At 53.9% G+C, this 136,418-nt stretch overlaps 9 protein-coding genes across 25 annotated transcripts in view; 4 read left to right on the forward strand and 5 right to left on the reverse strand.

The window, feature by feature from the left end:
- Window positions 1-798: 798 nt before the first annotated feature.
- Window positions 799-8,059, forward strand: LOC137451641 (gap junction beta-5 protein-like). 2 transcript variants are annotated; one of them, XM_068159297.1, is made up of 3 exons: window positions 799-903; window positions 1,987-2,344; window positions 3,420-8,059. In XM_068159297.1, exon 3 carries the CDS (start codon window positions 3,444-3,446, stop codon window positions 4,308-4,310), a length of 867 nt encoding a protein of 288 aa, XP_068015398.1. In that variant the 5' UTR covers window positions 799-903; window positions 1,987-2,344; window positions 3,420-3,443; the 3' UTR covers window positions 4,311-8,059. The 2 variants fall into 2 exon arrangements, with proteins under 2 accessions (XP_068015398.1, XP_068015399.1); XM_068159298.1 differs by lacking the exons at window positions 799-903; window positions 1,987-2,344 and adding an exon at window positions 3,113-3,265.
- Window positions 8,060-9,001: 942 nt separating this feature from the next.
- GJB3 (gap junction protein beta 3) lies at window positions 9,002-14,402 on the forward strand. The gene is made up of 4 exons (XM_068159299.1): window positions 9,002-10,269; window positions 11,469-11,619; window positions 12,692-13,476; window positions 13,765-14,402. The coding sequence occupies exons 3-4, from the start codon at window positions 12,722-12,724 to the stop codon at window positions 13,778-13,780; spliced, it is 771 nt and encodes a 256-aa protein (XP_068015400.1). The 5' UTR covers window positions 9,002-10,269; window positions 11,469-11,619; window positions 12,692-12,721; the 3' UTR covers window positions 13,781-14,402.
- A 2,009-nt stretch (window positions 14,403-16,411) lies between these two features.
- Window positions 16,412-19,362, forward strand: GJA4 (gap junction protein alpha 4). Of its 2 annotated transcripts, none has more exons than XM_068159301.1 (2): window positions 16,412-16,485; window positions 17,411-19,362. In XM_068159301.1, exon 2 carries the CDS (start codon window positions 17,432-17,434, stop codon window positions 18,461-18,463), a length of 1,032 nt encoding a protein of 343 aa, XP_068015402.1. In that variant the 5' UTR covers window positions 16,412-16,485; window positions 17,411-17,431; the 3' UTR covers window positions 18,464-19,362. The 2 variants fall into 2 exon arrangements, with proteins under 2 accessions (XP_068015402.1, XP_068015403.1); XM_068159302.1 differs by lacking the exon at window positions 16,412-16,485 and adding an exon at window positions 16,695-16,822.
- A 5,924-nt stretch (window positions 19,363-25,286) lies between these two features.
- SMIM12 (small integral membrane protein 12) lies at window positions 25,287-27,205 on the reverse strand. Of its 3 annotated transcripts, none has more exons than XM_068159303.1 (2): window positions 27,169-27,205; window positions 25,287-26,292 (listed from the first exon to the last, which is right to left on the reverse strand). In XM_068159303.1, the coding sequence occupies exon 2, from the start codon at window positions 26,278-26,280 to the stop codon at window positions 26,005-26,007; it is 276 nt and encodes a 91-aa protein (XP_068015404.1). In that variant the 5' UTR covers window positions 26,281-26,292; window positions 27,169-27,205; the 3' UTR covers window positions 25,287-26,004. The 3 variants fall into 3 exon arrangements, with proteins under 3 accessions (XP_068015404.1, XP_068015405.1, XP_068015406.1); XM_068159304.1 differs by lacking the exon at window positions 27,169-27,205 and adding an exon at window positions 27,077-27,162; XM_068159305.1 differs by lacking the exon at window positions 27,169-27,205 and having other exon boundaries at window positions 25,287-25,658; window positions 26,080-26,447.
- A 691-nt stretch (window positions 27,206-27,896) lies between these two features.
- Window positions 27,897-60,776, reverse strand: DLGAP3 (DLG associated protein 3). Of its 5 annotated transcripts, none has more exons than XM_068159307.1 (12): window positions 60,542-60,776; window positions 41,387-41,470; window positions 36,725-37,820; window positions 35,559-35,764; window positions 34,502-34,616; window positions 34,136-34,412; window positions 33,038-33,378; window positions 32,825-32,910; window positions 31,744-32,168; window positions 30,970-31,061; window positions 30,644-30,787; window positions 27,897-29,950 (listed from the first exon to the last, which is right to left on the reverse strand). In XM_068159307.1, exons 3-12 carry the CDS (start codon window positions 37,760-37,762, stop codon window positions 29,732-29,734), a joined length of 2,943 nt encoding a protein of 980 aa, XP_068015408.1. In that variant the 5' UTR covers window positions 37,763-37,820; window positions 41,387-41,470; window positions 60,542-60,776; the 3' UTR covers window positions 27,897-29,731. The 5 variants fall into 5 exon arrangements, with proteins under 5 accessions (XP_068015408.1, XP_068015412.1, XP_068015411.1 ...); XM_068159311.1 differs by lacking the exon at window positions 60,542-60,776 and adding an exon at window positions 54,841-55,092 and having other exon boundaries at window positions 34,136-34,370; window positions 34,502-34,568; XM_068159310.1 differs by lacking the exon at window positions 60,542-60,776 and adding an exon at window positions 54,841-55,092 and having other exon boundaries at window positions 34,502-34,568.
- A 2,472-nt stretch (window positions 60,777-63,248) lies between these two features.
- Window positions 63,249-64,284, reverse strand: LOC137451467 (platelet-activating factor receptor-like). The gene has a single exon (XM_068158926.1). The coding sequence runs from the start codon at window positions 64,282-64,284 to the stop codon at window positions 63,286-63,288; it is 999 nt and encodes a 332-aa protein (XP_068015027.1). The 3' UTR covers window positions 63,249-63,285.
- A 2,003-nt stretch (window positions 64,285-66,287) lies between these two features.
- TMEM35B (transmembrane protein 35B) lies at window positions 66,288-68,048 on the reverse strand. The gene is made up of 3 exons (XM_068158927.1): window positions 67,439-68,048; window positions 66,904-67,084; window positions 66,288-66,812 (listed from the first exon to the last, which is right to left on the reverse strand). The coding sequence occupies exons 1-3, from the start codon at window positions 67,544-67,546 to the stop codon at window positions 66,682-66,684; spliced, it is 420 nt and encodes a 139-aa protein (XP_068015028.1). The 5' UTR covers window positions 67,547-68,048; the 3' UTR covers window positions 66,288-66,681.
- A 1,882-nt stretch (window positions 68,049-69,930) lies between these two features.
- Window positions 69,931-85,379, reverse strand: SFPQ (splicing factor proline and glutamine rich). Of its 2 annotated transcripts, XM_068159313.1 has the most exons (12): window positions 84,612-85,379; window positions 84,072-84,260; window positions 83,672-83,973; window positions 83,454-83,549; window positions 81,972-82,168; window positions 81,626-81,710; window positions 81,227-81,344; window positions 80,493-80,541; window positions 80,291-80,412; window positions 71,207-71,251; window positions 70,862-70,936; window positions 69,931-70,015 (listed from the first exon to the last, which is right to left on the reverse strand). In XM_068159313.1, the coding sequence occupies exons 1-10, from the start codon at window positions 85,269-85,271 to the stop codon at window positions 71,231-71,233; spliced, it is 1,839 nt and encodes a 612-aa protein (XP_068015414.1). In that variant the 5' UTR covers window positions 85,272-85,379; the 3' UTR covers window positions 69,931-70,015; window positions 70,862-70,936; window positions 71,207-71,230. The 2 variants fall into 2 exon arrangements, with proteins under 2 accessions (XP_068015414.1, XP_068015413.1); XM_068159312.1 differs by lacking the exons at window positions 69,931-70,015; window positions 70,862-70,936; window positions 71,207-71,251 and adding an exon at window positions 76,347-77,656 and having other exon boundaries at window positions 84,612-85,378.
- Window positions 85,380-100,375: 14,996 nt separating this feature from the next.
- Window positions 100,376-136,418, forward strand: part of LOC137451647 (zinc finger MYM-type protein 4-like) — a 53,120-nt gene continuing 17,077 nt past the window's right edge. For 3 of the 8 annotated variants that reach the window (XM_068159314.1, XM_068159315.1, XM_068159321.1), the window contains exons 1-17: window positions 100,376-100,669; window positions 112,834-112,876; window positions 113,277-113,804; window positions 115,324-115,391; window positions 116,050-116,220; window positions 119,834-119,912; window positions 121,839-122,091; window positions 125,391-125,565; window positions 126,342-126,554; window positions 128,666-128,867; window positions 130,096-130,211; window positions 130,343-130,618; window positions 131,587-131,737; window positions 132,000-132,172; window positions 132,529-132,679; window positions 134,886-135,026; window positions 135,946-135,983. In XM_068159314.1, coding sequence (XP_068015415.1) covers window positions 100,628-100,669; window positions 112,834-112,876; window positions 113,277-113,804; window positions 115,324-115,391; window positions 116,050-116,220; window positions 119,834-119,912; window positions 121,839-122,091; window positions 125,391-125,565; window positions 126,342-126,554; window positions 128,666-128,867; window positions 130,096-130,211; window positions 130,343-130,618; window positions 131,587-131,737; window positions 132,000-132,172; window positions 132,529-132,679; window positions 134,886-135,026; window positions 135,946-135,983 — 2,820 coding nt within the window. In that variant the 5' untranslated portion in view covers window positions 100,376-100,627. Of the gene's footprint in view, window positions 100,670-110,760; window positions 111,023-112,833; window positions 112,877-113,276; window positions 113,805-115,323; window positions 115,392-116,049; window positions 116,221-119,833; window positions 119,913-121,838; window positions 122,092-125,390; window positions 125,566-126,341; window positions 126,555-128,665; window positions 128,868-130,095; window positions 130,212-130,342; window positions 130,619-131,586; window positions 131,738-131,999; window positions 132,173-132,528; window positions 132,680-134,885; window positions 135,027-135,945; window positions 135,984-136,418 lie in introns of those variants that run through there. The other 5 variants (XM_068159317.1, XM_068159318.1, XM_068159316.1 and 2 more) reach the window with 4 other exon arrangements.

Here is a 136,418-nt window from a genome sequence, read left to right on the forward strand (position 1 = left end):
CTACACCACCATGTCCCCAGTACCACCAGGGCTGCCTGGTGTTGGCTGGTTCAGCCTCCAGCACCCAGCTTCTGTCTCTGGGAAACTGAAATTGCCAGCAGGTTGAAGTGGTGGAACATCAGCTCAGCTCTGGCTGCAGGAGCTTGGTGCCCTCCAGCCCAAGGGCAGAGGATGGGATGGAATGGAGTGGAGTGGGATGGAATGGAGTGGAATGGAATGGAGTGGAGTGGAATGGAATGGAATAGGATAGGATAGGATAGGATAGGATAGGATAGGATAGGATAGGATGGAATGGAATGGAATGGAATGGAATGGAATGGAATGGGATGGAATGGAATGGGATAGGATAGAATGGAGTGGAGTGGAATAGAATAGAATAGAATAGAATAGAATAGAATAGAATAGAATAGAATAGAATAGAATAGAATAGAATAGAATAGAATAGAATAGAATAGAATACACCAGACCAGACCAGACCAGGTTGGAAAAGACCTTCAAGATCATCGAGTCCAACCTGCCACCCAACACCATCTAATCAACTAAACCATGGCACCAAGTGCCTCATCCAGCCTCCTCTTAAACACCTCCAGCTGTGGCTCTTGCTGGCTGGACTCAGCTCTGGCTGCAGGAGCTTGGTGCCCCCCAGCCCAAGGGCAGAGGATGTCCCATGAGCTGCTGTGGCTTTTGCTGCCTGGGGTCAGCCCTATCTGCTGCTCAGGAGCCTCTTGCCTCTTGCTTCTTCTCACTCTGGTTTTCTCTCTCCCTGTTGATTTTTCTGTTGTGCCCCCATCAGGTATTTGCCAGGCAGATGGGGCTGATCACTTCATCTCAGTGGCACAGTCCCAGCCTGCAGGATGGAGAGAGGGAAGCTGCATGGCCAGTCACAGAAGGGACCTTCAAAAGGTGATCCTGCCCAGCCCCTCTGCAGTCAGCAGGGACATCTCCAGCTAGATCAGGCTGCTCAGGGCCACATCAAGTTTGACCTTGCATGTCCCCAGGGGTGGGACCTCAACCACACCTTTGGGAAACCTTCCCCTCCTGCCATCTAACCAAGGTTTTGGGGACAAAACAGGGTTGCAGTGGCTGCACCCATGCTCCTGGGATGGCCACCAGGGGCTGTGTGATGTACCTGGAGCCTAGCACCACCAGAAACTGCCCATCACACCTGGCAGCTCCCCAAAAGAGGGGATTCTAACCCAGAGAGCAGCAAACCACCAGAGGCCTTTTACACATTCACAAGCCTGGGGGCTGACTGGAGCAGGACCCACCCACAGGTGGGTGCTGGTGGGGTGGGTGCTGCTCTGCTTGCTCATGGGGGGACAGAGCCCCTGGGAAGCCCTTTCCTGACACAGTCACTGCACAGACATGTGGGGGAAGGAAGAAAACAAGAGCTTGTTTGGTTTCAAACTGCAGAACTCTTCCCTGGAGCCATCCACAAACACTGGTAATTTACTTTACAGCTGTTTAGATTTGTTTCTCTAGCTTTATTTATTTATTTATGTTTGGAGGGTTTTTTTAACCCCAGCAGGATTGGAAAGGAAACCTCTGCTTGCTCCTCCAGCTCTACCTGAAATCCCCTTGTTGGATCCCCACCCATCTGACCCCCCCTGCACCCCTGCTCTCTGCTCAGAGCCTCAAGGTGGGGGGGTCAGACCTCAAAGAGGGGGTTCTGTGAGCTGGGGGCTCCTGGTGGGAGGGCTCCCGTGATGGGGAAGGGACTTGTTGCAGCTTGCAGGTGATGGGAAGCTCAGGAAAAGTGGTTAATTAACTCTCGGTGAAACATTCAGCTGCCACCCACTCGTCAGGAGGTGGGGTGGGATGGGATGAAGGCTCCCCTGGAGCTGTTGTCGTGGTGCAAAGTTTAGGTGAAAAGAGATTAGAAAGGGAGGAGCTCGGCTGAGTGGCTCCCAGAGCCTCGGGCAGGGGGCTCCTGAGGCTCCCGGGGCTCCTGAGGCTCCCGGGGCTCCAGCCGCGGCCCCGTTGCAGGTCCAACCACGGGACGATGGGCTGGAGAGACCCCAAGCCACGACGGGCACCTTGGCACGCCTGCACCGCCTGAGGGCAGCTGGCCTCAAGCACCCACCCTTGCCCGCGGCAGAGCAGCTGTTGCAGCCCTTTCCTGCACCGCAGCAGGATTGGGCACCTTTCACTCCAGGAAACCTGGCAGCTCACGGGACACGTGGGGACCGACCTGGAACCCCATCCCTTCTTCCTGGGAATCTCCTCCTTGCTCCCAAGGGTGACTCACGTGGTGCCGGCGCTCGGCAGGCAGGCGATGCCTTCCTGCCCTGGGCAAGCACGGACCGGCACCAGCGCCGGGCTCGGCAGTGGGGACATCCCGACGGTAAGTGGCAGCCAAACGCTCCTCTGCGGCAGCCCCCAGCCCTGCTGAGGTGGGGTTGGGGCCGGGATAGGTGCATCTGCTGCAGGGTGTAGCCTGCAGAGCGCGGCCCGGTGCCAGGGTGCTGGGCACAGCCGTGGCCGGTGGTGGAATTGTGGATGGGGAAGGAGGAATCAGGGGGTTGCAGGCCTGGAGGCTGTGTGTATCACGGGCCAGGGTGTGTGCAGCAGGGCACCTCCCCCCTCCCCCCCCCCGCCCAGAGGTCTGCCAGCGAGGGGCAATCTTCTTATTTCACTGAAATACATCAGGAGAGTCAGTGCCAAGCACAGCCCTGGCAGCCCTGCTCGGCTGCAGCCCCACTCCAGTTGGGTTTCTGGGCACAGTGCAATCCAGAGCCTGGGTGGGAGCAAGCTGAGGTGAACCTGAGCTGAGGAGAATTGGTTCTTGTAGTTGTCCAGCCCTGGGGCAGCACCTCGGGCTGTACAGCCCCCTCCCTAGCTCACCTGCTGCCTGTGCTCCGGGCTGTGCCGTGCCTGGTGTGGGCATGGTGTGTGGGCATGGTGTGTGGGCATGGCATGTAGGCAAATCACGGGTTGGATCCAGGCTCCTCCCACGCTGCCCAAGTGGGGGAATGGAGGTGCTGGCAGATTCCAGCGATGGGAGAGGACAGTGCAGTGGAGCCAGATGAGTCATGCCCCAACTCCTCCTATTTGTCCTCTGCCTGGGCCAGGCCTGGCAACGTGAAGGAAATCAATAACAAATACCTGGGCAGCGAGGCGGGAGCTGGAGTGGGTGGCACAGGTTGGTGAGGGCTGAGCTGTGGAGCGCAGCTGCTTGTGGCTGGAGGATGCTTTGGGCTTCACCGGGTGCCTATGACCCTGCAGAAGGGGACAGTGCTCCACAGAGACTCCTCAACAGGACCAGGTCTGTGCTGGGGACGTGTCAAGTGTCCTTCTGTGTGCAGGTGAAGGCCAGAGATGGTCTCCAAGGCCACCCAGGCAGGCTTGGTGCTTTGGATGCTCTGTAGAGGACCTCTGGCTGCTGCTTTGGTCTGACTCTATCTTCTCTCTCCTCCCAGGCTAGCTAGAGGCATCAGGGGACCATGAACTGGGGGGTGTTTGAAGGGCTCCTCAGTGGGGTCAACAAGTACTCCACAGCCTTCGGCCGCATCTGGCTCTCCCTCGTCTTCATCTTCCGCCTGCTGGTCTATGTGGTGGCCACCGAGAAGGTCTGGAGCGACGACCACAAGGACTTTGACTGCAACACGCTGCAGCCAGGCTGCACCAACGTCTGCTTCGACCACTTCTTCCCCGTCTCCCACATCCGCCTCTGGGCCCTGCAGCTCATCCTGGTGACCTGTCCGTCTCTCCTGGTCATCATGCACGTGGCCTACCGGGAGGCCAAGGCGCAGAGGTGCCGCGAAGCCGGCGGGGACAGCTACCACTGCACCTACCCCCCCGGCAAGAAGCGGGGGGGGCTCTGGTGGACCTACCTGCTCAGCCTCATCTTCAAGGCCAGCGTGGACGTGGTCTTCCTCTACATCTTCTACCGCTTCTACGAGAACTACAGCCTGCCCCGGCTGGTGAAGTGCGAGCTGCAGCCCTGCCCCAACGTGGTGGACTGCTTCATCTCCCGGCCCACCGAGAAGACCATCTTCACTCTCTTCATGGTGGTCACCACCTGCATCTGCGTGGTGCTCAACCTCGTCGAGGCTGCCTACCTGGTCGGCAAGCGGTGCCGGGAGCGCCTCCTGCTCAGCAGCCACGAGAGCCACCGGCGCCGCAGCGACCGCGCCGAGCCCGCGGGCACGGACGGGCAGGTTTGCCACGGGGTGGGCTGCAAACCCCTCATGACCTCCATCCCCCTCACGACCTCCATCCCCCTCACAACCTCCATCCCCCTCACGACCTCCATCCCCCTCACAACTTCCACCCCTGACACGCTGCCTGAGGAGGAGACTCTTTCCTAGAGCCGCCTGGGGGAAAGCAGGAGCTGGTTACCCTCATTCGGGCTAAAACTGGGTGCTGTAGGACGTGTGTGGTCCTCAAGAGCTGGCAGGGATGGGCAGCTCTGTTGTGGTGGTGAACTGGCAGCTGTGCCTGGAGATCAAGCCTATCCCAGCTGGGCTGGTTTAGCTGGTCCTGAGGGTATCATTGCAATGAATAAAAATGTTTGTCCCTCAGAGGCGATGGCCAAAGCAGTTGTTCTCCTGCTCCTTGGGCACAAAAGGTCCCTTCCAACCCAAAGCATTCTATGACTCTGTGAAGAGAGGAGCAAGGGCTGCATCACCCCTGGAGAAGCAACATTTCCACAGGCAGCTCCACCCTGGGTTTGGACCAGCCATGGTGACAAACCACCAGCCAGAGGCTCAGGCCTGCTGGAGAGAAGTCACTGAAAAAGAGAGCAGCCCCTGGAGCTGGCATGAGTGATGGCTTTGGCTGGAGCCAGGCAGGTAGCCTTTGGGGTGCATGGGGTGCTAGTATATTGCACTGCTCAGGGAAGGGGTTGTGCCTGCACCCAGCAGGTCACCAGCAAAACTCTGGGTGCATTCAGCAGGCACTGGGTGCAGGCAAGCAAGGAGGACAGCTTCACTGTCACCCTGCAATGCCAGGCTTTCAACCAAATAAATACACTGTTGATTTAAGGTGAGCTGCTGGGCACAGGTGGGCACACCCACAGGTGTCACCATCCCCAGGGTCCCATGGCTGGCACAAACTTGAGCATAGGAAGTTCCATCCAAACACAAGGAGGAACTTCTCCAATTTAAGGGTCACAGAGCATTGGAACAGGCTGCCCAGAAAGGTGGTGGAGTCTCCATCTCAGGAGACATTCCAAAACCACTTGGATGTGTTCCTGTGTGACCTTCTTTAGGGGGGTTGGATCTCCAGAGGTCCCTTCCAACCCCTACACTTCTGTGATGTGGCAGGGAAAAGGGGTCAGCCAGGATGGGCACCCTCAAGCCCCCTGGGGGAACCCCTCTTCCTATCCCTCACCCTACCTAAGCTACCCCACAGGTGTCAGGGCCACTTCAGCCCAACGTGATCATCATTAATCTCACTCATGAGCTGAGTGGGGTCAAGAACACTTGCTGGGTGCCACAGCCACTGCAGCAGGGGCGAGGATGCAGCAGGGGCAAGGATGCAGCCGGGCAGGCAGAGCCCACTGTGGGCTGCTGGATCTTCCTGGCCTGGCAGAGGAAAAGCACCCAGACAGAGGAGAGGAAAACCATCCCAACCAGTGATTAACCAACCCCATTAAAAGGCAGAATGGGGTCTGGTTTATTGTCATAATTCATCGCCGTGACTCAGGCAGCTCCCGAGGCCATCAGCGGTGGCTGAGCATTAGCTGGGATGAATAATTAACAATCATTTCATGGCAAGTGCACTCCTAAGTGACATTAACGTGGAACATCCAGCTCGAGCTGTTGCTGGTTTCACTGTATTTAGAGGGTGTGATTGTTGTTATGATGATGATTTCCATGAGCACCAACAGTCCCCTGGCTCGCTGGCTCTGCCCAAAGGAAGCGGCACAGGGAGGAGGATGCTGTCACCATGTCCCCTCAGGTCACTGCAGCTACTGTTACTTTGCAGCCATCCTGGCACCATGAACCAGATCCCACCTGAGAACTGCTCTGGGCAAAGCTGAGCTCCTTCCCACAGCACACCCTGAAGAAAGAGACCAGCCTGGGTGCACTGAGGAAGGGAGACAGAGGGGTTGATATGGCTAGAGGGTGCTGAGGGCAGGCAGGGAAGAGGTTGGCTGCCCCATGAGGATGAGAATGGTGGAAGAGTCCTGGAGGGATCCCTGCTGCCAGCCCAGTGCCCTCTGGTACATGGTGAGTTCCTTATGCTGACTCTGGTGAGTTTGGAGACCTTTAGGGTAAGATAGAGGCAGATCATAGAATCATAGAATGCACTGGGTTGGAAGGGACCTTTGAAAGTCATCTTGTCCAACCCCCCTGCAGTCAGCAGGGGCATCTGCAAGTAGAGCAGGTTGCTTAGAGCCCTATCAAGCCTGACCTCGAATGTCTCCAGGGATGGGGTCTCCACCAGCACCATCCTGGGCAACCTGATCCAGTGTTTCACCACCTTTATAGAATCATAGAATTGTCAGGGTTGGAAGGGACCTCAAGGATCAGCCAGTTCCAATCCCCCTGGCATGGCCAGAGACACCTCATACTACATCAGTTTGCTCAGAGCCACATCCAACCTGGCCTTAAAAACCTCCAGGGATGAGGCTTCCACCACCTCCCTGGGCAACTTCTGCCAGTGTCTCACCACCCTCATGGGGAAGAACTTCTTCCTAACATCCAATCTGAATCTACCCATTTCTAGTTTTGTTCCATCCCCCCCAGTCCTATCGCTCCCTGACACCCTCAAAAGTCCCTCCCCAGCTTTCTTGTAGCCCCTTCAGATCCTGGAAGGCCACAGCTAGGTCTCCTCAGAGCCTTCTCTTCTCCAGGCTGCACAGCCCCAACTCCCTCAGTCTGTCCTCATAGCAGAGCAGCTCCAGCCCTCTGCTCATCCCTTTGGCTGATTATAGCAAAGAAGTTCTTCCTAATGTCCAAATGGTGAAACACAGATGGATTCCACCCTCTCCTTTCAAGTGAAGCTGTGCTGAGCTCTGCCTCCTGTCTGCTGTCATGGCTGTTTGCTGGATTAGCCACCTGAAGGCTTTCCTTACCGGACCTTTCTTGTCCAGAGCATACAAAGTTGTTCTTTGTGTGCAAGCCACAGCCTGGAGATTTAAAGAGCTAGGGCTGGGCTGTTTGTTTTCAAGTGAGGTTGGCCGCTCTTGATCAACGCTGTCCTCGATTGGCAAAGTCCTGAGGTGTTCCTCAGCCACGAGTGCTAATCAGGATGAGACCCAGGGCAGCCACCCTGCCTGCCTGCCCCACTTCCGCACATCAAAGCGGCAGCTGTGGCTGCGGCCGTCGCGAGAGCCCTGCTGAGCCAGCTGCCCTCTCTTGTTGTGCTGCTTTATCTCGCTGGGAATGAGCACTGCAGAGCCCCAGGTGTCTTGCACCATCCAGGCTTGGGATCAGTGGGACTGGCTGGGCAAATGGGGACATTTAAGCTTGAGGAGGGCAGATTGAGACTGGAGATTGGGAGGAAATTCTTGACAGCGAGGATGGTGAGACACTGGAACAGGCTGCCCAGGGAGGCTGTGGATGCCCCCTCCCTGGAGGTGCTCAAGGGCAGGTTGGATGAGGCCTTGAGCATTCTGGTGTAGCAGAAGGTGAACCTGCCCATGGAAGGGGGGCTTGGAACTAGATGACCTTTAAGGTCCTTTCCAAACCATTCTATGGCTCTATGAATCCATGAATTTGGCAGCTTCTTTCTAACCTGCTTCTGAGGTTACCCCAGTTGTTGCTGCAGAAATGGGGGGCTGGAGGCTGGGCCACCTCCTGGGACGCAAGGCACTGGGGGAAGAGGCAGGAGCAGTGTGGATAGGAAAGCAAATAAACATTGCCAGACCTTCCATCGTCATCCAGGGCATTGTATTTGCTCGTGGGGTGACCAGAAAGCCCTCTGAATTTTGGGGAGAGGAGATCTAAAACAAACCCATCACTGCTTCCAGCCTGGTAGGGATGTGTGGGGCTGGCATGCATGGTGGCACAGGGCAGGGGCAGCCTGTCCTTCCCTGCAGTGCCTTGCTCCTCCCCTGCCCCAAAACCCTCTCCTTGCTGGGAGTTAAAGAGAAGCTCTGATTTACACCCATCGTAATGGATCAAGTAGCTGCTCCAGCTGCTGACTCCCAGGCTCCTGTGACTCTTCTTGGAAGGGAGGTCTCCTCCCCAGGGACATGGCCTTGGGGTGGGAATGACAGGATGCCAGGATGCTGGAGATGAAAGGCAGGGCTGGGGCCCAGCAGGCAGCCAAGTGCTGCCCCCTGCCATGCCCCAGCTAAGCCCCTTTTAAAGAGACTTTGAGGTTTCCCTGCAGCGTTTGGCTCTGCTGCTTGGGCTTTCCCTTGATGAAGGACCCGAGGTCGGGCCCCTGGAAGTCACAGAGTGTTTCTAGTGCTCACGTCTGGCACTGGAGCCTTTTACCCATCACCCACTGAGATGGAGCAGGGTGGCACGCCCTGGGACATGTACCAAATGCTCCTCCAAGGGCTCCCTGGTGCTGAGAGCAGCAAAAATTGCCTTGGCACCTTGTCCCTGTGCCCACGCCGGATCAGTCAGCAGGGGGGTGGCAGGTGGGGTGCAGGGCCTTGCTCTCTGCTGGGACACCCAAAACGCCAGCTCAGCACTGCAAAGCACAGCAAAACACGGGGTGTTTCCCTTCCCCACCCAACTGCCTCAGGGGGAATCTTCTGCCTCTGGCAAAAGCACCTGAACTTTCTTGCCGTGGCCACGTGGCCCCTCCTGAAGTGCCCAAATTGGAAGCAAGAGGCTGCTGGAGGGGGTCTGGCCCTGCTTTTCACCTGGGCTTCACAGGGGTTTACTGTGGGGCAGGGAGCTGATGCCTCCACAAGAATTCAGACCTGCTGCTGGTTCTCACTGGCTCCCTTCTCTTCTGGCCTTTTCATCTCAAAAGCCACAGCCCCCAGATTTCTGAGGCAGCTCCCGACACACCGGCTCCCTGCAGCATAGCTCAGATTCCTGATCCTGCAGATAGAGCCCTGCAGAGGCAGCTCCTGGGTGAGGGGAAGCTCCAGAGCCCCCTTTGCTCTCCTCTGTGATGAGGGTGCCTGGGTCTGTCCCTTCCTCTGGGGTCACCCCACTCTGCACCCCCAGGCTTCCGTGAGGGTTTGCTTTGGATTTTCATTCCTGTGACCTCTCCCTGCTGTGCTTCCAAGCCTGGAAAATCCCCACACACTTCAGCTGACTTCCTGGAGCCCAAAAGCTGCTGGAGGAGCAGCTCCTTATCCACCACGAGTGCGGGGAGCAAAGCTCTCGGGGCATCAAGCACTCAGCTCTTCAAACATGTCCCCGTGGGAGGAGTGGCCCCGGTGAAGAGCCCTGTGGGGCGCCAAGGGCCAAGGAAAGCACCGTGGCGTGCTTGGCCCCAGGGTGTGCCAGAGCAATGCCAGGAACGCTTCGGGGCAGCCAAGAGGCCTCGGGCAAGCGGAAACGAATCCCTGCCTGGCCACCTCTGCAGAGGCTCCGCACAGGGCAGCTCCACGGGGGGTGGCTGAGCAGGCACCCGGATCCTTGGGCACAGAGGAGCTGGCTCAGCCTTCTGCAAGCCATCGGCACTCTGGGGAGAGGGACATCCCTTAGGGACACATCCAGGTCCCACGAGGACGGGCCTGGAGGCCGCTGGCAGGGCAGCATCCCGCTGAACGGGGATCCTAGTGCCACGCTCTGCCACCTGGGCTGTGCCACTCTTTGGGAAAGGTCTTGTCCAGGACGCCCCAGCGCTGGCAGGGCGGTGGCTCAGGTTGCCGTGGGTTGGAGGCACTGATGAGCTGTTGCAAAACTATTTCCGAGGCAAAATCCTTGCAGCAGTGGGTTGGAATTGTGCAATTTGTGATCCTGAGCAACAGCTGCTGACTGACCCAGAGCTGGGGGGCTGGAGTGAGCCTGGTGCTGATCCCCAGCCGTCCTGGGCTCGCCCCGCAGTCGGTGCTGGCTTTGCCCAGAGCCAGCTGGGCAGGGGACAGGGCATCACCTGGCAGGAGCCACTCGCAGAGGAATCCAGCCCCGCTGATCTCACTGCAGGACCTGACCCGCCTTGATTGTTCAACCCGAGCGTGTGGCTGCTTGTGCACGGAGGAGAAGCTCTGCAGGAGCTGTTTGCCAGACTCACCCAGTGACTGGGAGCAGAGCAAACCACCCTTCCCCTCCCCTCACCGCTCAGCGCCGCGGACACAGCCTGGGCACGCAGGAGGGCTCCAGACTCACACCAGGACAGAGAATCCCTGCTGCCAAAGCTGCCTGGGCACGGCCACCTCCATCTGGCCCTTTCCTGGCTGGGCAGGTACCTCTAGTGGGTGGGCAGTGCTGTGGGGTGCTCATGGGGCTGCTGGGGACCTGCTGGTTGCGGGGCACAGACCCCAAGGTGCTAAGGAGGTGTGGGTGGGAACTGGGTTGGGGCTGGGGTTGCTGTGCCTGAAGTGGCTGAATGTGGGGTGTCCAGCATCACACAGTGGCACCTTGGGACCCTGCAGGCAGCATTGGGGTCCCTGGCCCATGATGCTGGTGATGCAGGGGGCTGGCACAGCGTGGCATGCCAAGGAGCAGGAGTAGCACTTCAGAACCTGCTTCTCTGTCCCATCACCCTCCCCAGGGACTGAAAGAGACTGAATTCTCACCTTCTCCCCCCACCCGCCCCTTCCCCCCCCCCCCCCCCCCCCCCCCGAGAACGGGCTCAGCTGCGCTCTGATGTGTTTGTACCCCAGGCAGGAACCGGGCAATTTCGAGCCCAACACCCTGCTGTACCCACATGGGGCAGGACCTGCTGGTGACACAGCAGACTGGCACGCCGGGGGCTGCCAAGTTTGCTGGGCTTCATGGGAGGCAAATGAGTGCTGCAGGCATAGCTGAGCACACCTGGAGCGTTGCCTCTGCTCTGGCTGGCTGCCTGCCAGTGCTGCCCATGCTGCAGGGCTCCCACAGCACTGTACCCAGCACATGGCCTGGCACGGAGCTCATACCCCCTTCCCATCCCACCATGGGTCCATGGCTGGAGCCAGTAGTGAGCTGTGCTGGGCACAAAGGTGCTGGACAACTGGGTACTAGTGCTGGAAAGGCACTGGGATGGGGGCATGGGTGAACTGGCAGGCTGGCAAGGGGGCACTGACCCTGGGGGCATGCAGGTGCTCCAGCCATTGGTACCAGCTGAGGTGGGAAAGCAGCTGCTTCTCTCCACATTGCTGCTCACCCTGGCTTGCTACCATGGGTCCGCCAAGGAGGAGGATTTCCTGGTTCCAGGTGGGAGGAGAGCAAAGATGTGGGGGCACAGACAGAGACCCTGCCCTGGCACTCGGTACAGGCTGGCACACAGTCCCCAGCCTGGCCCCACTTGGCTCAGCCACACTTGGTACATCCCTGGGCCAGCAGCCTGGGGTCTGCAGTGACAGGTCTGGGACTTGGTCTGCAGTAGCCCCAGCCAGGGATAGGCTCCTGGTGGCTTCATGTGCTCCAGGCAGCACTTCAGGCTCTGTTCCTTCCTTGCAGCCCTGGGACATCTCATCGTGCCATACAACCTTCCCTGGACAAGGGGACCTTGATTGTCTGCATACCATCACAGCCCTGGCTATGCCCCAAGCTGGGCACTTCCTACCCCACAGCCCCCGCTGAGCGGGGAAGGAGTTTGAGGCTCCCCCAGGTACGTCTGGGAGGGTGCTGGAGGGGTGATGGGCAGCAGGTCCTTGGAGGTGAGATGCTGACTGACCTGAAGAGCTGGAAAGGAAGGAATTAGCTCTTGGGGGTTGAACAAAGCTTTTGGTGGCCATGGTGGTATCAGGTTGATGGTTGAACTCAGTGATCTTAGAGGTCTCTTCCAACCAAAACAATTCCATGATTGGTTTGGCCTGAAATTGGAGCTGCCCACTGGGTCCTGGGCTGGTCCTGTTCTCCCAGGGTGTGCTCTTCAGCAGCCAGAAACAAAGCACTTGTCTGAACAGCCTCATCTTTTTCTGACACAAAACATCTCTCTCAGAAAACACAGAAATTAAAGGTTGGGGCTGCTGATATTTGGGATGTGTTCCCCTTGGAAGTGTTTGCCAGCCACTGTGCCACCTCCTTGGCCCCAACCTGCTGGGCCAGTCGTGGTTCCCACAGGGCTTTGGCATATTCTTTCTGCCAGAACCTTGCAAGTCCCTGGATCTCCAGCCCTGCAGAAGCCCTCCTAAAAAGCCCCTCCTCAGCTTTCCTGTAGCCTCCTCCAGGTACTGCCTCTGTGGGCAGCAGGGCAGGAGGAAGAGGTGGTTGGGAACAGAAATGTGCTCCAGGGTCTCCTTCTACCCTTGTCCCAGGGGTCCTGCCAGCTGGCAGGGCTGGTGTCCACAAAAGCCTTTGCTTTGCTGAGGTGCCAAGCGCCCTGCACAGCATTCAAGTGTTGATCCTGGCCCACTCCAGCAGATTGTGCTGCCAAGTTACACAACCTGTGCCATCAGGCCAGGGACTTGGTGGCAGGAACTTGGCCAAGTGGCTCTTTCTCTACAGCAAAGGCTCCATCAGAAAGGAAGGGTAGAGGTGTTGACTCACCTCTCCCTAAGAGGGTGTGAGGGCAGGCTTCACTGTCTGCAGGTGGGATCTTGTCCCCCCCCTAAATGAGTCAAATGTGGTGGAAAGAGAGACTCCAGGAGGTCAGGGAGTAAGAAGTGCAGCCAGAGATGAGCTGCCCCACTGCTGCCTCGCATTGCTCCTCAGCCACCGTTCTGCTGCTCCTCCTCCAGGTTGGGTAACTCTGCTCTCCACCAGCCACCATGGACTGGAAAACCCTGCAGGCACTGCTCAGTGGGGTCAACAAGTACTCCACAGCCTTCGGCCGCATCTGGCTCTCCGTGGTCTTCGTCTTCCGCGTGCTGGTCTACGTGGTGGCGGCCGAGCGCGTCTGGGGCGACGAGCAGAAGGACTTTGACTGCAACACGAGGCAGCCAGGCTGCGCCAACGTCTGCTACGACCACTTCTTCCCCATCTCCCACATCCGCCTCTGGGCCCTGCAGCTCATCTTTGTCACTTGCCCTTCCCTCCTGGTCATCATGCACGTGGCTTACCGGGAAGACCGCGAGAGGAAGCACCGGGAGAAGAATGGAGAGAATTGTCCCAGGCTCTACAGTAACACGGGCAAGAAGCACGGGGGGCTGTGGTGGACTTACCTGCTCAGCCTCTTCTTCAAGCTCATCATCGAGATCCTGTTCCTCTACCTCCTCCACAAGATGTGGGACAGCTTCGACTTGCCGCGGCTGGTCAAGTGCTCCGACAAGCCCTGCCCCAACACCGTGGACTGCTACATCGCTCGGCCAACCGAGAAGAGAGTCTTCACCTATTTCATGGTGGGAGCCTCCTCCATCTGCATCATCCTCACTGTCTGTGAGATCTTCTACCTCATCTTCAAGCGGGTTGTGCGGAGCGCGCGGAAGTGTAAGAAGTCTGTCAAGCGCTCTGTCAGCTACAGCAAGGCCTCCACCTGCCAGTGCCACCCAAAGGTGGAGGAGAAGGACAACAGGCCCCAGACTAGGTGCGTGGCAGCTCTGTGGGACTCAGCTCCCAACTGGGCTGCTGTCTGGCCGGGTGCTGGGAGGGAAAGAGGGAGGGAGGCACGTCCAGGGATGGCTAGCCCCTGAGGTGGCCACTTGGTGAGGTCACCACCAAACTCTTCAGCCAGGATGTCAATGGCTGTAAGGGAAGGGGTCATGCCCATGGGAACCCTCTTGCCTGGGGTTGTGGGCATGTCCCTAGGGGTCCCTGTGGCAGGTGGTTGCCTGCTGCCTGTGGGCATGCCTGAGGGTGTCTGTTCTTTCCACAGAGGAGAGGAGCTGTGAGTCCACCTGTTCCAGCCCCTTCACCTTCCACTTGGCCCAGCAGCATCTCAAGCCTGCCAAGTCCCTGAACCCTTGAGAGTCAATCCATGTGAAAAATTACTACAGCCAGCAAACTGAAGCCCCTCAGGAGAGACCCAGGGGTGCCTGAGCAGATGCAGGTAAGGCTAGGGCAGCCCTGGAGCTCTTCTGTCTGCATGTGGTGGCCCCGTGGGGCTTGGCCATCACATCAACACAGCACCTTACCCAGCAGCAAACCCAGTCACGAGCTGCAAGGATGAAGCCATCAAGCTGGGACAGCACAGGGACTGGGGATGGTGAGGGGGGAGCAAGGGGACTCCTGCATCCCAGCAGCTTCTCTTGGGTCCTCCAGCTCTGCGTATGAACATATTGGTCAGTGCCCTCTCAGGGCTGGTGTCACCCAGCACAGTGACGGCCCCCAGTTTGCCAGTACTGGTGCCTGTGCTCATGCAGGCACCGTGCCATTGTCCTGCCCAAACGCCCCTGCTGGCTCTGCTGCTTCCTTTGGTACCTTCACATCCTCCCTCACCCCTGACGGTTGCGGCACAGGCGACAGGAGCTGCGGTTCCAAAAGGCCAATAAACGTTGTGGTGTTTGTACACAGGGACTTGCTCTGCGTGCTGTAAATCGGGGAGGGGAAGGGGGAAGCAGGGGAGGGGCGGGGGGGGGAACGGGGGACGGGACTGGTGATGGCTGAAGAAAAGGATTTGTAGAGGTTTTTCTTCAGGAGCCCATGGCCAGGTCTTGCCCGGCAGCTCGGGTGGAGCTCCCAGCTCCTCCCAGCTCGTCACGCGTCGTTAAACTTTCATTCTGCAGAACCACACGCTGGCCCCCGAGGAAATGCAGGAGGGATCAGCATCAATTATTGACTAAAGCCTGATAAATATTACAATAAATAGAAATTATTTCCATTTAATCTCTCCTTAAGCAGTGCCCCACATGGGGTCTGCTGGTGCCCCAGCCAGGCGTGTTCCCTGCTCGCTCCGCCGGGGTGTGCACAAACGCTGCCAGAGGCTGTGATGGTGATGTCCAAGCTGCCTGGAGGGTGACATCTCTCTGTGCTGGGGCGCAGAGCAAGTGCTTCCATCATGGGATGCTCCTGTGGGCACACCAGCGCCATGTCACCTGTGGTGCCAGCCCTGGGCATAGGGCAGGGCGCCCTGTGCCAAAGGAAAGATGCTCCAGGAGGCTGAACTGGCTCTGACATCAGTGTGGGTCTGCTCTGGAACACCCCCATGGAACACCCAGTGGTGTGGGTGAAACCTGTGCTGGGCATCTTCCTGGTGGGTAAAGCAATGTGGGAGCTGGCTCATTCATAGGTGAGGGCAGCTCTGGTTCCTTTGTGGTTTTGGAGCAGCTTCCCAGAGGTGATTGTTTTCACCCATAAAGGGCTGGCATCACTGGGGACTGGCACCAAAAGGGGATGATGCCACCTGGGCAGCCACTACCATAGGGTAGTGGGAGGGGGAAGCAGGATTCATGGTGGGCTGACTGGGAGATGGGCACTGGGCTCTGCAGCACTTGGTGCCAGGCCATGGAGTGGCACATGAGCATTACCTGAAGCACAACAATTATTTGACATTAAACATAACAATGTGACCACAGCTCTGCCCCATCTCTGCCCTGTGTGGGAGCAGGAAATGCCACATCTCACTGCGGGAGAGGCAGCAGCTGCCAGTTCTGTGTGTGTGAACTGGCCCAGTTTCTGCTTTCAAGAGCCCAATCTCTCCATGCCACCTGTGCCAGCCCTTGGTGGCCTCTGCAAGACAGTCCCAGGGAGCACACACCGGGGTTTTGTCCCCCGCTCAAAGCCAGCAGGACTTTAGCATAAAACATCAGCATCTGCCCACCCACTGTCCCTGCTCCTTGTCCCTTGCACCCTCCTCTGAGCCCCCTGACAGTAAAGCCAGTAAAACTCCCCTTAAAAAGAGGGAGGAAGGTCCCGGTACCCCGGTGCCCGGCACGACTCAGCCCGGACACACGGGGCCGGGGTAGCTCCGGTGTGGCTCCAGCACCACCCAGCGCCCATCGTATCCTTAGCAGCAGCTCGGCCGGGACGGACAGGGCACGAAGCATCCCTGGGGATACTCTGGGGCATCCCCCCGGCCCTGCCCCCCAACATGCACTCCCCATCTTTACGGACACGCAGTGGAGTACCAGGCTCGGGGTACCAGGCTCAGAGTACCAGGCTCAGGGTCCCACCTGTGGGCAGGCTCCGCGTACGCCAGGCACGTCCCTCTACCCCCCCTCAGTGGGTTTTTCCCCAGTGGCGGAGCTACAGCCGCGGGCGAGGGGGCAACGACACCCGAGCAGCGAGACCCGGGCTTCCTATTGGCCCCGACAGCTTCGGCCCCGGGCGTCCCGGCCGTCCCCCGCGGTCCCTTTTATCCCCCACAGCCCCGCAGATCTGCGGGGGTCCCGGCTGTCCCGGAGGGTCCCGGCTGTCCCCGGGGAATGCTCCACGTCTCCATCACCCCCGATCCCCAAGCTGGAGCCACCCCCTCGGCCGGGGGCAGCGAAGCGGAGCGGGGGCGGCCCCGCACACCTGCGGCACGGCCCCCGGTTTCCTGCCCGCGCTCCTCCCCCGGCTCCCCCCGGGCCCCGCACGGCCAAAGCCGTCCGGCCCGGCCCGGCCCCTCACACCCAGCACGGCCCGAACCAGGCGGGACCTGTCCGGAGCGGCGGAGGTGAGTGAGGGGTGCTCGGCACCCCCGGGACATTGGGCACCGCTCGGAGACACCGGGACAGGGAACACTGGGACAGGGGACACCCCCATCATCTCTGCCACCCGCTGTCTGCATCGACGCATCCTGCACTGCCCTCACCGGCTGTTTGGGGCACTATCCCCGGGCTGGGTGTCCCTTTAACGGGCGCAGCTGACACCTCTGCCGGTTTAATTAACGGAGGTTAATTAGGGCTCAGGGCTGGGGCTGTTTTCTCCCTCCTAGTCGTGGGGATGTGGACTGGGCTCGGCGAGTCAAGGCTGAGGCACCCCCAGGGGTCCCTGCAGCAGTTCTCTGTGTGGTGAGTGCTCTCGGGGGGTCCCCAAAGGGGGTGAGGTTTGGGTGTCATTGCTGCACGGCAAGGGAACTGGCTGGGAACTGCCCTGCCGGTATGGGGTGAACCCTGGCAGAGTGTTTGGATGAGTGCTGTACCCTGGGAGGGTTGCACTTCCCTCACCACGACCCTGCTGCTCTCTGTGCCTCAGGAGAGCCGGGGAAGAGACAACTTTGAGCTGTTCCTGTGAGCCCCTGCCATGTCACCTCTCTGGCTGCTGTGGCTGTGACCTCCTTGGGCAGCCCATGGGCTGTGTTTTGGGAAGTCAGGACAGCCCCGAACCATAGGTGCAGAAGGCTGGGTGCTGCTGGGGGAGGTGAATCCCTCCTCTGCTTCTTTTCCCTCAGCCCCATCTTCCTACTCCTGGGCTCCCAAATGCTGCTAGCCTCCATTCCCAGGGTTTGGGCTGTTCCTTGGTGCCTTTGCTGGGACCCTCTGCAGAGCAGCCACCTCCTAACAAAGCCTGGGGCTGAGGTGAGTCCATCTGCCCTGTGCTCTCCAGCATGGAAGTGGAGGATTCATTTGTTTCCCTTCCCCTCCTCTCTCTGCTGGCAGAGGCAGAAGTGTCCCTAGAAGATGGGTGACTGGGGGTTCCTGGAGAAGCTGCTGGACCAAGTCCAGGAGCACTCAACGGTGATTGGGAAGATCTGGCTCACCGTGCTCTTCATCTTCCGCATCCTCATCCTGGGCCTGGCCGGGGAGTCCGTCTGGGGGGACGAGCAGTCGGATTTCGTCTGCAACACCAAGCAGCCAGGCTGCACCAACGTCTGCTACGACAAAGCCTTCCCCATCTCCCACATCCGCTACTGGGTGCTCCAGTTCCTCTTCGTCAGCACCCCGACCCTGATCTACCTCGGCCACGTCGTGTACCTCTCCCGGAAGGAGGAGAAGCTGAAGCAGCAGGAGAGCGAGCTCCGGGCTGTGCTTAGCAAGGACCCCAAGATCGAGCAGGCCCTGGCAGCGGTGGAGAAGAAGATGTCCAAGATCTACGTGACCGAGGACGGGCGGCTCAAGATCCGAGGGGCGCTGATGTGGACGTACATCATCAGCGTGATCTGCAAGAGCATCTTTGAGGCTGGCTTCCTGGTGGGGCAGTGGTACCTGTATGGCTTCTCCATGCTGCCCCGCTACGTGTGCGAGAGGGACCCCTGCCCCCACCAGGTGGACTGCTTCATCTCCCGCCCCACTGAGAAGAGCGTCTTCATCATCTTCATGCTGGTGATGGGCCTGGTCTCCTTAGTCCTGAATCTCCTAGAGCTTTTCCACCTCTGCTGCAAGAACCTCTTTAGCAACCTCAAGAAGGTGTCGAGGCCGGCTGGCCCGAGCCAGGACACCTTTGCTGACAACGTGGCCTCGGGTCCCTATGCACCCAAGCACTACCCCTTCCTGCCCATGGCCGACAGCCACACACCACCCTACCAGGCCTACAACAAGCTCTCCAGTGAGCAGAACTGGGCCAACTTCCACAATGAGGAGAATCTGGCACTGGCCAGCAGTAGCAGACCCTTGTCGGACCCCTATGCCCCCAGGACTGCTGAAGCCCCTGCCCTGGAGGAGAAGCTGTGCAGCCGGCCCGGGAGCTCAGCCTCCAAGAAGCAGTATGTCTAGTGCCAGGCTGGCCACAGCTGGCTGAGGGGGGACCTTTCTTGATCCCTTGTGCCTGCAAAGGCAGCTGCCTCCTGCCCAGTGCCACATGGGTGGGCCCTGCTCTGGAGATTGTTCCCACCTCGACCTGCCCAATTCTGGGATGCAATGCTCAGGAGTGGGGCTGAGTGCTGCCCTGGAGCCTCTGCTCCCTCCTGTTTTCCCCACAGGCCCAGCAAGGAAGGAAGCTGCAGATAGTTCCCCGGGACGCTGTGTCCCATGTGCCTTGCCGTGGGAAAGGGAAAAATCTCTGGAGCCATAGGCTGGGAACAGACTGTCCCCAGAGCCGTGGCTGGAGGCTGCTGCCCTTTGGGGTCCACGGCTCAGCTATCTCCCGGCTCTTGCCGGAGCCCTTGCTGGTGTGAGAGCCAGGATGTGGCCGTGGGAAGCCACTCGCCTCCAGCCCCTGCACGGAGCAGACTCAGCCTGGGATAACTCCTGGCTGGCAGCCCTGTGCTGTTCCTGTGACCTCGGCATGGAGCCAGTGGGACCAGCAGCTCCTGCCCGGGGCTTGCTGCAGGCGCTGCCTCCTCCCCATGGGACACGGAGGGGTTAAGCCGGCAGCAGCTCCCAGCTGGGGCTCTGCAGTGCCCAGCTGATCCCGATGGCTGCAGGGTCACCCCTCGGCTGCCCTAGGAGTGTGAGCCCCACCTCAACCTCCTGGCCCTGGACCCTTTCCCATCTGGTTTGTGCCTCTTAAGTTATTTTTAACCCACTGGCCTGAGCATGAAGTTTCTGCCTTAAAGGTGCAGTTGTGTGGGGATGTGGGGAGCTGTGTCCCGCCTGGGCCATGCACCCACCAGCCCTGTGGGTTGGGTGGGAGGAATTAGCCTGGCAGCTGCTGTTCTGGGGGGAGTTACTGGTTTTATGACTTTGCACTGGTCATGTCCTGCTGGGGGCTCAGGTGCTGGGAGGGGAAGGGACAGGATGGAAGGACCAGTCGCAGCCATGAGTTATTCCATCTTCTCCAGGCCATGATGCTGTGAAAGGGCAGTGCCCTGCCCTGACCAAGGAGCTGTGGGTCCTGTGTGACCCAGGCAGGAGCGTGGGATGTGGGCACTGCCCTCAGTGCTGTTTCCTTCCCCTCCTTGGCAGACTCAGTGTTACATCTTGTTGAATAAAGTTGGATGAATGAAAAAGATGAAGTGTGGCATGACTGAGCTTCCTGCAGCTGCCTTGGGGAGGGTGGGTGAGTGAATGGTTGGGGCTGAGGGAGCAGGAGCTGCTGTCCTGTAGGCAGTGGGAAGCATGGGTGCCCTTTGAGCCCCAGCTGTGCTGATGGTGTCTCACAACACTGAAAGCAAAACCCTCCCTGTTAGTGTCCCATCCCCAGCCTCAGTCCAGTGGCTGTCACAGGGTGTCATTGTGGTGCTAGCTCTGGGTGGCCCCAAGCAGAACTCAGCCCTGTGCCCCAGCTCTGCTGCAGATAAACTCGGTGGATGCTGTGGAGCTGCTGGTGGCTGCATAATAGGTGGAAATGAGGTGTAGATAAAGACACACAATGTGGCTGGGGCTGTTGTTTAGTTTCTCTGGCCAAGCCAGCCTGGGGCACAGCCTGCTCTCAGCTGAAGGCCTCCCCAGCAAGGGTGGGACAGACTAAAAATACCCTGGAGAAAATGAAATATGGGTGATATGAGGCCATATCGCTGCCATCAGCCACTGGAGGAAGAGAGGAGGGAGGCACCCGCCCCTGATGCCCTTGGTGCACAGCCTGTGCTCGTGGCTCTTGGCTCTTTTCCCTTCTGGGCATGGGGTGGAGGATAAAATCCCTTGGGATGGAGGTCTGGGGTATATGCTACCGGCTGTCACGCCTCCCCTGCCCCTCTCCATGATGATGCTGGGGTAGATACCCTCTGGAGGAATCCTGTCCCGTTCCCACCATCGCCAAAGGGGCCCTGCCCAGCGGGGACTGCCTGGGGGACCCCAGTGCAATGCGAGTGAGCGCTGCCCAGCGCTGCCCAGTGCATCAGCAGAGCTGCAAAGCCCCGGAGCAAGAGCAGTGCAGGTTTCTGTGGGGAGCAGCCCAGCAGCGAGCTCGGCCGGGAGGAAATGCCAGCGCGAAAGGGAACGGCGCAGCCGCGCCGCCTGTTTACCAGCCGCCGGCGGCCCCTCGCCCGGGCTGATGTTTTCGTTGGCACCAGGGGAAGATCAGGCTCGGCCAAACAGCTCTGCGAGGGGGGAAAACAAGACAGCCAAGAGCCCCCTTGCCTGGCCACGGCGGCCGGCCGCGGGTGCTGCGCAAACACGGCTCCGTGTCCCGCTATTGTTCCCCTGTTGTCACAAGGCAGCTCGAGGTGGCCGCAGTGACCCGGGGTCAGCAGAGCCTGCCCGCGGCAGGTGCCAACAACAACAGCTAGGGGTTCACCTGCGTGGTGGGACTGGGTCAGCGGTGGGGGGCAGTGCTGCCAGCAGGCCCCCCCCCCGAAGGCGGGTGGGTGTCCCTTAGGCAAATAAAAGTTTGCAGCTGATAAGGGCTGGCCCCACGGAGCCCTTTGGCAAAGCAGAGGGACAGATAGCGGCTGGCCAGACACACAGGACCTTTCTCACACCTCCACACTCCCTCCTGAGTAAACAGGGCCCTCCGGTGCCTTTCTGGGAATGCTCAGCCCCAGCCCACGATACTGAGCCCGGGGGGGCACAGGCAAGCAGGGCATGCAGTCAGAGGCTCCCATCGACACCCGTGGGTTCAGCTCTGCAATAATGGGCAGCAAGCACAGCCCCAGTGATGCACAGGCACCAGAAGCCACCACAGCCATCCAGCCAGGATGGTGGAGAGCCCTGGGCATGGCCCCACAGGACTGTTCCCGTGGCCACTCACAGGCTGCGCCCTCTGCACTGGCATTGGCCTCAGCATGGGGTTTGGAGGAGGGCAGCTTTTGTACCCCTGCTGAGAGCTTTGTGGGGTTTACGAGGTGGATGGACAGACAGACAGATGGATACACACCTGATCTGACCACCAACAGCCTCAGACTGTGGGGTGTCCCTTGGGTAGAGGGGTGCACTCCTCTGCTGTTCATCAGTGGGTTGGGAGAATCCTGGGAGCAGGGAGGTGGCCACTTGGAGCACCCTTTGAGTCAGGAAAGGTCTTGCCAGTCCTGGGACCCCAATTCCTATCAGGAATGTTGGTCTAACACCAGCCACAGCCCCTGGGAGCTCTGTGACTCTGCTCTATGGCCACAGGTTTGTGAGGAGGTTCCTGACCTTGTCCCAGTTAGGACCAGTCCACGCTGAGCCCTCCCTGCACTACCCTGCTCCATGCTTGGGGAGAGGAGCTCTGAGGGCTGCCACAGTGTGTGTCCCCTGCAAGGCTCTGCCCAAGCACAGGGAGAAAACACCCAGTGTCTAAATCCAACCTGTTTGCAGGAAGAACCACGGTGGGAGCAGAACTCACCCTGAGAGGGGAAGAAAAGCAAAGGGCTGGGCACAGGGATGCCAGCTGGGGCCACAGCACAGCCCCCAGATCCCACTGGGACCTAATCCATACCCAGGGCTCTGCCCACAGCTTCCCAGCCCCCCATACCCCACAGTCTCTCAGAGGAGAGCAGGCTCAGGCAGGAGCATGCCCCGAGACCAGGCAGGGATGCCCTAAACCTCTGCATGACCTGCCCGCATCACCCTCCACTGAGGCAATCCTAGACCAGGTCAGTCCTGCCCTGAGCAGCACCAGTGCCACAAAGGCAGCAGGCAGAGCCGCAGAGCTGCCTTCCTGCCCAGCACAGGGCTATCTTTAGCCCTCCACGCGCGGGCAGGGCAGACAATGCGGCCCCGCGTGAGAACCGCGGCCGGGAGGAAGCAGCCTCCGTGGCCCCACCGCTTCCCGCATCCTGACATTGTCCCTCCCCTCCAGCCACTTCCTTGCCCACAGGCAATGGGATCCTTCTGCCTGGCATCCCCCTGCCCACCTCAGGAGGGGGTCCTGCCCCTGGCAGCCACTCGAGGCATCATCCCAGCGCAGCACTGCCTGCAGAGCTGGGGCTCTTGCTGCTGTGGGGAGGTCGATGGTCCATAAGGCTTGGAGAACAGGGCTGGTGAGGAGCAGCTGAGGGAAGTGGGGTTGGTTAGTCTGGAGAAAAGGAGGCTGAGGGGAGACCTTCTGGCTCCCTACAACTCCCTGAAATGAGGTTAGAGCCAGGTGGGGGTTGGTCTCTTCTGCCTAGCAACAAGTGATAGGACAAGAGGAAATGGCCTCAAGTTGCACCAGGGCAGGTTTAGGTTTGGACATTGGAAGAAACTTCTTCACTGAAAGGGTTCTCAAAGGCTGGAACAGGCTGCCCAGGGAGGTGGTGGAATCCTCATCCCTAGAGGTGTTTCAAAGCCACAGAGTTGTGGTGCTGAGAGACATAGTTTAGTACCAGCCTTGGCAGAGTTAGAGCATGCTTGGACTCAGTGATCTTAAAGGGCTTTTCCAACCAAAATGATTCGATGACTCTATGGTGTGGTCTACAGGCAAGGAGCTGTGGTGGCTCTGAGGTGCTGGGGGAGTCAGCTCTGAGCTGTGGGTGGAAGAAGAGGAGCTGCTGAAGGGACTGTAATCTGCTGTAGCTGTTCCCATCCAGGGCTCAGGGGCTGTGTCTCGGTGCAGAGCAGAGCTGCTCCTCTCCCACAGCACCTCAGAGCTTTTGCTGACTGCAGGAAGGAGCTTTTGGGCATAGCATGGTGGGCCTGTGCCACAGAGCCATGGCAGGAAGGGGAAGGTGAGACAGGGAGGCTGGGAAAGGATTCGGCTGCACTCAGGGAAAGGGCAGAATCAGAGCCTGGGAAACAGCCTCGGCTGGCCAGGCCAGGGGAGGGAGCAGACATCCTGGGGACTGCGGGGGACGAGCGGGGAGGACATGTCACTTGCTCTCCAGTGAGCCAGGGAGAGTGCCTCTGGTGCCAGGGTGACTGCACTGCTCCGGGATGGGACACAGGAGCACAAACCCTCTGTGAGCCACCGCTGCTGCTCACCCCAGCACTCTCCGGCTCCTATTCTTGTCCCGCCGGCGCTTCCCAGGCAGCAGCACATTGTTGGGATTCAATGGGAGGAAGGGTGGGATTACAGCACCGAGGCCTTAGGAGAAAGGCAACCAGGCTCTGGGAAGCAGCTTCACCCCTGCCCCAGCGCCTGCAGGGAACCACAGCCCCGCAGCACTGCTGGGGATGGGGACGGACAGGAGGCACAGACACAGGGAAAGCAGCTGGGAATGCAGCTGGACCAGCAGGGCAGGGGCTGCCTAGCCAGGTGCAGGGCAGGGGCTGCCTAGCCAGGTGTCTCTCTTAGGGCTCAGCCCTTCCATTGCTCCAGCATCCCGCTGGAGCAGCTTCCCCCAGCCGACACGGTGCGGGCCCAGGGGAGGAAACAGGGCAGCGAGGTGCTGACAAAGCCCAATTGTGCCCAGGCAGGCCTGGGAACGGGGATCAATGAGCTATAAACAGCCCCGGGAGCCGCTGCGGCGCGGGGCGAACAATGGCAGCTCCAAAGAGGCTTCCGAGCTGGGTCCTGGCCGGGGGAAGGGATGGAACCATTCCCACCCTGCCCTACAATAGGGAGCAGCCATGGCTCAGCACTGCCCCACAGCCAGGCTGATGGGCAAGCTGGACATAAGCCAGCAATGGGCACTTGCAGCCCATGAGGCAAATGGCACCCCAGGTGGTTGCACGGGGGGGAAATGGTTTGAAACTGGAGCAGGGGAGACTGAGGTTGGACACCAGGAGGAAACTGCACGAGTGTGGTGAAACACTGGAACAGGTTGCCAAGAGATGTGGTTGAAGCCCCATCCCAAGGCCAGACTTGATGTAGCCCTGGGCAGCGTGATCTGGTTGAAGGTGTCCCTGCTGACTACAGGGGTTTGGACAAGCTGCCCTTTGAGGGTCCCTTCCAATCTGTGATTCTGCTGTGAACCCCAGTGCAGGAGGTGGCAGTGGGGCAGGGCTGGGACAGCCTTTCCATTACCCTGAGACTCCTCTTGCACCTTCTAACCCATCCCCACCTGCCCTCACCTCGCAACGGCCAAGGCCAGAGAGCTCCTGGTGGTGCCAGGCTGCAAGCCTGGGCACAGGGCAGAGATCCAGCCCGGGGAGGGAGGGTCAGAAAGGAACAGAGCTGGGCAGTAAAGCTGTCAGGAGGGCAGGGGCTGGCTCTGAGGACACAGCCATGTGAAATGCTGCTCTGGCTGCTGAACTCAGGGCTTCACAGCAGCCACGACAGATTTATCGTCCCCGGCAGGGGAAGGCCAGGCCGGGGCAGCACCGAGGCCTGGCTCAGGCACCACGGGAAAAAACAACCCAGCAGGCAGCAACGACCCTGGCTGGGGGCCCAGCACCCTTACCTGCCCTGCTCCGCTCAGGGACTGCCCTTGCTGGGCTGGTGGTGACACTCAAAGCTGGAGGGGACACCAGCCACGGGTGCCCAGAGCTCGCTGCCAGTCTCTCCCATCACAGCCAGCCCAGCACTACCATCCTGTCCCCTGGGACCCCACCCTGTCCCCTGGGACCCCACCCTGTCCCCTGGGACCCCACCCGGTCCCCTGGGACCCCACCCAGTGCTGCCACTGCCCTCCTTGTCCAGATAAGGGGGTGGAAGGGGCTGACGTGGCTGGGGGAGCTGGAAGGGAGGCACCACCACAGCACAGGCTGGGATCTGGGTGCCTCCCTCTCCTTCCTGCCCACTGTTGCCAGGCCCCAAGGTCAGTGTCTGACCAGGAACAGGGACAGCATTTCTCCCGTGGCTGCTTCTTGAAAACACAGGCAGCAGAAGCAGAGCCAGGGCTGGGGCCAGGTGCTGATGCAGAAGACACAGAGGCCCAAGGACCGACAGAAGTTTATTCTGGCTGTTTCCACACAGGGCAGAGATGTCTCCACTCTCTACACACCAGGCTGAAGCCACCACCATGCTCAGAGCTCTGTGACAGAAGCAGGACCAGGACTTCACCTCCCTCCATCCCCCTTCCTCACTGTGAAGCCTGGGGATGATGCAGAGAAGGGTTCCCCAGAGATCTCCACCACTGTCCAGGGTCCCACAGGTGTAACACAGCAGAGTGGTCCTGGAGGTCACAAGGAGCCACAGGACAGCTGCATGCAGGACATCAGGTCCTCCTGCTGCAGGTGGTCAGCCTGATCCTGACCTCGTATCACTCAGGTCCGAGTTTCTTCTGTCTTCACACCATGGAAGAAACCAAACCTAAAGAGACGTGGGTGGAACCAGGAGGAGAATGGTTTCATGGTTCAGGGGCTAGGACAGGCTGAGCTGATGAGTGTCAAACAGGCTCCATCTCCAGAGCACAGCTCCCTGCCTGCTCTGCCACAAAACAGAGGTCTGGGTGCTGTCTTGAGTGCGTCTGCAGGGTGAGGAAACCTTGGCCTCTCAGAGGGCACTGGGAGGGTGAAGAGCAGCAATGGGCACAGCATGTTGCCCAGGTACAGGAGGGAGGCTGGTGGATGATGTGCAAGTGACACAGGAGTCCACAGCCAGCCCCCAGCCCCAGGACAGTCTCTCCAGGGCACTTCTTTTTGCCCAAACACTTTTACTAACTCTTTTCCGGGCGGTTCCTGTTCAGCACGGCCCGAGGGGCAAACTCGAGCTTGTCCTTCAGGCTCACCACCTTGGTCAGGTCCTTGCCCGCGATCTCCTGCAGCTTGCGGTCCTCCCGCTGCTCCGAGATGCTCTTCTCCTCGGCCGCGGGCTGGGGGTCGCCGCGGAGGAACCACTCCAGGTGGTAGCCCACCAGCCCCACCACGAAGGCCACGGGGAAGGTGACGTACGGGGCCTTGGAACGCACGGCCGCCCAGACTACGGACCACATGGCGGCGGGGGGCTGCGCCCGGCAGGGGGCGAAACGCGGCGGTCACCAGCCGTGCCCAGGCCCCCGCCGTGCCCAGACCCCCGCCGTGCCCAGACCCCCGCCGTGCCCAGGTCCCCGCCGTGCCCAGGTCCCAGCCGTGCCCAGGCCCCCGCCGTGCCCAGGCCTCCGCCGTGCCCAGGTTCCCGCCGTGCCCAGGTCCCCGCCGTGCCCAGGCCCCCGCCGTGCCCAGGTCCCAGCCGTGCCCAGGCTCCCGCCGTGCCCAGGCCCCCGCCGTGCCCAGACCCCCGCCGTGCCCAGGTCCCAGCCGTGCCCAGACCCCCGCCGTGCCCAGGTCCCAGCCGTGCCCAGGCCTCCGCCGTGCCCAGGCCCCCGCCGTGCCCAGGCCCCCGCCGTGCCCAGGTCCCAGCCGTGCCCAGGCCCCAGCCGTGCCCAGATCCCCGCCGTGCCCAGGTCCCAGCCGTGCTCAGGTCCCCGCCGTGCCCAGACCCCCGCCGTGCCCAGGCCCCCGCCGTGCCCAGGTCCCAGCCGTGCCCAGGTCCCAGCCGTGCCCAGACCCCCGCCGTGCCCAGGCCCCCGCCGTGCCCAGACCCCCGCCGTGCCCAGGTCCCAGCCGTGCCCAGACCCCCGCCGTGCCCAGACCCCCGCCGTGCCCAGACCCCCGCCGTGCCCAGGCCCCCGCCGTGCCCAGGCTCCCGCCGTGCCCGAGGCCTGCGGGATGGCAGCGCCGGGACGCGGCGCCGCCGGGCAAGGCCGCAGCGGACGGCAGCGCCCTGACCCACAAGGAGCCGGGACTCGCCTAGGCAGCGCCAGGACCCCCACCCGGCCCCCGCGGGGCTACCCCGCAGCCGGAGGCAGCCCCGGAGCCAGCCCCGGCCGCACTCCGCTCACCTGCGCCCGGCGCCGCTTCCGCCGCCGTCGCCCCGCCCCTTCCGCTCAGCGCGGCCCAAGTGGAGCGCGGCCGGGAGCGGCGACGGCTCCGTGCGGCGGAGCGCTCCTGCCCCCTGGCGGACAGTGCGGAATCGGCGGCACTGGAGGAGTGACGCCGGGATGGCGCTGTCCCGTGGGGAGAAACCCACGGGAGAGAGAGACGGCGAGAGAACCATGGGGAGAGCTGTGCAGGTACCCACGGGGAGACCCATGGGAGACACCCACAGGGAGATCCATGGGGAGAGACACACGAGGAGACCTGGAGGCGAGACCCACAGGGAGACCTGTTGGGATAACCATGTGGAGAGATACACAGGAGGAGGGACCCCTGAGGAAAGATGCATGGGTAGATCCACCCAGGAGAACGCCCGCATGGAGATCCACAGGGAAAGTGTTGTGGGGAGAGACCCACGGTGATACTGACGAGAAAGAGCCACAGGGATCCCCACGGGAAGAGATCCACGGAGAGATCCGTGAGGACATCCTTGGCCAAGACCCACACAGAGACTTGCAGCCAGACCCCAGGCACTCCACAGAGAGCTCTGCTCCTTGCCCTAGTGAAAGCTCCTCTCCCACCCCACCTCCCACCCCTCAGACAACCTCCTCCCGCCCCACGGACAGGAAGCGACAGCAGACGTGGGAAAGGCGAGCCCGGCACCAGCCGCGTCCCTGCGGGGAGGGGCCACTGGCCCGGAGTAACCAAAGTCATCTTTATTAACTGCGCTGATTTGTTACAATAAAAAGGGAGCCACGTGTCACGGTCACTGCACGGTGCTGGCCGGGGTGGGGGCCAGGGGGCCCCTTCCCAGGCACATCCCTAAATCCGAGGTGCGAGGGGGAGCAGGGTGGGAAAGGAGTTTGGGTGGCTGAGCAGACACTGCTATCCCAGAGGTGTTTAGCACCAACAGACCCCCTGCAGCAAGGGACCCCCCCAGAGAGGCATCCTGCTGCTTGGCCCTGGCCCCCCTGCTACATGGGGGGCACAAGCTGGGCCCCCCTCCAGCTGCCTCTGCTCCTGCTTCCCTGCCTAAGTGCCCTGGGCAAGGTTCGGCCCTGGATTTTGGGAGCTCCCTGGCACCCACTGGCCCTGCCTGGGGGGTGGCTGGTGATGCTGCATGGGGCTGCTGGTGCGGAGAGGTGGAGGACAGGGATGGGATCCCCCCCACCTCTGCCACTAAAAGGGATACAGGGGTGATGACAGGATGCTTGGAGAGGCACTGGGAATGGGGATGGTGACAGGGATGGGGCAGATGCAGCCTCCTGCCTCACCACACTGCTCTGCCCTGGAGGGGACCCATGGGGAACCCCCACCCTACTCCTGGATCTGTGCACAGCAATGGGGGAACTGAGAGCAGCAGCACTCCACGGTGGTCCTTGTCCCCACAGGGCAATGAGCACACTAAAAGCCCTGTCTGGGGTGTCCCATTGCCACAGGGCACTGGGACCTCAGGTAAAAGAGGTGAGTGACCCCCTTCAGGGTGATCTCTAGCAGCCCTCCACACTCAGAGCAGCTGCTGGCCGTGTCTGTGCTCCCATCCCACCTGCCAGCACCAAGCCTGGCCCAGGATAGAGCCACCACAGTGTCTGGCATCACAGGTGCCAAGAGGCTGTGGCAGGTGTCCCCACCGCTACCACCTTGCTCACACACTGGGAAAGCAGCAAAGCATGGAGGGATCAATCCCCCCCATCCTGAGCTGCTGCCACGCTGCAGGGGTGCTCCCAGACTCCAGGCTGGCAGGAGGGAAGGACAGATGGATGGAGGGACAGACGGATGGGCTGAGCAGAAAGGGGAGAAGCGTGTCACGATGCTCTGTGAGGGAAGAGGGGTGGCTGGCTGTGACCAAGGCTTTCTGCTGCTCTGGTCTGTCCCAGCCAGAGCACTGTCCTGGTCACCTCGAGACTCTGGGTTATTCCTCGGGTTGTATTTATATCTTTATAGATGAAAAGGGACCCTGGGGCACCCTGGCACCCGAGTCAGAAGCAGGTGTCGGCAGCACCAGGGACCCCCTGTCCCCGCTGCACCCCAAAGCCTCGTGCAGGCAGGTCTGGGGGGCGGGAGCAGAGGGCTTTGGCTGGGCTGAGGGTCCCATCCCCACTGCACAGTGGGGGATTGCACTGAGTACAGAGAGGTGGGGGGAGGGGGGCCTGCCTGCAGCCCCTTCCCCTCCAGCAGGGCTGGGGGGCTGAGGGTCACCTCTCTTTTAGTTGGGATGCAGGCTAAAAGGGGGGTGCAGAAGGTCTGGGGGGTGGGGGTGGGAAGGGGACACGGCCCCAAAGAGGACAGCGGGAGGGTGAGCCCCGGACCCTGGGAGAGGCTTGGCAGGGGCATGCGGGCAGGGGGGCAACGGGACGGGGCGGACCCGGGCTTGCGTTGACCTGCCGCCGGATCCGCGAAAGGTCGAAGATAGAAAAGAGAGAAGCTGTGAGTGGGGCCAAGAGCTGCCCCAGGGTGTCCCCGCGGCCCCCCCATCACAGTGAGCTACGGCCGTGCCGTCCAGTCCGGGTAGAAAAGCGGAGGCTGCGGTCACAGCCGGGTCTGCGCCTCGGGGATGTAGATCTCGATGCTGTCGGCGCTCTCGGTGGCCGAGCTCTGGCGGAAGGAGGCAGCTCGCTTGGCTGCCAGGAGCCGCTTGCGAGCCTCCTGCCGCTGCCGGTCCACCGAGTCCAGGGAGCGCTCCTTCACGGGGTGCACCTTGGAGCGCGGCGGCTTCTTTGGTATCGGGGGAGGCACCTTCTTCTCCTCCTGCACAGATAATCGTGGGATGGCTCGGGTTGGAAGGGACCTTAAAGAGCACCCAGTTCCAACAGGGACAGCTCTCACTGGACCATGTTGCTCTAAGCCTCACTCAGTCTGGTCTTAAACACTTCTCTGGGCAATTTACTCCAGTGTCTGACCACTCTCATAGTAAAGAACTTCTTCCTAATCTAAATCTACCTAGCTCTAGCTTCAGACCATTGCCCCTCATCCTATCACCACAGACCCTTATCAAAAGTCCTTCCCCAGCTTTCCTGTAGCCTCCAGGTACTGGAAGGCTGCTCTAAGGTCTCCCTGCAGCTTCTCTTCTCCAGGCTGAACAGCCCCAGCTGTCTCAGCCTGTCCCTGCAGGAGAGGTGCTTCAGCCCTGGGATCATCTTTGTGGCCCTCCTCTGGACCCTTTCCAACAGACCCATGTCCTCCTTATGTTGGGGGGTTCGGGGACCTTGCCCAGCCCTTTGCAAGCTGCACTGCCCAGAGCTGCCCAGCAAGGCAGCTGTGAGACCATTGCAGAGGAACAGCCATTTCTTTAACCTCATTTTTTCCAGCTGTTTCTCAAGTGTTTGCTCAAAGCAGTTGCCAGCAACAGCCCAGCAGCTATGGTTTGGATACAGGTGTGCTGGAGGAGGAGGAGTGAAGGAGAGGTGGTGGGGTATGAGTGCAGCAGAGCACTGCCCTTACCTTGGGCTCCACAATCTTCCACCCATTGGCCTTGAGCTCCTGGAGCTCTGCAAACTTCATGCTGACATCCTCAATGGAGAGCTGCAGGAGGTCCCAGAAGCCGGCCAGGTCTTGGAAGGTGGGCACGGGGAATGCATTGGGATCCTGTGGGGACAGTGTCATTCATGTCCCTTCTGCTGGCCACACTGCCATCCCACCCCAGTGCTGCTGAGGGTCTCTGTCCAGCTGTCTCCTGGGCCATTACAAAGTCTGTTTTCCCTCCACTAAGGGTACAAGACCCCCCCCTCACCACGGCTGACCCTGAGGCGCTGCTGCCCAGCACTCACCATGTTCTGCTGGCAGAGGCGGTAAAACTGCTGCACCTTCTGGGACATGAGGAGCTGGGCACTGCCCACAGCGCTCCGGATCTTCTCCAGGACTGGTGAGAGAAGAGCAGACAGTCAGAACTCCACAGGGCATAGATCCTCTCCTCCTCAGGAGCAGTGGAACAACCTCTGCAGCTTGGAATCTCCCCAGCCCATGAGACATCTCCCTCCTCCAGACCCCGTGAGCACCAGAGGCTTTCTCAGTGTTTTCTGCCTCCACACCACCTCTTCAGCCTTGGCAGGGGAGATGCTCCACAGTGGTTGCAAGGTGGGAGCACTGCAGGACTGTGCTTGTGTGTCCCCCAGTCCCTCCTGACTAAGACAATGGGCATCAACTTGAACATGGGAAGTTCCATCTAAAGGTGAGAAGGAGCTTCTTTACTGTGAGGGTGGAACTGTGAGCACTGGAACAGGCTATCCAGAGAAGAGGTAGAGTCTTTCTCTCTGGAGAATTTCAAGGCCCACCTGGACGTGCTCCTATGTGCCCCTGGATACATTCAAGGTAAGACCTGATGTGGCCCTGAGCAGCCTGTTCTAGTTGGAGGTGTCCCTGCTGACTGCAGGTAGGTTGGGCAAGATCCCTTCCAACCTGAGGCAGTCTGTGAATCTGTGATCTGCTTTAGGTGATCCTGCTCTGGCTGGGGCACCGGACTTGATAATCTTCAGAGGTGCCTTCCACCCCCTACCACTCTGTGGTTCTGTGATTCTATGACCCTGCAACCCCCCCTGACTCACTCTCCTCCGGCAGGTCATAGTCCTCAGCCTCCCGCTCCATCTGCTGGCACCAGCCCTCCATCTTCTCCACCTCCGCCTGCAGCAGTTTGATGAACCATTCGCCATCGCGGTGGCAAGGGGAGGCCCGGCCGGAGTCGGGGAGGCTGCGGGAGCCCCTCTCGATCCAGGCGTCCCTGCGGGGCACCTCCACCGTGTCGTACTGCAGCTGGTAGTCCTCCCGGTACGCCCACTGCCCCTGCGTGTGCACCGTCTTGTAGACGGCGTACTGCCGGCCGGACTCGGGCTCCGAGGAGTGCCGCTGGAAGGGCCTCCCGAACTGCAGAGCTTTGTCCTCGGTGGCCACGGCCAGCCCGGTGAAGCCCTCCAGCTCCAGGTCCGCCTGCACGCCTGCCGTCACGCTGTTGGAGCGCTTGAAGCGCGCTCTCCTGCGGAGGGCGAGAGAGTGCGGGGACCTGAGCGGTCAGCAGGGACACCCCTCTGGGCAGCATGGTGGGCACGGGCAGGGTGAGGGATGCCCAGGAGTAGGATGGGGAATGGATCCCAGAGCATTCGGGGACAGCCCTGAGCAGCCTCCTGTCTCTCATCTCCTCTGCTCTTAGCCCGTTTCCATGGCTACCAGCGCCGGACCAAGGATGGAGAGGAGCACGAACCAGGGCTGCGTGGGCACAGTTGCTGGAGCTCCCTTCCCTCAGGCCATGCAGGTCCCAGCACATGGCACTCCCACCCCAGCCAAAACATCATGCTCAGCTGCAGAGAAGCCTGAACATCTCATCTGATCCTTGTCTAGGCTCAAAGCCCAGCAGAGGAGACCCAAGCACAGGATGGGAGCAGGGAAGCCGCTTCCCTGGGCAGCCCATTTGCAGCAGCAAGGTGCAAGGGCAAAGGGAAGGGAATCCTGCTTTGGGTTGTGCCACCAGCCTGGGACAGGGATGGTGCTGAGCTCTGGGCATCTCAGCAAAAGGAGAGAGTGAAAAGATGCTGTGAAACAGCTGTGGCATGAGGAGCTCAGGGAGCCCTGAGGAAACCAATTCCCCCATGCAGTGAGCGTGGCAGGTCTCAGCCCAGCCCAGTTGTGTGGTACCTTTTGTCCTCCTCCACCTGCACTCCAATGGAGTGGAACTCCCTCTGGCTCCTGCTCTCTGTATCCGAGTCAGAGATGGCCTCAACCTATCGAGGGACAAAGGGAGAGCACTGAAGGGCGGTCCCCAGGCACTGCATGGTGTCTCAGCACCACCCACACCTCTTGGGCAGGCTCAGAGCCAGCTTGGAGCACACAGGGAGGAGCGATGCCCACCTGGACACCGATGGAGGGTCTCCACTTGCGCTGCCGAGCCAAGCTCCTCAGCTCCTCCCGCCCGGGGATGGCCTTGATGATGAGCGTGGAGGGCTTGGGAGCAGCACGGGGCTGGACTGGAGGCAGGTCGAGGGTCACGGTGGTCACCTTGGAGCTCTCCAGGCTCTCAGCCGAGTTGCAGCGGGCAGCGGCGTCCTTGGACCAGGCGGGGCCGCGGGTGACCTCGCTGGGCAGGTAGCTCTCGTGGGCAGACTCGGTGCTGCTCTGCGCCGTGACGGAGATGAGGGGCTTGGCTTTGGTTCCTGGAGGGATGGGAGGTGGAGCTTTTCTGTAACTGAAGGCTGTGGTGGGAGAGGCGCAGGATGGAAAGGCAGGTGAAAACACAGACACTTGTGCATTACCCCCCACCGACGGGAGCCCCGGGGGAATGGTGCCCACCTCCTCCCGCAGCACAGGGCCCAGGGTGTGTGCCTCAGCTGGCTGAGATCTGAGATGGAGCTCAGAGGGGCTGTCTGGCCAGTTTGTCCCCAGAAAGGGATGGACACCCCCCCCCCCAGATCTGCACTGGCCACACCACTGCAGCACACAGCAGGGGGCAGAGATGGGGACAGAAGTGGAGGGAAGGAGGGAAAGGCAAATGGGTACTGGGGGCACAGAGTAGCCTCCTGACTAGGATGAACAGGATGCTCATGGCCTGTGCCAGGGGTGACCTCTGAGTGGGATCCATAGATCATATATTCACAGAAGGGATATCATCTAGCTCCAACCCCCCTGCCATGGACAGGGACACCTTCCACTAGCCCACATTGCTCAAGGCCTCATCCAACCTGGCCTTGAACATTTTCAGGGAGGGGGTATCCACAACCTCCCTGGGCAATCTGTTCCAGTGTCTCACCACCCTCACTGTAAATAATGTAAAGGGATGCTCATGACCTGAGCACAATGATATCACCCTGTACCAGGGACTGCCCAGGTGCAGGAGATGGTACATCAGCCCTTGGCAGTGCCCAGATGAACGGGAAGGGAGATGTGGGGAAGGAGATGTGGGCAGGAGGGTCCCTCCCGCAGCCGAGCCCCGGACCACCCCTTGGGACTCACAAGTGCTGGGCTTCAGGATGCTGCTGGTGATGGGCTGCCCGGCAGGGGCCGACATGGAGAAGAGCGAGAGGCAGTCATCGTCCTGGGAGCAGCCTGCCTGGATGGCTCGCAAGTAGCTGTGGCTCCGCATGCGGAAGCAGCCGGGCAGGTCCAGAGCCTCCACAGCCTGTGACTCCACCTCGCCGAAAACCGACTCGCAGACGGCCTCGAACTGGTGGTTGAGCTCATCGTTGATCTGCGGAGAGCGGCGGGTGAGGCTGGGGGCGGTGAGCCGGGGCTGAGTGTGGGGCAGGAGACGCTCAGAGGAACATTCAACACCTGCCCTGCCCCAACCTGCCTCACGGTGCCCGTGAGACGGGAGCTCACCTGGCCAGTGGTGAAGGACCTCCCGTAGCTCTGTCCCCGCGGGAGCATTCGCGGTGGCGTGCAGCAGCTGGGACAGTTACAGATATATGAATCAGAATAGTGCCTACCTGCAAACCTAATGAGAGACAGGGGGAACAGAAGGGATCGCACCAAAAGCAACACATCCAAGCAGAGCATTGGGAAACGCAGCTGCAGCGATGCCCCTGCCAGCCACCGCTGCTGTCCCCTGCTGTCCCCTGCCAGCCACCGCTGCTGTCCCCTGCTGTCCCCTGCCAGCCACCGCTGCTGTTCCCTGCCAGCCACCCCTGCTGTCCCCTGCTGTCCCCTGCCAGCCACCGCTGCTGTCCCCTGCCAGCCACCGCTGCTGTCCCCTGATGTCCCAGAATGCCAGGGTGGAAGGAACCCCAAGGATCATCTGCTCCAAGCTTTCTAGGTGATAGTGGAGTTGAAATCATCTGGCCCAGCCCCCTGTGAAGCTGAGCCTTAAAAATGCCCAGCATAGGGAAATTCACTGCTTCCCCTGGGAGAGGATTCCAATCCCTAACTGTTCTCATAGGAAAACATTTTATTCTGCATTCCAATGGGAATCTCCCAGCAGTAACTTGTCCCCATCACTCATTGACTTCTCCATGGGGCTCCTCAAAAGTAGGGAGCCTCCATCATCCTGATAGCCATTATCCCCACCTCCAGCTGCCCCCAAAATGCTGTCCTGGGGGGCATGGAGCCATCAACCAGCAGTCCAGGCCTGCCAGAAGGGTACACGCTCACTTTGGGCACTGAGGATGGGGATGAGGAGCCAGCCTGCCCCCCACAGGCCTGGGACACGTCCCAGCTGCCTCCCTTTGAACATGCCTCTCCTTCCCAGCCAATGCATGCAGCTGCAGCAGCAGTTTCCACCCCAAGCCCGGCACAGCCATGTCTGCACCCAACACCCCCAGCAAGCCACATCTTGGAGCAGGACTCGGTGCTGCCGCTTGGGAGAGCACGGCCGTGAGTGAGGATTATGCCACTCATCCTCCTGGGGAGCCCCATGAGGCTGAGAGGTGCCAGCCCTTACTTGGTCCTGGCCTGGTCGGCGCTGGAGGAGCGGCGGTAGCTGTCTCGCCGCGTGGCCGCCCTGGGCAGTATCTTGGCGCTGATGTCCGAGTCGGCGCTGTCCTCATCGCCCATGGCCTTGATGTAGCTGCCGCTGCGCATCCGTCGGCAGGGGATCTCCCCGTCCTTGCCTGCTGCTGGGTACCCGCTCCACTCATCCTGCGGCACCTGCGGCGGGGGGCAAAGGAGGGCACAACGGTTAGGGTCCTGTGCTCAGGACACAGAGCTGAGCCCTGTGGCACTGTCCAGCCTGAGCCCGCTGTGCATCCATGGCGCATGTGTGCGCAGCCCAAAGCTAGTGCCTGTGCTGGCACAGTTCCCCTGCCCTCCCCATGGCGCCCCACAGCTGCAAGGGCAGACCCTGGGAAAGGCCCTAAGTGCAGGAGAGCAGATCCCTTCTAGCAGCTACATCTCCCCATGCAAGGCCACTCCCAAGCCACAGGCAGTGCAGCTGCTCCCACCTTGCAGCCGCCCTGGCAGGCACGGCTGGGCCAAATCCCACCCATGCCAGCACAGCCGCTCGGCTGACGTAGCAGCTGCCGCTCTCGCCACGTGCTGCTGACGCCAGCACCACGGGGTCCTTACCAGGCTGTCGCAGGGGGACGGTGCCCCTCAGGCCCCATGGAGAGAGGAGGGGGCTGCCACCCTACTCTGAAGCCCCCCAGTACAGCAGAGAGGGTCCCTCACCACTCTCGTCCCGGGCTAGTGTGGCATTGCCACTCCCTGTCTCCTTCCCCCAGGAAAGGGAGAGCAGAGTTAATTAGTTTTTAATTGGAAGGGGGGTGACCTAGAAGGGAGCCTGGTGACGAGGGAGGCTGTGGCACCCAGCCAGGCACAAGAGAGATAAAAGCTGCAGGAGGGAGTGGGCGCAGAGCCACAGGCAGTCCCGAGCAGACAGAACCACTCTGACCCCAAACCCAGGGAGCATGGGATGGGACATGGCAGGTAGGGCTGAGCACTGCTGGCAAGAAGACAACAGAGATCAGCGTGGGACCCAAGGGAAGAGCATAGAAGCACTGGAGGCATGGAGCTGGAGCTTCACCACAGCACCTAGGATGGTCCCAGTCCCATGGCATCACCAGCTAGGGGCCCTGGCACAGCAGCCCCCTGCCCTTCCTGGCCCCTCACCTGCAGGTACTGGTACGCTCGGTCTTTGGCCTTTGCTTCCTGAAGCATCAAGGTCTTCTCAGTGCCGCCGGCACTGGGGTAGGCTTCACGTGCCTGGCTGACAGTCATGGTGTGCCAGGCGCTTCTCTTGAGCGTCTGGCCGTCCAGAGACATGGACATGCCAGCGCAGGCCAGGCATTTTCCTTCCCCGCCGCCCTTTAGGCTCTTCAAGGTCAAGTCTCTGAAGGCACTTTCGGGAGCGTCCACACAGTACTGGGTGCCCTGGTCGGCGGCGTGCCGGCCGGACACCATGTAGCTGCTGTCGCTGTCCAGGTTGTCATCGGAGCTCCACCAGCCCATCCCCTTGGAACGGTGCCTGGAGTCCACCTTGCGCTCCTTGCTCTTGCTGCGCTTCCCGTGGCGGGACTGGTGGTGGTGATGGTGGTGGTGGTGGTGGTGGTGATGGTGGTAGCCATCCCCACGGCCGTCCATCTTGGTGCCGTTGTAGTCCCTCTTGGCCGGCGCCTCCAGGGAGTGGGACTTGGCGAAGAGCTTCTGGACGGAGTGGACGAGGTGGCGGATGCGGCTGGGGCTCTCGCTGCGGGGCTCGGCGCCGCCGGCCCGGGGGTACTGCAGCGTGTGGAAGCCGTCGTGGTGCAGCGGCAGCTGCTTCTCGAACTGGTCCAGCAGCGTGGGGGGCAGGCGGTTGATCTTGCTGGCAGGGTGGGCAGTGGCCGCCATGCATTCGTCGCAGGAGTCGTAGGGATGCTGCTGCTGCGGCTGCTGCTGCTGGGCGTGGTGCATCCTCGGGAAGGTGCTGCTGGCGCTGGCGGAGGGCGGCTCGCTCAAGGGCCCAGCCGGGCACTCGCTGGCCGCGCCGGGGCTCCGGGCCGGGCAGTAGGGATGCTCCAGGGAACGCGGCTCGCTGGGGCTGAGGAGGAACGTGGGCTGAGCCTCGGGGCCGTAGCTGGCAGGATGCTGGCAGTCCTCTGGGATGCAGCGGCAGCGGTGGCCGGAGGAGGGCTGTGTCTGGCTACGCTCCCCATGGTAGCCCTTCATGGTGTCAGCACCCACCCCATAGCCTCGGCATCTTGCAGGGTTGTCCCTGCGGGCTCATCTGGGGGGACAAGGACAGGCATGGTGTCACCTTCCCCTGCACTGGCAAAATGCTGGGGGGGTCACAGAATCACAGATTGCAGAGGGTTGGAAGGGATCCTCAAAGGTCAGCTTGTTCAATGGCCCTGCAGTCATCAGGGACACCTCCAGCTAGACCAGGCTGCCCAGGGCCACATTGAGTTTGACCTTGAAAGCCTCCAGGGATGGGGCCTCAACCATGTCTCTGGGCAACCTGTTCCAGCTTTTCACCGCTCTCATTAGGAACTTCCTCCTAATGTCCAACCTAAATCTACCCAGCTCTAGTTTCCAACCATTGCCTCCCATCCCACCACTACAAGCCCTTCTAAACAGTCTGCTCCCAGCCTTTCTGTAGATCCCCTTCAGGCATTGAAATGCTGCTCTAAGGTCTCTGTGGAGCCTTCTTTTCTCCAGGCTGAACAGCTCTAACTCTCTCAGCCTGTCCTCAAAGGAGAGGTGCTCCTGCCTTCTAATCATCTTTGTGGCCCTCCTCTAGACCAGCTCCAGCAGGTCCATGTCTCTCATGTGTTGTGGGTCCCCTAGTTAGCACATTACAATACTCAGTATGGGTTGGTTCCCATAGGACACATGCATTGTCCATTGGGAACCAACCAAGGGGGCTGGGAAGCTTCCAGGGCATAATCCAGTCCTGGCCAAGCCCCTGTGAAGCCAGGCTGGGTACCAGGAACCTGGCTCCCCATGGGGTGGGAGGACACAATGTAAGGGCTGATGACCACCAGCTCAGCTGCTTGGAGTGAGCAGCGCTGAGGGGACAGCAGCGAGGAGAAGGCACTGCCAGCAGCGATGCAGGCAGCACAGCGAGGGAGGACACACTGCCGTCATCAGAAACTTGTTTTCTTCTCCAACACCAAATATTATGAAGTGTTTCTCCATTAAACTGGTGCTGGCTGAGTTTTTTCAGCCGTCGCGATTCACAGAGCCGTTAATGAGCTGCTGCGGGGTGGCTGCGCTCTGATGTCTCCATCCAACCCCATCCTCACCACCAGACTGCAGAGACACCCACAACCAGCCACCCCACCAGCCCCCCACGGCCCTGCCAGCCCCACGGATAGGCAGCCAGGCAGTGGAGATGGCCACACTGCCTGTGGGGAACCCCCATGCAGAAGCAAGGTGATGGATGGCATCAGGAAGCTGGGACACCGGAGCTGCCTGTACCCATGGAGCTTTGTCGTCCTTGAGGTCCCTCAAAGGCTCTGCCTTTGGTGTGACTCTGAATGAGGAAATTACTGATTCTCCAGAGTAGCTTGGCTAATTAGCAGGCATCGTTAATGTTCTTGTTATCATACTCAGGCAGGTCTCTGAGACCAGCTGCAGGGAAAGGTGACCATGGGACAGTCCCTGCAGAAGATGGGGTCTGTTGGAAATGACACCAGGACGGCTGAGGATGCATGGGAAGGCAGGGTCCACGTGCCCTGAGGAGCTCTGAGAGCAGAGAAGGGGTGGACGACCCCAAAGGCCGTGGGGATGGGCAGCAGATGTGGTCATGGCAGTGCCCAGGGAATGCGCCTGCCCTAATCGGCCTCCATTGTCACCTTCCTTCCCAGATTCCAGGGCTGGACAGCTCCATCGTGCGCCTCTGCCCCCGCCCTCACAATCACACTCCTGCTCTAACGAGGCTGCTCTAATTGCTGCATCTTCTGCAAAGGACGCTGCAGCCAACCAAAGACATGCCTGGCCCCTCCCGGGAGAGCTGCTGCGAGGAGCGGGCAGAGCAGCGGGGGAGGGGGCTGCCTCCTCTGCCCTGCCATCCAGCTGCCAGTAGGCAGCAGGACAGAGGGACGGACAGACGGATGAGCTCCCAGCCCCGGCTCTGCCTCCGTGGGCTGAGCTATCATCTCCTGCTCGGAGAGGGAAGCTCTCAGCCGATCCAAATATTGCTGCTGCGGCGGGAAGAAGGAGTCAAAACAGTTAAGCAGCCGTCAGCACCAGCCGGTCGCTGGCGCTCAGCAGGTGCAGGAATGAACAAAGCCCAGTGCCAGCGCCGTGCCAGCCAGGCAGCACTGCAGCTGTGGTGGAGCAGGGGCAAGGCAGAGGATGGGACCATGCCACGAGGAAGAATTCATAGATTCCATCCCCTTGGAAGAGATCCTAAAAGGTTATCTTGTCCAACCCCCTGCTGCAGCCAGCAGAGACTTGAATGTCTCCAGGGATGATGCCTCAAACACATTCCTGGGCAGCCTGTTCCAGTGTCTCACCACCCTCACTGTGAAGAACCTCCTCCTAATGCCCATCCTAAATCTGCCCTGCTCCAGTTTCAAACCACTGCCCCTCATCCTATCCCCCACAGGCCCTTCTAAACAGTCCCTCCCTACCCTTCCTGTAGGTCCCCTTCAGATATTGTTGTGTTGGGGTTCCCACACAGTACTGGACACAGTACTGGACACAGTACTCCAGGTGAGGTCTCACTAGAGCAGAGTGGTACACCCCAGCCAGCATCAGCTCACCAAAGCCACACAGGTAGCTGCACCATGTCCAGGAACCAGCCAGTCCCCCTGCAAGCATCCTGGGGATGGGGAAGGAGTGAGGACTGATCCTGTGGGACACAGTACCTTGAGCAGCCTGGTGTAGTAGGAGGTGTCCCTGGCCATGGGAAGGATGGGTTGGAACTACATCATTTTAAGGTCCCTTCCAACCCAAACCATTCTATAGTTACCACATCCCAGCAGGGCAGAGGGCAGGAGAAACCACTGAGGCCGCCCCCGTCACCCATCCAGGGTGGGCAGGAGGAGGTGACTCAAGGGCTGATGGCCACAGCCAAGAGCTGGAGCTGTGTCCCACCGACAGCCACTCACACGGCACAGCCCTGGGGAAGGAGCAGGGGGGGCTGTGCCACCAAGCTGCAGACGCAAAACAGGGGGGAAAAAAACCCAGCTGGGCTGGATCTTGTGCCATTTAACACCAGGGTAATTACCACCAGTGGGAACCTACCGCCCACACAATTATGTGCTAGGATAAACTGGAAGAGCGTAATTACCATTACAAACAACTCACTTCTTGCCTTTATTGCACCCAAAGCCTGGAGAAACTCCCACCAGCAATTCCCCCACCGCTACCTTACCTCTGACGTCTGCTCCCACCATGTCCCTCCCCACCATGAGGGTCAGCACAGGGAGGAGAGGTCCCAGCACTGCCAGAATTCAGCCTTCTCCTTAATTTCCCAGAGGGGCACTTGACAGAAGCAGCTCTGCTTCCCAGCATCCACCCAGTGAGGTCTCTGCCTGAGCTCCAGCGACATGGGGTAGCCATGGCAAGAGACTGAACTCCCCTGGGACCTCCCAGTGATCCTCCAGCTCTGGAACCAGCAGCGAGGAGGTGAGAGGACAGCAAAATGCCACCACAACGTCCTTGTGCATCAAACCACCTTGGCACAGGGCCAGGCTGGGGTTCCCACATTTCCACATCAAGCCCTGAGAGCTGGGGTTGATGGCCCCACACCTGGGGGGTCCCAGCACCCTGCCCTTCCCAAGCAGCCCCCCACCACAGGCAGCAGGTGCCAGGGTCCCCCTGAAGCCCGTGGGTGGCACTTACCGCCCAGCACTCAGGGGGATGCTGTCCTCATGACCCCAGCCAGCAGCAGCTCCTCCACGCTGGGTTTCCCAGGGGCAGCAGGGTCTGGGGGAGAGAGACATGAAAGGGGTGAAGCCCAGGGAGGTAGAGCAAGGGTGTTCCTCCCCCAGACCAGCCTGACCCAACGCCCTGTGGAGTCTCCCAGCAGCCCATCCTTCTCTCCTCCCCCAAGGCCACCCCATAGGCAGCACGTCAGTGACAGGGAGGGCTCTGCACAGCCACGGCCACGTGCTCCACCAAGCTGAGCCCCAAAACCAGCTCCAGCCCTCAGCCTCTTATGCAATTCCCTGCCAGCGGGCACCGGGGCCGGCCCAGCGGCCACCTCGCCATCCACTTTGATGTGCTCCAGATCCAGAGATCTCCTGCACAAAGCCTCCTCCTGCCACCAAGGCTCTCCAGCGCCAGCAGAGCAGAGACACGAGCCTGGCCCGTTCTGCTCTGCAAATGAGCTCCAGGTGCTGCAGGCACAGGCCCTGCTGGGGACCTTTATGGCCAAGGATGAAAGCAGGAGAGAACAAATACTCAGCGTGAGAGCGGCCAGCACCGTGCAGAAGCTGGAGCTTGGGGTGGGGGGGTAAAGAATAAACCCAAGTGGTCTTCCCACTTTTAGGAGCTAAGCAAATCTGAGCTATGGTCATCAGGAGAAAATAAAGATAAGGATCCCACACGGTCCTTCCCAGCCTGCTTTTAATCCACAGATTCACTGATGGAATCAGGTTGGAAGGGACCCTCAAAGGTCATCTTGCCCAACCCCCCCCCTCCACACCCAGCAGTCAGCAGTGATACCTTCAGCTAGATCAGGTTGCTCAGGGCTACATCAGGTCTGATCTTGAATGTCTCCAGGGACAGGCCCCTGAGCCACATCCCAGGGCACAACCTGTCATCTATTTACTTTTCCCCAGCTTGTTGGAAGTGAGGAGGATCGTAGAAAGCAAACAGTCTATTTTATTACTAATTGCTCTGTTATTTTATTAGCCTGTATTAGTAAAATTTACTCAGCCTGGGAAGGAAAAAAAAAAAAAAAGAGAGAGAGAGAGAGAAATAATAATAATAAAAAAAGACAGAGAGGTTTAGTAAGAGCTTGCTTAATTTAGTACAGAATCCTGCACCGAGTCATTATTTTCTTGAAGCTGAATTAGCTGAAAGCAGCTCACCAAGGGTTCATTAGCTGTGTCAGGTAGGGAAGAGAGTGGTGTTAGACAAAGGTTCCACAGCAGGCAGGTAAGGGCTGGCCAGGGGAAGGGAAAAAGGAAGGGAAGGAAAAGGGAAGGGGGAAGAAAGAGAAAAGGGAAAAGGGAGGAGAAAGGGAGGAGAAAGGGAAGAGAAAAGGAAGGGGATGAAGAAGGTGATGAAGAGAGAAGGATAAGAAGGGGAACAAGAAGGGGAAAGGGAAGAGCATGGAGAGGAGATGGGGAAGAGGAAGGGGAAAGGAGGGGAAGGGAGAAAGGAGAGAAAGGAGAGAAAGGAGAGAAAGGAGAGAAAGGAGAGAAAGGAGAGAAAGGAGAGAAAGGAGAGAAAGGAGAGAAAGGAGAGAAAGGGGGGAAAGGGGGGGAAAGGGGAAAGGGGGGAAAGGGGAAAGGGGAAAGGGGGGAAAGGGGAAGGGGAAGAAGAGTGAGCAGGATGCAAATACTGCAGCAAATAGGCTTGATGCAATCAGGAAATCAAAGCCAGCTGCTGATAGAAGCAAAGCAAGCAGGCTGCAGGCAGGCACTGCCCAGAGAAGGCTGCGAGGGGCAGGGACCAACTGGGCACTGCTGGAAACGAGGGATGAGGCAAGATTTTTAAAGAAATCATGAAGGACAACCAGCAGCTGAAGAATTGCAAACGTGAGCAGAGCAAGAAGTGTTTACCGAGGCTGCCGAGGGGGGCTGGCAGCATCGAGCTGCCCAGCACAGCCAGCAGCCCGATGGAGCCAGGCTGAGGGATCCTGGTACCCTGATGTTGGCTCAGCCCTGCCCTGGCACATCCCTCTTTGCTGAGCATGGGCACTTCCTGGGCACCAAACCCAGGGCGCCCCAGGGCTCGAGCCGTCCCGCTCCATGTGCCAGGGCCTGGGGCTGGGCCGTTGGTCGGGAGGGGCAGGTAATTAGGGATGATTAATTTTGGCACCAGCCCCGCTGCCTGACAGCTCCTTCTCCGGGGCTGGGGAGAGCGAGCGTGAGAGGTGCTGCCTCTGCTGATGCAGCGGTTGGTGGGATGAAAAATCCTGCAATGCAGCACTGCTTCTTAATGAGCCATTTGTCTTTGAGTCTTCTTGACTCATTACCATGCCGGGAGAGGGATGGGAGTTGCCCCAAGTCCCCTTCTGAGCAATTACTCCCGGAGCAGAACGAGGAAATACGGCCGCCAGGCGCCCCAGCTGCCAGGGATCCCGGCACGGCCGCCGGCACTGGGACTCCCCCATGCAAGGCAGCCAGGGGCCTCCAGCCGCTCTGCTGGGGGCGAACTGGGACCCTCTGTCCCGCACAGCACCTGCAGCCCCGCATCACCTTGTCCCCGGAGCTCATTCCCAGGGCCAGCTGCCCTGTTCCTGCGCTGCGATGTGCAAGGGAGCCTGAGCATCCCAGAGCTGCTAGGGCTGGGTGGTGGAGAAGGGAAGCTGGTGGAGAAGCAAACCTGATGGCCCATCCCCACGAAGCCCAAATGTGGATCTCAGGGGAACAGCCACTTCTTCACCAGCTCTGGCCAAGTGGAGAGTGTCTGGGGCCAGCAGCCAGAACCCACCATGAAATGGCCTGAGAAGGAAGGTGGTGGCACAGGGAAGGGGCTGTGCCAGCATCCCTGGGCAGGGCTGGCAGTGGGGAGCTGCCCCAAGGCACAGGCGCCTCCAGCCTCCTCAGCCCCACAGCCATGCTCATCCTGCCCACAGGAGCCAGGATAGGGCACACAGGGAGCCAGCTGCCAGAGGTGGACCCCAGGGGCCAGAGCAGCAGGACCACAGCTGACTGGCTCAGGAGGGACCCCTGGGCCAGGTTCAGCCGCACTGACCCCAGCCCACGGCAGCTGGTGCAGGGTTGATGGGTACTGTGCCCATCACTTGCTATGCCCATGAGCAGCTTCGCTCCCACAGATGCACTCAACATCTGCCCACGCTGCCCGGGGCTGGCAACAGCTGGCACAGTCCCCCGTGCCCCTCCAGTGCTCGGGGAAAGGGAAGACCCCCAAGGAGCCTGGCAGGACAGAGAGCTGATGCAGGAGCAATGCACCCCATGTTCATCTGCAGCAAAGGGGAGGCTCAAGCAGGGCCATCCCTCCGTGCCACACTCGCTCTGGGAGTGCTGCCCACATCCCCACTGGGCACCTCACTACAGCACCCAGTGGAGCTCCAGGTAGCCAGTGGGCTCCAGGCATCTGCCAGGATTTAGACCTGCCAGAGGACCCTTTCCAGGGACATCTGAGGTCCATGGCAGCCCCTTCAGGTGCTGCCAGCTGTGCCAGGACCCCAGTTCCCCTCCCTGGGCTGTGCCATTTCACCCTCTCCGCCCACATGCATCCCACTCCCTTGGCAGGATGGGCCATGCTGCCTGGGCTTAAAAAGCCACTTATTGCCACAGGGCCACAGGGTGTAATGACTTAAGCTGAGGATCACTCCAAAGCTGCTTTGGAGAGCTCAGGGCAGCTGCCTTTAGTGCTGAGCATGGCAGTTGTGACAGTTTCTGGCTGTCCCATCCCCACTGAGCCTCTGAGTGGCTTGGCCTCTCCATCCTGGCTCTGCTCCCACCAGGCACTCAGCCATGTCAGGGCTCTCATCTGCCACCAGTGTTTCTCTGTGCCCCACTTGCATAGAATCATAGAATTGTTTGGGCTGGAAAAGACCTCTAAGATCAAGTCCAGCACACAGCACTCCAACCTCAAGCACCACCCATCCCAAACAGTTCCTGTCACAACCCCAGCCTGCCCCATGGCTCTCCCTGCAGTGGAGCTGCAGGGAACGAGGTTTCCAAGCAGCAGGATGTGGGAATGGGAAGGAAGCAGAGACCTCAGTCTCTGTGCCAGCAGGGATGCTCCAGGCCACCGTGCCCTGTTCCCAGGATGCATCCCATCCTTGGAACCCCTCGGGGCCAGGGCTGGGCCAGGCCCAGCCAGCCTGGGGCATGGCAGCTCCCCAGCAGAGCAGCCAGCCTGCCACTTTAATGGATGAGCTTCATTTGCAAAGCTGATGAAAACCTAAATATTTAAATACATAATTCTGCACAATGCTCTTAGCCTGGCACAGGGGCAGAGCGAGGTGGGGTGCATGGCTGGTGAGCTGAGGACACAGAGGGGATGGGGAGGCACTCTGGAGGGACCACACCAGTCACCTGGGCACTGGCATGCCCATCACACGGGGATGGTGCACACCCCTGGCCTGGCGAGTTGGGTGCCCTGCCAGGGGGTGCTCTGCAGTGGGCACCAGGGTTTGGCTCTGCCACCAGCTGCCAAAGCATCCCATGGGGAGATGTGGGGAAAGGGGAGCATGGCCCAAGCCTGGGAGCTGCCAAGGGTGGTGGGATGGGGCCCTGTAGAGATTACAGCACCGACACTCCTGCTACAGGAGCTTAGAGATAAAAGAGCTTTGCAGGGTTTAGCAGCAATACAAATTGAATATTTAATTAGAGCTGCAGGGGAGGAGTGGGGGCTTGGCTCAGGGGCACGTGGAGGTGTGAGGGTGGTGGGCACAGGGGGTGTCCCTGCCTCCCAGGGGGGCGTTTCCAGCTCTCCAGGGAAATCCAATGCCAGGGCTGCTGCCAGGGGCCAGAGGGTCTCAGCAGTGCCATGCCAGTGGGACTGGGCACCCTCTGCCCAACCTGCCCCTAATCCCACCAGCCACTTGCTGGCACACCATGTGTGGCACAGCCTCTGCTGCCATGTGGGAGCTCCCATGGGATCGTCCCTGGATGAACCACATGTGCAGCCCCAGCCCTGGATGATCCAGGGGGATCAGGAGAGGCCCTGGCTCCCCTCATGCTGCCTGTGGGGCAGCTTGGAGCTGATACTAGGCTGCTGCCTGCTTTGCCATGCTGCCTCTCTGCCCTGATGAGGTTGTTCTCATCAAGCCTGTCTCTGGACAAGGATGCTCCTGGGTGAGACCATTTGCTGGCTAAGCAGGGACTGTGCCAGGGAATGGTGCTGGAGGCAGAAGGATGAGCCAGGAGAGACAGCCCACACTGGACCTGGCCACCATCTGCAAGGCCAGATCAGGGGCAGGGGCCAGGCAGCAAGCTCCTCCTGCCAACCATGGGGACAGGGCTGCCAGATGGACTGAGTTCCATCACAGGGGTCCCCATGGTGCCACTGGGTCAGGTGCCTGTCCTGCCTCAGCACAGCCCAGCCAGGACCCCCATGGTACCACCAGGCAGGTGCCTGTCCAGCCTCAGCACAGCCCAGCCAGGATCCCCATGGTGCCACCATGCCAGGTGCCTGTCCTGCCTCAGCACAGCACAGCCCAGCCAGGATCCCCATGGTGCCACCATGCCAGGTGCCTGTCCTGCCTCAGCACAGCCCAGCCAGGACCCCCATGGTGCCACCAGGCAGGTGCCTGTCCAGCCTCAGCACAGCCCAGCCAGGACCCCCATGGTGCCACCAGGCAGGTGCCTGTCCTGCCTCAGCACAGCCCATCCAGGACCCCCATGGTGCCACCAGGCAGGTGCCTGTCCAGCCTCAGCACAGCCCAGCCAGGACCCCCATGGTGCCACCAGGCAGGTGCCTGTCCTGCCTCAGCACAGCCCAGCCAGGATCCCCATGGTGCCACTGGGTCAGGTGCCTGTCCTGCCTCAGCACAGCCCAGCCAGGACCCCCATGGTGCCACCAGGCAGGTGCCTGTCCTGCCTCAGAACAGCCCAGCCAGGATCCCCATGGTGCCACCAGGCAGGTGCCTGTCCTGCCTCAGCACAGCACAGCCAGGACCCCCATGGTGCCACCAGGCAGGTGCCTGTGCAGCCTCAGCACAGCCCAGCCAGGATCCCCATGGTGCCACCAGGCAGGTGCCTGTCCTGCCTCAGCACAGCCCAGCCAGGACCCCCATGGTGCCACCATGCCAGGTGCCTGTCCTGCCTCAGCACAGCACAGCCAGGACCCCCATGGTGCCACCAGGCCAGGTGCCTGTCCAGCCTCAGCACAGCCCAGCCAGGACCCCCATGGTGCCACCAGGCCAGGTGCCTGTCCTGCCTCAGCACAGCCCAGCCAGGACCCCCATGGTGCCACTGGGTCAGGTGCCTGTCCATCCTCAGCCCAGCCAGGACCCCCGTGGTGCCGCCGGGCCGGGTGCCCACCCTGCCTCAGCACAGCCCAGCCAGGACCCCCGTGGTGCCGCCGAGCCGGGTGCCCACCCTGCCTCAGCACAGCCCACCCAGGACCCCCGTGGTGCCGCCGAGCCGGGTGCCCACCCTGCCTCAGCACAGCCCAGCCAGGACCCCCGTGGTGCCGCCGGGCCGGGTGCCCACCCTGCCTCAGCACAGCCCATCCAGGACCCCCGTGGTGCCGCCGGGCCGGGGGCCTGCCCAGCCTCAGCCCATCCAGGACCCCCGTGGTGCCGCCGGGCCGGGGGCCTGCCCAGCCTCAGCACATCCAGGACCCCCGTGGTGCCGCCGGGCCGGGTGCCCACCCTGCCTCAGCACAGACCATCCAGGACCCCGTGGTGCCGCCGGGCCGGGTGCCCACCCTGCCTCAGCACAGACCATCCAGGACCCCCGTGGTGCCGCCGGGCCGGGGGCCTGCCCAGCCTCAGCCCATCCAGGACCCCCGTGGTGCCGCCGGGCCGGGTGCCCACCCTGCCTCAGCACAGCCCAGCCAGGACCCCCGTGGTGCCGCCGGGCCGGGTGCCCACCCTGCCTCAGCATCCCGTGGCTGGGCACGCGGCGCCGGCGCGGGTGCCAGCGCGGGGCGGGCTGGGGGAGGACAGCGGAAGATGAATGAGGGAGTCGGGAGGCTAATGGCATTGTCTGGAAAGTAGGTCGTGTGCTGAGCAAAAAGATATTTATATCAGAGCTCGTTCCTCCGCAGGAGCTCCTGAGCCGGGCACAGCCAGCACCACGAGCCCGTGACCGTGGCCCCAGCACCCTGGGGTGACCCCCCCAGCACCCCACAGGACCCCCTGCCCAGCTCCACACCTGGTTCTGCCATCCCGGGTGCCCGCAGCCCCCCAGTCCCAGGGTGGCAGCGCCAGCGGGGGGCCAGGATGCACTGCCCAGGGGGTGGCACTGCCAGAGGTGAGGCTATACTGATGGAGCCAGAAGTGAGGCTGTGCCACTGAGCTCTGGGTCACAGGGTCACAGAGCCACAGAGTCACAGCGTGGCAGGGGTTGGAAGGGACCTCAGGAGATCACTGAGTCCAAGACCTAGAGAAGGTCACACAGGAGTACATCCGGGTGGCTTTGGAGTGTCTCCAGAGATGGAGTCTCCACCACCTCTCTGGGCAGCCTGTTCCAGTGCTCCATCACCCTCAGGTTAAAAAAGCTCCTCCTCGTGTTTCGATGGAGCTTCTGATGTTCAGGTTTGTGCCTGTTAGCCTTTGTCCTGTCACTGAGCACCACTGAACAAAGCCTGGCCCCTTCCTCCTGACACCCACCCTTGAAGTATTTATAAGCATTGATGAGATCCCTCCTCAGGCTGCTCTCCTCCAGACTACAAAGACCCAATTCTTTCAGTCTTTTCCTCAGCAGAGAGAGGTTTCACTCCCCTCAGCATCTTTGTAGCCCTTTGTGAGTCCATCCCTGTTCTTCCTAAGGGTGGAGAGACAGTGGAACAGGCTGCCCAGGGAGGCCATGGATGTCCCCTCCCTGGAGGTGTTCAAGGCCAGGCTGGATGAGGCCTTGGGCTGGTGGAAGGTGTCCCTGTCTATGACAGGAGAGTTGGAAGCAGATGACCTTTAAGGTCCCTTCCAACCCAAACCGTTGTGTGATTCTTGAACCAGGTCCCCTCCCTCACACTTCCAACTGTCCCAGAGAAGCTCAGAAGTTGTCCCAACAAGCCCAGCCAGAGATGGCCTCTGCCAAGAGGCTTTGTCCTCGACTCACAGAACTGCTTTGCTTGGAACAGACCACCAGATCACCAAGTCCAACCACCGACCTAACCCCATCGTGGCCATTCAACCACGTCCCAGATTGTCCCCTGTGCCCCTCCACCCCAGTGCTGTGTTCCTCTGCCCCCATCCCTGTGCTACACCCGGGCAGCCCCCCCAGCAGGGAGCAGGCTCCTTTCCCACAGTAGCTGTGCTGGCTGAATTTACAGCCTCGCTCAGGGTTATTAATAATAATGGCCTCCCTCTTAAGCAGGGCTTTCATCTGCCTCAGAGCCCTTTCCAGAGGACGTCTGCAGCATCATCACCATTTCAGTCTTGTTTCAGCAGGCAGGAGACTGGGATGGAGAAAGGCACAGCCATGCCCAGCGCCGTGCCCAGCGCCAGGCGGAGGAGCTGAGCTACGCGGCCACAACGAAACAAAACAACCCAGGAAGCCTGGAAGGTGCTGCCCCGATGGGCTGCAGCCACCACGCCTGGGCTGGTGCCCGTTGTGCTGATTTACACCAAGGGTGAGCCCAGGCTCCACTGTGCCAATAAATCCACTCCAGGCAGCCATAAACCAGCGCCACCGCCCCGGTGCCTCGCGGCGCTCCCACCGCAGTGAGGGACGGAAGGGGCAATGTGCTGCCAGCCCTGCTCACACCCTGGGCCAATAAATCCCAGTCCTGTGCCGGCAGGGACACCCCCCAGGGTGGAAATCCCTGGTGGAAACACAGCTGGAGGGGTGGGGGGTAGCGCCAGGCATCCATGGGAGATGCCAGCGAAAGAGATCTAGGAACAGGGCAGGGCAACAGCCCGTGGGTGGCCCTGGTCCTGTGCCAGCAGGGAGGCCTCCAGGGTGGAAATCCCTGGTGGGGGGGAGCCATGGCTGGAGGGGTGGGTGGGTGGCACCGGGCATCCATGGGAGATGCCAGCGAAGGAGATCTAGGAACAGGGCAGCAGCCTGGGGATGTCCTCAGCACGCAGGACCCGCAGCAGCCACGTGGGACTTAGGGACATCCCCGAGCCATCCCCACGCGTGTGTGTCCCTGGCAGTGCCCACCCACCACCACCACCACCACCACACCCCCCCCCCGGGCAGCACCACGGTCTCACCGCCGCGGGCCACAGCAGGGCTCTGCCGGCGGATTTATTTCCCTGTAAAAGAGCTTTGATCTGAAGTTATTTTTTGTTTACTAGCAACAAGGTATTGTAAATACATCTCTGCTGATAATTATAGAGCCTGGGCGCTCACCTTCATCTCCATAAACCATCAGATGCTACAATTTGCCTGATTTAATGAGATTGGAGGCTGATAAGCCGCTGAGGTAAGCTGGAAGCGTAGAGCAGGGAGGGGGGTGGGGGTGGGGAGGAGGGAAATGATTGCAAATGTGCTAAAAAACCGCCTTCCTCCTCCTCCTCCTCCTCCTCCCCCTCCTGCTGCCACGTGCCCAAGCGAGGAGTGTTGCGCCCAAGCCCAGGGCCCCCTGCCCCGCTCGCCGGGTGGGCACCGGCTGCGCCGCAGCGGCTTCACGCCGGGATGGGCATTTAGGGCAAGGGCAGCTTTTTATACAATTTACCTCATTAAAACTCCAAGAGCTGAGAGCAGCACCGAGGCCTCACCAAGCTGCCACGGGGCTGTGGCCAGGGGCGCTGCCTTGGCACACGCCGTACCCCGTGGGCCCCGTGCCGGGGAGGGCAGACAGCGTGGCACCGTGGCCCCAGTGCCAGGCTGGGGCACAGGCAGGTCCATGTGCGTGGGTACAAGCCCCTGTGCCGGCAGCGTGCGTGGCTGTGTGCCCGCAGAGGTGCGAGGATGGGGTCCCAAGGGGGCTGCGAGGGCACTGCCCAGGGAGGTGTGCACACTGGCACCCTGCATGCATCTGCAGCCCTGCCTGACACCACTGGGCATGCCAAGGATGAGCTGGGGGATGGGGGTCAGTGACCAAAGTGGAGTTGCACACCCAATGCCACCCACCTGCGTGGGCATGGCCCTGCCCTCACCCTGTCCCTCCCCACAGGCGGGGGTTTGTGCAGTCCCACGGTGCAGGTCCCTCTCCTGCAGCGCTGGGGGGAGCTTGCCTGGAAAGCAGAAGGCTCCTCCCGGTACCGAGCACCGCCGTTTCCACAGCAACCTCAGAGGCCCTCAGCTAGCACCTCGCTGACGAACCTGTGCTGGCAGCGTTCCTGGGGGACACCCAGCCCTTCACCCCTGCCCATCACCCCTGCCCATCACCCCGGCCTTGGACCGTGGCACCCTTTCCCCCAACTCACCAGCCCTGGGCGGGTCCTGGGGCTCACCCACAGCCCCCCACCCTGCACCATGTCCCCCAAAGGGCACAGCACCCCCGTGCCAACTGGGACGTGCACCCCCAAAGCACCCCCAGACAGGTACAAGGAGCTGGCAGTGCCCTACAAACGTCAGGCTGACAGGTTAATTAACTTCCCTCTTCCTCAGGACATTATCAGATGGAAGGAGATGTCACCTGAGACTGTTAATTGGGCTAATTATTCCACTTTCAGATTTTAAATAATTAGTTACCGTTGTCTCCAGACTTACTTCCTTCATTTGCTGAAAAGGTCAAAGTGATTCCCAGCTCCTGAAACCCTCGAGACAGGGGTGGAGGGGCTGCAGTGGGGGCCCAAGCACACTAAGCCCCCCCTGCACCAGCTGGGGACACTGTGGGCAGCATGGTCCCCACCACTGCTCTGGTGAGGACTCACCTCCTGCTCACAATGGAGCTGGCAGGAGAGAGATGTCCCCTGCCTTGACAGTGACAGGAGGAAACCAGGAGAGAGAAGGGGAGATGACAGCAAGGGGTGAATGATGGGAGAGCAGGAGAAGCCTGCCTCAGTCCCTTCTTGCTTCCCTACACCAAAAGGGTGACACCTGCTTCAGGCTGAGCCACAGCAAAGTCCCCCAGCAGTGCCCAGGCCCCCTGGAAACCTAAATCCTCCTATTCTGAGGTTGGACTCCCCAGGTGGAAATCTCAGACAGGCATTTCCAGCCACCCCCCTGCAGGACCTCCCAGCTGCTGGGCACCGAGAGACCCACCATTGCCACAGGGCACAGGGCAGGAGCGTGGGCAGCACCCACCCCCCAAAGGGTCATGGGGGCTACAGCCATGCCTGGTGTCCATGGGTACCCCACGGGATCCACCCACCACCTCATCTGAGCATGGGCAGAGAGGTGGGTGCCTGCCCAGGTGGCACATCTCTGGGCAGAAGGACAAGCAGAAGCAGCTCAGCCCCCAGCCTCCTCCTCCTCTCCAGGAACACCATGCTTCCTCCCAGCCTTGTCCCCGCTATTAATAGCCCTCACTGGCCTCCTCGGGATCCATTTGCATATTTGATTGCAATCCGGGGCGGGGCAGGGCCCTTCAATCAGCTGCTCCCGCAGCCTCATTTGCATGCGTTGACATTTTGTACCGGGAGCGCTTGACACCGGCTCCGCGCTCGGGGAGGTGGCTCCAGGGGGGTGGGGATGGCTGCAATGTCCCTAGTTATGGGCACACCACATCGCCCACCCCCTGCCCAGCAGAGTTAGCAGCACACCTCCAGCCTGCCCCAAACCCAGCAGGGGTGTGATGGAGCCTTGGTGCCCTGCCCTGCTCCCCAACACTCGCAGCACCCTGTCCCCGTCAGACCTGCCCGGCAGGACAATCAGCTGTGCCCGGCGGCAGAGAGGCTGTGCCCAGCCCGGCAGGCAAGGCCGTGACTTGTGTGCCTATCCCGCCAGCCTCGTCTGGAGCTGCTGCACATCAAAGGCCAAAGGCAGGCCGAGATGTCCCCAGGGGAGCAGGGAGGACCTCGAGCCCCACGGTGCCCGTGGGCACCCCCAGGAGGACTGAGGGTTTGGGCCATGCATGGGGCTGGGTGGGCAGTGCTGGGGGCGTCAGCACCATGGACAGCGCCCACTGCTCAGCACCATGGACACCACCAATGCCACCACTGCCACAGCCACCATGGCCCTCCCCATGACCACTGCCACGGCCACTATGAGCACCACAGCCACTATGGCCACAAGTGCCATGGCCACTATGGCCACCACAGCCACCAGAGTCAGGGCCAGCTGGCAGCACACGCCACAGCCAGCCTCCTCGCAGCCCTGCCACCAGCTCCACTCACAGCCCCGGGCCAGGGATGCGCCAAGGCGGCGTCAGGAGGAGCAGATGCGTCCAGGAGCTGTGTCCCAGGACGCCCTTGCTTGGCCCCCGGCTCTTGGCACCACTTGGCAGGGAAAAACAACCCAGGGTGAGGCGTGGGACTGAGCTAGAGGATGGCAGGGATCGGGAAGGGCTCTGCTACTTCCCCTGCTCCTGCCTCAGTTTCCCCTTCAAGAAACCTCAGTGGATAACACAGGTTCATCTCCTGGAGAGGCAAGGTGGTGAGGAAAAACCAGGGAGAGGCACAGAGGGACCTGAGTGCCACCGTGACAGTGCCAAGAGTGAACCAAAGGCAGGCAGGGAGGGCTTGAGGCACAGATGTCGGCACTGGCTGTGCTGCTCCGTGGCAGGGAGACTGGCTGGCTGGCAGGTAGATGGGGCTCCCGTGCTCCAGCCATGGGCCAGCACACTGTGACACCACAGAGAGTCTCTGTCCCCACACTCAGAGGTGCAGCCCTCTCCTGCTCCCCGTGCTGCCGTGGGATGCTTGGCTTGGCCACCCTGTTACTCAACCCCCTGCTCTGTCCTCAGGATGACAGAGGGCAGGCAAATGAACACCCACCCATGGGGGGCTCCAGTCAATGCCATCACGCCCCCCCAGCTCTAAGCACATAGAAAATCCTCTCCCACATGCAGCCACTCCCTTCTTGTCCCCACAGCCAGCTGTGGACCCCAGCGCTTGGGGACAGCCAATGAAGAGCTGGGCTGGGAGCAGCAAGGTCTCACCTGCCTCATTCAGAGCAAACAGCCACCATGGGACCGCTGTGTCCGCAGGGCTGAGCTCACCTTGTCCCTAAGGGTGAGCTCAGCACAGGCACAGACCAGCCTGTCACCTGTAGCGTGCACAGCCCCTGGCCCCCAGCCCCAGCAGACACAGCCCCCGGCCCCGCACGGGGCTGCAGGGAAAGAGAGCAGAGACCTCTGTGCTGGGAGCTCCCAGTCCCGGCCGGGCGAGCTCCAAGGCTGTGCCCAGGCTTGTCTGGTCGAGGGCTGGCCGGGAGCCATCTGCTGCACACTGAAACGAGGAGGTAGCTGCCAGGGAGGAGGACTCAACCAGGAAAGGGCTAGGAGAGGCTCTGGCTGCCTGGGAGACCCTTGCTGTGCCCGGGCTGGGGGGACTCAGCTCCCCCTCCCAGTGCACCAGCACCGGTACCGCTGGGCACAAAGTGGGGGTCTCCTGGGAGAGAGGCTCTGCGAGGCATGAGGCCCCCTGCGCCCGGCCAAGCCCACTCCCCTCCCACCCAGCAGCCCCTTCTCCTGCCGCCACTCACCCTGCCGCTGCCGCTAAGCCATGAAGTTGCCCATCTGGGCTCGGCAGGAGCCGGAGGACGGAAAGCAGCGCGGCGCTGACCGGATTCGCTCTTTTCCTGCTAAATCCCCACGGGCTGCTCACGCCGCGGCCAGGCCACGCAGCGAGCGGCTACCGGCCCGGCTGGAGGCATCCCTGAGGTCACGGCCACCCAACGGCAGCCCGGCGATAGCCAGGCTCCCAGCGCCTGGGCCACCGCCACCACCGCCACCGGCACCTTTCCAGTCGACAAGAGGCGGTGGCGGAGCCGTCGCCCCCGCACGCTTCAGACACACCCACGCGCGCTCCCCGGCGCGCTCCAGCCACCCCCGCGCACCGCCACGCACCCCCGCCGAGGGGCTGCCCACGCCAGCTGCACCCGCGGGTGCCCACGCACCGCCCCGCACGCACCGCCCCGCTGCATTGCCCTGTGCCCACGGACGGGCAGGCAGACAAGCAGTCCTTGGCTGGACGGACACACGGCTAGGCAGGTCTGGACGGACAAACGGCCAGGCACATCGGGACAGACACACAGCTTAACACACCTGGACAGACAGACAGCTCCACACGCACAGACAGACAGCCCCACATGCCCCGAAGGACACATGCCTGCTCCCTACCACTGCATCCCCCTGCACCTGCACAGCCCCACAGCCACCTGCACACAGTTGCTCCTGCACTGCTGCAGCTCTGTGCACCCTGCACCCCCCTGCTCCCACCCTACACCCCCCTGCTCCCACCCTGCACCCCACTGCTCCTACCCTACACCCCCCTGCTCCCACCCTGCACCCCCTGCTCCCACCCTGCACCGCCCTGCTCCCACCCTCCACCCTCCTGCTCCCACCCTGCACCCCACTGTTCCTACCCTACACCCCCCTGCTCCCACCCTGCACCCCACTGCTCCCACTCTGCACTCCCATTGCTCCCACCCTGCACCCCCCTGCTCCCACCCTACACCCCCACTTCTCCCACCCTGCACCCCCCTGCTCCCACCCTGCAGCACTCCCACACTCCCTACCCCTCACCACCATCCTTCACCCACCCACTCCTCTGCACCTCCCAGACACCTGCACACAGCCCCTCACCCCTGTCAGCCCCCCATGCACCCTGACATCCCCACCCAAAGAGGACCCAGAGCAGAACGGAGTCATGACACGGAGCACCAAGACCATCCCTTGGCTCGGCTGCACCATTGGCACCAAGAGCACCAACCTGGAGTCCAGGGACCAGCACAGGGCCTCACCCCAACTCACCAGCTGGGGATACTCCACCTGGCCAGGTTCCACCACCATAGCAGGGGACAGCCACATGGCAGACACGCAGCATTTTCCCAGTTAACCAGTTCACCATCCCCAAACCAAGTGGCACACTGTCTCCAGTCCCACCACAGCCCCTACAGCCCCTTGGGGAGACAGAGGGCACCCCAGGCTGAGGCCACAGTGCCAGGGATGGGACACCAGCAGGTCCCCCAGCAGGCACCACACTGGGACTCGGTACCTTCAGCTTCCACAGCCCTCTGGCTCAGCAGCGGCACCCCCACACGCCCACGGCCAGGCTGTTCTCCCATCCACTCTGCCCACCAAAAACTTCAGCTAATTCCCAGCCAAGCAGCTCCCAGCCATGCCAGAGGATTGGGCCAGGCAGGCAGGGAGGCTTCTGCCACTGCCTGCCACCCAAAGCTGCCAGTTTTAGGCCAAACAGCCCCGTGGTGAAATGAGGAGCACTGGCAGCCACGCCACAAACATCTGCTCCTCCAATGGCATCGTGATTCACAGGCTATTAATTGGGGGTTGGCAGCACTGGGATGTGTTTGCATCCCCTGGCTTTGCTCAGAGCCACAACTCGCTGCCCACAAGGGCTGAGTGCCAAGCAAAGAGCCAAACCCAGCAACACACCAGCCGTGCACTGGCTGCAGCAGAGCTGTGCCAGGATGGGCACACAGGACACAGTGCCCAGCTCCTGCACCCGCAGCCCAGCTCCACAAGACCAGCACAGAATGAGCCCCAGGAGAACAGCAGCAACAGTGCTCTGGGCTTGCCAGAAGCAGCTGGCACTGTGGGCACAGCACCACTGGGCTCAGTACCAGCAGCACATCACCACGGGCACAGCACCGTTGGGCTCAGCACTGCTGGCACGTCACCATGGGCACAGGACTGCTGGGTTCAGCACTGCCAACACATCACCACCACACCACCCAGGCTGTGGTGGGGATGCCACCTGCTTTGGCTCCCACCCAGCTGCACGTGGCATGGTCTGTGGGTGCTGCTGATGCCACTGCAAGCGCCCAGCTCCAACCAGCTCTGGGTCTCTGTAGGGCCTCCCGGATGCCTCTGTGAGCGGTGCTGAGCCGCTTGCTCCCTGGGGTGCTGGGGAAGCACGGAGTAGCGCCCTGCTCGGGCAGCACCAGACAAAGGCTGCCAAAGAAGCCTCCTCCAACGCCAGCCAAGAGAAATGTGAATCCAGAAAGCTGATTAGAAACCATGTCATGGCTCCTTCCCGCTCCAGCATTTGGGGAGGAGTGAGCCGGGCTGGGGCCGGGGGGGCACGTGGCAAATTTAATTAGGATTGAGGACAGGTTGGAGGAGCACTGACATGGGAGCTGCAGGAGCACAGCTGCTGATGGGAGGGGGACACCAGGTGCCCGCAGCACACCCGGGGAAAGTACAAATTAATTCTCCTTAATCTGATGGGCACAGGCTCTGCGGCCACGTGCCACCACCAGGGTGGCAGAGGGCAGCCCGGCCTGCCCATGGCGGCTGTGCCATCTCCATGCTGCCCCTGGGCACTGGGCAGGGCAGGTGGAGCAGGAGGGCTCGATTCTGCCCAGCTTTGGGGAGGTGAGTGTGGGGTGCTGAACTCAGAGCCTGGGCTGCTCCTTGTCTCCTGGGGCTGTCCCCCAGTGCTGCTGCTTGTCCAGGGAGCAGGCACCGCAGGGCCATCAAGAGAGCCCTGATCCTGAGGCCACTCTGGCAGTAAAAGCCTCACACGTGGCTCTTGGGGCCAGCAGAGCCCTGGGGCCACCCCGAGGAGTCCTATGCAGGGTTGGCAGTGCTGGGCACCATTCTTCATAGAATCACAGAATTGTTTCAGTTGGAAAAGCCCTGTGAGATCATCCAGTCCAACCATCAACCCAACACCACCATGGCCACTACACCATGTCCCCAAGTGCCACGTTTGCACTGTTCTCGAACACCTCCAGGGTGACTCCACCACCTCCCTGGGCAACCTACTCCCTGTCCCCTTGCCTTCTGCTGGCACCTGCCATGCCCTTTGCACCTGCACCATGGGGGTGTCCTCCCCTCTGTGAAGGGGACAGACTGCCGTCTCCATCCACCCCATCAGCTGGATGTCCCCTGGACACATCAGAGGCGCACCCCCGGCCCTGCCGGCGCTGCCCCGGCCGCCGGCACGTCTCGGCTGCTATTCTTAGCTCTCCAGCGCTGCGCTCTCCCGCCAGTGGCACCGTATTTTACTATTATTGCTGCCTGCCAACATCTTGAAGCAGACAGCCAGCATCCTGGTGGGGCTTCCACACCCCTGGTGACCTGTCATTCGGTCCCTGCCGGGCCCTGGTCCTCAACCGGCTATTTCAGGAAACCCAATTTCATGGGCAGAAGGAGCCCGTCCACAGGTCCACCTCCCAGAGCCAGCTCCGGGCTCCTCGTCCTGCTGCTCAGATCCAGGTTTTAGCTTCTCCCGGCTTGGCAGTCAGGGCCAAGAGTCACCTTTGGCTCCAGATCCAAATTTCTGGCTGGGTGGGATCCAGGGTTTCAGAACAGCTTGTCAGAGAGACACAAGCATCTGCAAAACCTGGAGCCGGAGCCTCAGCACCAGAGCCAGCAGCACCAGGTGGGCACAGGACCACAGTACAGGATCTGATCCTGCCCTAATGGGTGGGCAGGCCCATGGAGACCCCCACACAAGTACAGCCACCAACTCCACGGCTTCTGCACAGGCTCTGTGTCACACAGATCCTGGCACAGCTCTGCCTCTGAGCTAGTGATGGGGGGGGGCTGAAGGAAAGGCCCCCCCCAGGGACCCCCACCCTGGGCTCCCCACTGCCCACTTCTCTCCCCATTCCTTGCCCAGACTGCTAGAACCAAGCCCAGCAGGAGCACTGGGAGGGCCAGGTGGTGCTCCTCCAGCCCACACCACACAAGCCCTGGCACTTAGGAGGGAGATTTGAGAATCAAGGGCTCAGCACCAACTCACCCAAGCTGGATGGGGCCCACCACGATTGTATTATCCCATTCCTTGCAGCAGGGATGCCTGGAGCTGGTCCTGGGGTCCAAGCTCAGTGGGGTATCAAAGTCCAAGGCAGCCCCAAATGTGGCTTGTGCCTGCACTGCCCTGTGTCAGTGCTGTCGCCACCCCACAGCCAAAAGGTCCCTCTGGCTCAGGTGCTCCACACTCATATTTGTGGCTATTTCTCCCTTCCTTGCCCTGCCGGTGCTTGAGCAATGCTCTGCAAGGCTGACGTGTCCCCTTCCAGCCCCCTGAGCATGGCCCTGCCCATTCCTGGTGGCCATCCCCTGCTCCATGCCCCAGCAGATGGGGTCCTCGAGGGCCAGGAGATGCAAACATGTGTGGGAGGACAGTGGGAGTGCAGGGGCAAGGAAAGGAGATGGATGGGAACCGACATCCATCTCCTAAAGGAGAATCTGCGCTGCCGGCCAGATCCTGCCCTCATTTACACCAAGGAGGCTGCCTCCTCCCAGCCCAGGCTGCCAGAGGGGCAGCTTGCACACAGCAGCCTGGCTCTGTCCCCTGCTGACTGTTTGGGGCACAGGGAGCAGGCAAGGACCCTGCCGGCAGTGTAGCCCTGTGCCCCATGAGGGAGGTGACGTGCAGGGCTGGATGTCATGGGATGGAGGGGGACCAGTGGTCCCAGTGCCAACTTGCTCTGCAGGTTCAGCATAGGGTGGAGAGATCAGGCTGGTTCCCCCAACACCCAACCATCCAGGAGGCAGAGGCTTACAAAAGGGGACAGACCCAGAGCCAGGCCCCCCAGAATCTGCCCTCCTTGCCGGCAAGCCTGGGCTGTGCCATGGAGCCTGGGTGCACGGCAACAGCCACAGCTCGGCTCAGGCGCTGCAGCAGCTCCCAGCACCTGCTGGCAGCCCCGGACCTGCACAAGCCTAGCCAGGACGTGGCCCCCGCACCTAGCAGCAGCACCCTTTCTGCCCCCCAGCCTCGCAGGATGGTGAGAGGGGAGACTACCAGGCTGGGGAGGGGTCCTGGGCCTGCCAGACTCTAGCCTGAGCCCCCCGCAGCGGGATAGCAGCAGGCTGGCTGGTGTCACCTTCTTGGGTGGGGGGGCTGAGAGCTTCGACCCCCTCCCCAAAACCTCACACAGCTGGAAGTGGGGAGTGCCCGCGGCCCTCTCCCGCACCCGCCGACGCGATGCCCCCAGCCATCTTGCCAGCTCCCCCGGCTTCCCCCAGCAGCCGCCCGCCGGCAATAGATGGTCCCCGGGACACGCGTCCCATCCCCCGGCATGGGGAAGGGGATTGTCCCGCAGGGCCCCAGCGCATCGTCGGGGACAACCCCACCGCTCTGGGCACCGCGGATCCCCCGAGACCAGAGCCCCCGCGCCCGCCCCGTGATGCCATCCCCGGGGGACGGCAGCATTGAGGCACCGACCACCCCCACTCCTCCCCACGACACCCTCCGCCGGCTCTTACCCCGCTCCCGCCGCCTACATCCTCCAACCGCCGCCGGGCGGTTCCCCGACGGCCCGGTCCGGTTGGTACCGGAGGGGCTCAGTTGGGCTCGGTCGGTCCCGGCTCGGCACCCCGCGGGTGGGAGCATGCGAGTGGCGGCGGCCCCGCAGTGCAGCGCGGATGGTCGCGGAGCGGCGTGGATCGGTGCGGAGGCGCCGCGGACCGGTGCGGATGGGCGCGGATCGGATCGGCGCGGATCGGATCGGTGCGGATCGGATCGGTACGGATCGGTGCGGAGCCGCCGCGGCGCAGCCAAGACACGGCGGTGGATTTTCCCCGGGAGTCAGAGCGGGCGGCGGCAGCGCAAGATGGCTCCGGTGCGGCTCTGCCGCCGCCTCCCGGTACCCGGGACCCCCGGCGGGGAGCAGCCGGGACTGGGCTGGGAGGAGCAGGGACCAGGGAGCTGCCGCCGGCGGGCTCTACCCGGCCAGGATGGGCTAGCGCTGGGATGGGTGGTACCCGCCCGTGGGCAGCCAGCTGGGGCACACTGGAACCCATCATCCACGCCTGCCCGTGGCAACCAGGGTACCAGGATAGCCCTGGGGTACTGGGACAGCCAGGGGCAGGGTGCAGCCCCCAGGGACCTAGCTTGCTGCCCATCCACTGAGCCCTTCATACCACGCCCTGTAATTTGCTAATAATAATAATTATTATTATTATTATTATGGTATGCCCGGGTCAGAAGCTCAGCAGAACAATAACCTGGTTAACACCTCACTGTGTGCAGCTGCAGGAGCCATACCATGGCATGTGCCCAGCCCTGGCACCATGCTGGCCTCAAAGGTACCTGCCATGCCACTTGCCAGGCCAAAGCAAAGGGGGACACAGCCCAGACAAGCACCTGGAGCAAGATTTTAAGCAGCCAGGTCCTGATGGTTTATGTCCATGTCCCAGTCATGTTGGCTGTGTTACCCAGCAGGATGTGGGCAGGGGAGCAGGGTGCAGCTGGAGAGCAGCACACTGTGGAGAGTGAGGCTGGACCCAGGCCCTGATCCCAGCACTGTGGCTCTGCGGAGCCACCTCCATCTTGGGGCACTTTGTTCAGCCACCACCACTGTTGCCCCTCTACTCTTCCCCAGGACACTCCACCAGAACCACAGCTGGGGCAGCTCACAGTCCTGGCATGCAGAGATCCCCCCCAAAATCCCTGCTGCCCCCCCGGGGGCGGGTGAGCCCCAGCTCTCACTGAGCCCCACACTGCCGCCAGCAAAGCTGCTCCTGCTGCATGCAGGGCACAGAGCTCTGCCCACCTCCCTGAGCAGTTACATAAAAGGATTAACATTTCATATGAACTTCAGAAGGGGAACAAGCAGGTGGTCGAGGAGGACTGGGCCAGGGCTGGGTGTAGAGCAGAGGCACCGTCAGCTGTGTCCCAGTTCTGCTGAGATGTGGCACCATGGCACATGGAGACCAGCTCCATCCAGCCCAGCCCATGGGCACAGCTGCATCGAGCCAGAGCAAAGCACCTGGATGCCATGGGCACCCTGGCATCCTGCAAGCCCTTGCCAGGTTAACTGAGCTGTGGTGTCCCTGAGCCACAATGGCACACCCCAAGGACTCTGTCCCCCTGAGGTCTGCCCTTACCCTGCAGTTTCCTCTTCCCACTGGCAGCTGGGCAGTGGTTAATAACCACCACCGACAGGCACAGCCATCCCATTACCACCCTGCTTGTGCTGTGCCAGCTGTCCCTGGGGCAGCCTATCTCCTCCTTCCCCATGCCACATGTCCTTCCCAGACACCTGTGGGTTGGAGGGTGCCAGAGATCAGCCCTGTGCTGGGGTGGTGAAACCCTCAGGTAGGGACAGCTGATGCACCCACCAGCGTCCCTGTGCCCCAGAGCCCATGTGGCTGCCACCATCCATCCACGGCTCCTGTCTGTGCAGTGCCAGGGAAGGAGGTTGTGGTGGCAGCAGGAAGGAGCCAGGGCTGGGAAAACACCATCCTCCCACGCTGCCACCCACGGCCCTGCGCCAGCTCTGCCGCCCACACATCATGCCAGGGCTCGTTGGGAAAGTGGGTGGCAGGAACAGGGCTGGCAGCTGCACTGTGCCCACCATGGCCACACATCTGCGGGCAGGGGATGGGGCAGGGGGAGCAGAGCCCAGCAGTCCCTGGTGCAGGATCTTCCCTGGAGAAGGATCCTGCTGCAGGGGGGTGGAGATGGGGTGCCAGGTGATGTCCCATGCCTAGGTTTGTCTCGGGGTGCAGGGGCAGCTGGCACTGGTGCCTGCCAGGAAAGAGATGGGGGAACCCTTTGGTTCATTAATTTTTAATCCTGACTGAGGCAGGAGGGATGAGGCTGTGAGACCGGGGCACACTGCAGGGTGGGACTGGCCACAGGCCCCCCTTTCCACCCCTTCCCCCACCAGGCAGTTTGGCTCATGCCATGGGTGCCTTTCATCAGGCTTGTCCCCATGGGAAGGAGACCCCCAGGAAGGGACAGCAACCCCCGGGCATCCATCCCTGTCCTGTCTCACCGTGGCTCATCCTCTGCCCTCCTGGTGCCTGTTTTCACAGGAGGGCAGGATCCATGCATGACCATAACCACAGGCAGAGCAGAACAGAGGTGGGAGGAAGAGGGGAGGGCTGCACGAAACCAGATCTCCCTGCAGGCTGCTCCCCACCCCAGCCAGGTGCCAGGGACCCCATCCTGCTGGGACAGAGACATCAGGGCAGCTAGCAATAGGGCTTCGGTGCCCACCCCACTATGAGGAGGCGAAGGAGGAGGTGCGGGCACCGGGCACGGCGGGGGCCGGCGGGGGCAGCGGGAGGCAGCGGCCGAGCTTGCGCAGGGTCCGTGCCAGGTCGGCGCGGAAGCACCGGATGGAGAAGCAGTAGACAAGAGGGTCGAGGCAGCTGTTGAGGCTCAGCAGGGCCACGCTCAGTGCGTGCAGCACATCCAGGGTGGCAGGGGGTCCGCAGGGTGGCACAGGAGGCTGGCTGCCCACCCAGGGGGCCAGCGTGAGGTGGTAGGGTGCCACACAGACCACGAAGACCAGCAACATGCCCAGCACCATGGCGCGCGCCTGCTGCCGGTGGGAGCCTGGCGAGGCAGCGGTGGGCACAGAGAGAGCCCTGGCAATGGAGGCGTAGGTGCCCAGCACCACCAGGAAGGCAGCGCCAAAGAAGGCCACCATGGCGTAGGCGTAGAGCCGCTGGCGCCCGTGCTGCTCGAAGCAGGCGGTGGCACCGGAGCGGGCAGGAAAGGTCTGTTGGGCAGCCAGGGTGGGCACGGCACAGCCCAGCCCCAGCAGCCAGGCCACGGCACAGGCCAGCGCGGCTCCCCGGCGCCCCGTCAGCGGCAGCCGGCGCCGCGCCGCCCGCACCGCGCAGAACCGGTTGAAGCTGATGAGTGCCATGAAGGTGACGGCGCTGTAGGTCGCCAGGTAGTAGGCAGCCCCTGCCAGGCGGCAAGCGGCCTCGGAGAGCAGCCAGTCCCCCCCAGCCAGGTAGTAGGAGATCCAGAGGGGCAGGGTGAGGTTGAAGAGGATGTCGGCCAGCGTGAGGTTGATGAGGTAGATGCGGATGGCCTTCCTCACCTTGCCGTTCTGCAGGAAGACCAGCAGGGCCACCAGGTTGCCCGGCAGCCCCACACACAGCACCAGGCAGTAGACGGCGGGCACCAGCACGAACTGCACCGGGTCGTCGGGCACACAGTCGTCAGGGTGCCCTGCTGGCAACAGCCCCGGCGCCGAGAGGTTCATCCCAGGCTCCTGCAAAGGTGAGGGGACAGTCAGTGGCACAGCCCCAAACAGCCTCCGGAGGACAGCAGAGGAACAGTGACCCGGGCAGGATGGCCTCTCCAGCTGGGCACCGGGGGCATCACCAGTGGGGATGCCATCATCTGCTAGAGGGGCTCAGCTTCCAACAGCTCCTCCCAGGAGACAAGAAGCTCCAGGATCTCCTCCCAGCCCAGCCCCAGCCCTGTCCCCCCACACCACCCAGCCAGGGCTCCCTGGGGAGTGGCAGGCACAGCTGCACCACAGCCAAGGGGCAGAGCCGTGACCGGCAGCACCCGGAGGTGCTGCACTGGCTCCAGCTGGCAGCTGTGGGGCTTAACACCACCCACACAGCCGCCTGCCTGCTGGGGCCACGCATCCCTGTCCTGCTCCCAGCACCCCAAATCCCCGCCCTCCCCCCCCCCCCCAGTACAGCCATGGAGAAGCCCTGGAATGGAGAGGCATGGACAGGGAGGTACGAGCACCCTGTGTCCCCCAGCCCTGTTCCAGGCAGGTTGCCACCCTGCTATTTGCTGGTCCTGACCATGAAAACAACAGATTGTGCTGCAATGGCTGCATCCCTGGGCTGCAGCTCCTTCACCTCCCATCACTACCTGCCCACACCTCTCCAACAGCTCTGAGTCACCCAGAGGGTGTTTTCCAGCATGGCAGGGTTGGATGTGGCACACCCAGCACCAGGCTGAGAAACAGGGCATGAGCTCCCCTGGGAAGGGATTCAAGGCTCATCTTGGTAGGCTTCAGTTCTTCAGAGTCAGTGCAGACACCCCCCAGGAGCCCCCAGCTCCCTCCATGATCCCACTTTCCTTTGCCCTCCCCCATCCCTGTTTCCACAGGGGTTTGTTTCTTCATCTCACCCACATCAAGTGGGTCACTTACCCCACTGAGTCGGGCTGAACCAGCTGTGTCCTCTCTGGCTGCTCCTCACTGTCTGATCCAGCCAGGCTGGGGAAGGATTTATGTGTAGGGGGAGGCAGGGGCCACCCGACCCACCCACCCTTCCCATCCCAAGCCCCCTGTGTGGGGTAGTGCCTGCAGGCAGCACCTGTGTGTGTATGTAATGGGGGATTCCCAGTTTGGAGCCACGCTAAGACCCCCTGCGCCGGCTGCCTGGGCTGGGGGCATGTGAGGGGGGCTGGGCAAGCTGCTGTCGGCACGGCTGGCCCCCCTCACATGCCCCCAGCCCCTTTTAGGACCATTTCCCAGGGCCCTTTACCCACCCACGCTGGGATGAAAGTGGTGGAGGGGTCAAGTTTCTGCACCCAGCAGCTGGAGAAAAAAGGGGGATGCCCTGAAAGGGATCAAAGCTGGAATCTGCCTCCTCTCAGCTCTTAGAGCTTTTGTTGGCTTCAAAGTTGGATTTAGGGGGAGCAGCTTCACAGGGTCACCCCCAAACTCTGTGAAAATCTGACTCACTGCTTTTGTATGGCCCTGCAATTTGTGCATGCTCCTTTGGTGGAAGGGGCTTCAGGTCCTGCTGGGGGTATGAGGGTGTAATATCTGCTCTGCTCACCCCAAGCTGGCCAGTCTCCACCCACAGCCATCCCAGCCAACCTGCTGGGAGATGCGGCTTCAAATGTGACCTTTGGGTTCATCCTGAGTGGACCACGTTGGCTGTGCCCATCTAGGGTGGCAGAGGGGTGCCTGTGGATTCAGGATCCCACTAGGGCAGGATCCCCAAAAAGCATATGGCTGCTTGGGAATGAATTTGGGGAGGGGTCATGCTGCCACTGCCACCCCCTGGGTGTGCAGCAAATGACCTGGCAACATTGCTGAGCAGTTCTGGGTAGCGCCCACCCCCACGTGGGCTTCCCCCACCATCTCTTTGCCTCCACATCAGCTGCTGCCAGCTTCTGCCTGTTCTCAGTCCTTGTCCTCAGTAGGCAACCAGGATGTCCAAGCCCAAGAGACCCCCTCAGCCCCCTGGGCTCAGCATTAGGGAGGCAGAAACAAACAGGGCAAACAAAACATGAAAAACAAGAGGTTTTATTCCAAAATACAAAAGCCAGCAGGAGAGCAGAGCCAGCCCCAGCCCGGCTGAGCCCCAGGAAGAGCTGGTCACCTTGTGCAGGTTTAACAACGGAGCTGCCAGAGTGGTGGCAGTGCCACGGTGGTGCAGCAGCCCCAGCAGTCCCACAGCACCAGCCTGGGTCACACAGCGTGGGGACAACCAGCTCCAGGATCCCTGGCAGCAGCAGGAGAGGCTACACCATGCAGCAGTCCCAGGTTACCTCAGAGGGTACGATGATGTCCTACAAAATGCTGTAAGGGCATCTCCTCCTGACAGCTGAGCCAACCATCCTGCTGTGTGTCCTGCCACCCTTCCTGCCACCCTTCCACCCCAGCCATCCGTCCTGCCTCCTGTCACTCGAACTTGGGCTTTGAGGGGGGCCCATACCCACGGATGTTGAGGAGCAGCAGGAGGCCGAGGCAGAGGGTGGCAGGGGCACACATGGCCAGGGGCTCCCGCAGCACCAGCAGCGTGTAGATGGCACCTGGGTGAGGAGAAGAGCGTGGGAATGGCGGTCCCTGCCCAAGAGTCCCCCCAGGCTCCACACGGGGTGGCAGCTGCCCGCTCACTCTCACCGATCATGATGACACTGAGGATGAAGTTGCTGATCTCCTGCAGGAGCTGGGGCCCGAACGCCAGCAGCAGCCCAGCCACCACCTCCACCCAGCCCACCACTGCCAGGTACTGGCCTGGCTCCGGCGTGAACCCCAAATCCTTCAGGGGAAAGACCTCGGCGAAGCGCACGAACTGCGACTGCTGGAAAGGCAGGAGGGGAGTGGAGCAGCTCTGAGCCTGGGGCTGGGGGGCACAGCCCCTCTGGTGGGGTCTGCCCTGCTCAGCCCTGCATGCCAAGAGACTTAGACTCATGCCTCAATGGGCTCAGCCACTGCTCACCCCAAAAGGCCTCAGGCTTGCTCACCCCGAAACAGTCAGCCCAGCACCCCAAGGGGCTCACCCCACCACCCCAGCCTGCTCACCCCCCGAACCCAAGGGCTCAGCCTTGCACCTCAGCACCCCAAAACCCCAGTAACCCAACCTGCTCCTCCCCACCCACGGGCTCAGCCCCGCAGCCCCGGGGCTCGGTGCCGCCCGCCCCACAGCCGAGCTCACCATGTGCCGGTGCAGGTCGGCCGAGAGCTGCTCCGTGAGCTTGACGGCGCCGGTCAGCAGGAAGAAGAGCCCGAGCAGGACACGCAGGACCCTGAATGCCGCCGCCATGGCGGGGGACGCGCGGCCGGGCGGGGCCGGGGGCGGGTCGGTTCAGCACGGCTCCGCTCGACTCTGATCCGGGCCCTGGCCTTGGCGCCGGTCCCGGCCCCGGCTGCCGCAGCAGAAGTAGGGACAGGGGTATCGCACAGCCATAGGGTGCTGCGAGGGCAGGGAGTGCTTAGATCAGCAGCGTCACCTCCCCAAACCCCTGAGGCTGCGATCTCCGCGCCCCGGCCAGCACCGTCCCCCCACCAAACGAGAGCTGGGGGCAGGGGGGAAACGTGGAAAAAAAAAACCAGACAAAAATCCCAAACCCCACAGCTGGGGCTTCATGAGGGGGTCGAGCCCCGTGCCAGCACCCACGAAGGGTCACCAGCTCCGGGCGGCCACAGTGCGAGGGGCTGCCCAGACCCTGGCACAGGCAGGGGTGCAGGCAGGGCTGCCATCAGCTCCTCGGGCTCGGGCAGCTGCGGCGCAGCTTCTCTCCCGGCACTGGGGAGACTGCTTTGGGGTGACGGAGGCGGCTGCCGCCCTCCCCGCGCTCCCCGGGCCTGCGTCACCATCTGCGCCAGCGCCTGCCTCGGCCCCCGGCACACGGCCAGGCTCCGGAACGCGGCTGGCGAGCGGCAGGGCCCAGGGGAGTGCGGCGGCACTGACGGCAGCAGCGTTAAGCTGAGCGGAAAGATTTTTGTTGATGCCAATAAAACATGAAGGAGCAGGAGCTGTGTCCCAGGCACGGGGGGCACCACCAGCTCGGATCAGCACCGACCCCAGCACAGCCGTGCAGCGTCATGGGTGTGCAGCACTGGAGCTATTTTTACCCCTGGCAACACATCGGTCCCCGGCTGTTCTGCGAGAGCTGCAGCTGAGGAGCTGCTTGCTGTAATTTGGATGATAAACAGCAACAGGCCAGGGGAGGTTACAGCCGTTCTTGTCTCAGATAACCCCCTGGGGGGGGTTAAGAGGATTCAAACACAACCAAATCCTGCACAACGAATGGCAGCAACTCGGCTCCCTCACACCCACAGCACAGGGTCACGGCTTCAGTGCGCTGGTGGTACCGCATCTCAGCACCGCTCCCGGCTTTCTTGTTCCAGGGAGAACACACCCACCACAAGCATCATCTTTCAGCTAAAAAAAATTGCCTGGTTTTCAGCTCTCAAAGCGTGCTCTTTCTCCCACAGCACATTTCACCCCCACTGCAGAGCTGAGTCGGGTCAGGAACAGGACAGAGGTTGAGGTTTTGGGCAAACAGATTGAAGTTCTGTTTGCCTTCAGGAGGCCAAGGCCAGGGCTGCTCCCGACTCTTCCCCCACCCCTACCCCAGGATTTCTGCCTTTCTCCCAAACATTCCATCAGCTTCGTTCCCTGCACAATCAGACCAGGGTTTGAGTTGCAGGGAGCTGGAGCAGGTGAAGCGTATTAGCCTGTTGAACACTGGAAACACCTTCAGGTTGGAAACCTCACATAGGAAGCAGCCCATGCTGCCAGAGTGGAAATGGGGACATTCATGGAAAAGAAAATTTGGGGGGGAGGAGCTGCATAAGCCTGCAGGCGGTGTGAAGACATCCTCCAAAACTCAGCCCCTAGAGTATGGAGTTTTTCTGGCTGGAGCCATTTTAGTATGGCCAATACCAGGGTGATGAAATCTGATTGAAATAGCTCAGCTACCCTGCACGCAGTCACATGATTGCATGAACAAGTGAAGAGCACACTCAGGAACTTTTCAGGCAGCACCAGCCTCAGCTGAAGGCCCTTTGCAAGCCCTATGGCATGCAGAGATGTTACGAGTTCTGTGATCCAAACCACAGAACACAGGCTTGCATGCCTCAGGTGCAAGTGTAGCTTAAGAGAATCACAGAACACACTGGGCTGGAAGGGATCTCCAGAAGCCATCTAGTCTAACACCCCCCTCTACCCCCCCCCGCAGTCAGCAGGCACAGCTCAGGAGGCTGCTCAGAGCCCAGTAAAGCCTGATCTTGACTCCCTCCAGGGATAGAGCCTGCAACCTATCCCCAGTCCAGTGTTCCACCACCCTCATGGTAAAGATGATCTAACATCCAATCTAAATGTGCTCTGCTCTAGCTCCAAACCACTGCCCCTTAAAAGAAACCCCAACCTTAGGGTCCTCAGCAGCTGCACTCAGAACTAATCACCTGAACCATAAGAGGAAGCCCACAGCACAATCTCATCAGGGAAACAAAAGGACGGTTCTGTGAACATCAGGTTTGTACTGGTCATGAGTGGTCCTCTCCAGAGCAGGATCCAATGACCCTTCTCACCCCTGTGCTCCATCTTTTGCGCCTCCTTGTGTCAGTGTTCCTCAAAGTCTGCACCACACCAGCTGGTCACACACACCCACCCCAAGGCCAGGCTGGAATAACACAGAGGCCTTTGTAAGAAAAAATAAATATTTTATTTAGTTTTAGAAGCTGGATGCTCCTGGCTCCTCTTCACTGCATCAGACTCCATCTTCCTCTGCAAGTACAAAGCACACTGATAGCAGGGGAGAGTAAAACCACCATCAGCCACCACACACAACACAGAGGGAGTCAGCCCAGCACAACAGGTCAGGTACCTCAAGGCTTTCTCGGACCTTAAGTTCTCAGGTCAGACTTGAGGTTAAACAAACAGCATTCACATTTCATCCACTTTGATGTCAGAGCCAAAATGACTTCATTTTACTACTCTAGCAATGGTGCCACAGCCCAGCTGCTTCAGGAGTTCACCAGCTCAATCTCACTGCCCTCACAGGTTCGGTCAGGGCAGATCTACACCGTTACTCACCCCTCAGCTCCTCAGTTTAGGTACTTTGGGTGGTGGTCCTCACAAGATTTTAAATATCTGCAGTTCCCCCTTGTAGTTTCAGTGGTAAATTAGAGGGAAAATGACATTAATTCCAGCTCCACAAGTCGGTTTCCCTAAATTTCCATTTGCCTGTGCTTTTCTAAGTGCTGGTTTATAGTCCAGGTTGTTTTGAGTGCAATGTTCAGAAAAAAACATTTCAGAAAAGCAGGTTTTTCAACAGCTTTCAGTTGAATTAACATCTAAGAGGCAGCTGCTCCATTGTTCCCCTTTCTCCTCGCTGACCATCACCCACCCCATTCATGGCTATTTCTCCTTTGACCACCTACAGCATTTAGAGGACAGTTTATTTGATGCTGCAGGGCTGAAAAGCTTCAAACAATGGTTCTATCTTGGCTCTACAAAAGAAAGATTCAGCTGTTTTATATAACATTGAGATGAATCAAGGGCAAATTTCAGGCAGGAGCTGCACAATACATCACAGGATGATAGGCAACAGTCAGGACACCAACTACTCACTTGTCCACATGTTGTCCTGGTCCCTCCATATACCACTGGGCATCATGCTGGATGTGCTCACGCTCTGCTCCTGAACTGAAAAACATTCAGAAGTTAAACCCATGGAGATTTTGAGATCTTTTGTACAAACCTGTAACTACAAAGGTGCTTTTAACCACCACTGTCAAGATATCACCAAAACCCAAGACAGAGCCTGGGTGCTGAACCCCACAGCAGGTTCAAGTTCTACCCTTTCACTCACACCAATTTCTCAAGCCACCAACCCAAAGGTGATTGAACATCAAGTGTCCAAGAAGCCTTTGTTATTTCCCCCATGCTCCAAACAAGATCAGAAGTTTTGCTTACTTCCCATGGATGAGCACTCCAGTTTCACTCAGCTTTCATCTTCACCTAAAGGATAACAAGTGAAGTTATTAAGGTAATACACAAAAAAATCTGACCATTTCAAAACTAACTTAAAAATCAAGGTTTTAAGATACATGGACCGATTAGTTACAAGGTGTATGTGTGGGGGGAAATTTACAGATTGTTCCAAAATACTAAGTGGAAGAAATAAGGGGCAGAAATAGGCTAGCCTGAGCACTAGTGAAGAGATGAAGAAATAGGCAGGTAGTTGACTGCAGAACTGCACCTTGTCTGAGCACAAACCGTAACCACCAGTCTGATACAGTGAGGTTTGATGGCAGCCAGAGGTATACTATCCCTTATGTGAAGGCATTCACAATTTTGTCAAGCTACTTCAACTCTTTTCACCCTAATCTTGTCTCCTTCCCTCCCCTTCACAAAGGAGTGCAGTGTCCCTGACTCCTCTAGTCCTACAAGTGCTTCAAAAGCCAAAGGAAGACACTGGAGGTCAGCACTGTCAGTCACAGCTTTTGTTCTTAGCAAGGTTCTTTCCTTCTGAAGACCCACCCCAGCCTTTTGCTGCAGCTAAGTCAAGGGTGAACTGCAATGGGCAGCAGCCAGGGGTGCAGTGTGAGGTTCTGTGCACACCTCTGGTAGGGAGACAAATCACACCGTGGCCACAGTGTGATCTGACCAGGCGGGGCCAAGTTCAAAGTTTAGTCTCAGACCCACCACCTGGGTTTTATCATGGCCCTCAGGAGCAGCAGAGTATGCACGTTTTGTTTTCTATGCCATAGCAACAAACACCATGCATAAGGGATACTATATCTTTGTGCATCCTTTTTAACACTCCAGATTCACTTATAGCCACACTCCTCCCAGCCCTCCCCAGTTAGCTCTTCAGTACTGGTGTTCAGAAGCAACATTTATAGAGATGGGGTATTCACAGACCACTGCGGGATTGCACAGCCAAGTCCTAACATGTCAATCATTATCTAGCAGCAATGACAGAGGTGGGAAAAGGCCAATCCTCCCTTTTTTTCCTTTTCCAGTAAGCAGCTATTTCACAGCCCCACTAGCTGGTATGAGGAGAAGAGAAAAAAAATGTATCTGAAGCTAATTAGCTGATTCCAAACTTGCTAGGAAGTGGAAGAAGGCAAGTCATTAACCCAGAGCAGCATACTTTGAATGTATCCTTTCCAACATACTTAGCCTCATTTAACATAATGGAACAAGCCACTGGCCCTCCTGATCCTGTCACTGCAGCTGGCAATGATTAACAGAGACATGCAACCCCAGTACTGCTCGAGTCCTAAACTACTCACAGGCCTCAGTGTTTAGCTATGGGGAAAACTGCAAGCAAATCAACACTGTGTATGCTTAAATGTTACAGTAAAGCCCCCATCCACGCTGTGCTGGGCTCTCCTGACAGCACCAGTACCTGATCTGAGGGCCTAGCAGGTACGCAAATGTATTCTGACACCACACTTCTGAGCTTCAGGTAAGCTTTTGAGAAAAAGTATTTTTTCATAATACAGGGATTAAACCAAGATGAAACACAATGCAAGCACTTTAATGTCATTACTTGTACCCACTTGTTACAGACTGATTCAGAGCAGACATAGCTATTTGCTTTTCAAGTTAGCTACCACACCAAGTTTCATTACTGCAGACAGTCAGAGCTGGTATGAGACCCACGGTTCAGTCACAGATTGCTTGCTCCAAGAGTGTCAAAAAACTGCTAGGTTCAAGTATGTAGAACAAGGCAGATGTGCCAATAACCCCTCCACGACATTCCTGCAGGTCAAGTATCCGGAGCACACTGGAGTAACTAGTCAGGTCTGAGCACTGGGTTCGAGTTTACCACTGCAGTTTTGCTAGGTGACACCATGCAGGCTGCCATTGGTTTTGCTGCTGAAGCCCTAGTCACAGGTAAGAGTAAAGCCACCCCGAGAAGCCAAACTGACTTGTGACAGTGGTGTCACTGCTTGACTAGCTGGAGTTTGGCTACACTCACTGCGGTGTAACCCAAGACCTGCTGTTCTGATCTTAAGGTGCAGCTGTTGCTTCAGGCTTTCAAAGGAACATAAGAAGACAATTAGAGCAGGGCAAGGCTCTCCAGCAGATCCCGTGTTCACCAGCAAGAATCCTGCCTGGAAGATGACACAGAAGGGTCCAAACATGACAGTAATACCAGAAATAAGAATGCAAAGCAGAACTTTGCAGAACAAGGAGGGAAACACATTACACCACCTCTGAAACAAACTGAGCATCAGACAAGAGCTAGATCATGTGCTGAAAACAAGGGACCTTGAAATTCAGGTTGAAGAGCTAATGCAAAAGATCTGCAGATCAGCATGTCTGGATGTCTGGAAATGTAAAGCATGTTAATAATCCTGAAACACTACATTCAGTGCTCCTAGTAATGAAGAGTTTAGAATTACATCCCCAAGACTGATGAAAAATGAAATTGAGCATTACACTACCAAGATGAGTCTATGATGCAGAAATACAGAACCTCATCACTGTCAATTAAAGGCAGAAGAATGCATTATGCTTGTCAGTCAAGGATTAAAATAGACAACTGGAATGTCCAATAAGCTCTGAGAAACTGCTCACAGGGATATTCAAGCACTCATGTGTTTGTCCTCAAAAAAAGCAATACTCCCCACCAGTCTCCAAGCTGTCTGTATTAGCAGGCTGGGAGTGCACCCGAGGCCAGAGCAGTGATTCTAAAGCATTTCCTACCGAGCCAGGACCTTACAGAGGGATGTGCTGAGGATGGGCCACTGGGTCACTACAGAGAGCTTAAACAGTCCTTTTCTAGGTACTGACAGCACCTAGGTGACTAGTTGAGCAAGTCTAAGACCACATTCCCTCTTCCCCACAGAGCTCATCTAAGAATACCTTGGTTACATCAGAACTAAGAAAGCCACACAAGCCGAGTTGATATGCACAAAGGAATCGGGTCTGAAAACGCTCATCTGAGAACCACAGCCAGTTGCTTGTTGCCTCTGAACAAGACAAAGCTTCAAACCGAAAACCACGCGGCTTTGCTGCAAGCTCAACATATACAGGTATGGAGAGTGCTGCACTGTAATTCCACAGTCAGAAGTGTGATGTCAGAATACCCACAGGTATAAGATTACATAGAAAGTCACCAAGTTAGATGATATTGCTTGTTACCTACCTGTACGCAGTCGGCAATGAGAATCTTGGAGCAAGCAGGAATACTACATCCGGGTCCTAATGTCCATTGCCATTTGTGGGACTACGTTCCTCACAGTTATGAACTGCAGAAATGCTGGCTAAGTGCAGTTATGTAGCAGGCCACTAGTTTGGGGCTTTTTTAAAGTGTAAATTGCAGTCTCAAACTCCAGCAAAAACTTGCTGCCACAGTAAATGGTTGCCAAGGAAAAGCCAAGATTTATTTTTTTCCTACCACAAAAATACCACAAAATCTCAAAAGCAGTTGCAGTTTCTCATCAGCTGTTATGAATGATTAGTGTAATGTGTCTACACCAGAAGAGATTACTGTATTCATTCCTGAGAAAGCATGAAGATAGGTGTGTAATGATACCACTTTCTACATGCTGCAGTTTTTAGAGATCCCAGTGTCAAAATGGGCTCAATTTTGATAAAGCAAGCTAAATTGCAACAGCCAATGTCCTCCAAGTCCAGTACAAAAATGTGGCTATGTGATTCAGACCATCCAAAAACAGGTCTGACCAACAAAGCACCTCTCTAAACATTTTTATGTTTTGGTATTTTTTTTAAAGCTTCAATTCTACCAATCTGATTTTAGATCAAAAAAAAAAGAGAGTCCAAAACCTCCTAGGAACAGAGCAAAGGAACTTATCTTTCTCACCTCCCACATTTAGCAGCTTTAGCAGATTTTCAAGTTGACATGTTTGCCAGCTTTTAAAGACACCACCTTTAAAAGGTCTTGTGAAGAAGTTGGCTAGTTCATTGTATGCCTGTTTTAATACATCCAACTCAAAGCAGAACTTGTTTTAGCAGCTCTGCTTCTGCAGCTCCAACAAAGCTAGATTTACCCCAACTTTCTGATGTTTTGAAAACTGCCAAATCTTGCAGGGTAGTTACTCAGCATGGTTTTGCAACTCAGCTATTTTTGATACCTAGCAACGGTAGCTTACGTACAAAACAGGGGTACCAAAAGACAACCTCTGTAAGGTACAAGGACATCAGCATCCTTCACTCTTCCAAGTTACAGAACTACAAAAGAACATACTTTAGGATATGCACCAGCATCTCTTTAATAAAGAATGACATGTAATCTGAAAAATAAACTGAAAAAAATTAATTTAATGTTTAAAGTTCAGAATTCCCCATCTCAAGACACCTCCGACCTTTTGCGGGTGTCCCACGAACACCCTTCCAGAAAACAAATGCATTCATTAACACTACTTCCATCAAGCAAATTGCATTGGTACTGCTCATTTTTAAACTAAGTGTCCAATACAACAAGTACTCCCAAATGCTTGGTCCACAGTTTGGGAACTGCCAATTGGGAATTTCCTCCATAGTAATTGATTGTTGTAGCATGTTAGCAACCCCCAAACTTTTCTGGGAGAGTTAAGAAGCCTTCAAGCGAGCAGAGCTGCTCTTTAATGCACTTCACACTCCCACCTCGGTGTTACCTGATAGCAGCTTCTCACAACACGCTACTTTTTCATGTAAGGAGTAACAGCACTTCCAGTGAGCACTTCAAGAGGGATCGTATCATCTGCACTCTCAAATACTGCAAAAATCTGATACTGAAGTTTTAACTCACAGAGGAAAAAAAAATAGCATAGAATTTAGAATTAGCCAATGCTTAGCACAAGGAATGGGTAAAAAAAGATCTTTGGAAGATTAAAAAGCTACTCACAGAATGCTGGGTAGGTTGGGGAATGGTGTGAAGGTACAGCCAAAATAACTTTACCTACTTTTGTGCCAAGCAGGTTGATGTATCCTGCATTAACACCAAGGTATTTGACACTGGGAAGTCACGTTCCCAGCTTCTCTGGTACAATGTAATAAATAAGCAAAGAAACTACCTTAGCAATGAGTCCAGAATGCTTTGAGAGTCTTCTGGGGCTTAATGAAATGAACAGCAAGCTAACGAATTCAGCAAATCTTCTACAAAAGAACCTTAAAGGGAGTTTATTTGCACTGTGTAGTATTAACTATTAAACTCCAGATTCAGATACTACTTTTGAAGCATTATCTCCAAACATCAATAATAAAAGAGCGATAACCATCATGCAAGCAAGCTAATTTCTGTAGTTTACATAATTTGCCCACCAGCTACACGATTTAAAGGATAGTTCCTGCAGTCCTCATAATACAAATGATTGTATTCTGAACTAGGCAAATTAGTCCACCCAATTAGCATGAGGACATAAGCAAGTTAACTTTAAATCACTCCAGTAACACGTCTGGTCTTTTTGCCAAGCAATTTCAGGTGCAATACGGAGCAAGGCCAGATCCTGTAATCGCAGAGAGCTTAAGAGCATATAAATATCACATTAACAATCCTTTAGTTCTGAAGTCAGCCAATACAAGTCATTCTATCATTTTGTCTTTTTAAAGTAACCATTGCTAGACTTCTGCTTCAAGTCTTTAAAAGATTCCAAAGCAGTAACTGCCAAGGTGGTTACGTGCTACCATCCCACCACCCGTTATCCAGAGCTAAAAGAGGACATGTTACATACTGCACTGCTTGCAGCGTAGCTTCGGTTATTGTCTTACAGCACTTGCAAGATTTGAATTTACTTCCTTATTGCAGCACAATTAATGCTCAAAAAACCTGCACCTTACTGGAAAGTTTGGCTACTGTTTGGCCCAATCTTAGGCTAGAGGCATTCTGGGAAGAGATCTCTCTTCACTCCAGTTCCACACCCTGGTCTGGTTTGACCTCTGTTCAGGACTCTGGGTTTACTGCACAAGGTGTGGTATTAAAGCCTCGTACGTTTAACCACGAATGGCAAGAAGAGTTACTACATTTAGTTTTCTATTTATTTGAAGCACAGTAAAAAAAAGTTGGTACACTTTGGGAATTCAGTGGCACAAGGTACACTGCCATCAAGTTAGGGACGTTATACATCAAAAAAACAGCTAAATTTGTTTTGAAACACTGCATTACATAATTAAATTGTACTCGCCCAAACAGACCACTTACAAATATTAGGTCAGTAAGTTTCTAACATCCATAAAAACGTAGCTTTCTTACTAAAATGCAAGAATTAAAAAGTTGGTGTCTAAACAAGACAGACAAAAAACAAACTGGAATGAAACTACAGGTCACATCTAAAATCGGGGCTTTTTGTTTGGGCCTTCATATTCTTCTCTCCCTCTACCATATCCTGTCGGTGTTCCAGGCCCCATTCCTCTAGGACCCTGGCCACCCACGGGCCCCGCACCTCCCTGCCCAAAGCGTTCAGGACGCTATTGGAACAGAATTAACAGTTCATTATAGGTAGTTGATGTCCATGTGTGTTAAGTATATATTTTTAGAAGGTTCCGTAGTCAAGGTTCGTCGATACAATCACCATTGAGCCGATCCACAGGTACCGGGAACATAGAAAGGAAAAAAGGGTAATTTAAAAATTAGTTTATTGTCATACATGCCTTGAGGTATGTTCCCACTTGATGCATTCTCATACATCTGTTACAAAGAACAGATCCTCCCTGCAGTGCTAGAAATGTAAGCATTAGTGCAGATGTGAATTCAAAACAACTTTTCCAAATGAGCTCTAGCAATTTTCAACCAAGTTAATGCAAACAGCTTGCAAACTTCTCACCTTTAGTGCAGGAAAAGCTTACAGATTACATCACTGTCATTTCCACGAGCCTAGCCAGAGAATGACTCTTCAGTTCGCTCAAGTATGAGCTGACATTCATCAAATGTCGTGGTAAACAGAATGCCTACTCACCAGTTAATGGCATGTGCTGCAATAGAGACCATGTGCTTTTCAAGATGGGTTAACAGACTAGGTCTGCTGACTAAACTGCAGAGGCCTTAGGCAGTAACCAAAACTGAGAGTGAGCACTACTGGATTGCAAGAAGAAAAAAAATAAGTGAAAAAAGCTAATGAGCAGTGATTTACCTAACCAACGCAATTGCTCGCTCCAAAGACTTGCATTTGTTAGCATCCCACGGACCCCAGAGCTGCTGCTGCAGAATATGCAAAACGTCTTCCAAAAATTACAATTTATTCCCTTTCCAGTTGGAACTATGCACAGAGGGCTGTGTGCATCAAGTCAGTATCTCCCTTCCCACCCCACCTTCACCACAAGGCTCTTGGCAAACTCGCAACTTCACAGCGTTGAAAGGTTTCACACCAAGATGTAAAAGCTAAATCAGCCTGCAGTAAAGCAGAGGCTTCAGGTCTTTTTACTAGTACCTCTATAGTTGCATGTACTTTGTTCAGTTACTGTACCAGTAGGTGTGATCAGCATTCCATCTACAGAACTGCCATTATACAGTCAAAGATAGTTTTAAACTTTCATTTCAAGCAAGTTTTCCACTACCGAGTAACGGAACAGTGGTAAGTTGGTTGTTACAGAAGGTTATCTGCAACTGAAAATGCACACTTCAAGTTCTGGACTTCTGAAAAGTGTCAATCCTTCCAAGGAAGGAATTTTGGGAAGATTACCTAGGTTCTTTCTGCCTACTTCATGGCAGCTTGAGTTTAATCTCCAGTTCTGCTTAAGTTATCAGCCCAGTAACTGTGGCAGCACTGTGTGGCAGAGAGCCCTGTCCTACGAAACTCAAGGCAGTTAAACCATCTTCCTGTCACACCTTCTGCACATTAGCACCTTTTCAAGTCTTACACAAGTTCAGCATGCACCTGTACCATGAGTTTCAGGAGAAAAACGTACACAGCACTCATCACAGACTGCCTGACTGCTCACAGGAAGCTTAGGAACTGCTTCAGTATCAGTGAATCACCTGGATACATAAAGGCCAGCGGCACTGTCTACTGAATCAATGATGCCTTGCAAAGTTATCATTCCAAACATACGGTTCCCAAAAAAACAGAAGGTACTTAAGCTACTATGGTAGCTCACCACATTAAGCCAGAGGTCTAAACCCACCCAAAAATCATTTAGTTCAGCTTGTGCTACAGAGCATACACCCTTTCAGGAGGGTGAAAGCACACTGGTATCACCACCTAAGCCAACAGATCTCCGTCCTACCCACTCAGCATTTCTTTAATCTACATCCGTGCTTGCTTCAGTGTGCTAACACCACGTGGGCTGGCAGCCCATTCACACATATAGTGTGCCAAAAATTGTGCAGTTTGGAAACATACCTCAGGACATGAGATATGCCATGGCTTTAACAAACTCCACCTCTATAGTCATGCCCACCACAGGAAAACAACAGGCTGTCATTCCTTTGTGAAATAGGAGCCCCAAAAGGGCTACAGTCAAGGATGGCTGGAAGATGCCTAAAGCTAAAAACCAGCATTTCTGCTCTTCTATGGCAAACACCAGCACACATCAGTGATATGCTGTTCACCATTCATTAAGTTAATCTGCTGCTAAAAGGACATGAGCAGATTGTTGAATTAACAGCATACCCATCCCAACATGCATCCAATCCTAACTAGGCTTGGAAGGGCCAAAACAAATGCAACATTACACACAGGAAAGGAGGACAAAAAATCGCTCTTGTCCTCAAGTACAGAATATCGAATACTGAAGAACTACTAAAGGAGGTGTTTTCATGATGGAATTTGGCAGATTCTCTATGGAATTTATCGTTTTAAAAAATCCTTCCAAGCCTAACAGTGACGCAGAATTTCCCAAGTCCAATGAAGTCAGTTAATTGCAAATATGCTGAGGAGCACATTTGAACTCACAAACAACTTCCGACTGTGTAAGCTACCATAATGGTTAACAACTACTCTAGCACTACGTACTGCCACACTACTCTGTGTGTTAAACACCTGACAAGAGAGTCAGCAGTTAACAGTGACATTTACACAACCATCCGAACACTGGCAGAGAAACTCAATTCCCAACCACAACATTTCCCTTGTGCTAAACTAAAGCCACCACGGGATACGTTACCATGTCACTTCCCATCATAGAACCACTCATGGCTGCTTGGCCAACTCCTGGATTAGCTTCATAACCTATTCCGCCACCACCTCCCAGAGGTGGAAATTTCTGTGCTGCAGAAGCATAAGGATCTAAGGAAGAGAAATATATAATCATCTTCTGGCAATTTCTGAGTTAACCACATAAAGAAATTATGGAAAAAATTCTTTACCTCCCATGTTCATTGTGGTGGCACCACCCATCCTCATGTCTCTCTCCCTCTGCATGGAAGAAATGGCTTTTAGCACAGATAATTAACTACTCCAACCCATCCTTGCAGGAGACAAAGCACATGTACAGCCAACTACTACCATGGCAACTATGCAAAGACATTGTGTAAGCTAAATTCAAGGAAGCAAAATGCATCAATTAAACAACGGTCTGGGTTGGAAGGGACCCCAAAAATCATCTAGTTCCAACCCCCTGCCATGGGCAGAGACACCTACTACAATAGGTCACTCAAGGTCCCATCCAGCTTGGCTTTGAACACGTGCAAGTTTGGAGCCTCCACAATTTTTGTGGGCGACCTGCTCCAGAGCCTCACCACCCTCATGGGGAAGAACTGCTTCGCAATGTCCCATCACAATCCAGCTTCTTCCAGTTTGAAGCCATTACCCATTGTCCTATCACCACATGGCTTTGTAACAAGCCCCTCTCCATCTCTTCTGCAGCTCCCTTGAAGTACTGGAAGGCTGCCCTAAGGTCTCCCCAGAGCCTGCTCTTCTCCAGGCTGAACAATCCCAACTGTCTCAGCCTGTCCTCACAAGAGAGATGGCTCCAGCCCTCTGATCATCTTCATGGCAATCCTCTCATTGAAAACACACCAAAATCTCAATAATGAAAAGACATCAAAGAAATCCTGAACACAGTAACACATCCATGGAAAACAATGATGATTTCACTTACTGGATCCATGTAACCCATTCTACTATAATTCTCTTCCCTCTGTCTTCTCATCTGCTCTTCCATCTCCCGCTGACGTATCATCATCTCCTCCTCCCTCCTGCGGCGCTCCTCCTCCTGCCTGATCATCCCAAAGCAGACAAAGCTCAGCAGTGCAGCACAACCAACACTTCCCACCAACATCAGTCCCATAAGCACTGAATAATTACACTTGAGCAAAAAAAAAGAGATACTCTATGATGCTCAAAATACTCAAGGAAAAAAAACTTACACTGCAGTTCAATTTCTCAAATACGAGCTGAAGCAGCAGTGGTGTTTCTTGAAAAATAAAAACTTTCATATGTAAGTCATGTTAAAAATAAGCAAAGAACACTGAAACCCCCCAGTGAAAGCCAGACCAACCTCAGCTGGATTTCCTTGCGCTTCTGCATCTCTTGATTGTGGAGCTCTTCCATGCGTCTCAGCTCTTCCTGACGCCTCATGAGGTCTGCAGAAGGGAAACTTGTCAGCAGCTATGTCACAAACCAGGGATTTAAACTCCGGTCAACCTCACCTGCACTGTGGCAGGGAACTGCCTTCAGAGTGCCAGTATTCCTTAATAATACTGCAGTCAATTAAGAGCTGGAAATCAATCAGTTGCTCTTTTTGAGCCTGCCATTCTCTAGTTAGCCATAAGCAGCATGAATTTATTCATTAAACAGCCATACACCTAAAGCAAAAAGACGATACAGAACTCAAAGCCAATTACCTTGACGCAGGAGGTTTGCCTGATGCTCATGATAAGCATCTTCCATCTCACTTTCAAGTTTGTCCTTGGCATCTTTCATGTTTTTTGCTACTTGCTCTCTCTGCTGCTTTTCCATTTCATCTAAAGATTTCCACCTCTGGGAATATTCAAATTCAAAACTGCCAGGCTGAGCAAAACGGGGAGGAGTCTCTCTCTCCCTGCAAGAAGGAAGATGGTTTCAGACAGGGGAAACTAGAGGTCAATAAAGGATCACAAGCAGAAAAGCAGAATTATCAGGGAACATCAAAGACTCCTGAAGATACCACCTCATAATGATGAGGAAACTTGCTGTGACAGATGCTGGTAACAGCACAGCTTTTGACAGGCTTGAACAGCAGCATTTAATACAAAAATTCTGCAAGTACTGTAGCAAAAATGGAGCCTCCTGTACTGTAATACCCAAGCAAATCTTCTCACTTACAGTTCTACTGCATGTTTTTCTTGTTCTTAACTTCTTCCTTAGACACTCCACTGCTGGCAACTGTCAGGCCTTTGCCCGAGCTGCTCAAAACAACAGCAAATGGAGAGATGGATTTTTTTTTCAGAGCTGACTGTGTCTAATAGGCAAGGAAAAAAAAAATCTTCACTTTGTTTTTAAATACTTTTCAAAATGCCTGAGGGCCAACAGTTTATTTTGGCACCTAAGGAAACTGAGATTTAAATTCAGTAACTAATGGAGCAAAACTAAGGAAGTTCAAAAGCTTTTCATGCATTAGCAATGTGAAGTATTGCAACATTTTAGGAACACGAGACTAAGCTATGCTGGGTTTGAGACACTTCCTCAAACCTCAAAGTTTCTGGATCAAAGCGAGTAATTTTGAACACTTTCTCATACAAACAAGACTGCCTGGATCCCCCTTGCAGTCCTTTTCTTTACGTGGGAAAAGACAACATTTCTGCCAACAGGTTTAACACACAGATCCTAACCTAAACCTGCAACTTAGAAAAAGACTTCTACATTCTCTCATCTACTCATATACAGTGACCAGCTTTGTAAAGCAAACCCATAAGCTACTGGGTTTTATCACAGAGTTAAAATGTTATTTATCACTTCATATAAAAACTTCAGCTTGCTACTTCCCTATGAGATCAGCATAAGATATGCCTGAAGTGAGACAATAGCTCCCAACAAGAGGATGAGCAAACATTTGAAGCCTGACTTTCAAGGGTTTCTACACATACCAAACCCCATATGTTGCTGGGCTGCTATTTTGGGCTTTGCTGTTCGGGATACAATGCAGAAAACTGCTTATGTAAAGCTTCACGAATACATTAAACTAACCCATGTTACATTACCTAAAAGCAAAACTACTCCCAGAACTCCCAAGAACAGAAAACACTCAGATTTCAGAGTCTGTTTCTGAACAACCATTCCACCTCCTTCAGAGCCTGGGACAATCTACAGCATCGACACACTCTTTATACCGAAGGATAAATGCCTACTTTTGATACATCGGATTCTTCTGAGCAAGTTTTTCTGGAAGACCATCTTCATCATCCAATTGTTCCAACGGTTCCACAATAACTGGCCTAGGAGTGCTGAACAAAAAAAACAATAATACTCATTTCACTGCTGTATCACAACCTCTATTCTGACAAACTAGAAGCCAACAATTCAGTTCAGCTTCTAAACTGAAACTCCTCAGCAGCAAGGTACTTACGTTGTCAACAAAAACACTCCCTCAGTACACCGTTCAAAGGCTTTTCGTGCAGCTGGCTTTGATGCAAACTCAACAATGCCTTTTCCCGTAGATCTACCTCGATCATCTACAATCACAACAGCTCTTTCCACCGGACCGAACTGGGAAAAAGCCTCCTCCAATAACTCGTTGGACACATAGGGTGAAAGATTACGCACGGAAAGAGCAGCAGCATGTGTGGCAAACCGAACACGAAGCTGTCTGCCCCTCATGGGGGTATCGTCCAGTTCTGCCTTCGCAATTTCTGCAAGGGCTCTAGATTCCTGGGGAGAGTTTAAGATCCAGTTTTAGAAAACCGAGCTTAAATAGCTACTTCGTGAAAATTAAACGGATGGACGCACAGTACGAAAAAAAAGCCTACCAATTTAATGAATCCAAAGCCTTTTCCCTTGTTGATAAAAACCTCTCCTGGCTCCCCATATTTGGCGAACAGTCTTTTAAAGTCTTCGTCTGTTATATCAGCAGGCAAATTCCCAACAAACAAGCGGCAACGCTGAGTGTAGGTCTTCTCCCCGGGTCGCCTCAGAAGGGAGAGGTTAGCTTTAAATCCCTACAAAGAAGCAGACCGGTTGGAGCCATCACTACGCGCAAGCCCCGCCGCCTGCCCCGCCAAGAAGCCCGGAGCACCACCTCCAGCGAATACAAACCCACACTGCCACAGACCCCTCAGGCTGCAGTCAGGAGCTGCCTGGGCACCTAGGGAACACGCACATCATGTTTAGGTGCCCACGAGGCCGGTTCCGCCGCCCGCCACCGCCGGTCTCCGCTCGGGCCTCTCCCCAGCCCCCCGCCCCCGCGCTCCTCCCCTCAAGATGGCGGCGAAGGCGCGCGGAGCCGCCGGGCCCGGCCGCAGCCGCCGCCATCTTGTGGCTCTGGGAGGGGGGAGGGCGTCATGACTCACCTCGTCCGAGAGTTTCTCGCCGCCGCCGCCGCCACCGGCCGAGCCTTGCTGAGAGGAGAGGCTCTGCTGTCCCTGGTGCTGCTGCTGCCCGCGGCCCCGTGGCTCTCCGCCCGGCCCGCCGCGGTGCCCCGGCCCGCCCTTGTGCGGCCCTCCGGGTCCCTGTTGAGGGCCGCCCGGTCCCTTGGGCCCGCCACCGGGAGATTGTCCTTGTCCTTTCTTAGGGCCGCCGGCGGGGGTGGGGCTGGGGCTCGGTTTGGGCTGCGGCTGCCCTCCAGGGCCAGAAGGAGTAGAAGAGGGCGTCGAGACCGGGGTCTGCTGTTGCTGCTGCTGCTGTCCTGCGGGCAGTGTGGACGGCGGAGGCGCTCCTGGTCCGGCCTGGCTGGCGGCAGCTCCCGCCGTGGTGGAGGCAGACGAAGAGGACGAAGAAGGCGGAGCAGAAGTTGACACAGGTGGCTTCGGCGGCTCAGGCTTCGGGCCTCCACCCGGTGGGCCGCCCGGGCCCTGCGGGCCGCCCCCCATAGGGCCGCGATTCTGGCCCATGCCCATGCCGGGCGGTGGAGATCGGAAATCGTGGTTGGGGCCGCCACGGCCACCGCCGCCGCCACGCCGGTGGAAGCCGCCTCCACCGCCGCCACGGCTACGGAACCGATCCCGCGACATGGTGGTGGCGGAGGGAAAAGGAAGAAAAGAGCTGCTCCGGCCGCAACTGCTGCTCCTCAGAGCCCGCTGCTTAAAATGGCGGCGAGCTGATCGGCCTCGCCGCCGCCTTTGTCCGTCCCTAATATAGTTTCCCCGCCCCCGGAAACCACCTTCTCCACCCCGCTAACCAACCACCGGCCTCACCGGCGATGACCGATAGGCGGAGCCACCAATAACATGTCCGCATTCCACTAGCTCTTTGATCTCATTGGAAAGAAGTCTGCCCTCTGCCGATTGGCTCACTTGACCACCGACGTTGGCACGAGCTGATCCGTTAACCTCCCGTGTGCTGATAGGACAATTTGATCGGCGGGAGGCGAAGTCACGAAAGGCGCTCGGCTTGCGATTGGCTCCCCGGGACGTCAGTGGGACGAGAGCCCGCCAGCCGGCCGGGGTCGGCTCCGCGTTGCGCAGGCTGGCGCCCCGGTCGCGTCCCAACACCCCGACTAGGGCAGGCGACTCCGACTGGCTGCTAGCTACGGGAGACCGCTCGGACGCAAAGGGAATCGAGTTGCAGGACCTCGTGGCAACCCCGCCGGGCAGACAGAGCCTTCGGCTGGAAAAGATGTCAAACAAATCTTTTTCCCAAAAAATATATTTGGCTACTTTAGCATGGCCGGCAGCATTCGCTTCTATTTAGAAAGCAAATTTGACGTAATGTTCATCCAAGGCTGGCAGTGGAAAGCCGGTTCCAACATGAGGGGTCACTTTTCCTCATCTCCCTTTGGTGCACAGGGAAGAGCCCAAATGAACCCTTGGAGCAGCGAGCCACGATCGGCTCTGTGCTCGTCTCCTGATAAGAAAGTAGATGTCAGACCCCTCCAATGTAAACCAATTATTCCTAGCTCAAAAATAAAACAGCTGCGAAAACTCACACTGCATTCCATAATCTAATACAGAAAACAAGCCAAAAGTACTCTTTAACATCACTGTTTCCAGGGGTGCTGTGCTGGTGCCATGCTGCTGTGACAATACGGCATGTTTATACTTGCCCTCCATGAGTCGCCATCCTTCACCCTCCCAAGCTCCCACTGAGGTTTCACATTCGGTTTCGGGGCTGAAGAACCAAACCCCAAAGGAAATCCGAGCGAAAGCCACATATTTGCTCTATTTTGCACAGAAACTGTTACTGTGGCATTGTGAGAAAGTATTACCCAGTAAATCTCATCAACACATCCTGAAGCCCTGGGCAGCCAAAGGCTGACTTTGTTAGTAACAAAATTAATCTCTCTGTGGTGTTACATTTTTAACTAAAAATCTACCCTAAATGGATCTTTCTCCCAACTCAGCGTTGCCCTGGCCGCATGACTTCGACCACTTCTAAGTGCAGCAGAATGGAAGCCCCAAGTTGCTTTAAAATGGATTCTCTCCGAGATTCCAGCCCCTCTCTGCCAGCAGTAAATGTTTCTACCACGAGGTGTCTCAGAGGTTAAAGCTCTGGAAGAAGGAATTTGGGACTGCTTTTCAGTGCATGCAAACTGGAGCTGCCTCCCTCACACCTGGTTGTCTCTGTTCGGGAAACAACAAAAACTTCTGAGTGTGAAAGGGTTGGGTTTGCCTTTGAAGCGTCCTAACTAGAACTGAGCTGCGGTTTAGGCAGCTGTTAATTTTTAGCCTCCTCTATGATAAATCAAGAGTGTACTTCTGCTCCCAGTTCTGCAAAAGTCTCTACCACTAGCTGAAGTCCACAAAGTAGCTTTGAATTTCCATGGTTTCTAGCAGAGACTGGGATGTGATGATAGATTTTGTGACTGCACTATGGGCTTGAAATCAAAGAAACATCCATGTGGTTATGAGGACTTGAAACCAAAATGACCTCTGGTAAAGTTTATTTTGCAAATACTCACACTAGGCAGCTGTTGCTCTCCTACCAAAACAAACCCTGAGGAAGAAAGCTTGAGATGTTCTCCCCAGTATGTCCCACTGTCAATAAACACTGTGCCGGAGGGTGGAAACTCCTCCTGGCAATTGTGTAGCATTTGAAGCCTCTCTGAAATAATTTCTCCACACATCATCCTGATCCAGATTAGTACATACATAGAATCATAGAATCCTCTAGGCTGGAAAAACAAACTAAAACAAAGCAAAGCAAAATAAAACTTTTAAGATCACCAGACCCATACTAAACCATGTCCCTCAACACCACAGCTTTGAAACTCCTCCAGGGATGGGGACTCCAGTACTGCCATGGGCAGCCTGGTCCAGGACTCTTCCCTTTTGTGGAAGAAATCACTCCTAATGTCCAACCTAAATCTCCCATGGCACAACCTGAAGCATACATCAGTTTAGTTTAATGGGGGCTGTTGAGAGAAGCAAAAAAGGAGAACTAAAGCCCCGTCCCTCCTCTAAACTACCTATAGCCACTTAAAAGAGAACACCAGGGTGACAACTACTGAAAATTTTTCATCCTGAATAACTGATGACCAATCTAAATTGAGGCATAGTAAGAAGCACTTCTCTTTTCTGAAGAGAAAAAGGCCAATGATATCCTGGAGTGCATTAAAAGGAGTGTGTCCAGCAGATCGAGGGAGGTTCTCCTCCCCCTCTACTCTGCCCTAGAGAGACCTCACCTGGAATATTGCATCCAGTTTCTGGGCTCCCCAGTTCAAGAGGAACAGGGATCTACTTGAGAGAGTCCAACAGGATGACAAAGGAACTGAAGCACTGCCTTATGAGGAAAGGCTAAGAGACCTGGGGCTGTCAGTCTGGAGAAGAGAAGACTGAGAGGGGATCTAATAAATGTCTATAAATATCTGAGGGCTGGGTGTCAGGAAGGAAGGGACAGGGACAGCCTATCTTCACTTGTGCCCTGGGATAGGACAAGAGGCAATGGATGGAAACTACAGCACACCAAGTTCCACCTCAACATGAGGAAGAACTTCTTTACTGTAAGGGGGACAGAGCACTGGAACAGGCTGCCCAGAGAGGTTGTGTCCTTCTCTGGAGACTTTCCAGCCCTGTCTGGATGCATTCCTGTGCAACCTGCGCTAGATTCTGCTCTGGCTAGGGGGTTGGACTCGAAGATCTCCAGGGGTTCCTTCCAACCCCTAACTTCCAGTGCTCCTGTGTAGCAAGCCTTGGAGGAGTATTTGTAAAACGGAATGAGGCCGACACTGAGGCGTTTGAAGCTGTGGCTGTCTCTGCTGCAGGGCATGGTCTTCAGGTGCGAGAGGCACAGATCTCAGCAGGGGGTTGATTTCCATCGTTTTTCCCTAAACCCTTTCCTCCTCCTCTAAACATAAATAAAAGGCTGGCAAGAAGAAATCTGCATTATCTCTATATTATTAATTGCAGAGTGCAGGAGGGAAGAACGGCATGTGTCCAACTTGCTAATTAAGAGTAATTACCCCATGAGGTTCTCTAAGTGTCCCATGTACAAACAGTAAAATTGGATGAATCACAGTAATGTGCTCCACCGCTAAAGGAGCAATTAAATGTTGTGAGGAGGTGCTGTGTCTGCATTCCCTGGCCATCCCCTGGGCTGTTTTGACCTAGAGGGAAACAGTTCAATGGCGGTTTGTACAAATTCAAGCATGTCACAGAACTAGAGATGCTCAGGAATCTGAAAAATCAGGAAGCAAAAGGAGTGGACAGGGGGATGAGAGCAGTCAGGCAGCCAGGAGGTACAGCCCAACTGCAGGCTCTGCTGGCTGGAGCTGCAGGGAGTTCTGTCAAATGGTTTCACAGTTCCAGAGTTCAAGATGGTTTCATGAATAACAGTGTCACCTTTTATGGAATAAGAAGCAAAATGCCTACAGCAACATCTGGTACATAAAACTGAGAGGCAGGGTGGAAGGAGTGGCTGATAGCTGCTGTAATGCACAGCAGAGCTCTCAGCAACTTTCTTGTGGCACTTGATGAGAGTTCTCCTCTCCTCCCTGCACCGTTTTTACTCCCTCCTCAAGCATGGATTAAATCTGCTCTCCAAGAGGTTTCTCCTGTATACCATGACAAATATGCCTGTAGGCCACTTTTTAACCCAGCTGAGTGGAAGTGATGCAGGATCAGATAAGAGATTGCAGACATAGCCAAGCAAATGCAGAGCCTAGAAAGAGGGACAGAGAGGTTGATTTCTTTGCACAGAAACATCATGGATTTCAGCAGATAGAACCTTGATTCTTAGTGGAATAAAAGAGATGCAAATCAGGCTCCAGGGTCTACAATAAAGGTAATGTTGGACATGCAGGGGAGCCTGCAATCTGAACACTGCTGACACCACAACTCCACAGTTCTGCTGGAGACTGTTAAAGGCCAGGATTTCCCATTCCTAATGTCTCTGAACTAAGTGAAGTTACTGAAATGTCTTAAGCTGCAGTAGCACCTGCTAGCATCCAAGCTAGCAGCAAAGTCATAAAAGAGATTTCTTTCTGTGAGAGAAACATTCAGCAGACCAGAGAGGAAGTGTAACAGGAAACTTCCCAACACTTATCTCCTCTTTTCCTTCTCCCTCTTCTCCCTACCCTTGCTGTGATGGGCAAGGAAGATCACAGGGGGAATCTCTACCCTGTTTACAATTACTTTGCACTTCTTAGCAGATCCCAGAGCCCTGCTTTACTGTTCAGTGGATTTTCTCACACTGCTTTATGTTGCAGTGTGAAGAAGATTGGATAGGTGGGACAAGCACTGGGCCCAAAAAAAAGAATTGGTGGAATGGCTGAAACCAAGAAGGAAATGTTAGAGACAGCTACTACAACCTGAGAAGTGCAATTCCTTATCATTCACACTCATGCAGTTCCCACTGCATTGTACCTGACCATCTCATTTCCTTTAACATGCTTAACTTCATAGCCTGGCTTAAAAATAAACTCTGAGACTGGGAAGTCCAGTGACTTGTCCAGGATCATGCAACACTGGAATGTGCTGCCCAGGGAGGTGGTGGAGTCACCATCACTGGAGGTGTTTAAGAGACTGGATGGGCGCTTGGTGCCATGGTTTAGTTGCTTAGTTAGTGTTGGGTGATAGGTTGGACTTGATGATCTTGAAGGTCTTTTCCAACCTGGTTAGTTCTGATCTGTTCTGTTCTGTTCTGTTCTGTATTCTATTCTATTCTAATTCTAATTCTATTCTAACACAGAGAAAGCAAAGAAGAGGAATCTGGTGTCTTGAGCACTGAAACAATTAGTCTTTCCCTCCCATGGCAGGCAGTCTTCTCCTCTCTCAGCAGTAGCTGTGTTCTGCCAGTGGGCAGAGATGCTTGTACACACCATGCGTGTCTGCTGCAGGCACACTTGAGCACATTTGAGTCTGGCTGCCAAGAGGCTCCAAGAGCCCTCTGCTTCCAGGGAAGTCAATTGGAGTTAAGGATGCTTACAGCACAGCTCTCACAACAAAGCCATCAATCTATACATTCCTTTGAGCTGTGGAGAGAAGCAAGATATGCATAACTACACTTTATCCTGCTGCCCCGAAGTTAACAGCTTCCACTTCTGCCGTTAAGAGAATTTCAAACCTTGTTACTGACAATAAACATGTGACAAGAACGGGAGGTGGGAGCTGCTAAAGAGAATCCTGTTCTTTGTTCTTACAACAGGTAAGTGCTCAACAGAAAACAGCAGCTTGGTGAAAACACCAACAGCTCCGAACTGCAGCTCTGGTTAATGTTTGGCTATGTGAAGAATGTAAGTGGGGCAGAAAGAGTGAGCAGCCTCACAATGCTGTATTTCATCAGGCTGCTATGAATGGCTTAGACATTTGAAGAATGGAAATGTCTTCTTGATGTATTCTGTTGGTGGCTTTTTTTTTTTCCAAATCCACTGTTATGTCCAAAACATAAACTCACACAGAAAAGGGAATGTTGGAAACCTCCAGGAGAGGGAATGTTGGAAACCTCCAGGAGAGGGAATGTTGGAAACCTCCAGGAGAAGGAACATTGGAAACCTCCAGGAGAGGGAATGTTAGAAACCTCCAGGAGAGGGAATGTTGGAAACCTCCAGGAGAGGGAATGTTGGAAATCTCCAGGAGAGGGAATGTTGGAAACCTCCAGGAGAAGGAACGTTGGAAACCTCCAGGAGAGGGAATGTTGGAAACCTCCAGGAGAGGGAATGTTGCAAACCTCCAGGAGAGGGAATGTTGGAAACCTCCAGGAGAGGGAACACTGAAAACCTCCAGGAGAGGGAACATTGGAAACCTCCAGGAGAGGGAATGTTAGAAACCTCCAGGAGAGGGAATGTTGGAAACCTCCAGGAGAGGGAACGTTGGAAACCTCCAGGAGAGGGAACACTGGAAACCTCCAGGAGAGGGAACAGTGGAAACCTCCAGGAGAAGGAATGTTGGAAACCTCCAGGAGAGGGAATGTTGGAAACCTCCAGGAGAAGGAACATTGCAAACCTCCAGGAGAGGGAATGTTGGAAACCTCCAGGAGAGGGAACACTGAAAACCTCCAGGAGAGGGAACATTGGAAACCTCCAGGAGAGGGAACACTGGAAACCTCCAGGAGAGGGAACAGTGGAAACCTCCAGGAGAAGGAATGTTGGAAACCTCCAGGAGAGGGAACACTGAAAACCTCCAGGAGAGGGAACATTGGAAACCTCCAGGAGAGGGAACATTGGAAACCTCCAGGAGAGGGAACGTTGGAAACCTCCAGGAGAGGGAACATGAGAATCACACAAAAGATAACCCTAAGATGGTCTAGAGTGAATTACAAAACCAAGTTCTCTTCTCCCTCTGAGTTTTGTGCTCCTACCAGAGGCTTTTGCACAATAGATTGCTATGCAGAAAAAGTAAGCTGCAAAAGTGCTGCAAGAAACAGTGGCTTATGGATGCCATTTTAAGAGTTAAAAAGGATGGTGAGTCACTGAGGGTGGGTGGCACCAGCCATTTGCAGGACAGGACTAGGTGAATAAGCCTGGATACCACATTGGGCCATGCTGGTCACTCTCTTTAAATATTTCATGATGCCTGCAATTAAGCCCTTTCATTGCTGTTGACCCTCTGATTTTAGACACCCAGTGGACCCTACCATTATCTGTGTCCTGAGCTTATTTCCCCATTTCCAAAGGGTTGCACAGTGACAAGTGAGAACATTTTTTTTCCCTTTGTATTTATAACCAGATTTAGTTTGGGGATCTGAGAACTGCCATATCTGGTGTGCAAAAAAAAAAAAACCCTGATGCCTGGCATGTTTGGAAACAAATGGCCTGTGTTGTTCAGATGTGAAAAGAAGATGTAGAATTGATTTCTAATTATTGTAATTTAGAATAAAAGCATGATTGCACTGAACTTAACTCCTAGCCCAAAATTCATCTACACCCACAAATCCATCCAACTAGAAATTAACTTCAGAATTAATATTGGCTCGTTCCCACTACAAAAAGCCACTGTTAATTATTGATGATGCCCGTCTTCCTCCCTAGCTGTTTACAAGCTTCTCACCCTCCCAGTTCATGTGGATAGCGCTGCACACACAGCTAAATCCCTGAGAGGAGAGTGCCTGCTCCACTCTCCTGCTGCCTGCACGCAGGAAGACCTGCTCCTGGATGTTCTTATCAAGCGAAATACAGAGGGGCATTTGTCTGCACGAGCAGAGCTAGAATATTCTCTTTAGAGTTCAGCTTCCTCCTTTCATCCCACCCACCACCAGACACTTCCTGACATTTCTCCTGCAGGCAGAGCAAGGCAACTGCTGCCTTTTTTTTTTTTCCTCTCCTTCCTTTTGCAACGGCTGCTCCTTCAGTAATCTGTGGGTGGTGGGGGAAGGGGATATTATCTCAACAGCAAACACAGCCCAGCAAGTCTAGGACGTGAGGAGGAGTTTCAGGATGAAAATAGGCCTCTGCCAGCCCTCCTGCGTTTGTCTATCTATGACTAAGCAGGCTGAATGCGCTGCTGTTTAAAACTTGGCTTTTCTCTTTCCTTTATCTTTGTTGTTGCCGAGCCTCCCGTTCCCCTTTGTCCTCGCAGCCCCGGGGACCTCACAGATGCGGGCCCCTGACATCACCAGCGCCAGCGAAATGCAAATCTTGCCTGCAGAGCCAGCCCCATGTTATGGGCGGACAAAGCCAGAGCAGCTCCAGAGCTTGGAGACAAACCTACCTCACTGCTGGCCCCCAGACTGCCTCTCCTCCCAGTCTGCTCAGCCCCCAAGGGGAGAATCCACTAGCAATTGCTTTTCCACTGAAATATTCACTGGTTTTGTTTATGCCATTACAGCCTTGCTTTGGAAGAATTTGTAGTTCAGAGCCATCTAAAAGGAAGAGGTTTCAGCAGCTCTGCCTATCCCTGGGACAGAAAAGGCTGTGGCTGCTCAGCTCCTCCAGAGCTGTCACTACTGCTCCACTGCTGAGGTACCTCTGACTGCGAGGGACAAGTAGGGAGGGTGGGAAATAAAGCTGCCAGGTTTTGGGTTGCCTAGACCAGACTCAACGTGGGTATAACATAGAACCCCAGAAGTGGTTTGGTTGGAAAAACCCTGTAAGATCATCCAGTCCAACCATTCTGTAACTCTGCCAAGGCTGGTGCTAAATCATGTCCCTCAGCACCACATCTCTGCATCTTTTAAACACCTCCAGGGATGGGGATTCCATCACCTCCCCGGGGAGCCCATTGCAGTGTTAGAAGAAACTTCTTCGCTGAAAGGCTTCTCAAAGATCCAACCTAAACCTCCCCTGGTGCAACTTGAGGTCACTTCCTCTAATCCCAACCTACACAACAGCCTGCCTTACAAAGCCTGTCCTATCTGGATGCTCACTGAGTTCACTGAGACCAAGGTTATTCATCGTTGTTCATTTGTATTTGGCCCCAAAGCCAGGCAGCAACACTGTAAGCACCTGCAACTGCAATTCTCTGCAGAGACTCTGTGTTGGAGTGCCTGGATCTCTGTTGATAGGGCTGGCAGGTTTTCTGGGTGATCTATATTCAGCTGTGCTCGCCCCTGGGGATGTGGAAAGATCATTCATCCAGCTCAGTGAACTGCAGTCTGCATCTGAAAGGAGTTTCATAGTTTCTTTCTGAAATGTCAGTGGTTTATAGACGAACAGTCTCATGCAGAATCGTGCAGCAGATTATCATATGGGCACTCCAGGGGTAAATTAAAGAGCCATTCAAAAACGATACCGTGGAACAATCTTATCTTATCCCTGCCTTATCCAGGCATTTCTGCAGTAGTCACCACATTACCTACATGCTATACACTGTCTCTTTTAGCCCCCTAAGCACATATACAATTCACTTTGAGTCAAAAGTCAGTCAGGTCTGAACAAGCTGGAAAGATTGTTGCTCTGCTTCCCATGCCATGTTCAGAGAATGGGCTGAGAGATGCCTCCAGAGTACACCAGGGCTGATCCAATCTTAAATCATAGAACGGTTTGGGTTGGAAGATCATCCAGTTCCCACTCCCTGCCATGCACAGGGCACCTTCCACTGGACCAGGTTGCTCAAGGCCTCATCCAACCTAGCCTTCAACACCTCCAGGGGCAACCTGTTCCAGCGTCTCACCAACCTTGCTGTGAAGACTTTCTAATATCAAGTTTAAATCTACCTTCTTCAAGCTTAAATCCATGACTATCTGTCTATTTATCTATCCATCTACCACTGCTTTCAGGTCTGGGACCACACATTTTGATGCAAACTGTGTTTTCTATTAAAAATCCCACCAATGCTCCTGACCCACCAAACCCAGACCAACCCAAACTCTTGCAGAAGCTTTTACCCACTGTGAGTGAGGTCACGGACTCCCAAGTTCAACAACACAGAAGCCACAATTGCTGTGTTTTCACTTAGATTGTCCAAGTCTTTGCAGGATCTGATAATCTTAAGAGGTCTTTTCCAACCTCACTGATTCTATGAGAACTGTACATTTAATTATAGAATCAAATGGCCCATGCTTACTGTCACCCTCTCGTCTGCCCACAGCAAACCTTCCATCAGGCACAGACTTCCAACAGCATATGGCTTACTATCATCTGTTTTAATGGCAGGCTCTATTTCTGACAAAATATTTAGTTCAGTGGTCTGAAAGCATTTGCAGTTGCATGTTGAAAGTTCAAATATTTCCATCCACTCCCTAATTTACTCCTGACAACCAGGGAATGAAACAAAGATGTTGGTTCGCCCTCAGCATGCTCGAACAAGTTACACACAATTGCCATTTTAGACACTATGGACCTTTACAATGCAGCCCTCCAAGAAGTTACAACAATTTAGTCAACTCTTGGGACATTACTGGAAGTCTGGTGGTAGCTGAGGATATTCTGGATGCCTTAGCATTTGGAGTTGTGATTGTAGGAAAATACAGGATTAATTAAACCAAGAAAACAAACAACTCTCTCCCCCCTCCCCCCCAATAAACTTCCTAAACTGCAGCCTGAAACTGTGATGGCAGTGCCTGAAACTGTGATGGCAGTGCCTGAAACTGTGATGGCAGTGCCTGAAACTGTGATGGCAGTGCACTCTAATGACTCAGAAATTATGGGGCAAGAAGAAAAAGCAAGTTGGTATCCTTAAGATCATAACTCATAAACCAGCCTGGTCTTCTAAGGACTTGTGACTATTTGGATTTCCAGCCTTGTTATTCATTGTTAGGTAATAAACATTTCTAAGAAGGTTATTACCTCTTTTTTCTCACTCTAATTTCTGCCTTCCTAGAAATTCCCAGTGAAAGAAATGTGCATTTTCAGTGTTCAGATGATGTGCATATGTGCAGCACATCTGTGCTTCTGCCCACATGCTCATGGGAGATCTCTGCCAGCCCAGGGGGCCCTTTATGAACCACAGCCACGTGTCCTGCCATCTTCTCAGGGCACCAGTGGCAGAGGGAACCCTGACATGTGGCAGCTCTCCATTTACACTAATCAGAATTTTTAGCTATTGCAACCACAACACCAATATAAACCTTAAGTTTTTTCTTTTACTTGTTTTATTGTTACTATTTTGTGTCAAAATAGTCATTCTTCTCTCCTGGAGCTATTACATAGAATTACATAGAATAAACCAGGTTGGAAGAGACCTTCAAGATCATCGTGTCCAACCCATCAACCAATCCAACCCACCTAAACAACTAACCCATGGCACCAAGCACCCCATCAAGTCTCCTCATGAACACCTCCAGTGATGGTGACTCCACCACCTCCCCAGGCAGCCCATTCCAATGGGCAATCACTCTCTCTGTATAGAACTTCTTCCTAATATCCAACCTAAGCCTCCCCTGGCACAACCTGAGACTGTGTCCTCTTGTTCTGGTGCTGCCTGCCTGGGAGACCAACCTCTGCCTGTCTACAACCTCCCTTCAGGTAGTTGTAGAGAGTGATAAGGTCACCCCTGAGTCTCCTCTTCTCCAGGCTAAGCAACCCCAGCTCCCTCAGCCTCTCCTCATAGGGCTCCTCACCAACTTCGTTGCTCTTCTCTGGACTCGTTCCAGCAAGTCAACCTCCTTCCTAACCTGAGGAGCCCAGAGCTGGACACAGGACTCGAGGTGTGGCCTAACCAGTGCAGTGTACAGGGGCAGAATGACCTCCCTGCTCCCACTGGCCACACTGTTCTTGATGCAGGCCAGGATGCCATTGGCCCTCTTGGCTGCCTGGGCACACTGCAGGCTCATGTTCAGCCTACCATCGACCAGCACCCCCAGGTCCCTCTCTGCCTGGCTGCTCTCCAGCCACTCTGACCCCAGCCTGTAGCATTGCATGGGGTTGTTGTGGCCAATGTACAGAACCTGGCACTTGGATGTGTTCAATCTCATGCCCTTGGACTCTGCCCATCTGTCCAGCCTGTCCAGGTCTCTCTGCAGAGCCTCTCTACCCTCCAGCAGATCAACTCCTGCCCCCAGCTTGGTGTCATCAGCAAATTTACTGATGATGGACTCAATGCCCTCATCCAGATCATCAATAAAGCTGTATCTAAGAGTCATAGCACTTTTTGAGTCATTACTACACTTCACATCAAGCCCACAGTTTACCTCAAATATCTTTTGTCATTAAAAAAAAATCCCAAATTCTTCATGAAATTCCACAAAATAACCCAGCAGCTAGACTAATTATATACTTAGGGATGAGGATTAACATGGGAGTGCAAAGCATTACTCCTAAGTGATTCAATCATGACATTAATTATTTCACTGTCAGTGCCATGCAGTCATCTTCAACGAGAGACTCAACAGAGTGTCCTAAATGGTTCTCACACTTTTAGGCCAGATGATTTTTGGCCCTGGTGGAGTTAGATAACGTTTGGACTTGATGATCATAGAGGTCCTTTCCAGCCATGTGAAGGACAGTGTTAACTTAAAGATTGCTTCAATCCCCACTGAAATGTGGCTGCTGCTTGGAGACTGGATGGGTGCTTGGTGCCATGGTTTAGTTGGTAAGATAGGGTTGGATGATAGGTTGGACTCGATGATCTCAAAGGTCTTTTCCAACCTGGTTAATTCTATTCTATTCAATACCACTTTTACATTATGCAAATCAGGGAAAGTTAGGAAGCATCCATTTCTCTGGAAGACAAAGTTTTAATTAGCAGTTAGACTATTTAAGTAGTAAGGAGAGGGGAACACATCGTTCTTACGAACCGCTCGCGGGCGCTGCTAATGTTTGACACTGTTCACATTACAAAAAGGCAACAATCCTGACCAACCTGATCTCCTTCTACGATCAGGTGACCCCCCTGGTGGATGTGGGGAGGCCTGTTGATGTAGTCTACCTTAACCTCAGCAAGGCCTTTGACACCGTCCCCCATAGCAAACTGCTGGCCAAGCTGTCAGCCCATGGCTTGGACGGGAGCACACTGCGATGGGTTAGGAACTGGCTGGAGGCTGAGCCCAGAGAGTGGTGGTGAATGGTGCCACAGCCAGCTGGCAGCCAGTCACTAGTGGGGTGCCCCAAGGATCAGTGCTGGGCCCTGTGCTCTTTAACATCTTTATTGATGATCTGGATGAGGGCATTGAGTCCATCACCAGTAAATTTGCTGATGACACCAAGCTGGGGGCAAGAGTTGATCTGCTGGAGGGTAGAGAGGCTCTGCAGAGGGACCTCGACAGGCTGGACAGATGGGCAGAGTCCAACGGCATGAGATTTAACACATCCAAGTGCTGGGTTCTGTACATTGGCCACAACAACACCATGCAGTGCTACAGGCTGGGGTCAGAGTGGCTGGAGAGCAGCCAGGCAGAGAGGGACCTGGGGGTGCTGGTCGATGGTAGGCTGAACATGACCCTGCAGTGTGCCCAGGCAGCCAAGAGAGCCAAGGGCATCCTAGCCTGCATCAAGAACAGTGTGGCCAGCAGGAGCAGGGAGGTCATTCTGCCCCTGTACACTGCACTGGTTAGGCCACACCTCGAGTACTGTGTCCAGTTCTGGGCCCCGCAGTTTAGGAAGGAGGTTGACTTGCTGGAACGAGTCCAGAGAAGAGCAACAAAGTTGGTGAGGGGTTTGGAACACAAGCCCTATGAGGAGAGGCTGAGGGAGCTGGGATTGCTCAGCCTGGAGAAGAGGAGACTCAGGGGTGACCTTATCACTCTCTACAACTACCTGAAGGGAGGTTGTAGACAGGCAGAGGTTGGTCTCTTCTCCCAGGCACCCAGTACCAGAACAAGAGGACACAGTCTCAGGCTGCGCCAGGGGAGGTTCAGGTTGGATGTTAGGAAGAAGTTCTATACAGAGAGAGTGATTGCCCATTGGAATTGGCTGCCTGGGGAGGTGGTGGAGTCGCCGTCATTGAAGGTGTTCAGAAGGAGACTTGATGGGGTGCTTGGTGCCATGGGTTAGCTGTTTGGGTGGGTTGGATTGGTTGATGGGTTGGACACGATGATCTTGAAGGTCTCTTCCAACCTGGTTTGGTTTATTCTAATTATTCTAATTCTAATCTATACACACAGTTTCATTCCCCACCCCCCAACAGGCCAGAGTCTTGATTACTAGAAAGCAGGGAAATGACAAGCAACATTAGAAAGCTTTAAATATTTAGGTTTTAACCTTGAAAGGTCAGGCTGACTTCTGTGGTCGAAACGTGACCTCCCTCTCAGGTATTGCAGCTTAAACAGATATGCAAATCTTCATGGCATGAAGTTTTCAGCATCTGTGGAAACAACCCATATATGAACTTTTGATCAAGACCAGATGAGGAAAAATGTGGTCAAATAGAAACCATCCATCCCAACGTTAAAAAACATGGCTGGCTTACAGTTGGAGCAACAAATGTTAAATCAACTAAAACTAGGCCAAAATTCCATCATGCTTCATTCATGAGTAATAATGCAGAGGCATAACAAACAAAAACCAGAAAGCTCCATATTCTCAGGTTGATTCCAATAAAGGGAACAAGCCCAATGGCCTGCACATACTCTGTGCTGCCTTGGAAGCCACTGTGTGGTAGATTCAGCACAGGAAGAAAGAGCTTCAAGTCTTCATAGCACAAAACGAAAAGTGGGCTGAAAGGTGTGTTAAAATCTTTCATTGCTCTGGGTCTGGAGCACAACTGCTTTGTTACATTATGGTTTGTACTGTGTTGAGCATCCTGATGAATAACTACATACCCTCTCCGACAGGAAGGCCTCGAGTCCAATGCATCAACTTCTGGAGCGTTCCAAAAGGGCCACACCACTGGGTGCATCCCCTGAGGCAGCCTGGACACAAGGCCGGGTGCCCAGGGGCAAACAGGATACTGGGGAGCATGGTGTGAACATGGCATCAGGGTGGTGTCACACCATGAGGTAGGTGCTGTAACCTCATGGCAGAGATGGGATCACCACATCAAGGCCTGAAGGAGCGAGGTGAGGGACAACCTGTCCACAGAACCACAGCAGGTCACCACCACCAGTCCCCACCACACACCAGGCCTGGCAGCCATGCCATGAGGCCACAAGCCCTGTGGCCACCATAGTATCAGTCGAGGCCTGCCAGGTAGTGACACATCCTAGGTCGAACCTCACACCTCCTGCCCCAAGCCCGCCCAGGGGGCGCCTTCTCTGGACCACCTCCAGCCCCCTACCCCCACCTTGCCCTCGGCGCTTGGGGGCACGCACTGGGCCTGGCCCCGAGGAGGCCGCACTGCGCCGGCGCGGAGCCGCGCGGGAGGCGGAGCCGCGCAGCCGTGCGCAGGCGCCTGGCGCATGCGCGCCGGAGCCCCGCGCTGGGCTTGTCGTTGCAGCTTTAAGAGGGTTCGCGGCCTGGCGGGTCCGACTGCCCCCCCCCCCTCCGTTCCCCTGCCGCCCCGAGGGAGCCGCCGGACCCCCCGCGCCAGCCCCCTCCTGCCGCAGCACGGCGCGGGGTCGGCCTCGGCACCCCGCGGAGCCTCCCCGCGGCGCCCCCCGAAGGAGGGGGGGGAAGGCTGAGAGGGAGTGACCCCCGCGGCCCCTCGGCCCGGGCTGGGACAGCTGAGGGGGGGGGCGCAACATGGCGGAGGCCAAGGAGGAGGGGCCCGGCCCCCGCGGCAGGGTGAGTGGGGGGCGCGAGGGGAGGTCAGAGGGGAGGGGTCAGGGGGTGGGATCAGGGCGGGAGGGGGCCGGGGCGGCCGCGGGGATGCGGCGTGCGAGGCCCCGCGGCTCCCGCCGCTGTCCAGGGCACTAACGGGCAGCCCCGCTGGGCAAGGGGGGGCCAGCAGCCAGAGCCGGGGTGCGAGATCCCCTTCCAGCCCGGGAACAGGCGGCCCCCCGCCGGTGCGCGGCCGCTGCCTGCTCGCTGCAGGCCGGCGAGCAGCGCTGTCCCCGCTGGCCTCCCAGCCACGCTGCCTCTCAAGGTTTCTTTAGTTTGTTCTTAGTTCTCCATAAGGTCTGTGCCCAGGCATCGTTATTGTAAGCATCTTGACATCAATAATAAACTAACAGCTAACTAGGATCCATCGTCACTGACTATCTCCTGGTTTAAAACACAATGTCCTTGCTGCTCTCTTTAGTTAATCTCAATTGTCCGTCTCAAACCATGGTCAGCCAAGATGGCAGTTTTCATCCAGTCTTAGGCACTCACGTTAATCCTGAGCCTTGGCTCGGCATTGTCACAGCTTGGTCTGTAAGCACAGTGAACATACTCGTCTGCTTGAAGAAATACTTCATCTTCTAAGCAAATGGAAGGATATTTCTGGCCCACACCTTGTAGCATCTGAAGGAGAATAAGGTTTTAAGCAGTGCTCAAAATAATCTTAATAAGAAGTCACATCCTCTTCCCTGTATGTATGCAACTTCCAAAGGGAAGCTTTCTGACAGGGGTGAGGTTAAATCACACTTGTAGTTGTGTGGAAGACTCCATTGTCCACATCAAGACTGAGCTGTCCAGTTCCCTTTTCCCAAAGATGAAGAAGTTTTCCCATTCTCCACCACTGAGAAAGACAAGAACATGAGCTCAAGTTTTCCTTTCCTATGTGCAAGAGAAGTTTAATCTGCTGAGTTTATTTCAGGGAACATGAGACTTGTGATTGCAGCGATGCTAACTTGCTATACAGAGCGGTTGATCTTCCAGCATATAACTGGAGGAGCTGCACAGATGTTGCTTGACTGCTGGCCAGTTGTGGACATGAACATCATGAGCAAGCTGTCTCAGAACCATGTCTTTCTTTTTGCACCTGTTTATGAGCAAACCCAGTGAATTTGTGGAATTTCTCATAGGTGCTACATAAATGCTTAAGTCTTTGGAAGTTCAAAATTTGGGCTGTCTGTAAGAAGTTGGAAGCTAAATGGCTGCACATAGGACAATAACTCAGAACCTGAAGCTGAACTTGTTTCCCAGTCACTGAAATGGATATACAGAAGCTCCTTTATACCCTGAGGGTCAGTCAAGCATTGGAACAGGTTGCTCAAAGTGGTGGGGTGGTCTCTGTCCCAGTGCCTAGTGGTCTCTTTGTTCCCATTGCCTTGATGTGCTCAAGTTACCCATCATGTTACCTGGTACTAGCAGTGGAAGAAAAGAACACTGCCTTTTTTTTTCTCAAGCTTGCCAGTTATTTGCTGAGGAATCACAAAAAGAATCACCAAGTTAATATCATCTTCACTGATCTCTGGGAAAAAAACAAACATTTCTCAATGGGTTGGCCAATTATCCACTGGGCTGGAGGTCAGTCTTCATCACTTACTGCTCCATGTGCCCCTGTACATGATGGTGGTTGTCACTGACGTTGTTCTTGACTCCTGCAGAAGCAGAGAACTTCTTTAGTAAAATTTAGGGGTAATCCAAGAAAGTGGCAGTTGCCTCAGGCAAGTTAGTAAGGAAAAAGGAAACACAACTTGCCAGTCTAGCTTGAAGGAAAATACCTTCCTGGTCCCAAGTCTGCCAGGAAGGTTAATCTTTGCTCTTCCAGGAAGGCTCCTGTGAGATTTAAATAGTTAGCACCAGGGCACTGCATTCTATCAGTCTGTGATCTTCAAAGTCTGGGAGGTGAATTTTTTCATCTCCTATCCCAACCCAAAACTAGTTTGTGCACCAAAATGTTTTTGAGGAATGTGGGAAGCAGTGAATCCTTTCTGGCTGCTTGAATGAACGATGGAACCTGTGAAGAATGAGATTAATATACTGTAAATACAACACACTTGGGTGTCTTCCATTAAAGCCATAATTAATGAGGTCCTGGAAGACCTTCATATCCCACTTTTCTTTCCCATAGTGTTCTATAGGAGGTCATGATGCTGGACTCCTCAAAATCATAGAATCATCAGGTGCTTTTAGTTGGAAGGGACTTTAAAGATCACATAGTACAAATCCCCCTGCCATAGGCAGGATACCTCCTGCTAGATCAGGTTATTCAAGGCTGGTTTTGAACACTTCCAGGCTTGGAGCCTCCACAATTTCTTTGAGCAACCTGTTCCAGTACCTCCCCACCCTCATGGGGAAGAATTGTTTCCTAATATCTCACCTCCAGCTTCCCTCAGTTTGAAGCCATTAGCCCTTGTCCAGTCACTCCCTGCCTTTGTAGTGTGCCTGACCCTGTCCCTAGGGAATAATGATTAGCATAGTGGAAGTCAATTCTGAAATTACTCCAAATACTCTTGATGAGGTTAGCTCAAGCTTTCTCTCGCTTACTGACTGTTGGATCCCATCATTCCTTCCAGACATTGCAACTCACATTGGCCTTCCCCTAAACAAGTCTTGGAGCAAGTTTTATGTAGTGAGTGTTCTTCAGGGCTCTCTCTCAGTGACTGACTGTTCAGATCATTTCCATCATCCATGTCACAAGTGTTGTAAGAGTATAAAAGCAGTGCTCTTGCACTTCACTCCTGGTTTTGTTCCTAACATTTATTCTACAATCATCTCAGCTCTTCAAGTAAGGCTTCTCCAGCAGAAAATACCTCATCCCGGGCATATTAGTGGAATTGTTTGTGCTCTCCATGTCTGTCTGTGTTCTGCCTTCCCTCCTGTAATAGAAAGAAAATTGTGCTCCCACAGGGGGAGAAGAGGGAGTTGGGTAGAGTACACCTGAAAGGTTGGAGTTTTTTCATTGGTTGTCCAATGGAAGCATGGAAAAGAGATTGAGCAAGAGTCAATCTGGGAGAATAACTCGAGGTTAAAATAAACTGTCATTGGAAAGGTCCAGTGGAGTGTTTCATGAATGCTGTGCATGTGAGGTGGTGATGAGCTAATCCTTGCATGCTGCTGATCCCAGGAGCATTTACTCTATTTCTAGAAGCTCGTACCAGGCTGAAGCAAAAAACCCACATGGCAGCTGAGTTGGAAAGAGGTGGAAATCTGCTGTCACCAGCTGCTCTTGAAAGGAAAAGGGAGACCAGTTTGAGTGTCACACTGGTGCTAACCTCATGACCTAGAATAGGTGACTTGTGTTGCCATACTCTCTTCCTTTGACTCTGGAAGTGCTACTCAGAAATTTCCAAGGGAAGTAAAACTTTCCCAAGACAATAACTTTGCTTTGCAGAGCTGGTACTGATCCAAAACCTGCATGATGTGTTCTTACTGTACTTGTGATGTCTTCAGCTTTGGTTGCCACATTTGCTGCCTGTTTCAGGTGTATCTGTTCAATATGAAAAGTAGCTTGAAGTATTATTACTGGGCTTACATGTACATTAGATAGTTTTAATGTTGGGGTTTTTTTTTCCTCTCATACTCTTAATGTTTTTAGTTAAAAATGTATGATAATCAGTTGTCATTCTAACCAAAGCTGACTACAGCAGATTTTTGGTAATTGAACCAAAACTTTAATCTTACATTTGGTCTCTTTCCCTTTTGATAGCTGCTCCAGATTCAGAGAAAGGTTTAAAGTCTTCTGAGAGCTTGGAGAGCCTCAAAAATCTGAGTCTTTGATCCAGAGTTAGCTCAGTTCTTGGATGTGAGAGCCATCAGGATTAGCAGTTATTGAAGACCCAATCTTTATGGTTCAGATTTTGCTGCCCACAGGGTGGTCAGAAAGGCCAACCTCCCTGAGAGGGTGGTGCAGGAGAACACCAGCAAGGTGCAGGAATCCTGAACTCTTCTGCAGAGTTGCCTCTGTGGGTCAGCCTGCTGTGCCTGTGCTGAAACAGTTTGCAGTCTGTGTTGTGTTGTAGGTGAGAAGTAACAGGACAAGGAGTTGGGGAAGGAGATTGTTTGCCTTACTTTCTTAGCAGTGTAGAAATGAATGTTTTCTGTTTGCAGTCACAGAATCATTTTGGTTGGAAAAGACCTCTAAGATCATCCAGTCCAACCATTCTCTAACTCCTCCAAGTCTGGTGCTAAATCCTGGCCCTCAGCACCACATCTCTGCATCTTTTAACCACCTCCAGGGATGGGGGTTCTACCACCTCCCTGGGGAGCCTGTTGCAGGTTTGAGAACCCTTTCAGTGAAGAAGGTTCTTCTGATGTCCAGCCTAAACCTCCCCTGGTACAGCTTGAGGTCAGTCTTTACTCTGGAAGCTATAGCTGTAGAAGAGTTACCCATTTGATCTCTGGGCACTTTCTGCCAAGAGATGGGAGTCTTTGAAAGACCATTTGCCCAGTCCCAGGGCAGGAGGAGTTGCTGCTGCAGGAACCTCTTCATTTCCATTGCAAAGAGAGGAAACCTGAGTCACTAACTGAATAAACTAATGTTTATTTGTCTGAATATAGGTGAGAAGAACCTGAGTCAGAATCAGCACAACTGTACAGAGTTAGTCCTCCAGGAGAAAATGTCTCCTGTTATTTTGAGTACCTTGTTTAGCTGGTTTTGAATCTTGATAGTTGTTCAGTCTAAAAAGTGAATGGGAAGATTTGCTCTTTATTAAGTGATGTTATTTGCTCAAGAAGGCTTTTATGAAACAGAGTTTAGTTAAGGCAGGCTGTTACTAAGTCTTTATGATGTTTAATATTGCCTGCTAGGATGTGTTAAGTGCTCTATGAGAAAACACAGCTTTTTAGTGGTTTCTGTCCAAAATGTCTGTCTCAGATGGGTTGGTTAGATATGCTTTAAGAAAGTTTGCCTAGGGTAAGGCAAACTTCAGCTCCATCAATTATTTGCAGGCAGAAGGATCAGGCAGACCTGGGTCAGTGTTTTTAGTGGCTTGTTGTGATAGCTGTTGGTGTCCTTGCAGACGTGTGCTGTTTGTTCATGTAACAGGGCAGCTCTTGAGCCCTTGGTGAAGGAATCACAGGAGTTTTGCTGAGGGGCTTTGATCACCTCACTAGAAGGTTTTTCTGCCTGTTTTCACAGCTGTTCAGACATTTCTTTCCAAAGAGCCTTGGAGCCTTGGATACTTGTAGCAATATCTGCAAAGAAAGTAGAAGGTCCTGTTAAGCTGCCTCTTGTAACAACCACTTCTTGCAGGAAAAGGTGGAAGCCAACCAGGGCAGCAGCTACAAATGGGACTGGAATTGTAGCCATCTTATAAAGAGGAAGTCTTTGGGAGAGCAGGAGAGAAGAATGTCATAGAACTATACAGGAATGTGGAAGAAAAGTGGAACAGGCACAACAGAAGCCTGAGTTAGGAAGGTACTTTGAAGAATAAAGTAGATCATGATTACTTTACTCTCTTTAAGGGCAGAAAGAGTGAAATAGAGGGAAGTGAATATACAGTGAGGCTCTCCAGCCTTCACCACTGATTGTTGTTGGCACTAAACTCTTAGAAGAAGGGAAAAGACTTGCAGTACCTAATGGTAGATGAGATGATTCACCAAGTGTGGGCCCATTAATGTATAAACCATTCTGTGAGGGAGGGTTGATCAGCCCTGCTGTGTTTATCAACAAGCAGAAGGTGCTGCAGTTGTAAGTTCTCCTCATTTGCATGCAAAGCCATCTTGTAGGCTTCTTATTTGAGGCCAAATTATAATGAGGAGCAGACAACAGGTTTCCTACATGTTTAACTTTCTCTAAAGATTAATCTACAGAGGTGGGTGGTTTGGGTTTGGTTTTGGGGGGTTTTTTCCTATTGGTATCATAATTAGTAGCAAGCAATTACTGCATGGTTAATTATGCTCTCAGGGGAGGCATTGAGTACAGGGATCTTTCCAAGGTTGTGGTACTGGTCCTCCACCCCAAATTGTCACCCTCCTTGATTCTTAGTTGTATGATATTAACTGGCATCCCCTTAGAAGCCATGGTGATGGGTAGCTCTATTAATGAGCTACTCAGCTTCTGAATTAAATGGTATTAAGGGGATTGTGTGCTTTGCAGAGCATAATCTCTAAATAGCTATACTTCTGAAAGCCTTGGCCCAAAGTATATGTTTGTTGTCTGAAAAGTGCTGTCTTTCTTGTGGGGTGCTCAATTGTGTACCTGAATTGAAAATACTTGGTTTGAAATGATTATTTACTGAGTATCACAGCAGAAACTTAACATCCTTATGGTAATGGACCCTGCTCTGATGTTACTGGGCTTTTTACATCCATGTAACTTCAGTACCTGAAGGAGACCTACAAGAAGGCTGGGGAGGGACGTTTTGCAAGGGCTTGTAGTGATAGGGAGAGAAGGAATGGATGGAAGTTGGAAGAGGGGAGATTCAGACTAGATACTAGAAAGAATTTCTTTCCAGTGAGGGTGGGGAGACACTGGAACAGGTTTCCCAGGGAGCTTGTGGATGCCTCTTCCCTGGAGGTGTTGAAGGCCAGGTTGGATGAGGCCTTGAGCAACCTGGGCTAGTGGAAGGTGTCCCTGCCCATGGCAAGGGGTTGGAACTAGGTGCTCTTTAAAGGTCCTTTCCAACCCAACCCATTCTATGAATCTGTGAAAATAGGAAATTTCCTGATTTCCCTTTAGTGTAACCAAAATCCCAGCGGTTGCTTGTAGTGACTTAATCAGCAATTGGGAAGTTCAGTGTGTAGCCAGGGGTAGCCAGGTTTTGAGGGGAGAAATTGCATTTTAAAAAAATAAAAATAAGCCTTTCTTGTGGATGCCTGGGTCTGTTTGCTTCAGGTGTGCTTTGTGTGTGTCTGCTAATTTGCAAAGCCCACACGTCTGGCGGGCTTCAGATCAGCAGATCAAACTCTGGTGCCTCTGCAAAAAAAACACTGCAAGGTGAAACCTTCCCCCTGTGGGGCTGCTGTCTTCTCAAAGCCTTGTAATCGTGGGTGGGATGGGAGGAGAGCTCTGATCCCCCTCTGGTTTTTGTCATTCAGAAAAAGTGAGGCACGCTCTTTAACTTTCTGTGCGTTCGACAGACTCCTCTCCCTGGCCCCATGGAGCCTGCAGCCTGGGTGGCTGTGGAAACCGTAAGGTGGGCAGGGAGGGACTGGGTTTGGAATTGGCCTGGGAATACTCAGCAAAATCAGGAATGGCAGAAAAAGGGGAAACTGCTCCCCAGGATTTCTGGTGAATCAGTCAGAATTCTCAGACTGCAGAAAGGAAAAGGGCAGCAGCGTGAGCCTGCAGCTTCTTTCCTGAAACTTAAAGATGCGTAAATGAGGTGCACGGGAAAACCTTTTCATGAACAGAAAGCCTCGAGAGAGACTGAGAAATGCCTGTCTTTGTCTTTGTACACGTACAGAGGATTGTTTGGGACTTGCCATTAAAACCCAGCCCTCCTAGTATCCATTTAATTACCCCTAGACTAGGTCAAAATTAATCTTTCAGAGGCTTGAGCGTGGCTCCGAAGCCTGCAGGATGCAGCTTGCAGGAGCTGCCAGGCTCAGTCTGTCGTGTGCGTGTGTGTCCCCCCCGCCGTGTCCCCCCATAAAGAGTGACCTGTGACCCCCCTGCCAGCAGACTGAGGGGATTGTCGGGGTGCCAGACACACGGCTGGCTGCCTGTTTGTCCATCTATCGTGGAGGTCCAGCCTGGAGCCGGGGCGGCTAGGGGGCTCTGCAGGCCCAGCTCCGCACACCCAGCTCTATGGCTCGCTTGACCCCGCCGGGTTCTCTTCCTGCCGCAGCCGTTCTTTTCCTGTAGCAGGTATCTGCAGCAGCCTGTCTCTTTGTTACCCTCTGCTCTTCCCTCCCTAGGTGCTCCGAAGGTATGAATCCGTAGCTCTTGTCTGGGTTTTGAGGGGAAAAGCAGCCCTGGGAGAGCCCGGCTGCCGAATCCTGCTTGTACGGCAGAGTTTTGCCGTCGCGGAGGTGCAGCGCGGCTGCCTGCCTGCCTGGCATCCCTCCCAGGGGTGCCATGTGGAAAAGGTCAGGGGATGCTTCCTGGGCACTGCACACCTGCTTCAAAAACATAGCAATTTAAATGATCATTTTATTTCTTTCAGTTTTTTTTAAAGGGTGTCTCCCTTTCCAGTGCAATGATTGTGAAGTGGGAGGGTTAGGCTGTGTCTGGAGGGACAAGGAAACTACAGAGAAGAAACTGAGAGTCATCTCTCACTGGTTGGAATTGCAGCTTTCTTAACATCTGCTTCCTTTCCACAGTTTGCTCATGGATGCAGTAAAACCTAGGATCCAACTTCAAAAGGCTTGCTAGAAAGACAAGTGCCTGTGTATGTGAAGCTGTTGTTTGGTTTTTGTTGTCGGTGGTTGGTTTTTTTTTAACATAAATTCTCTATTTTGTATAGAAAACAAGGTTGTAGCCTTAGGCAGCTTCTCTCTTGATACTGCACAAAAATCAGCTAGTCTCTGTTTGGATGTGTGGATGCTGTGGCAACTTTAAATGCTATTGGAGTATTTGAACAGGTTTTTTAGTTGTTTCAAATGAGCTTGTTGTATGAAAGTGTGAAAACAGCGTCCTTCTGTCACTGCTCCAGGTGCTGAGGCTGTGACACACCACTTGCCAAGGGTCCAAAACATAACTGTAAAAACAAAAATAATAGTGGTAATCCCTAGTGGAAGGATTTTTATTTAATAAAAGCAGTGCTGTCTTTATGTAAGGGGGGTGGGGGTGGTTTAATTTCAATGAAACCACATTTCTTCCAGGGATTCTCAATTTTTTCCCATCACCATTTCTGTATGTTTCATTTGCTTATTTATGCCAACCTGAGAAGGCAGAGCATGGCTTTCATAGTATCATTCAGGGTTGGAAGGGACCACAAGGATCATCTAGTTCCAACCCCCCCTGCCAAGGGCAGGGACACCCCACACTAGATCAGGCTGGACAGAGCCTCATCCAGCCTGCTCTTAAACACCCCCAGGGACGGGGCCTCGACCACCTCCCTGGACAACCAATTCCAGGCTTTGTGTGCAGTGGTGGCTCATGAGGCAGACTCCCTAAGAAAGATGCATATAAAGCAGTTGATTCTGCTGATATCAGACTTAAACTCTTCTGTCCTAAACTCTTAGGAAGTGCTCACTGCTTCAAAGAACTAAGTTAAGTTATTTTTAGCACATCATTAGTTGTTGGGGTTTTTTTTTCCCTCTGGCAAGATATTAGACAAAGTGATAGAAGGAAAGTGTTTTAAAAAGATTATATTCTTCAGTTTTGTTTTACAACTGCAAGTGTGTTTGGAGGACTGAGCAGAGGAGTTGGAGCCCAAAGTATTTTAGCAGAAAACTTTCTGGTCCTGATACTTTCCATTCTCTGGTTAACTTAATCTGGGGTACTGAGGTGCCTTTTCTGAGGTTTGTCAGAAAAGCAAGTTCCAGCTGGAGAATCAGTTCCATGTTTGCCTCTCAAGAATCCTACTAAGTTACAGATTCATAGAATGGTTTAGGTTGGAAGGGACATTAAAGATCATTTAGTTCCAGCCTTCCTGCCATGGGCTGGGACACCTTCCGCTAGACCAGGTTGCTCAGAGCCTTGTTTCCTCCTGAGATGGCATTAAAGAAAACTGGAAGATGATTCAGGAGGGGAGTAGAGGTATTTATAACTGAGCTTCAGGAAAAATAAAAGTGTGTGAGCCCTCATTTCAGGGTACAGTGCAGTTATAGGCTGTTACGGAATGAGTAATGTATTTGATAGACCTCTATCTATCTATTATCTGTTTGTGTGTATATGGCTGCACACACAAGCATGCAAACACTTCCCCCTAGTTTCCTCTCTTTGGATTTACACCATGTGGGAGAGTGCTGGTGCAGTTATCAGAAACTAGATGGTGGCTTAGATGAGACTAGATGTTAGACTAGACTTAGATGTTTGGTTTCTCAGATGCTGTTCCTGTGGAAGCTTTTGAGCACAGTCACAGATCTTCTCCTGTACCCTAAAACCTTTTAAAGGAAGAACATGTATTCAGGATCACAGAGTCACAAAGTGTTAGGGGTTGGAAAGGACCTTCAAAGATCATCTAGTCCAGCCCCAGATGATCTCTTATTTTGGTAGCTTCACAAAAGAGAGAGGAAAAGAAGCAAAACAGGGTTTGGTTTGGTTTGTGAGGTTGACCTTGTGGTTGGGATTCCTTCCAGGTAGATTGTAAATGTTTTGCAACTTGTCTGAAATATTTATGGGAGTCCCTAATGCACTCTTGCAGGTGGCCCCTGGTGCTGAAGTGCATGTTGTCATTTCTTTGAATGAAACAGTTAGAGAGACCCAGACTGCCAAAGGTATTTCTTTCCTAATAACCTGGGTTGCTCACCTACTATTAAAAAAGTTGTTATCACCAGAGGAGGAGGAATCCCTGGGGTTTGGATGTGTAAGTTAACCAGGGCTGTGGTAGAACCTAGAATACTTCCCTACAGGTACTCTGGATCTCAAAAGTGTGCAAGAGCTGCTTTGATATCAAAACTGCTCCAAGAAAAAGATGATCAAACGCTTCACCTCAACTGGAAATTCTCACTCAACCAGCAAATTGTCTGAGACTTTTTTTTGGAGAAGAAAGAGCATTGCTGACAGGAAGCAAGAAAAAGGATCAAGGAAGGTCATCAGAGAGGAAAGGATCTAGGCTGTTGGTTTTACCTCTCAAGGCTTCATTCACACTCTGGTATTACTATCAAATAGCAACAAGTTGGGGTGTTTGTTCTGTAAAAACAGTGCAGCAGCTCTGTCCTTATCCTCAGCATCTGCTATTAGTATGAAGTAGATCACATTTTATGGGGGTTAATTTTACACTGCTGTGAACTTAGTTGACTACAAGTGGCCTTCTAGGTCAATGTTAAACTTGCATCTTTGGACACTCTCCTGGAATCACAACAGCTGTGGCAGAGCTGAGGCCTTACAAACCTTCCTGGAAGGTCTTCACTTACTCTTTTTGCTGTTTAGATAACTACAGTGCATAGACTTGCATCAGCCTTATGCAGAAGTATAACTTTAGGGTTTGCTTGTGATTCTGTGTTTCCAGCTTTGATTATCTGCTCAGACAAGCTGGGGAATTTTGATGTCAAATTGTTTTGCTATTGAAGATGCTGGACAGGTCCTCTCTATTCCACATGTGCCAGATGAAGCTGAAGGAGCTAACTTTATAGACCTGCAAGTGATACTGGAAAGAGACTGCTGGCCTTTTTCATGCCTTTTAGCTACCAAACTGATAGGTCCCATCACAGTCCTGTTGAATATTGGATTTATCAACTAAATGACTTGACTTAAATGAAATTAGAGATCATCCCTTTGCTATCAAATCCCATTACTTCCCTTAAGATGGCTTAAGAATTGAAGCGTGATCAGGATCTACCAGAAGAGAGAGTACAGAGCTGGAGACACAGTGAAAGGGGAGAGATGACTGAAATGAATTGCTGTTATTTTTCAGGCAGAAGGCAAGGATGCAAATGAGTTGGACATTCTAAAGGAGACTTTAATTATGCTGAGTGTGTGCACTTCTTCAGACAGCATTCAAGCATGCCATCAACTTTAGTCTGTCAGAGAATGTTTAATGTAAACAGATGTTTAGAGTCATCTGCTGCTTCTTTGGTTATGCTCCTACTGGCACTTGTTGTCTGGTAACTGTTAGGAAGTTAAGGATTACACTTCCCTGCTCCTGGAAAGGGAACATTCCCTGTAGGAGAGAGGAAACCTTTGGATCCGTGCAGCCCACGTCAGTGGGAGCTGTATCTGCTGCCAGTTTTCCATTCCTAACCTTCGGAGGAAATGAAGATCATCAAAGAGGGCAGAATCTGTGATCTTCAGCTGGTCCAGGCATCTCATGTAGAAGTGAAAAATTCTGCCCTTCCCTCCCTTCTCTCCTCCACTTTCTCTGTGAAGCAACATTAATCCCAAACTTCTATTGCGTGCTTTTCTCCGTGTCCCTCCGAACCCATCAGGGAGAATGTGACTTCTCAGCCATGTAACAGCCTTAGCTCATAGGACTTTGCTTGGGGCAAGAAAAGGAAGGAGGTCCTTGGTGTTGGTTTTGATCAGATACTTTTTAGCAAAGTCCATGGCAGCTGACCAAGATAATGATCTAGTGCTTTCCTTTTTACAGTTTGAAGATAAATCTGATGCGGTATTTGATATTACAGAACAATGTAAGTATTTTTGTTTCTTTCTCTAAGGCCATCATTTCACAAAGCATTTCTTACAAGTGTCACTGCTACTGGAGAAAAAGAACTACTGTCCTGCCCTTTTCCCTGCCCTTACTGCTCCTTCCCTCCCTGCATTGCCTTCTCCACGAGTGTTAGAAGTGAGATGAGCTGTTCACGGGGTTTGGGTTTTTGTCTTTCTTGGCTTAGTTTTGCTCACTTCAGCTTCTGCTTTGCTCCGCAGTGAGTGGGGCAGAACTGGGTTGGGCCAAGAATGCTTACAAGTGTGGAAGGAATTGCAACATCAGGCAGATTAGCAGAGGACACTTTGTTGTTTGTTTCACATCAAGTTGGTGATTTTTTTTCCTGACTGTTTCTCTTTGGCTTACTGTTTTTTCCTCCCTAGATGAGGAGATCGTGGACACAGAAATGGCTGAGGACGGTGACCGCAACTTAGGATCCGGCCTGGACAGCCTCACGTACGGGATCCAGACTCGGACAGGCTCTGAAAGCTCGCTGCTGGACGAAGAGGATGATTATTTCCTGAACTCTGAGGACCTTGCAGGCATACCTGTTGTTGAGAGCGACAACGAAGATGATGACAGTTTCCCTCCGAAAGTCAGTCTTTCCACGGGCATCCACGTCGAAGACCACCTGGAGGAGGGCAAGAGGGTTGCAGAGCATGACTTGGACAGTGAAAAAGAAATTCAGCTTCAGAACGCCATCCAGAAGGATCTGGCTTCGCCTTTTGAGCAGGGCCCTGTGTTTAAATCGCTCCGAAAAGATTTTAGCATAAGCAGAGATAATGGCAAAGAGACTTTCGCAGCAAAGGACAAGAGTAGAGAAGGACATTTCCAAGAGCATGACAAACGGTTGGAAAAAATCCCTAAAGATATGGATTCTAGATTGAAAAGCAGTTTTCTTGACAAAGCAGGTAACTCTTGACATCGTAGACCTGGCTGCCCAGCAAAGAGGAAGACAGAGCTAGACAGAAATTAGCAGTAGGACTAACTAGGAAACATCCAATCCTGTTGAGGAGAGCATGCCTAGCTGCGTGTAGGGAGGCTTCCAAGGAGCCCTGAGAACACAACCAGCTCTGTGTTGGGACTGGGGTTTGCAGAAGGGCTTGGCAGCACTAGGTGGGGGTTCTCATCCTCCACAGCTCGCTTCAGATCCTCACCATATCCTTTGTTGTGGTGATAAAACTAAACCCAGCTGGGTTCAAGCTTCCTTCTGTTTGGTTTGGGTTGGGTTTTTTTTTTCTTGCTGGTTTTTGTAGATGTTGGAACTCCACTGAAAAAAAGCAAACCAAAACAAAACAAGGTGAAGTTTAGGTTAAATTGATGGCCAGGAAGGATGGGGTTTTGAGCCAAGTAGCAATTCTTCACTGATGACTATGTAAAGCATTTGATAGTATCATCACAAAAAGGCTTGCTAGGAATGCTCTTAGTGTCTGCAGGGAGTAAGTCAGAGAATAACCTGAGATCTGCTTTTCCTGGGAGACTGCTCTCCTTTTTCCTCAGATACTTGTGTCTTGGACTTTATCCAAGCAGAAGATAGCAGTGATCCATTTCTTATTTGAGTCTTGCTGCCCACACACTTGGTTTTGACTTCCCAAGCTCTGAACGTTGCAGAGGAGCAGTGAATGAAGGAGTTAAGGATAACCAGGCTGCAACATGATTTAGTTTTATTCAGGAGAGGGTTGGAGAGAAGCTTGGCCACCAAGTGAGAGCCCCCTGGCTACTTGTGCATGTTCACAGCTCACAGTTCTGATATTCAAACTTTGTTTAGTAGCAGCACCTTAAAAGTCAGCGCTTCCATGTTGTGCACAAACGATAGAGAAGCAAGACAGGACTTTTGAAATGTCTCCTGACTTTTACCTTCAGGTAGAAATCAAGCAAATAACGTTGCTGTGCAAAGGAAAATTGGGGCTACCTGCTGCTGTAAGGTTGTCACTGAAAGCTGTGCAGCCTCAGGTGGAGTGCTCAGGAGTTCAGACAGCAATAGGCAGCATGCAATATCTGGGAAAATCCTGATAATTGCTCAACAGAAGCAGGAGCAGCTATTTCCTGACAAGGAGGGGAAAGGCAAAAGACCAGAACAGCAAAGAAAAGGATCAAAGTTGTTGCTCTGACAAATATTTTCTCATTTAAGTGTCAAAACAGAGGAGACTTCAGAACCCACTGGGATGTAGAAAAATTCTCTGTGAACAACCCCCCTCTGAATTTTACAACCGTTGCACTGGAACAGGAGCATAATGCCCCCCCAAAAAGGTGTCAGCTCTCCTTAGGGAGTAGCATCTTGTCTGCAGGGAGGAGAGAGGGAGGAGTTTCACCCTTCTGAGGTGCTGCCAGACTGTGGGGTTGGGGCTCAGCCTGAGGCTCTAGGTAGGTTTGAAAGGAAATGCCTTGGACACTGTATTCATTTCTATTTAATGTATATGTTTTCCTCAGTTCATAATCAAGTAGAAGAAACATTACGGACGCAGTTAGCGCCACAAACTCCAGAAACTAACTTCAGGGTAAGCTATAGATCTTTCAAACACTTTTGCAAGCGCAGCAGTATGCTGGAATAATTCAAAATACTTTTTTGGTGTGGTGGTTTTGGTTTTTGGTTTTTGGTTGGTTGGTTGGTTTTGGTATTAGAGTGTAAATTTGAGTGTCAAGACAACCGATCTTCTGCCTCTTAGACATCTTTGCTGCTTAAACAGTGCATATAATGTCGTAAAGTTTTGCTGACACCCCCCCCCCCCGCCCTCCTCTTTGGATTGAGGATTCCTTTGGTAGCCACTTTTCATGTTCAGCATGGTCTGACTGACTGGTGAGTCGAAGCTAGACCTTGGATGCATCCATCTGACCTGCTGCCTTTTTTCCAGATGAGACAGGGAACAGCTCTATCAACAGGAGACACTGCCCCAGCAGCTGAGTTGCCCCTGCTGACAGCCAACTTAGAGAGCTGGGTGGCTTCTGCTTTATCCAGAGGAGTGGAAAGGATTGGGGGTGGGATGGCAAGAGGGTGTCACAGGGAGGTAGAGGCAGCAGCTGCTGCCCATCATTTCTCCCACCTTCCAGTGGCAGGACCCATTTCTCTTGGTCTGCAACAGAAACTCCCCTTGGCAGCAGCCCAACTCCTCATGGCAGATGCAGGAGGGTGAATTCTTTTTCATATTATTGTTTCAGGAGTCTAGCTACCTATTTTCTAGTAAGGAATCTATTGGACAAGAGCTGGGGAATTCCTTTGCACCAAATATTAGAATTAAGGAGGAGCCTTTGGATGACGAATATGATAAAGCTATGGCCCCACAGCAGGGACTATTAGACAAAATTAAAGATGAACCTGATAATTCTGAGGTAAGTTTCCCATTGCATTTCTCCCTTTGGTCTGACAGCTGACCGCATAAGCTGGCCACAAACCCAGCAGTTTCTTTGCTTTGGTGACCTGAAGATCATAGCTTAGTGGAAGGATTTTTTTTCTCCCTCCCCCCCTCCCCTCTTTTAACACTACCATGAAACCCAACCCTCCCAACTTTTTGATGTCATGTTACTATGTGACTGAGAATGTTTGGCTTCTTTTTCTTTTCTTGGGGGGGAGGGTTCCAGACAAAGCAAAATGCTTTCAGACTCCCATTAGGAAAGACACCAGGCCTCACTAGGAAATCAAATGCAAGTGGGGATATACTGGATGCTTGGTGAGCAGTCCCAGGTAGAGATGTGTAGTTAGAGATGGTGCTGTTCCTGCTGCTTCCCTCTCTTCGTGGTTATCTTTGTAACCACAGGGCTTTGTTGGTCTGTTCTTAGTTGAAATGAACACTTAGAAGTCTTAACCTTAGCCAAATGTTGAAATGTAGACAGCAGCCAGGTCAGTTGAAGTGGCTTTCTCATTTGAGACTGACATTTTGATGGCAGTACAGGAACTGCAAAATGGAGAAGGTCTGATCTGTGGATTGAGCAGTGTAGGGGCAAGGATGCTGCTCTCTTTGTCCCTGGTTTGCCAGGGAAATGATCTGTGTGACAATTTCTATCCCCTCACTGCTAATATTTGGGTTCTGTGCCAGACTTTACAAACAGTTAAAGGTGTGCAAAGCTTCCCAAGGTGATTCCTCCCACTTGCATCCACAGCAGAGTGCCGATTGTTCTTCTGCAGGCATTAGCTTTTCTAGCACCATTCTGTGCACTGCTGCTGTACCTCCTCTTCTCTCTGGGCCTGGCTTCCCAACATGTTTTTTCCTTCCCTTCTCATAATAATCTTAGCTTAATGAAACACAGAAGCAACACCTAAGTATTTGAAACTATTCAGACTTCACTGCCCTTGCAATTTGTTCAGTGTCTGTGAGGCTCCTTGGGTTTGTTTTTTCCTGTGGTGTACAGAATGTCAAACCACATGGAGATTAGCTAAATCTGTCTGGTCTTTTGTCTTCTCAAGATGGCATCTGCTGTGGGGATTGGTGTGGAATGCAGTGTGAGACGTCTGTGGTTATCAAAGATCTTATTAACCAGTAAAAGTGAAGCCTTTGAGGAATGTCAATGGCAAATATTGTATTCTTCACATTTATTATTTCCTGGAGTCAAATCCTGTAATTATCAACTCTGCCTGATACTGGAAGAGCATGAGAACTGAAGAAGGTTCATTTGGTCGTGCTTTAGGTGGGAGTTAATGTGGGGTTTGAGGTTGGTCTTTTTCATGCACTGTGAAAGCCAAGAGCCATTCCCTGCTGTAACCAATAGCTGGAGCTAAAGGTTCTTGGCTTTCAGCACTGTTACACTGCTGTGATGCTTGGTCATGCATAGCTGATGTCAGGATTTGCTTCCATTTCTCTTACTACTCTTGACTGAGGATAAAACTGCAGTCAAAATGCTTTAGAAAAATCTATTTCTGCAAGTAATGTGGGTTTGATCTGTGACACCAAAAGCCTGCTGTGCTGTGAAACCTGGCATCATGGCATGGGTCATGTGTGACCAGCAGGATGAGGGAGGTGGTTCTTCCCTTCTGCCCTGCTCTTGTGAGACCTCACCAGGACTACTGCATCCAGTTCTGGTGCCCTTAGTATAAGAGGGACATGGAGCTGCTGGAGCAGGGCCAGGGGAGACTACGAAGACAATCAGAGAGCTGGAGAACCTCTGCTATGGGGACAGGCTGAGGGAGCTGGGGTTGTTCAGCCTGAAGAAGAGAAGGCTTTGGGAAGACCTTGGAGTGTCCTTCCAGTACCTAAAGAGAATCTGAAAGAAAGCTGGGGAGGGACTTTTTACAAGGTCTTGTAGTGATGGGATGAGGGGGAATGGCTTTGAGCTGGAAGAGGGGAGCTTTAGCCTGGACATTAGGAAGAAATTCTTTCCAGTGAGGGTGGAACAGATTGTCCAGGGAAGTCATGGATGCTCCCTCCCCGGAGGTGTTCAAGGCCAGGTTGGATGAAACTTTGAGCAACCTGGGCTAGCAAAAGGTGTCCCTGCCCATGGCAGGGAGGTTGGGACTGGATAATCTTTAAGGTCCTATCCAACCCAAACCATTCTATGAATCTATGACATGGCCATACACAGCTTCTCTTACTCAAGTGTTTCAGCCTGGTGGTTCACATAGTGACTAAATATCATTGCCTGCTGTCCTGGGACACCTGGTGAGAAAGTTTGGTTGTCTCAGTATAGAAATTTTGAATTTTCCCCCAGGGGTAAGAGTAGTGTGAGGTGTAAGCACGTGTGGAAGTTGGGTGTGGATGTTAGTGTGTGGGTTTAGGAGCTGCCTTAAGCTGAGGGAGCAGTTTGCTGCTGCTGGGAAGCAGGAGCTTAATTTTGCTTAGGGATTTTTTTGAACTGCCTTTACCTTGTAGCCAGACAGCAGCCCTGAGTTTAGCTCAGTCATAATATAACATCATGGCCTCACTCCTCTCAGATGACTGTAAGTAGGTTAAATCTTGCCATCTCTGTAGTTCCAGGAGATTATGCTTTTCAGCCTATTAAGATTTACATGTAGAGTGTTACAAGCTGCTTTAGGGTTCAGATTTCTCTGGAGAGCACAGGCAGAAGCATGGTGTCAGAGGATGAATAGCTGCTGTGGAGTAAACTGGTAATTTATAGTATGACAGCTATTCCACCAGCAACTGTCTGGAGGGATTTGCTTGTCCTCTAGAAAGCATGAGGCCAGTCCTCCCCTCGCTGAAGCCAGGCTGAGCAGGGACTCTGCTGGCCTGGCTCTAGTGGTGCCAGCTTTGGTCCTGCTGCAGACTTCCCCTTAGGCTCCTCCAAGGTGCACAACCCCTGGTTAAGTACAGAATGCTCACCATCATGATCCCAATTTCTGTTTCATAGAATCATGGAATTGTTTTGGTTGGAGAAGCCCTCTGAGATCATCCAGTCCAACCATCAACCCACCACCACCATGGCCACTAAAACTGTGTCCCCAAGTGCCATGGCCACAGGTTTCTCAAACACCTCCAGGGATGGTGGCTCCACCACCTCCCTGGGCAGCCTGTACCAATGCCTGACCACTCTTGCAGTCAATAAATAGTTCCTAATCTCTGACCTAAACCTCCCCTGGAACAATTTCAGGCCATTTCCTCTCATTCTGTTTCATTGTTATGGTCTGTGGCTGTGACAACGAAACTTGTGCACAGAGTAGGGGCATGGGCTGCAGAGCACTTCTGGATGGCAAGTCTGTGTGAGAGGAAAGCAGAGATTTCTCTTAAGGTTTGGCTGGATTCTGAGGAGTCTTGGAGCACAGCTGGAAAGGGCAACACACCAGGCAGCCACTCTTTGCCCTTTCTACACGACAGCCATGGCTGCAGTTTGCTGGGAACCTCTGAGTAGGTTCTGTGTGTGGTGCTCATAGAGCAACCATCTCTAAGCCTGACCTCTGCAGCAGGCTTAGGAGACTTGCTCTTCCTTAAGATTCAGTACAGCTTTGTGAAAGACTGGCAGTCATGTAACCTCTTACCACATGTGTGTGTTCTCCTTTCCTCTCCTTTTGTTTTAGGAGTACGGCCAACAGCCAAAAACTCAGGAAGGGGAGCTGAAAATCAGTGCTGTGTTTTCAGTCACTGGCAATCCTCTTGGTAAGGAACAGGCAAGATTAACTTCATTTGACATTTATCCAAATAGATCACCTTTGTCTTACACTTTGTTCTGCATTTCCTTTCCTCTTCCTGACCCCAAAAGGGAAAAATGAAGAGAGGGACAATGAGATGCCACCACAAAAAAAGAGAGAGAATGAGATGCCACCACAAAAATAAAGAGAGAATGAGATGCCACCACAAAAATAAAGAGAGAATGAGATGCCACCAAAAGAGAGAATGAGATGCCACCAAAAAATAGAGAATGAGATGCCACCAAAAAATAGAGAGAGAATGAGATGCCACCAAAAAGTAAGAGAGAATGAGATGCCACCAAAAAGTAAGAGAGAATGAGATGCCACCAAAAAGTAAGAGAGAATGAGATGCCACCAAAAAGTAAGAGAGAATGAGATGCCACCAAAAAGTAAGAGAGAATGAGATGCCACCAAAAAGTAAGAGAGAATGAGATGCCACCAAAAAGTAAGAGAGAATGAGATGCCACCAAAAAGTAAGAGAGAATGAGATGCCACCAAAAAATAAGAGAGAGTGAGATGCCACCAAAAAACAGAGAGAGAATGAGATGCCACCAAAAAACAGAGAGAGAATGAGATGCCACCAAAAAACAGAGAGAGGATGAGATGCCACCAAAAAATAGAGAGAGGATGAGATGCCACCAAAAAAATAGAGAGGATGAGATGCCACCAAAAAAATAGAGAGGATGAGATGCCACCAAAAAAATAGAGAGGATGAGATGCCACCAAAAAAATAGAGAGGATGAGATGCCACCAAAAAAATAGAGAGGATGAGATGCCACCAAAAAATAGAGAGAGAAAGAGATGCCACCAAAAAAATAGAGAGAGAAAGAGATTCCACCAAAAAAGTAAAGAGAGAATGAGATGCCACCAAAAAATAGAGAGAGAATGAGATGCCACCAAAAAAATAAAGAGAGAATGAGATGCCACCAAAAAATAGAGAGAGGATGAGATGCCACCAAAAAAATAGAGAGGATGAGATGCCACCAAAAAAATAGAGAGAGAATGAGATGCCACCAAAAAAGTAAAGAGAGAATGAGATGCCACCAAAAAATAAAGAGAGAATGAGATGCCACCAAAAAATAAAGAGAGAATGAGATGCCACCAAAAAATAAAGAGAGAATGAGATGCCACCAAAAAATAGAGAGAGAATGAGATGCCACCAAAAAATAAAGAGAGAATGAGATGCCACCAAAAAATAAAGAGAGAATGAGATGCCACCAAAAAATAAAGAATGAGATGCCACCAAAAAATAAAGAATGAGATGCCACCAAAAAATAGAGAGAGAATGAGATGCCACCAAAAAAGTAAAGAGAGAATGAGATGCCACCAAAAAAATAGAGAGAGGATGAGATGCCACCAAAAAAATAGAGAGAGGATGAGATGCCACCAAAAAATAGAGAGAGAATGAGATGCCACCAAAAAAATAGAGAATGAGATGCCACCAAAAAATAGAGAGAGAATGAGATGCAACCAAAAACAGAGAGACAATGAGAAACAAAACCAAATAAAGAGACTATGAGATACAAAACCAAAAAGAGAGACTATGAGAAACAAAGAAAGAAAGGGATGAGGAGAGGGGAAAAAAAAAGAGACAATGAAATTCATAGGTTAGAAAATAATTGTAATTTTGAGGCAAAGGAAAATTGAATGTGAAAGAGACATTAAAAGTGCATTCTCAGCTTTAAGAGCAGTTGAAACTTTCTGCTATGCAGCAAAGCAGCCCAGGGTGTTTATTTCTGCCATTTAGTTTCTCCTTTAGCCCCTGACAGCCCAAATGAAGTCATAAAGGTTGTGCTTGCCCCCTGCCCAGAAGTGAATTGTGTGGAACGCACAGGTTGCACTCACTCTGTGTTTTCTGTGTCTGTGTTGTTGGTTTGGTTTCTTGTTTTTTTAGTTTCACATCTGTCAGGAGGTTTCCAGCCTGCTGTGGCGTCCTCTGGCACGAGTAAAATGCTTCCTTCAGTTCCAAACATAGCTGTTCGGGTTTCCTGTTCTGGCTGTAGAAAGATCCTGCAGAAGGGGCAAACAGCCTACCAGAGGAAAGGCTCTACCCAGCTCTTCTGCTCCACACTGTGCCTCACTGGATACACTGTTCCAGTCTCTCGCCCACCAGCTTCTACCAAGAAAACCTGCTCAAGCTGCTCAAAGTAGGACAGTCTTTTAATTTGTTCTAGTAATGAGTGATATTGCTCTTGTGAGACTTCATCTCCTCTACTGCATCCACTTCTGCTGTCCCCAGCATAAGAAGGACATAAAACTGTTGGAGTGAGGCCAAAGGAGGCCACAAAGGTGATCCAAGGGTTGGAGTAGCTATGAGGAGTGGCTATGAGGATTGGCTGAGGAGGCTGAGGGAGCTGGAGTTGTTCAGCCTAGAGGAGAGAAGGCTTCAGGATGATCTTAGAGCTGCCTTCTCATACCTGAAGGGATCCTACAGGAAGACTGCAGAGGGACTTTTCGTGAGGGTGTCTAAAAACAGGACAGGAGGGAATGGTTTGAAGAGGAAGGAGAGTAGGGTTAGACTGGATCTTGGGAAGAAGTTCAAAATACATCACTGCTGCTTTTGGGAGGTGTAGAGAGATTAAATTCAATAAGAATTGGTTTTTTATAGGTAGTTGGGCTTTCACCACCTAAATCAGTTGCTTTCCGTCTAGGAGTGGCAAGGTGAGGTTGACAGACTGAAGGAGTTGGGGCTGTTCAGTCTGGAGAACAGAAGGCTCCCAGGTGACCTATTGTGGCCTTTCCAGTATCTGAAGGGGGCCTACAGGAAGGCTGGGGAGGGACTGCTCAGGATCTCAGGTAGTGATAGGACTAGGGGGAATGGAATGAAGCCAGAGGTGGGGAGATTCAGGCTGGAGATGAGGAGGAAGTTCTTCCCCATGAGAGTGGTGAAGCCCTGGAATGGGTTGTCCAGGGAGGTGGTTGGGGCCCTGTCCCTGGAGGTGTTTAAGCCCAGGCTGGATGAGGCTGTGGCCAGCCTGATCTAGTGTGGGGTGTCCCTGCCCATGGCAGGGGGGTTGGAACTAGCTGATCCTTGTGGTCCCTTCCAACCCTGACTGATACTATGATGACTTTTGTGAGCCACTTGGTAAAAAGAATTCTTTATGGAAGGTCCAGAACCTTTTAGCAAAGGTTCCACAGTCCTGTTAGAAACACAGGCCTGAACCTTCAGCTCTAAACCCCATTTTAATTGTTACCATTTTGTATTCACTTGTATTACTCTGTCCAAATTAGCAAAAGGAGACCTTTGTGACTTGTCTTTTTGAGGTGAAATGGCTTGAAGCAAATAAATAGCTTGAGGCAAATAAATAGCTTGAGGCCAATAAATAACCCGAGGCCAATAAATAACTTGAGGCAACTAACTAACTTTGCAGACTGATTGTGTGCTGCAGTCTGTTTGTAGAGGAAAATTATTCATGTGTAGGATTTTTATGTTCAGAAAGCTCCTTTGCAAAAGGAATGCTGCTTTGTTCATCATTTCTCCACCAACAGATTTATTACTTTCAGTTCCACAAGGTCAACTGAACTTAAGCTTGAGACTACAATTAATTATTCCTTCCACTTGCTGTCAAAGTGTGAGGAGGCCTTGTAACAAAATTTAGCAGTCTGGGCTGTAATTTGTATTTATTCTGTTGAAAAATGGCTTGCCTCTGACAAGTGAGAAGGAGGAATCCTTCCAGCCATGGCAATTCTATAAATATTTTCTCCTTTGGTTTTTTTTTGGTGTTACTTAAGAGCTTTGAAACTTCTCTGTGAATGACTGCTTCAAAAGAGGGAATAAAGAGAAATGTCAGGTTGTTAAATCTAGCAATGAATAACTACAAAGAACTACAGATGGGAGATAAGAGATGGAAGGTTATGATTTACTCTGCTCTGGTGAGGCCCCACCTCAAATACTGCATCCTGCATGCTGGTGTCCCCAGCATAAGAAAGACACAGAGCTGTTAGAGGCCACAAAGATGATCAAAGGACTGGAGCACTTCTGCTATGAGGATAGGCTGAGGGAGCTGGGATTGTTCAGCCTGGAGAAGAGAAGGCAATGTACCCAGGTAACCAAGAAGGCCAATGGCATCCTGGCCTGCCTCAGGAGCAGTGTGGCCAGCAGGAGCAGGGAAGTCATTGGGCCCCTGTACTCTGCGCTGGTTAGGCCACACTTTGAGTCCTGTGTCCAGTTCTGGGCTCCTCAATTTTAGGACATTGAGACTCTTGAACATGTCCAGAGAAGGGCAATGAGGCTGGTGAGAGGCCTCGAACATAAGCCTTACAAGGAGAGGCTGAGGGAGCTGGGATTGTTTAGCCTGGAGAAGAGGAGGATCAGGGGAGACCTTCTTGCTCTCTACAACTACCTGAAGGGAGGTTGTAGCCAGGAGGGGGTTGGTCTCTTCTCCCAGGCAGTCAGCACCAGAACAAGAGGACACAGTCTCAAGCTGCACCAGGGGAAGTTTAGGCTCGAGGTGAGGAGAAAGTTCTTCATGGAAAGAGTTGTTAGCCATTGGAATGGGCTGCCCATGGAGGTGGTGGTGTCACCATCCCTGGAGGTGTTCAAGAGGGGATTGGACATGGCATTTGGTGCCATGGTTTAGTAGTCATGAGGTCTTGGGTGACAGGTTGGACTTGATGATCTCTGAAGTCTTTTCCAACCTTATTGATTCTATGATTCTAAGGCTCTGGGGGGACCTTAGAGCTGCCTTCCAGTATCCTGCAGGAAGGCTGCAGAGGGAATTACCATAAGGAGGGAGTCTTAGCAATAGGAGAAGGGGGAATGGTTTGAAGCTGAGGGAGAGCAGGGTTGGACTGGATCTTAAGTTATTCAGTAGGAGGATGGTGAGACTCTGGAATAGGTTGCCCAGGAAGGTTGTGAATGTCTTCTTCCTGGGGGCCATGAGCAACCAGTCTAGTGGAAGGTGTCCCTGTCCATGGCAGGGAGGTTTGAACTAGATGATCTTTAAGGTCCTTTCCTACCTAACCCATTCTATGATTCTAGTGAGACTAGAGAACTGCCTAGTGATCAGAAATCATCACCTTTGGTTTTTCCCTACCCCATTATGATTGCTATTTTCAGTACCAAAGGAAAATATTCCCCATATCCTGGTTTCTAATTTTACAATTATTTTCTTTTAGTAAAGACTGCAAAACATTTCTCTTTTCCCAGTTCCTTTTGAAAGCTTTAATGATGCAGCTTGATGCGTTAGTAGGCCACCCCTAAATCCAGGTGCAAAACGCTTCACAAAAGATCTACTTGAGAATTAGACCTCTTACCTGCTTTCCTAAGAGGCAAAGGAGAAAAAAGAAAAGGGAAGTCAGATGCTAAGATAAGCAAAAAAGAAAAGCTTTAAATTAAATGAATCTACCTCTTCTAGAGAACGTTTAGTCTGCAGAAAAAGAAGGGACAGCAGGTTGACATGAAACCAGCCTTAATTATCTCTTTGTTTGGCTTTTTCCCCTATAGAGACATTCTCAACCCAAAGGACGTAATCACTGCCCAGTTTGACAACACAAGCTCCAGTAAGGATTTCTGCAGCCAGTCTTGTCTTTCTACATATGAACTGAAAAGGAAACCTGTTGTTACAATTCACACCAACAGCATTTCAACCAAATGCAGCGTGTGCCAGAAGAACGCAGTGGTAATGGCAGACTTCTTTGTTCAAACTTCTTCTTCAGCTCAGGCCAGCTTGTTCTGTTAGAGATAAACATACAGGACTTGGGGGTGCTGGTGGGTGAGAAGCTGGGCATGAGCCAGCCATGGACACTTGCAGCCCAGAGGGCCAAAGGCAGCTTGGGCTGCATCAAAAGAAGTGTGGTCAGCAGGTCAAGTGAGGTGATGCTGCCCCTCTGCTCTGCTCTGGTGAAACCTCACCTGCAGTGCTGTGGCCAGCTATGGGACCCCCAACACGAGGGACATGGACCTGATGGAGAGGGTCCAGGGGAGGCCACAAAGATGATCAGAAGACTGGAGCACCTCTCCTATGAAGGCAGGCTGAGAGAATTTGGGCTGTACAGCATGGAAAAGAGAAGGCTTCAGGGAGACCTTAGAGCTCCATTTCAACATCTGAAGGGGACCTGCAGGACGGCTGGGGATGGACTGTGTAGAAGGGCTTGTAATGGTGGGATCAGAGGCAATGGTTTGAAACTGGAGCAGGGGAGATTTGGATGGGGCATTAGGAAGAAGTTCTTTACAATGAGAGTAGCAAAATACTGGAAGAGGTTGCCCAGAGAGGTGGCTGAGGCCCTGTGGCTGGAGACATTCACGATCAGACTTGATGTGGCCTTGGGCAGCCTGCGCTAGTTGGCGATGTCTCTGCTGACTGCAGGGGGGTTTGAACAAGATAACCTTTGAGGGTCCCTTCCAACCTGATTCAGTCTGTGAACCTAAACCCTTGTAACACATTCTTCCTTCCAGATCAGGCATGAGGTGAACTACCAGAACGTGGTGCACAAGCTCTGCAGTGATGCCTGCTTCTCCAAGTTCCGCTCGGCTAACAACCTCACCATGAACTGCTGCGAGAACTGTGGAGGCTACTGCTACAGTGGCTCTGGCCAGTGCCACATGCTTCAGATAGAGGGACAGTCAAAAAAGTTCTGCAGCTCATCATGTGTGACAGCATACAAGCAGGTGTGTTTTGACAGTGTTAGAAGTTAGGTCTTTGATTAGATTTGGGGTGTTTATAGGAGCACCCAGTTTGTTAGTTGGTTGCTTCTGTTACTGTCTTGGCCCAAGAGAACTCCTTTGGTCTTCTCCTGCTTAGTCTGTTCCCACACACCCTGCTGTGTTTCCCTTCTCACTGAGCCAACTAGCAGAATATTCTAGTGAGGGGGGAAACATTGTGGGTCTCTGGGACTTACTTTAGCCTTTAAGATGTCCCCTCTTTGAGAATTCACCATTAAATGAATGGCTTAGGTTGGAGAGGACCTTAAAGATCCTCTACTCCAACCACCCTGCCATGAGCAGGGACATCTCTCAACTAGACTTGTAGCATTTGAATGAAGTGGAGAGGAAAAGTAGTAACTAGGTGATCATTCTGCTTTTAATTTTTAAACTCTGAATGTTTTCATTTTGACTCTAAGAGAGCTGAGCTGAGAGAGCCTTCATTTATTATAATAGCTCAGTTATTTTTGGCTGACTTATTTTAATGCAATTGCTTGAGGGAAAATTGCCCTCTGAGAAAATAGTGTAACTTCATTTTGTGGCTTGACTGTGGTGTGCCCCATTATTCAAACCACTTAGGCCAAGAGAGGCCTAATGAGTTATAAAAAGAAAAAGTCTGGTTGGAAGTTATTTCATCCAGAAAATTACCTACAACATTAGTTGTCCTCTGAAAGAAATCTGGAAATCAAATTTCCAGCTGGAAAGGAGAAGGATTTCGTGGTGCTTGTGCATCTCACATCCAAAGCTCAGGTGTGTCTTGGGAGACCTCACCTCCAATACTGTGTCCAGTTCTGGTGTCCCCAGCATAAGGACACAGCTGTTGAGAGAGAGGGTCCAGAGGAGGCCACAAAGATGATCCAAGGGTTGGAGCACTTCTGCTATGAGGACAGAGTGAGGGAGCTGGGGGTGTTGAGCCTGGAGAAAAGACTCTAGGGTGACCATACAGCTGCCTTCCAATTTCTAAAGGGATCCTACAGGAAGGCTGCAAGAGGGACTTTTCATGAGGGTGTCTAGGAGAAGGGGGAATGGTTTGAAGCTGAGGGAGAGCAGGGTGAGACTGGAGCTGAGGAAGAAGTTCTTCAGTAGGAGGGTGGTGAGACTCTGGAATAGCTTGCCCAGGGAGGCTGTGGCTGCCTCCTCCTTGGAGGTGTTCAAAGCCAAGTTGGATGAGGCCTTGAGCAACCAAGTCTAGTTGAGAGGTATCCCTGCCCATGGCAGGGGAGTTGGAACTAGATGATCTCTGAGGTCCTTTCCAGCCTAAGCCATTCTGTCTCTTCCTGAAAACACAGCGTGGTCAAAGTTTGGAAGGTTAAGACTCACCTGGTTTGTCTGGATTCTTAAGCAGCATTCAGCTCAATTGTCAGATGCATTCTGATAGTTTCTTTGTGGGTGTTTTAAAATCCTTAAAACCATTTATTCTGTCCTCCTGAGAAGATCTGGAAGAGCTGTTGACAGAACAAAGTGCATTTTTAAGAGCTGTCAGAATAAAAAGATCTGGTTGCACTAGTTCTCAGACTTTCTTCCAAACTTAAAAGACCTTAAAAACCCTTCACTGTTGTGAGCACAGAAAATGTGGCTAAGAAAGGTAGGCTGCTGTTTGTGTCTTTTAAAAGTAGTCTGTAGGCCACAGATTGACCACTGTGCTCACGACTGGGAGCTGCATCCCATCCCCCTTTTGATACCCCTTCAGGGAAGCTGCTTCTCTGGGTCTTGTTGTCTCATCTGTGAAACAACAATATTGCTCCCATTCATCACTGATCCATCAAAAATCACAAGGAAAATGTTGCTCTTAGCAGAAGTTGGCTGATGGGAAGTGCTCAATATCTGCTCTTACAACTCCTAGTGCTGTTTGCACTCAGAGGCCTTTGCCCTGGCAGCCTGGGCACTGTTTGAACTAACCTGCGAAGACCACGCTTAATGGAATGAGAGAGAGCCCCCAGCCTCAGGTGGTCAGAGGAGGGAATGGTGGAACCCAAATGAGTGTATTTGCATCCTGAATAATGCAACTGTAAGCTAAATATTGTTTCCATTGCACTTGCAGTCTCTTTTAAACACATTTTTATGCGATTGATTTTCAGGTTAATAAAAATACTAAGTTTCAAATGAATGAAACTTGCATGTTTCCACAGAAGTCAGCTAAAATTACACCTTGTGCACTGTGTAAATCTTTGAGATCTACAGCTGAGATGATAGAGAGCACAAATAACTTGGGAAAAACTGAACTCTTTTGCTCTGTTAACTGCTTGTCAGCATATAAAGTCAAAATGGTTACTTCTTCAGGTAAGTTCATCCTTTTTCCTCCTTTAGAAGCATAATTTCACATTGCTCATATCCAAACTTAATTAGTCTTGAAAGTTAAGGCTGATACTTCTTTTTTGGGGAGGGTGGGAAGTGGCTTGTTTCTGAAAATAGAGGTGCCAAGATGGGAACAAGAAAGCTGGGGAGGGACTTTTCTGAGGGCTTGTAGTGACAGGATGAGAGGGAATGGATTGAAGCTTGAGGAGGGCAGATTGAGACTGGAAGAACCCTTTACAGTGAGGGTGGTGAGACTCTGCAGTGGGTTTCCCAGAGAGGTTGTGGATGCCTCCTCTCTGGAGGTGTTCAAGGCCAGGGTGGATGAGGCCTTGAGCAACCTGGGCTAGTAGGAGGTGTCCCTGCCCATGCCAAGGAGGTTGGAACTGCATGATCTTTTAGGGCCCTTCTAACCCAAACCATTCTATGAATCTATGAACATAAGAAGTTTCTAGCATAGTTAAACCTAACTGGTGACAATACAGTCAATTCAGATTGATTTTTGGAGAGCTTAAGCATGGTAGTACACCTTAACATCTATTTTCTGCTCCTACAAGTGCAGCTGGTGGGTTTTCCCACCCACTTCAGTGGCCATTTGCCCTACCACTGCTGTGACTTCTCTGCTCCTTTTCCTCCAGGCGGAGGTTATCTTAGTTACCTCTCCCTGATGCTGCATTCAGCAAGGCAAACATTCTCAGCTCTTTTTCTTGTAAACCAGAAAACTGCTTACTGACATCCTAGGGATACTGGAAGATTAATTAAAAGCTTCATTAGGAAGAAGTTCTTCACCATGAGGGTGGTGAGACACTGGAACAGGTTGCCCAGGGAGGTGGTAGAAGCCTCATCCCTGGAGGTTTTTAAAGGCCAGGCTGGATGTGGCTCTGAGCAGCCTGTTCTAGTGTCAGGTGTCCCTGCCCATGGTAGGGGGCTTGGAACTGGTTGATCCTTGAGGTCCCTTCCAACCCTAACAATTCTATGATTCTGTGATCTGGCAAGCAGCAGGCACTGCAGCTGCAGAGTCTGCTTCTGAACATGTTGGTGTTCCTGTGTGCCCCTTGCCTTGGCATTCAGCTTCCCAGGTGGTGTTTGTTTCATTTGAGTATGCACAGTGCAAAGTGACCTGCAACACTACTTGGATTTTGCATCAATCTTTTTTTTTTTTTCCCCTTCTCCTCCTTCTTCTTTTTCCCCTTTTTTCCCTCTGTTTCACCCTCAGGTGTTCAAGTTCAGTGCAACAGCTGTAAAACTTCCTCAAACCCTCAGTACCACTTGGCCATGTCAGATGGGAGCATACGCAATTTCTGCAGCTACAATTGCGTAGTCGCTTTTCAGGTGTGGCATCTTCAGATTGTACTTCTTAGCTGAGTAATAAAGGGGTGGTGGGAACCAGCCTGGGGTGGCAGGTAAAAGATGTGGCTGCTGTAAAATAAATAGCCCCTTCCCTCCATTCGCTTTCCCTGCAGAATCTGTTCAACAAGCCTGCAGGGATGAACTCCTCGGTGGTGCCTCTGTCGCAAGGTCAAGTCATTGTGAGCATTCCCTCGGGCTCAACGGTATCGACCAGTGTCACCACCTGCACCGTGTCCCCCAGCTCCATGAGCAGCAGTTCAGCTGCAGCTGGTTTACAGAGGCTGGCTGCCCAGTCCCAGCAAGTCACTTTTGCCCGTCCTGTTGTCAAACTCAAGTGTCAGCACTGTAACAGATTGTTTGCGACCAAACCGGAGCTGCTTGACTACAAGGTAAGCAAGAGCAGAGCTTCCAAGGCTTTGATTTCTCAACAGAAACCCAAGAATCAGAGAATCATAGAATGTTAGGGCTTGAAAGGGACCTCTAGATACCAGCAAGTCCACAGGTTGTAGCATATATTTCATGTCACTACTGCTCTATTGCTTGCTATGATCTGCTTTGAAGGAGTTCAAGGTCCCTTCCAGCCCAAACCATTCTATGATGTTAGGAAGAAGTTCTTCACCATAAGAGTGGTGAGACATTGGAACAGGTTGCCCAGGGAGGTAGTGGAAGCGTCATCCCTGGAGGTTTTTAAGGCAAGGCTGGATGTGGCTCTGAGCAACCTGATCTAATGTGAGGCATCCCTGCCCATGGCAGGGGCCTTAGAACTGTCTGATCCTTGAGGTCCCTTCCATCTCTGACAATTCTATGGTTCTGTGAATCTATGAATTTGGAGCTGATTTTCACAGTATGGTAGGGGCTGGAATGGATGTCTGGAGATCACCAAATCCAAGCCCCCTGCCAAGGTAGGTTCACCTAGAGAAGGTCACTCAGGAACCCATCCAGCTAGGCCTGGAATGTCTCCAGAGGTGGAGACTCCACCACCTCTCTGGGCAGCCTCTTTCAGTGCTCTGCCACCTTTAAATTAAAGCAGTTCCTCCTTTTGGCATCATGTAACCAATATCAAAATTAATACTGATTGTAACAACAGAAACAAAACCCCCAAACCTTACTCTTGCCTGGCTAGATAAACACATTCCTGCTTCTTAGTCCTAGAGATGATCCTTTTAACACCAGGACAAAGCACACTGATGAGAGCTTGCTGCAGAATGTTGTGCTGTTACAAAGCTAAAGGAGGAGACTCGGCTCGTGCTGTCTGTCATTGAGTTCCGGGGTCATAAATGCACTTGTGAGGTTTTATTAACAATTAACAGCCTGGGATGTGAGACATGGGGACCAAAACATTCTGGCTGTGTTGCAGGGTAAGATGTTACAGTTCTGTGGGAAGACCTGCTGTGATGAATATAAGAAGAGGAGCAGCGTGATGGCAATGTGTGAATACTGCAAAATTGAGAAGATCATCAAGGAGACAGTGAGATTCTCAGGAGTAGATAAAACTTTCTGTAGTGAAGGTAAGAAAGGGCAAGGCTGTGGCTCAGACCAATCAAGGCAGAAATGCTTTGCCTTGAAGTTATTGGTGGTGCTAACCTGATCATTTTAGGTTTGAAAACTGATTTTTAAGAAGAAAACTTAGTTCTCCCTTTACATTTTAATGCTAGGTGTCAACAAATGACTGCAGGCAGACCTAAATGCCAGAGCTACAAGTGCCAAGCAAATGGCATTTTGATACTGATGGATGTTTTTGGTCTTTTCCTGCTTTCTCTTCTCTTTTAGGCTGTAAACTGCTCTATAAGCATGACTTGGCTAAGCGCTGGGGAAACCACTGCAAAATGTGCAGTTACTGTTTACAGGCTTCCCCCAGACTGGTCCAGCATCACTTTGGGGGGAAGATGGAGGAGTTTTGCTCAGAGGACTGCATGTCTAAATTCACAGTTTTGTATTACCAGGTAAGCAATATTCTCACACAGCATCCTCTAGAATATGAATGCATCCCCAGAAGACCCTTTGGGCACTAGGAGCTAAGTGAGCTGCCCATACCTGACCTGTGTCCATGGAATGTATTGTCTACACCTGAGAGATGAGTAAATCCTTCTTAGCTTTGGAGTAGCAGTGTTCTCTGTAGAAAAAACCTCATATGGGTTGTGGGAAGACAGACACTGAGTGTTCTGCTGCTTAGGGATGCACCCATAGAGATTTCTTTCCACTGTGTTTGCTCAGCAGAGTGCAGAGAGGGTTTTATGCACATCCTCTTTGTTGCTGTTTACAAGCTTGGTAAATTTCTCCCTCACTCTTCTTTTCCTAGATGGCAAAGTGTGATGGTTGTAAGAGGCAAGGTAAACTCAGTGAATCCATGAAATGGCAAGGGGAGATCAAGCATTTTTGCAATCTGCTTTGTATTCTGTTGTATTGTAATCAGCAAAGTGCTCCTGACCCTCCACCCCCAAACAACACAGGTAAAACAGGCTGGGAATGGTGTTGCCTTTTGGTGTGCATGATGGTGGATGTGAGCATTTATTTGGAAACCTGATGCAGTGAAATCAGAGTAGAGTTCAGTGAGCTCTGATCTGCTCAGACCTCACCTGGAGTACTACATCCAGCTCTGGAGCCCTCAGCATGACGAAGACGATGAACCAGAGTAGGCCACAGCAATGGTGGGAGGGCTGCAAGCCCTCTGCTGTGAGGCTAGGCTGAGAGAGTTGGGCTTGTTCAGCCTGGAGAAGGAGAGGCTACAGGGAGAACTCCTGGTGGCCTTTCAGTGCTTAAAGGGGCTGATCAGAAAGCTGGGGACAGAGTTTTGTGCAGGGCCTGTTGTGACAGGGCAAAGGGTGATGGTTTAAACTAAAAGAGGGAGATACACAGACTACATAGAAGGAAGAAATTTCTTACACTGAGGGTGGTGAGACCCTGGCCCAGGTTGCCCAGAGAGGTGGAAGGTGCTTCATCCCTTCAGCCATTCCAGGCTGTTTGGGACTCTGAGCAACCTGCTCTAGCTGCAGATGTCCCTTCAGAGGGGCTGGACTGGATGATGTTCAAAGGTCCCTTCCAACCCAAACCATTCTATGATGCTATGACCTGGGTGCAGAAGGAGACTTTACTAGCTGCCACTAGCAGGCATGTTGGACTAGCTGACCTTTAAAGGTCCCTTCCAACCTAAAGCATTCTAACTTTTGACAATTTATACATCTTCTACTGGGAGGCTTGCCCATTGCCCATGGAATGGGCTCAGTGTTAGATCAATCTCTCTTACTTCAGACAATTTCAAACTTCTGCAGGTGTGAAATGAGAATTGCTTCATATACCAAACCTAAATTGGGATTTTACAGAAGATGAAACCAAAGCACTTGCTTTTCAGTCACTTCCCCCAAACAAAGCCCCCATTTTGCTGGGCTAAGCTGTACTGATATCTATTGAAGACGTGTGAGATCCCAGCTTGTCTCCTGTACTTGCTAGCACGTAGCCAGGTAGGGGAGAATGTTAATCTTCATTTCACAGAAGAAATCAAGTGGTGAAATTAGCAGACTTCAATATATGCCCAGACTTCCATGTATGCACTTAAACCAGCCAGTTCTGTAGGCATATGAAGAAGTTTAACCCTTTGTCTGTCATGAAGTGTTGATTCTTGAGATCTCAATGCCAAGGTTGATGTGTGCTGGAGCTGTTTTCCTTGCTCATTACTTCAGCAGATGGAATGGGAAGGAGGGTGGGAATGAAGCCCAGAGGAGGTAGAACTGTTGAGTTTCTTGTGGGGATGAAATGCAAAAGGAAGACAGGCCCACAAAGACAGGAGGAGGAGGAAGCAAAACAACAGGCAGAAATATCTCTGATGCTAAAGACAGGCAGAATCTCACCCTGAGTGATGCTGGCTGCAACAGAGGTACCCAACAAGGAGTATTGACTGAAAGCTTACAGTGTGCACCAGGGTTCAGCTCTTCAGCTTTGTGCACATCTGCTGCTCACATTGGTGGGAGCTGTTTTGCCTCATTCAGAGTAATATGAGCAACTTTATACTTTCAGGCCTTAACTATACCATGTGGCACTCCTGGTCTTGTCAGTAGATCTGGCTGTTAGGAAGGAGAGCACAATGCAGGGTGGATCTGCTCCTCCAGCAGCCTGCCTGCAGCTTCAGCTGAGGCACATTGCAAAACTGAACTGCAGGCAAACCCCTGAGCTGGGGGCTGCCAGCACAATGGAGTGCCTCAGAACAGAGGGGTTTTTGATGAACTGTGTTAATTCCAGGTGATGTAACAAATGGTGCAAACCTAAGGACTGTGAGAGCCTCTTAACATTCCCCTCATTCATTCCTTGTCAGGATCCCAACTTTCTCCCATGCTCTGTATGTTTGATGCTGAGCATGGTGAGGCTTCCAGCCCTCGTCTCCTGAGTGCTGCTGCAATACACATCTGTTGCAAGGAGAAAGCTGCTTTCATACCCTGGTGAACTCCTGACATGTGTCAGTGACTGGAACACAACTTAAATTTACTTGTGGGGGGCCAGCTCCTGTTGAAGCTGAAACACTGCAGTTGGACACCTCCATGGCCTTCTCATGTAGCAGCCTTTTCCATGTGGACCCCAGTCTGGAGGGTGGGTGTTGTTTCAGAAACACTGGTTTATGAATTCTCATCTGGCTTATTTTACTTTTCCTCTCTTCACTTTGTCCAGCAAACCTTTCTACAGCACCAGCTTCCTCCTCAGGCCCTCCTTCTTTGAGAAAGGACTCAACCCCTGTCATAGCAAATGTGGTGTCCCTTGCAAGCACCCCTGCTGCCCAGCCCACAGTTAACTCCAACAATGTTTTACAAGGTAAGATCAGCAGAATGCCTTCAGTTTTTAAGTCTCTGTTTCTGAGCATTTCTGGGGTCCCCAGCATGAAGGGGACATGGAACTACTGGAGCAGGTGCAGAGGAGGCCTTGAAAATGATCACAGGGCTGGAGAACCTCCCCTGTGGGGACAGACTGAGAGAGCTGGGGCTCTTCAGCCTGGAGAAGAAAAAGCTCCAGGGAGACCTTAGAGCAGTCTTCCAGTACCTGAAGGGGGCTACAGGAGAGCTGGGGAGGGACTTGTGACAGGATTTTGTAGTGACAGGATGAGAGGCAATGGCTTATAGCTGGAAGAGGGGAGATTGAGACTGGAGATTAGGAAGAAATTCTTTACTGTGAGGATGGTAAGACACTGGAACAGGTTGCCCAGGGAGGTTGTGGATGCCCCTTCTTTGGAGGTGTTCAATACAAGGTTGAATGAGGCCTTGAGCATCCTGGGCTAGTGAAAGGTGTCCCTGCCCATGGCAGGGGGTTGGAACTAAAGCCTCTTCCAACCCAAACCATTCCACGAGCCTATGCTCAGGACTCCTTCCCACTAAAGGCCACAACAAATTCTTCATTATCATAGAATCAACAAGATTAGAAAAGACCTGAAAGATCACCAAGTCCAGCCTGTCACCCAAGACCTCATGACTACTAAACCATGGCACTAAGTGCCACATCCAATCCCCTCTTGAACACCTCCAGGGATGGCGACTGCACCACCTCCCTGTGGTTCATCTGAGTGCAGACAGCTTTGTCCTTCCTTCCCCTGGGTATAAATAATGACTTGAATTTATGTACACATCCCAGGGAATGAGGTTTGGTGGGAATTCTTTTTCTTGACCTTGGCAGATAAGGGTTATGGTCCTTGCTGATAAGCACACAGGTTATTGTATGGTGTTTTTTTCTCCCTTCACAGGTGCAGTCCCTACTGTGACAGCAAAAATAATAGGAGATGTAAGTTTTACAAGAGACTCTTTTACTCACTTTGGCCCAGATTGTATCAATAACAAGTAAAGTATCCAATGATTTTCCACAGTCATTTTGTAACTGCTTTTCCTGCTTGGGATTGGGATTTAAAATTCATCCAGTTGGCAGAGGCTTGATTCAAATGGACTGAGTTTGTGTGGCAGAGAAAAATCATCTCAGGGTTTTGCAGTCATCTTAACTGTGGGGAATGAAGAGCAACAGTTCAGTGAGATGCAAAAGTCTTTTTTTTATGTCCACTGGATTAAGTGTTTGAAGGCAAAGCTTGCTTTAAGCTCTGGAGATGGTGGTTGTTCTCAAGCAGTTCATGGGTGCTTTCTGTACTTGAGGCTACTTTTTGTGCCAGAAGTGATGTCAGAAGGACTGGCATGGGAGGAATTGGACCAGTGTGGGCTGCTGAGGCTA

This window comes from Melanerpes formicivorus, unplaced genomic scaffold (assembly GCF_026170545.1).
Source record: "Melanerpes formicivorus ecotype bairdi unplaced genomic scaffold, bMelFor1.0.p_v2 SCAF_45, whole genome shotgun sequence".
NCBI classification, from domain to species: domain Eukaryota; kingdom Metazoa; phylum Chordata; class Aves; order Piciformes; family Picidae; genus Melanerpes; species Melanerpes formicivorus.

What these genes read in the sequence shown, in the direction of transcription:
- LOC137451641 (XM_068159297.1), top strand. Translation starts at nt 3,444, where the DNA reads ATGAACTGGGGGGTGTTTGAAGGGCTCCTCAGTGGGGTCAACAAGTAC.
- GJB3 (XM_068159299.1), top strand. Translation starts at nt 12,722, where the DNA reads ATGGACTGGAAAACCCTGCAGGCACTGCTCAGTGGGGTCAACAAGTAC.
- GJA4 (XM_068159301.1), top strand. Translation starts at nt 17,432, where the DNA reads ATGGGTGACTGGGGGTTCCTGGAGAAGCTGCTGGACCAAGTCCAGGAG.
- SMIM12 (XM_068159303.1), bottom strand. Translation starts at nt 26,280, where the DNA reads ATGTGGTCCGTAGTCTGGGCGGCCGTGCGTTCCAAGGCCCCGTACGTC.
- DLGAP3 (XM_068159307.1), bottom strand. Translation starts at nt 37,762, where the DNA reads ATGAAGGGCTACCATGGGGAGCGTAGCCAGACACAGCCCTCCTCCGGC. An exon ending in GCCGACCAGGCCAGGACCAA is followed by an intron (nt 34,617 to 35,558) that starts GTAAGGGCTGGC and finishes GTCTCTCATTAG; the next exon opens with GTTTGCAGGTAGGCACTATT. An exon ending in GACCCTCCATCGGTGTCCAG is followed by an intron (nt 32,911 to 33,037) that starts GTGGGCATCGCT and finishes GTCCCTCGATAG; the next exon opens with GTTGAGGCCATCTCTGACTC.
- LOC137451467 (XM_068158926.1), bottom strand. Translation starts at nt 64,284, where the DNA reads ATGAACCTCTCGGCGCCGGGGCTGTTGCCAGCAGGGCACCCTGACGAC.
- TMEM35B (XM_068158927.1), bottom strand. Translation starts at nt 67,546, where the DNA reads ATGGCGGCGGCATTCAGGGTCCTGCGTGTCCTGCTCGGGCTCTTCTTC. An exon ending in CCGACCTGCACCGGCACATG is followed by an intron (nt 67,085 to 67,438) that starts GTGAGCTCGGCT and finishes CTGCCTTTCCAG; the next exon opens with CAGTCGCAGTTCGTGCGCTT. An exon ending in CCTCAGTGTCATCATGATCG is followed by an intron (nt 66,813 to 66,903) that starts GTGAGAGTGAGC and finishes CTCCTCACCCAG; the next exon opens with GTGCCATCTACACGCTGCTG.
- SFPQ (XM_068159312.1), bottom strand. Translation starts at nt 85,271, where the DNA reads ATGTCGCGGGATCGGTTCCGTAGCCGTGGCGGCGGTGGAGGCGGCTTC. An exon ending in GCGAGAAACTCTCGGACGAG is followed by an intron (nt 84,261 to 84,611) that starts GTGAGTCATGAC and finishes GCTTCTTTGTAG; the next exon opens with GGATTTAAAGCTAACCTCTC. An exon ending in CACCACAATGAACATGGGAG is followed by an intron (nt 80,413 to 80,492) that starts GTAAAGAATTTT and finishes TCTCTTCCTTAG; the next exon opens with ATCCTTATGCTTCTGCAGCA.